The sequence below is a fragment of the Delphinus delphis genome, chromosome 4, assembly GCF_949987515.2.
Source record: "Delphinus delphis chromosome 4, mDelDel1.2, whole genome shotgun sequence".
In the NCBI taxonomy this organism is placed as follows: domain Eukaryota; kingdom Metazoa; phylum Chordata; class Mammalia; order Artiodactyla; family Delphinidae; genus Delphinus; species Delphinus delphis.
The window spans coordinates 12,379,096-12,480,730 of NC_082686.1; the positions used below are offsets into that span (position 1 = coordinate 12,379,096).

The 101,635-nt window shown below is 47.7% G+C and overlaps 1 protein-coding gene and 1 pseudogene across 2 annotated transcripts; one reads left to right on the forward strand and one right to left on the reverse strand.

Moving 5' to 3' along the window:
• Nucleotides 1-4,667: 4,667 nt before the first annotated feature.
• Nucleotides 4,668-88,820, reverse strand: EVA1C (eva-1 homolog C). 2 transcript variants are annotated; one of them, XM_060009814.1, is made up of 8 exons: nucleotides 88,271-88,820; nucleotides 53,090-53,286; nucleotides 49,171-49,294; nucleotides 41,087-41,239; nucleotides 25,182-25,325; nucleotides 15,864-15,944; nucleotides 14,037-14,126; nucleotides 4,668-5,228 (listed from the first exon to the last, which is right to left on the reverse strand). In XM_060009814.1, the coding sequence occupies exons 1-8, from the start codon at nucleotides 88,428-88,430 to the stop codon at nucleotides 4,834-4,836; spliced, it is 1,344 nt and encodes a 447-aa protein (XP_059865797.1). In that variant the 5' UTR covers nucleotides 88,431-88,820; the 3' UTR covers nucleotides 4,668-4,833. The 2 variants fall into 2 exon arrangements, with proteins under 2 accessions (XP_059865797.1, XP_059865798.1); XM_060009815.1 differs by lacking the exons at nucleotides 49,171-49,294; nucleotides 53,090-53,286.
• A 10,612-nt stretch (nucleotides 88,821-99,432) lies between these two features.
• LOC132424251 (uncharacterized) lies at nucleotides 99,433-100,701 on the forward strand (annotated as a pseudogene).
• The last annotated feature ends 934 nt before the right edge of the window (nucleotides 100,702-101,635 follow it).

Below are 101,635 nucleotides of genomic sequence, written 5' to 3' on the forward strand. Positions count from 1 at the left end.
GTGAAAGTTTCAGGGCAGTGGTGCTTTCCAGGAGGCCCCCACTAGACAATATGGGCTGCCGAGAGTGGATCAGCCCTGGGGAAAGTGGATGAGAAGGTTCATGCAGCTCCCCCCGCTGCCAGGGAGGACTCAGCGTCAGACCTTGGTCCCCCAGGTAACCTGGAGCCGGAATAGGGGGTCGCCACGCATGGAGAAGGACAGGGACAGATTGAAAGGGGGCCCTTGTGGGCATCACTTTTCTGAGACTCACCAGATGCCAGATGTATGAACCAACGGCTAACTCTTCCCTGACATCGCTTGCTAGTGGGGAGGCTCCCCCATGTTCCTTCCACTCTGGCTCCCCCAGAGGCTGCGGGTGGCATTGTGCCAGCAGTGTGGGCCGACAGGGACCAAATAGGTACCCCCAGGCCCCTCACACTGGATGTCTCAGGTCAGTTTCCGAGATCCTTGAATGAGTGGTTTATTGAAACAGTGCTCTCAGGGGAAATACTTGTAAGAAAAGTGCTATGGTCTGAATGTTTGTGTCCCTCCGAATTCATATGTTCACATCCTAACTCCCAAAGGTGATGGTATTAGGAAGTGAGGCCTTCGGGAGGTTTTTAGATCAAAGACCTCATGAATGAGATTAGTGCCCCGTGTGCCTTCCATCATGTGAGGACGCTGCGAGAAGTCTGCAGCCCAGAAGAGGGCCCTCACCCCACCATGCTGGCACCCTGAGCTTGGACGTCCATTTCCATAACTGAGAAAAAAAATTCTGTTGTTTATAAGCTACCCTGTCTGTGGTAGTTTTGTTATAGCAGCCCACGCAGACTAAGACAAAAATGGTGAGGGGGCAATTCTCTGCAGAAGAGGGCAGCTGTGGGCCGTTAGGTCACCCTCGCAGCAGCTGGGGCAGGTAGCAGGCTTGGTACAGGGATCTGGGCGGCCACAGCACCGCGCACTGCCCATCTGCGGGGTCGGCAGTGGGACCGCTCACAGGGCCGCCCAGGAACTGTTTGGTCCCTGGGTAAGCACGGCTTTTTCCTGAAGCGGCAGCAAATGCCCCAGCATCAACAGAGCGGGAGCGGCCCTGCTAACAAGTTCCGTGAATCCATGAGGGCTTAATTTTACAGCAGGCGGCTTGCATTTTGAAAGTCAGCATTTGCAGCAAGTAACTGAGGTAGTGACACGTGCAAACCTCCCACCGAGAGCTGGCCTCTTGGCACAGGACTTCCGGAACCCCACAGCTTGGAAACAGTGGGGTGTCTGTGGCCCAGAGAAACACAGAACTTAGAAGCAGCAGCCCATGTGTGCCTCACACTCCCCGGGTGGAATTCCACCTGGGAGCTTCCACCAGCCACCGCGCTCCATCAGAAATCCTTCATCCAAATCTGGTTTGGTCCTTTTCCTCCTGGGCGTGGTGCCCGTCCAAACACATTCTCAGCAGGACCTCTCAGGCTCCTTCCATGAGAAGACCGTGACATTCTTCTCTTGGGCTCAGAAAATGCAAATAAACAACTCGTTGCTTTTGATCAGGCCAAAGACTGCCCCTCGCTTTGGCCGGCCTGTCTTCCAGCTGCCTCCTCGGGGGTCCTGGGAGGAGTGTGCACGTGGGTTGGTGTTGGGGGGGAGACGCAGATAAGGGAAGATCCAACGCGGCATTCAACAAGAGCTTTGAGACGGAGGTCAGTGTGGGCACAGCTCTTCCTCCAACTGGAAAAGTGAAAACCTTCAGCTGGCGCGTGCTCTCTCTTTAGCTGCACAAGGTCATCGGAAGGACAGCGGTTACATTCACGGAGCCAGAGAAGATGCTGCTTGGGAATTAGAACTGGAGACCATGGCGGAGGCTGTTCTGGGACCTGAGACAGTTTCAAAGTGCTTCAAAGCTCAGGAAATAAAAGGACAAGGATTCTCTTTGATTAGAACAAAATCCTCATGAAGAAGTTAGACAATGGGGCCATATGTTCATTCTCTGCTATGACCTAGAACAGATTTATCTCTAATGACAGACTGAAGGCGAGTCATCTTCGCCCTGTCAACTTCTCCCAATTCCCTCCATTAAAGATGGAGGACTCGGGTTCCTGGAGGTGCTGAGGCATTTCAGCTCTGCCCACACGACCCCCGCCTGTCCATATGGTACCCCTCTGGACCAGTCTCTACTCTCCCACCTTCGCAGGTAAGTGTAAGGGAAGCACCCTCTGAAACTGGCAGAAGCGGGGGTGAGAAAGGGGGTTTCACTCTGACTCACCTTCACTCCCCCTTCCCTCGGTTGAATGGAATCCGCGAGATATCTCATCAACTTTATCTGCGGTTGCCGTTTTATGTGGTTTCACTGCTGTTAAAATACCACACGAGGGGCTTCCCTGGCGGTCCAGTGGTTAAGACTCTGTGCTGCCAGTGCAGGGGGCACAGGTTCGATCCCTAGTCAGGGAACTAAGATCCCACATGCTGTGCAGTGTGGCCAAAAGATAAAAAAGAAAAAGAAAACACACATGAATGTTTACAGCAGCACTATTCACAGTAGCCTAAAGTGGAAGCAACCCAGATGTCTACCAATGGATGAATTAATGAACTCAATGTGGCCTATACATATAGTGGAATATTATTCAGCCATGAAAAGGAAGAAAGTACTGATTCATGCTACAACGTGGATCACCTTGAGGACATTATGCTACACGAAAGATGCCAGTGACAAAAGATTACATTTATATGTGTGATTCCCTTTATATGAACCCTCCAGGATAAGTGAATGCATAGAGACAGAAAGTAGAGAGGTAGCTGCCAGGGGCTGGAGGGAAGGCGGAATGGGGAGTGACTGCTGAATGGGTAGGGGGTTTTATTTTCTGATGTTGAAAATGTTTTGGAACTAGATAGAAGTGGTGGTCCCATGACACTGTGAATGTACTAAAAGCCACTGAATTGTGTGCTTTAAAATGGTTAATCTTACTTCGTGTGAATTTCATCTCTGGCGTAGACCAAATGTTTGTGTTCCCCCCAAACTCAGAGTAAATCCTAACACCCATTGTATTTGGAGGTGGGGCCTTTGGGAGGTGATCAGGTCATGAGGGCAGAGCCTCCCTGGATAAGATTAGTGCCCTTATAAAGGAGACCCCAGAGAGCTCCCAGCCTTTCTGCCACGTGGGGACCCAGTGAGACCGCCAGCTACGAGCCAGGAAGCCAGGCTCTCACCAGACCCTGGCCCCTTGATCTTGGACTTCCAGCCTCCAAAACCGTGAGAAATAAATTTCTGTGGTTTTATAAGCCACTTGGTCTATGGTGTTTTTGTTATAGCAGAATGAATGAACTAGGACAAACTGAATTTTAAAAAACAAACAAAACTGCAGCCCCTCTGCCCTCCAGGCAGCTGGGCTAGTTGATGAGAGACAGGCCCCTCCCTCCACACCACCCCCTCCTCTGGATTCCTCGGATGGGCCTTTCGCCCTCAGGATCTGGGGGCTGAAAGAGAAATGCCTCCTGTCCTACCTGTCGTTACTGGGGTTCCTGAGGGAACAGCTAGTATTTCCTGATCACCTTACAGCTGAGCCAGCTCCAGCACTTTGTACCGTATGACTTGGCCCCAGTACTGTCAGCCTTCAGCTCCCTCATCTACATATGCCTGCTTGCAGGGCTGATGTGATGATGAAGTAAGATAAGGCAGGGAGACCTCATTCACAGTCAACACCATCATTTTAATGCTCTAAGCCCCCTAGAACAAGAAAGAGAAAAAAATTCTTTTCTTATTCTCCACAGCTATAAGCCTCCTGTCCACCAGGGGGCGCCTTCTAAAAGAAACCATCACCAGTTCTCCCACCAGGAATCTTGTTTCCTCAACTCCTTTTTCTTTTACTTCTTCACCTGCCCCTCCCCCTAATATGGCAGGACCTATTTTTTTGCAATAATTTGAAAGGTAGCTCGACTTGATCCTTGCCCACAGGCTGCTGGGGAATCTGGTCGACTGTTTTTTTACCACTAGAAATTCTGTAGTTTTCATCTAAGTCGGGGGTCAGCAAGCTTTTCCTGCAAGGGTAAATGTTTTAGGCGTTATAAACCATACTTTATTTACAAAATCAGGAGGCAGGCCAAATCTAGTCTACTGCCTGTAGGCTACTGGACAGCCCATGAGCTAAGAATGGCTTTTACATTTTAAAATAATTGATTAAAAAACGAGAAATATGTGACATACGAAAGTTAATTTCAGATTGCAGTTCCCACAAATAAAGTTTTATTGAAACACAGCTGTGTTCATTCATTACCTATTAGCTGTGGCTGCTTTTGAGCTCCAGGGTCAGAGGTGAGTAGTTGTGGCAGACCTGTCTGACCTACGATGCCTAAAATATTATCTTTCCCTTAAAAAGAAAACAAACTTTGCCAATCCCTTCTCTAAACAAATTATGTTAGTGATTAAAGTCTACCACCAGTGAACGTGGAGTGACTGAACTCACGCTTGCCATTGTGAATATTAGTATAATTCCTTTATGGATAGATAGGGATCTTCTGTTTACCCATCTGTAAAACGATAATGACAGCACCATCTCCCGAAGTTGTCGTGAGCATTAAATGACTTAATACATGAAAAGCAGCTAGAACAGTGCCTGGCATTATAAGTGCTCAATAAATGTGAACTCTAGTTCTGTTAGCATATAGACATGAATTTAAATAAATACAGAAAACCAAGACTTCTTCCCTCCATATTTATTTTGAAATGTGCTGTAAACAGTTTGAAATGTCCCTTTAAGAACTTTCTGGCTTCCTCAGTATTGGATGACATGACAAGTTCTCCTTCATAGAAGGTACGAGTGAAACAGAACTGGAGGGGCCTTCTCAACCCTTCCCTCTTCGGAAAGTGTGATCACATCAAGATGCATCTGGTTTCCAGTAGAACTGGCTCATGTTTCTTGGGAGGGAAGTGTCCAGACCACTGTTCATCCATATCTCCTGGATGATTTGCTCCCTGCGCTCAATCCTTTCTGCCAGCTCTGCAGCCTCTATGGAACTGTAGACAGGATATGTAGTCCTACGAAACCCCGACAGTTCCCCCGGAAAGTCGGAGTCGGAGGAGTCCTCCTCCCCCTCCTCATCCTGGCTGTCCTCCCCGGCTTTGTCGCTTCCTGGCACCAGGTGCTCCCTCGCCAGCTGCAGCTCCCGGAAGTCCTTGGTGCAGGACACTCTGATGACCAAGGCACACAGTGTGAGTGCAAGACCAATGCAAACACTGGACACGAACAGCAGGGCAGCTCTTTCAGGGTGGGCTGTAAGGGAAAGAGAACACGTCAGGACGCGGGGGAGCTGTCAGTCTTCACCAGGCCAAAGTCGCACAGAAGCAGATACGTGCAGTCCTGGACAGCGTCTCCGAGACCATCCACACCTAACTGATCATATACCCCCACTAATTAAAAAGAAAGAAAAGGTTTGGAGCATATATAGTCAACATGTGTATGTTTATGAGAGGACACATAGCAAAGGACCTGAGAAGCTGGGCCCTCCTGAGTTCAAATGCAGATCTGTCATTCCCTAGTAGTGTGACGTTCGGCGAATTACATCACCTCTCTGTTCCTCAGTTCCTTCACCTGTAAAATGGGGCCAGAAGCCCCTTTCTGTCAGAGTTAATTCCTGTGAAGCTCTCAGAACACTCAATGACACACAACAAATGTTCAATAAACTGTTAGCTATTATTAATAGTAGTAAATTTTGAAAAATTAATTTACATATAAAGTATACATATGAATGTAAGTACTAATATAGTAAATGTTACAAAGCTTAATTTTAGATTAAAAAATAAATAGAAATAAAAGTTCTGGTAGTAAAAGTTCAACCTCCAAATAACTGTACAATAGAAATAGAAAGAATGCTAATTTGTACTATGTACCCTGGTCTAAATCTTTACATATGTTTAATCCTTACATTAACCCTGCGTGGAAAGGACTATTACTTTTCAGCTGTGTACCCCCTGAGGTGTTAGCACTCCCATTTTGGGAAGTAATGATCCAGCTAACTTCCTAATATAGGTCAGGAGTTGACAGATTTTTCTGACCCTTCTGTCAAAAGGTCAGATAGTACATATTTTAAGGCTTTGTGGGCCGTACAGTCTGTGTTGCAGCTACTCAACTGTGCTGTTGTAACACGAAAGATGATACAGGTGTGGCTGTGTTCTAATAAAACTTTATTTACAAAATCAGCCCGTGGGCCGTATTTGTGGATCACTGATACGGAGACTCAAGCTGAGGTCTAGGCGAGCCACTGTCTGAGCTCAGCTGGCCTCTTTAGCTGCAGCCAGGACAGGAACCCAGCTCCTGAGCTGCAAGCAGCTTGTGAGATGTGCACTGGCCGTTTGCTCCTACGTCTCGACGGAACCAGCCTCCGCCAGGCACGTGGCCTCCTCGTTCACTAGACTCGAATATAATGATGACTGTTGTCTTCACTGCCTCGGTCCCTCCCCAGCGGTGCAGACTGGAGGTTCAGAACTTGACAGTTGTTAAGTTTCATGTACAGTCAAGGGATCTAGCTGCTGTGATCTGACAGGAGAGATCTAAGGGGGGACACGTTATCTCCTTGAAACATGCAACTTCCCTATTCGGCTTCCTTCACTTGCAGCTCAATTCACTGGACCCAAATGTCCTTTGTTGCCGTCGCCCCTACGAGCACCATCTCATCACTCTCTCTAAGACACAGAAGTCTGAATGCAAAACTGATTTTGGCCAGGGGAGGGGCAGTGAGCTGTGTCTGTAGTGCTATTAATAACAATATATTCTTCCTAAGGGTCAAGGTATTTTGAAGATTTGGTCAGATAGAGACACACATCCTTTGTGCTGTGTTCATTTCTGGGAGTGGTGGTAGAACAGGGATTGGAAGACTGGCATTTGGGACGCAATCATTAAACTGTAAACCACAAAATGCTGCTAAGACCCGAGGCCCTGATCTGATGGGGCAAATCGTTTCTCCTCCCCCTGCACATCAAAGCCTCTGCTGGGAGTGGACTCATCACTCCCAGCTTCACTCTCACCTCCCTTTCCTTTGAAACCTCCTTTCCTCTCCCCGCTGCCTCCGGCCCCCCCTTCCCAAGCCTCCTGGCCACTGTCCTCTCCAGTCCTTCCTGTCCTCATGGACTCGGATACGGGCTTTCTGTGCAGCCACAATTCATCTCCTCTTCCTCCTGGGAAAGCGTAAGCCTTGAGCCCACTGACAGCCACGCCTGTAGCCATCACCTTCCTGCAGTGCCTGGAAGGAGCGCTGCCGATGGGCGAATGGAGTCCCATCCACTTGTAACCTTTTCCAGCCAACCCGGTTCAGGACAGGGCCAGCTCCAGGCAGAAAGATCCCATGCTGGTCAAGCTTCTGGGAGACCAGATCACCCACAGCCCCCTTCTCTCCTCGCCCACGAGACCATCATTCCCAGTGGTGGTCTCATGGGTGAATCAGGTACTCAGGCCAGGATCAAGGAGGATTTAAGGTCTGGCTCTGCCCCAGACAGGTGGGTAACTGTGGGCTAGTTACTGTCCCCCATTCCTTTCCCATCTCTACTTCTTTTTATTTTATTTTATTTATTTATTTATTTATTTATTTTGCGGTACGCGGGCCTCTCACTGTTGTGGCCTCTCCCGTCGCGGAGCACAGGCTCCGGACGCGCAGGCTCAGCGGCCATGGCTAACGGGCCCAGCCGCTCCGCGGCATGTGGGATCTTCCCGGACCTGGGCACGAACCCGCGTCCCCTGCATCGGCAGGCGGACTCCCAGCCACTGCGCCACCAGGGAAGCCCCGCTACTTCTTTTTAAAGACTCCAGGTGGACAGAATTAAACTCACCATAATCCTCAGGATATGACACATTCTGTTTATCGGTCAATACGCGGCCTTCCTTTATGTTTATTTATTTAATTAATTACTTTAAATTCTGTAATCAGCACCTGCGCTGTGAATAAGCCCCCCACGTGGGAGTTAGAGCCTTGACAATAACCATGTCTAACCTGTGGGTTCCCCTCCCCCCAGCCTCCTCCCATCAAGGTAACTACCACCTGAATTCCATGCTCGTTACTCCCCCACTTGCCTTTATACATAGCTTATCGCACCTCTATGTATTCCTAAAAGCTTTATGAAAAAGGTGTAACGTTACAGCGTTGGGGGTTTGGCTTGAACTTGACAGTATATTGCTGCATGTTATTCCGCTATCTTGACTACACTGTGGTTTATTCACTCGCTCTCCTGCTGATGGGCATCTGGGGGGCTGCCAGGTTTCTATATGTGGGCCTTGTAGCTGTGACCATTCCTGTACATGTCCCTGGTGAATATCTGCAAGTGTCGGTCTCGGCTACTGACCTAGGAGGGCAACCGGATGAGCTGTAAGGCATGTGAATTGGGGAAATACTGCCAACGTGGTTTCCAAATCCTCATCTTCTCCAGCACTGAGTATGGACAGGCTTCTAACATTTTTCCAATCATATGAGTATAAAATTGCATCTCACTATGGCTTGACTTGTATTTCCCTGATCCCCAGTTATGTACACATCTCTTCAGATACTTACCTATCCGTCATCTCAAAATGCTGTCTCAGGTCATGTGCCCACTTTTTAAATGGGGTTGTGTGTGCTTTTCTTCTTACACATAAAATATATCTGTATCTATGTATAGTTTCTATATATTCTTGATATTGATCGTTAGACGGTATATACATTGTGAATATCTCTGGGTAAGTGGCTTGTATTTTCCTTTCATTAAGGTGTCTTTTGATCTAGTGAATTTATCTGAAAAACAGGAGTGATAACACTTCTCTTCTCCATCCTCCCCACCCCCAGCTGGTCTCCTCTCTCCTCTCTTGCCCCTCTCATCCATCTTCCCCACCGTGGCCACTGTAATCTTTTTAAAAATGCACATCAGCTCACATCACTCCCCTACTTAAAACCTATGAACGGTCCCCCTCCTCCCGTAAGGTAAAAATCAAACCCAGACCACTGCCTACGAAGCTTGCTAGGACCTGGTCCATGGAACTACCCTCCCCAAGTTCAACTCCAAAGACTCATCCCTCTGCTTTCTGCTTTCCCACCCACTGGCCTCTCTCCATCCCTCGAAGGGGCCAGACGGCTTCGCACCTTGGCGCTTTTGCACGTGCTGTTCCTTCTGTCTGGAATGTTCTTTCTCCCCTCTTCATCCAGCCCTCCGTGACCCCACCCCCAGTCTGGACCAGGTCTCCCCTGTCATTAGGTCTCATAGCCTCTGGAATGGCACTAAGTTGCTGAGTGTGTTTTGTCCTCCCCCCCGCCCTTCGCCCGCCATAGAATGCAAGCTCCGTGCAGACTGGGACTGAACAACCTTGTTTTTCACCAAATCCCCAGTGCCTGGCCCGAAGCAGGGGTGACACAGCTATCTGCTGCGTGCTTGAAGGGAGGGGTCATGGGTCTACGGCACGAGGCTTGGTGCCCTGTGGGTTGGGGGCTCCATAACGTTAGCTGCCTTTCTTCCTCTCTCCCTCTGCTCCCGGGGAGGGAGGGTGTGGATTCTATTGCCAGGAGCGCTTCTCACTCATCAGACCCTAGGTGCCTCTTGGCTCCGGTGTACCTCCTGCCAAGTGATCACTCTTCAGGCCATGTTTGCACCAAGTCTGCTAATATCCAATAATCAAAGATGGAGAACATGGCAACTCTTGGAAAGCCCGTTGGAAATAAGGCTTCCTAGTCACCTGAACCAACTAGTCTGGAGTCAGAGAATCACCAGATCTTAGTTAAATGGAGCCCTGGTGGAGAACTGGCTCAACTCTTCCTGTCACAGCCATTTAATGTGTCCATAGCCACTGCTTGGCTGGGACCCCAAGCTCGGGGCCAGGGTTCTCTCCAAAGCCCCAGGCTTTAAACTAAGGGGACACCGTCTGTTTTCTAAAATCAATTGGACCACTTTAGGCTTTTGTGACCCCTTTTCCTATTATACTGAATGCGTCCTGTTAAAATAAAGGCATTAGTCTCCTTGTCAAACAGAATCTTCACACTGTGCTATTGTCGGTCTTATTCTCATTTTAGCCTTAGTTCATCACAGGCTCAAGCGAATGGCTTTAATTTCATCAGCAGTAGCAAGCCCTCGGGAATCTCACCATGGTGGCCCGCGGCCTTTAAGGCCCCTTGACCCTTAGATCCCTGGTCTGGAGCCAACACAAGCTCCAGCTCAAACTTATTTGTGTCCAAATAAGACACCGAGAGGCTGGGGCGAGGGTTCCACCCCTTGGGGCCCTGCTACCGTTGGGTGAAAGCACAAAGAGTATTGGGCCTGGTCTGACAGCACTTAGGGATGTGATAATAACTTTCTGTCATGGAACCAAAGATTAGAGGCCGTGGGAACACTTCAGAATCCACACCTCTGTGACAAGGCGGCGCTGATTTCCCATCGTCCTCCCTGACAGGGGATCGTGTAACTTCAACTCTGGAATGTGTTATGATACTTTCTATTTCAATGGGGGTTTGCCTGATAGCCTGGAGTTCCTTTCATATGAAACAATGACGCCCTCCCAACTCAGGAGAAGCGCTGCTTTCTCACCCATGGCCCCAGTTACCCCATGCACCCCGCAAGTCCACAGTGAGCGCTTCCAGAGGCCGAAGACACACACAGGCCCAAGCCCAAGGCCGGGGCTGAAATATTGGGCCACGAGGGCACCCAGTAAAACACTAACTAGGTGGAATGGAGGACATCAAGCTCTGAGCCAGGCTGTCTAACTAAGTCTCCTTGAGAACAACCTGCAGAGGTACAATGGCTGAGCCAGCTAACTGCCTTCTGCAAGCCTCCAATACAGACACACACACACACACACACACACACACACACACACACACAGGCACACACACACAGGCACACAAACACACACACACACACACACACACACAGGCACCTCTTTCCATTTCCCGAATATCAAAAATTCTCTATGAGTTTCTTCAGACCCATGATCAAAATTCTAGAATGAATTCAAGGAGTAGGTCTACATTACTGAGAGGAGGGTAAATTCTAACACTCCTAAGAAAATGTCTCACAGATCATTTAAATGGCCCAAAGCAGAATCATTCACCAGGGACCCTTGGTATCCTTGTGTCTGTTCCAGCAGCCTCTGTGTCTCAGCACCCCAGGACAGGCCCCTTGATTCTAGGTCCTGGTCTGCTGGTCCTTCATGTGAACTTGGCTGCACTAATAGAGCAAAGCTACCTACAGCCTGACCTGGGGAAACATCCTTCTGGATTTGCTCAATCTACTGTCTGTTTAGCTGATTTTGCCAGAATCTTCCCAGCTCACTCTTGGTGGCTCCTGTCGGGGTCCCTCCTGTAGGAGGGTCTCCTCCCTTTGGTGGGTGCCCAGGGAGCCCAGTCCAGCCTTCAGATCCTATCCCTGCAACAAGGGTAAGGATGCCACTGAGAGCTGGCTGGGGCACCGCCTTCTAACGACGATGAGGGTGACGCTCTCACGTGTGACGCTCGTGGTGAAACAGCTCAGCCTGACGTCCTGCCCTTCGCTGCAGTGTGCTGGCCTGCCTCGTGAGGAGGACGAGGTGGGCTGGGGACCTCTAGAGTGACCACCCAGAGGGAGACATGCCCAGGAAATTCACCAGCAAGTGCAGATGTCCCTGTTTCCCTACGACTTGGTGAGCCTCTGTGATTTGACAAATGAACTCCTATAGCAACTTCATTTCACTAACACCTGACACCACACGTTCAGAGCCTCTTTCTCTCTGTCATGAAATTTCGGCCTAAACATCCCTCTATAAAACCAAGTAACAACCCACCAAGTCCTCACATTCCTTAAAAATTTAATACCTACAAACAGCAAATACAGGGAGATGATTAGGCACAGGACAGCTCAAGACACCAAAGGAGGACTCTTCATATGGTCACTTATTAAGTGACCATCTTAGGGTGCACCTACTCTGTGCCAGCTCTGTCCCAGGCAGTAGGATATGACAATGACTAAGGTGACAAACATCTGTACTTGAAATAGTTAATGTCTAGTGGAGAGATGGGTGTTTAACAGATAAATCTCTCCAACGACTTCTGGGAGCGATGAGTGTGTAAAAGGTTAGACAGGGATGGAGGCAGTCTAACTTAGATCACTCGAGGTCATGAGGTTTCCATCCTTCAAAATTCTGAAAGGCATGCATCTCTCTTGGAGAAGCTGGAGGGCAGGTTTTATATCTGCTGAGTCTGAATCCTGCCCTGTTGCCAGCCACTTGGTGTCCACAGGCACCTGGCTCAACTCCTCTGAGCCTCAGCTTCCCTGTGTGCAGAATAGGGGATAAGAGTCCCTCTCTCAAGGTCACTACTATGGACTGTATTGTGTCCCCCTCAGATTCATGTGTTGAATGAATATGACTATATTTGGAGATAGAACCTATAAGGAGGTAATTACAGTTCAATGGGGTCATACGGGTGGGGCCCTGATCCAACAGGATTAGTGTCCTTATAAGGAGAGACACCAAGGGGGACCTAAAATATGACATAAATGAACATATCTACGAAACAGCAACAGAGTCATAGGCATAGAGAACAGACTTGTAGTTGCCAAGGGTGAGGGAGGGTGGGGGAGGGATGGACTGGGAGTTTAGGATTAGCAGATGCAAACTATTATATATAGAATGGATAAACAACAAGGTCCTACTGTATAGCACAGGGAACTATATTCAGTAGCCTGTGATAAACCATAATGGAAAATAATATGAAAAAGTATGTATATATATGTAGAACTAAATCACTTTGCTGTACAGCAGAAATTAACACAACATTGTAAATCAACTATAATTCAATTTAAAAAAAAAGAGAGACACCTAGAGCTCTCTCTCTCTCTCTCTTTCCCTCCCTGCTGTGTGAAGACATAGGGGGAAGGCAGTTTGTTTACAAGCCATGAAGAGAGCCCTCACCAGAAACCAAGCCTGCCAGCTCCTTGATCATGGCCTTCCAGCCTGGAAGAAAATACAGTTCTGTTGTTTAAGCCACCGGGCCCATGGTATCTTGTTATGGTTGCCTGAGCTGACCAAGGCAGTTGTTGAGAGGAACTGACAGGGTCCAGAATGGCCGCATCACATAAGCATCCTCCTAGTTGCTCCTCTGAGTGAAGGATTTTCATGATGTCTTTCCTCCAAGGGGCTCTCCGGGGACTTTGAAAATATGTGATATTTTCAACAGTAAAAATCCTTACATCTCTTAACTATGACAATTGTCCGGAACAGCAAGAAACAGAAATGGAAGGATGGTTAGAAAAGAGAAGATTCTCAACAACCACACAACCACCACACAGGGAGGATATTGGTAAGGAGGTCCCAAGACTGTTCTATCTCCTGTGTTGAGATGTTTCCTTAAGCCTTTATTTTCTTCTGAGGAAGGCTTACTCCAAACAGCCCCAGCTCTGGCAGGCCTTGAGTAAGTAATGCCGTAATGCATTGTATTACCATGTATTTTACAAAAGTCTTCTGAGGTTCTGGCTCTCTGAACAGAGTCAGGCAGGCATTGTCGAAACTTGCAGAGTTGACATTCCAAAATACGGTCTCTCCAGAGGTGAGCAGTGAGGCTGGTGAGGAAAGGTAGCATGCACCTGAGCAACTGGGGCTCTGCTCATTAAGGAGGGCTGAGTCTGACTGATCCTGAAGGGGAAGATTATCAAGGGAAACCTTGGAACCGTGAGAAGTAACGCTGGCGACTCAGAAAGGGGCTCTCCTTTCACAGAGCATGACCTGTTTTGTTCACCAAGTCATCTTTCAGCCCAATTTTCTCCCAGCCAAGGGTGGAATTCAATAATCCTATGCCCTTCCCAAATTTTACAGCTGGAAAATGCATTCCTCAGCTTCCTACTTTGCAAAGTGGAAAATTCCCATGGAGCCCAACTGCTACATAGTGTGACTTTAGCCTTTGCTACTTCCCTGTGTGGTTCTCTCGTTGGTTGCCAGTGGCAAGCATACCTAAATTCAGGCCTCTGTGTTTCTGGATTGTTCAAGATTGCAGTTGCTGTGTCAAACTTAAAGTCCTTTTTCTTTAGCCAACCAAGTGTTGTAATTAAACAGAGCATTTGTGAGTAAGAATTCAGTAAATCCGTTATTAATTCACTGACCTACCTCGAAGGTAAGCAAATGCTGCCAGGGAGTGGCTAACAATAGCTCCATCTTTCCTCAGAACTCTTGGTTTCCTTGGGTCAAAGTTTATACCTGTTTCGTAAAAAATGCAAGATCGATTAATCACAACTGTTCACAGTATGCATTTTTTCCTAATCCAGGACTGCCATAATACATAAAAAGTCATAGAGATCCAATAAGTGGGCCTCTGACAAAATTAGGGAAGACTAAGCCAGGAAGAGCATTTAGTAAGCAGTCTCTGAAAATATTAAGTGATAAAAGGGATTCAGAAATTCTAAAGTGTGTTGGTTCCAACTTCACTCATCTACTCTACCGCAGAAGGGAACACATTTATTTTCCCATTTTAAGGCAATGGCACTCATCACGCCTCTGGGAGATTTAATAATGTCCCACTTAACCACAGAGCTGCTGTCTGCTCTGTTCACCACAGATAAGAAGGCCTGGAATTATGGAGGGAGGTTGTGTTGGGCTACGTTTTTGGAAATGAAGCAGAACACAGGGCAGCTCTGGCTTCGGATGCCTGGTTAAGCTGCTGCGATGGAGCTTAGGGAGCCCCTGATGGGGTAGCCTAAGGGCCCTGGGGACCCCTGGGAAGGTCAGACACGGCTCTCAGGCCTCCACTCCAGGGGGACCAGGATATCCATGGGATCTGGGTGGGAGCCCTCTTAGAAGGCCCTCTTAGAGGGGCTGGGAGAGGCTGGGAGAAGCAGAGCCTGGTGGAGAGCTGGAGGGCTGGAACTAGAAGAACGTAGGCTACTAACAATAGTTATCTCTAAGCTTTGAGACTAAGGGTGAGTTCTATTTCTTGGTGCTTTCCTGTGTGCTCCATAACAAGCACACTTTAGTTTTATTCTTAGGGGGAAAATTTCATAAATGTAATCAAAGTAACACAAGACCAATTCTCAACCTGCAAAGTGCAATACCTTATATAGATTGTCTTGTGGGGGGGGGGCTCTGTAATTTCTATCAAGAGCCCCAAGGATCTGGGTCTGAACTCCATTCTAGATTTGATAAGAAGACCAAAACGTTCATCCCCTTATTTGCAAAAGGCCGGTGAAAACCTCAGGAAGAAGGGCACCTGTGGATAGAGGCACACGGGTCCAGCCTGGGTGCGGCCCACCCAGGCTCCCTATGGCAGAGGTCCCCGTCCCCTGGGCCACAGACTGGTATCAGTCTGTGGCCTGTTAGGAACTGGACGGCACAGCAGGTGGTGAGCGGAGGTGAGCAAGCGAAGCTTCATCTGTATTTACAGCCGCTCCCCATCGTCTGCATTACCGCCTGAGCTCCGCCTCCTGTCAGCATTATGGTGAGGTGTATACTTACTGTATTATATATTACAATGTAATAATAATAGAAATACAGTGCACAATAAATGGAATGCACTTGAATCATCCCGAAACCATCCCCCCCACCCCACAAGCCCCGGTCTGTGGAAAAATTGTCTTCCACGAAATTGGTCCCAGCTGCCAAAAAAAAGGTTGGGGACCGCTGCCCTATGTGATCCTCTTTCCAACAAGCTCGTCGGATAATCCAGGAACCCCAGATTTATTTCGGAGCAGATCTCTTTTCAAGGTGACTTTTCTTTTAGGAAATAAGACAGGGAATGGAAGGGGGATTTATCCTATTTATAATTTAAAGCACAAAATGCTGGCCACCGTTTGCAACCATCCGCCACAGCACTGCCATCCTCAGAGCTGGCAGCTCACACACCTTCCATCCCAACCAGCGTGCACCCACCTGCGGTCACATGGGGCTGTTCACCTTCTCTTAAAGAGAAATGCTGCGAGTAAGTATGTATGGTAACCTTACCATAGTCACCGTCTTTCTGTTTCACAGAAGGTTTTAGATTAGCAACGGATGGATCGATCGCTGTGAGTATATTCTTGGGAACTAAAAACCAAAAAGAAATATTTTAAATACTTTGTACACATAATACAACTTTAAAATGCAATGTAGATAAGACAAAAAGAGATCAAGTTTCAAATCAGTACATAAATCACTCTGCTTGTCCAATACACTCACATACATACACCAACGGTACCCATGTGATCATCAAATGTCCCAGAAAGGTTAAACTTTAGGCCTATCTTGCAGTATTTAAAAAAAAACAACATAGAGAACAAATAAACAAGATATGGCATATCTATCCAATTGAATGATATTTAGCAATAACAAGGAATGAAGTATAATCATCTTTCGGTATCCTTGGGGGATTGGTTCCAGGACCCATCTTGGATACCAAAATCCACAGACACTCAAGTCCCTAATACACATAGCATATGGTTTGCATGTAACCTAGGCACATCCTCCCGTGTACTTTAAATCATCTCTAGATTCCTTACAATACCTAATATACTGTAAATGTTATGTAAATAGTTGTAAATACAGTGTAAATGCTATGTAAATAGTTGTCAGTGTGCAGGAAATTCAAGTTGTGCTTTTTACAACATTCTGGAATTTTTTTCCGAATATTTTCTGTCTGTGGTTGGTTGAATCCACAGATGTGCAACCCCCAGATACAGAAGACCGACTGCCCTGACACTTGCTACGACACGGATGAACTTCAAAAACATTATGCTCAGTGAAAGAAGCCAGACACGGAAGACCACATATGGTATGATTCCATTCCTATGAAATCTTCAGAAAAAGAGACAGAAAGTAAATTCGTGGTTGCCGAGGACAGGAGTGGGGATGGGGACTGACCGCAAATGGGCGTGAGAGAACTTTGGGGATCTTGGAAATATTTTAAAATTGGAGTGTGGTGAAGGCTGCACAGCTCTGTAAATCTACCAGAAATCACTGGATCATTTTTACTTACAACGGGTGAATTTTAAGGTATGTAAATCACACCTCAATAACGCTGTTCACTCTGAACATCAACTTCCCTGAGACACAGTGAAACAAAATGAATGGGACCAACTCAAAACTCATCACCGACCTCTCCCGGCTGCGATTCCACTTTTTGTTCACTCTCTCTAACTCACTCCTTCCTTAATAACCCTGAGAGAATTCGAAGTCTCTGTGCTAGAATGCAGCTCTCAGTATTATAAGAAAGGATGACAGAAGGATGGAGAGAGAGGGCCGTGAAACAGACTCCCTTGGAAGATGGTTAAAGATTCTTCCAAACTGACCTTAAGAATAAACCATCCGGATCTCAAGACCCCCCAGGCAAAGCGGACAAGACGGTAGCAGGAGCTGAGCAGGGGGGCAAAGCAAGAATTCTGAAGAGCCAGTGCACTGCAGCCAGCTGGGAGGAGGGAGAGGAAACCAAATGTTTTCGCTACAGAAAATTATTTTTGTTTGTTCTTCGGCTCAGCTGGTATCTGGGAGAAGTGGCAACAGGAAATAGAAGTGAAGCCAATACAAACCGGGCAAGTTCAACTGCACTGATTTTTTGGAAAAGAGCTGGTAAGCCATCTTCAGCAGCAAGAAAACCTCATTTCCTTTCTCAAAGTGCTTAACAAAAGTCTTTTGGGGATGTCCCAGGATCAACAACCAGAGGACGTTCCTAAATTGTGAATTTTCCACGTGCAGGAGGCCCTGGCGCCTTTGTGACCGTCAGCAGCGAGGGTCACTTTCCAGGGCGGCACAGTGATGGGGACAGAGGCGGCGTAAGCTGTCCACCCCTCCCCCCGGGAATGCTCCTTGGCCGACCAAGGGGCAGGCACACTGCTGATCCTGGGACGCCGGCGGTGCCCCAGACAGCTGGGCTGTGCTGCCCCGGATGCTTTCTGATGAACAACCTCTCCATCACTTCTGCGCCCTGATTCCTCGGCAGGAGTTAAGTCCTCTCTGCAGGGGTGGTGTTTCTTTCCCACGTCTGCCTCTTGGCCTGTAGTCGAGATACAGCCGCAGGAGGGCTGGGCTCCCTACAAATGCCAGAGGCTTTCCAGCGCGAGGAGGAATTGCTTGGGAGGAATGAGCTTTGCAGAATAAAACATTAAATCGCCTCTGTATGCCGTAGGCTCACGTCAGGGAACTTGCTGATTTACTATGTGAAAATGGCTCTCGTCCTGGGAGAATCTTTTAGGATCTTTAAGGTAACAACAGGTGTCAACACACCTGTCAGATTCTCGCATCTCCTGTTTCAAACTGATTCTGAATGAGGACAGGGGCTGCGTGTCATTTACTACCACCCCTAAACCCGTCCCTCTCCACTTGAGGTCCTTTTGTGAAAATGCCAGCAAACCCCTTTTCATGGAGCTCCCACCACGTGCCGAACCCTGTGCTCAGCGTTTAAACAGTGCCTCTTGTGCAGTCCTCTTAGTGACCCCATGAAGATGCGTGTCATTCCCATTCCCGCAGATGGGAAAACTGAGGCTCAGAGAGGAACCATTCACCTAGCAAAGGGCGAAGCTTCAACTCCTGGTCTCACTCACATATGCCCTTACTCTTTTCTGTGATGCTGGGACGTTCAGCCTTTGGGAACCCGATACAGGATTGTTTTAAAGGATTATAAAGATGGCAAAGCAATTCCCACTCAGATAGTCCCCCTCAAGCCTCTTAGGTGGAACCAGAGATGATGATTCTAATGGGCTCCAGTGGTTCGCTAAATTTAGGCAGGCCCCCTTCCTGAATTTTTTTTTCCTGAGTACATCTGTGTCAAGCCTGGATCCGGGTAGACTTTAAGAAAGAAGCCTCCACAGGTTGAAATTAGAGCCCCACATAATTTTTCACATCAGAGACAAAAAAGATCTCTGCTTACCCTCTCAATAGGTACCTAGATTGCATGAGCACCTCTGAATCCTGTCATTCCCCCCATCCCGCCTGTCCCAAACCTGCAGCACCTACTCCTCCTGTCCCCAATCCTAGCACCTACAGAAGGGGGTGCCCCAAATTCTGGTACCACCATCCCTCTTGTCCCCAGATCCTGGCATCTATTCCTTTTACACACAACCCTGGTACTGAAACAGAGCAGGACCTTACGGTCTTTCTCCCCTATGTCCTCTGCCTGCCTTTTGCCTGTGGAAAACCTTTAGCCAGAGAATAAGTTTAATCAGAGAAGTGAGAAAATGCAGAAAGAAAGGAAAACAGTCAAAGGAGACCAAATAATAATAGTTTAGTCATTAAGCATAGTCAAGGACCATTAGTTCCTTCTCAAGGGCTATAGATATTCTGAGCCATATCCTGTGAGCTGTCTTATAGATACTGAAACCCCCGCCAGGCGAGAGAAGTTAACTACGTGTTGACCAGACTGTAGCCATGACGTAAGGTGTCACGATTCCAAGAATTGGCCTCAAGGAAATGGGAACACACTGACCCTGGAACTGAAGATTAACTGTACTTAAAACAATCAAGATGACGCTGGTCAGACCACCGATGACCAATTTCAAGATGACCGTCAGAGCTGACTGTGCTGTTTCTGCACGTAGCCCCTCCCTCAGCCTATAAAAGCTCTTGCCCACTGGATGTCAGTGGGGGGAGTCGGCCTTCGGACAGGCATCCCCTCCCTCCCACCCCGCGTAGGTTGCCGGCATCCAAAAGAAAGCACACTTCCCTTTCCACCAACCTGGCCTCTTTATTGGCTTTTAAGCAGCGAGCAGCTGGACCCCACTTTCGGTTACAGTACCACCATCCCTCCTGCCCCCAAATCCTGGCACCCATCTCCTGGGAGGAGCTGCAGGCCCCCGGCTGAGGTCCATGTGTTTCCTGTCCCTCTCAGGAACTGTCAGGGCGGGGATGCTGGCTGTCAGGGCGGGGATGCTGGCTGTGCCTCTGTCTTGGTGACCCTCAAGGACCAGAGGCTGTGGACCCAGGGAGAAGCCCTCCCCGTCGGGGTGAGGGGAGAGCAGGCCGTTCTCCAGGTCTGCCTCCTCCTAATAGGAGGAAAGTCTGAAACCTATCCTGTCCAAGAGATGTGGCTAATAATAAAACCTGGATAAAAATTGAGAGCGAGGGCCTCGTCTAGCCATGCATTAAAGAAGGGAGCTCCAGCGATGCATCTCCCAGCCCAATCAAAGACTGATTGCTCCGCTCTCTGAGGGGTTTGACATCAACTAGATGCACCGCCTACAGTTCAAAAGGCAAAAGGCCCACAGCCTGAATCATTTCCCCGAGGGTTCACCAAGACGCTGAAATTCTCCACGCAGCCTAGAGCAATGAGGGAGGGGAAGGCAGGGTTAAAGGAAGCTATAAAATAGGGAGGGGTGTTCCTATCAAAATGCAAATTACTTATGTCCCCAGAGAACACCCTCCAAGGGCTCCCTGCTGCCCTTAGGTACAAGCCAATCCTTAGTCGCCCATCCCCCAAGGTCCCTCCGTCCTGCTCCTGTGCTCACTTCCCAGCCTTTGCCTGCCCGTCACCTTGCTGACTCCTTACACGCCTGGTCTCACTTGCCTCAGACGCCACTCCCCTGGGAAGCCCTCCTGGTCCCCCAAGTCACCAGAGCCTGGAATCACCACATTCCATCCTATAGCTCATGAGGGCAGGGACCACATTGCTCACAGCACTGAGGCAACCTCTCCCCAACCCAAGGGGCGGGGTATTTCCTGGGTGGGCGCAGCAAGATTGCTGGGCAGAATAGCGAAGCCCGGTTGGACACTGCGGTCAGAAGCCAGGTAGTGGAATAGATGTCTATAGGGGTGGCTCTTCCATGAGCCTCTTAGGTAAGAGCATCTTGATTTGAGTAGGGGGTTGGCTGGGCCCCTCTCTAGCAGCCATGTTTATAATCACATCACATGGTCTCTGGCCAAGGCAGATCAAAGGAGGGGGCTACTGGACCCCAGCCCAGCCAATTAAATAGCTCTCTGTTAGAAATTTGGAATTAAGTTGCCAGATTGCCAGTCTTCATGTTGTTCGAACATAAAAATCTAACCGAAGAATCACTCGGGCTGTGGGGATAGCTGCATGGCATCCAGCCCAGGGTCAGAGGGCTGTCTGCAGAGGGGGGAGAGAGAGAGACAGAGACAGAGAGAGAGAGAGACAGAGAGAGGGAGGGAGAGACAGAGAGCAAGAGACAGAGAGAGACAGAGAGACAGAGAGAGAGAGAGAGGGAGAGAGGGAGAGAGACAGAGAGAGAGGGAGGGAGGAGAGAGAGAGACAGACAGAGAGAGACAGAGAGAGAGACAGAGAGAGGGAGGGAGAGACAGAGAGCAAGAGACAGAGAGAGACAGAGAGAGAGAGAGAGGGAGAGAGGGAGAGAGGGAGAGAGACAGAGAGAGAGGGAGGGAGGAGAGAGAGAGACAGACAGAGAGAGACAGAGAGAGAGACAGAGAGAGGGAGGGAGAGACAGAGAGCAAGAGACAGAGAGAGACAGAGAGAGAGAGAGAGGGAGAGAGGGAGAGAGGGAGAGAGACAGAGAGAGAGGGAGGGAGGAGAGAGAGAGACAGACAGAGAGAGACAGAGAGACAGACAGAGAGAGGGAGGGAGAGACAGAGAGCGAGAGACAGAGAGAGACAGAGAGACAGAGAGAGACAGAGAGAGAGAGACAGAGAGAGACAGAGAGAGAGACAGAGAGAGACAGAGAGACAGAGAGAGACAGAGAGAGAGAGACAGAGAGAGAGACAGAGAGAGACAGAGAGAGAGAGAGAGAGAGAGAGGGAGGGAGAGAGAGACAGAGAGAGGGAGGGAGGACAGAGACAGACAGAGAGAGACAGAGAGAGAGAGAGGGAGAGAGGGAGGGAGAGAGAGACAGAGAGAGAGGGAGGGAGGAGAGAGAGAGACAGAGAGAGAGAGAGAGGGAGAGAGAGAGAGAGAGAGAGAGGCAGAGAGGTGAGGGACGGCTGCCATCGCCATGAAGTCTCCAGCTGGGCCCACCTTGAGGCCTTGCTTTCCGGCCCTGGCTTCTGGAGACGGCCTTCTGGCCTCAGGGTACCTCCCCAACCTCAACCCCCTTTCGGCTTAAACCAGCTCAACTTGGTTTCTTCATTCACATCCAGAGAGTCCCAAGTAAGACAGATTCTCTTAGAAATTAATGCCCGACATCCTCTGTTTTTGTATCAACTCCCACATCAGTAGAACTCATGTTTTTAAAATGTAAAACTTTTCATGCCCATTTGGTAATCTACAAAATATGCAGACATTGCAAATCATGTTTTCATGATTCAGGTTTCACAGTGAAGGGTCATCTGTCAGGGGGAGAAATAATTTTAAATGTCAACCACTTAGAAAAGAAAAAAAACATCAACCACTCAGAAGGTAGTTAGAAGTTGCCTTAGAAGGTGTCTGCTTGGACAGTCGGGGCTGGGCTGGGAACATTAAGTGGCCTCAGGCTGAGGGTCACCACCTCCCTTTGGGATAACTCCTGGGGAACCACGCCGACGACAGGGGGCCACTGTCCACGGTCCCACGTCCGAAACCAAGATGCAAGGCCCCCTCTCTGACCTCGGCTTCCCACCCGCGAGCGGACTCACTTGGATGCCTCCCTCTGCCATCCTTCGACCTCGTCCAGACCCTTCCCCGTTGCCCAGTGAGGCTGGAGCAGCCCTCTGCTCCGTGCCGGCCCTCAAGAAGCTGGTCCTGAGGGAGGGACCCACCCCCGGGCAGACCAGGGTCCCCCAGAACGCTGACCGCTAACCCCCTGGGCTCTCAACACACCCAGCTCCGTCACCACCGCCCTTTCCGAAGTCAGCCTGCCCCCACGGCCCTTACTTCAGACCTTCTCCCATCTCCTCAAACCCCTCTCTCCTCCCCCAAGTCCTCACAGCGGACCACCTCAGCTCGCACTTATCTTGAGAAGGTTGGGAAGACAGGGGCCATGCGGTGGGAACCCCAAGCCCTCCCTCCATCCATCCCCAGAGCCTCTGCACCACCCCATTGGGACAAGGGACAAATCTTTCCCACCCTTGTCACCTTCCCTGGACCCCAATCTTGCCCAAATAGGCCAGGTCTCTCCAGCGTCTCGAATGTCTTCCTACTTTCCCAAACCTCTCAAATCCACCCAGTTTTGACCACGTCCTCTAGCGCCATTCGGGTCCGAGTCATTGCCTGCCGCTGTCTGACTGGTCTCTGCTTCCATCCCGCTCTAGCCCACCCTCCACCCTCCAGCCGGAGTGGTCCTCTAAGGGTCTAATCATCACCAAATGACTCCCTTACTTAAAACTCTCCAGTGGCACCTCCTCCCAGGACCCTGTGGGATCTGGTCCCGGCCCCTCCCGTGCCACCTCACCCACTGCCCTCGTCTCCCCCACTCAGCACCTGCCAGCTCACGCCTGCCCACCCCTCAGAGGACAGGGGCAAATTCGCCCCAGAGGAAAGTTCTCTTTGGAAAACGTCTCCGTTCCCCCACCTCCCACCAGCTAAAAGGGCCCCTCCACTGTTATCTTTCCACACGGCATCCTGTCCTTCTCAGAAGCATCAGTTATCATGGTGGGTAACGACACATTTCTCTGGTTATTTGTTTAATGCCCATCTCTCTCCCCCAGCTGATAATTCCATGAGGACACGGACAACGTCTTTTCTTTTTTAACTACAACACGCCCACAGTGTGCTGAACGATTGAATGAGGGAGAGGAAGCTTGGACTGGAACACGTGACCCCTAGGCTCTGAAAGTCCACCTTCTCTTCGCGAAGAGCAGCCTCAGCTGGGAACTGCTCTGGCCTCGCTTTGAAGGCGCACCAGGAAATCCACCTTATTTGCAGGTTAATGTCCTGCCCTTCCCTCAACGCTCAGCTGGAGAGGCCTGGAGTTACTAGAACTTCAGAGTGATCTGTCTGGTATCTTGGGGAAACTCAGCCAGAATGGGCTCCATGCTACCCAGAGCTGCTTTACACGGGAGCCAGCATATAGACTGGAGAGCAAATAAAACCGTGCTTCCTGGAATGTGAGTGTGGGTGCTGTTACTGGGTGCCGTTACTCTGGGAATACAATCCTGTAGTCACTGCACTGTGACTATTACAGCTTTGCTATTGCAGAGGACAACGGTTTGAGCTCGGGATAGAAAAGGCTGGGGATGTCACGAAATATTATTGGGCCATAAAAAGGAATGAAGTACTGCCACGTACTCCAAATAGATGAACCTTGACAACATATACTAGGTAAAGAAATCAGTCACAAAGAACCACGTATTGTCCGATTCCATTTATATGAAATGTCCAGAAGAGGCAAATCAGTAAAGACAGAGAGTGCTGGTTGCTTTGGGTGGGACTGGAGGGTGAGGGGTGGGTCGGGAGGTGACTGCTGAAGGGTCCAGGGCTTCTTTGGGGGAGTGATGAGAATGTTCTTAAATGAATTATGGTGGGAGTCGCACAATTCTGTGACTCTACTAAGATCACTGATTTGTATGATTAATGGGTGAATTGTATAGTTTGTGATTTATAGTTCAATAAAGCTCTTACCAAAAAAAAAAAAAAAAAAAAGACAGGCTAGGGGTATCTGGCAGGGGGAAAGGGGTTTCCATGAGCAAAAGTATGGGGTTCTTCAGTTATGATGTTCTTTGCTTTCCCTTTGCTTCTATACGTATTTCAAAAAAAACAAAAACAAAAACAAAAAACACCTCTAAAAACCAGTTCACATGTCAGGATTACAAACCAGAAATCCACGGCACCCTCTGAGGGTAATTAACACCTGATTTTTAAAGGCGGCTTTATAAAATTAGAATCAAATGAATGAGCAATTTCATTTTATTATTTGAAGACACTAGGAAAGCAAAGTGATGCTGTCATGTAACATATTTAATGGCTGTGGGGTAAGCATTTGATCTGTTGGTTTAACCCCGGGGGTACGTCGATAAAACGGCTGTCGGCAGCACAGAGAATTAGTCATTTTACAGCCTAAAGGCTGGGATGGAAGATTAGCTGGGAGTCCAGCAATACTGAGTGAATTTGTGTGACGTACCCATACATTTCAGAGCCTCCTAAGAACCCAGCTTGAAATCATTCTTCTCAGTGACATCCATTTTATCCCATTTGCTTGTTCTTTTCCTGCCCAGCCCGCTTGCTGCCAATCTGATTGCTAAAAGCACTTTTAAAACAAATGTGGACCAGAGACAATTCGATCGCTTATCTGAGGCGAATGTCATAAACAAGGCTAAGGGATAGGAGAAGAGGCTCGCCAGTATCTGGGATGACAGCACAGTTTCAGGGTAGAGTGAATGCAATGGTTTGTTACCGGAAAACTCCTGTTCACATGCTCACCACCTCCCCAAGAGGCAGGGTCTCCAAGCAGCTTGGGGAGGGTGGATTCTTACCACATGCGTAGGCGACGGTGAGGTATTTCTTCACTCCCGGAAGACAGGGGCTTCCGAAATGGTGATTGTTGACGAGAATTTTGCATCTCTGCTTCCCATAACACCTCCTGGATAATACTTGCAAAGCCGAGTAAGACAAGCAATCTGAGAGGCAAAAAAAAATCAAGAACTTCATGTTGGTTGGATTCCACGTATGGCCACCATGTAGCTACTGTTATTTTCTGTAAATAAGGATACTGAGCTGGATCTCACATCTCACGGAGATCGTTTCTCTGATTATTTTCTGTCTCATCAAAGCACCCCGCATGGGCTAGGTATCAATACTACACAGGCAGGCCTGGAAGGGCTTACTTTAATCAGACTGCTCGAACGCTCTGCTGTCACTGGTCGGAAATCCTTATGTATTTTTGAACAAGGGGCCCTGTATTTGCATCTTGCACTGGGCACTGCCCCTGTCTCCCCAGTCAGGTAACGGGCCTCGCATATAGAAGAGGCAAAGCACGCAGAACACTGAATAAAGATTCGTATTTCTTTTGTGAGCGTTGCCTCTCTGAAATATTTTAGTTATTGGTTAATTCTGAGAATCCTTCTCCCTGTGTGAGCATAAGCTCCATGAGGACGGGGACTATTTCTATCTTGTTCCTTATCTAATTCCCACAGCCTGGTCCACTGTGGAAATCCAGTAATAACGAATGAATGAATGAACAAAAGGATAGATGGATGAATAAACACAAGGATGTGGTTTTCAGCACCCTGGCATGATGCCATCACAATTAGTAAATATTAATTGAACACGTACGGAGGACAAGGCACTGGGCTAGGTACCGTCTGAAAAACAAGTCAGAAGAAGCCTGCCTTGCATTCGCAGGATGTCGGATGGGGCTGGAGAGACAAAACCCACATTAACCTGACGGCTAATAATGTGAAACACGGAGTGAGTGTCAGCAGTGATTGGTCCAGACAAGAGGTGATGGGGTTGGAGGCAGGAGAAGTTGCCGGGGACCGGAGTGGTCAAGACAGGCTTTATGGAGCAGAGGGGCTTGGTCATGGGAGAAGCAGCATGAATTGGACAGAGGCAGGCAAAGAGAGAAAGGTAGAAACACCAAGGCAAGTGGGCCAGAAGCACTTCGTGGGAGTCTAGGGGCTCAGCGTGAGCTGGAATAGCGGGCGTGGGCAAGGAAGACGCAGTAGATGAGCCGGAAAAGCAAAATGGAGCAGGACCAAGCTACCTCTGAACGCTGAGCTAAAGACTTTGAACTTTATTCTGCAAGCAACAGGGAGCCTAAAAAAATGCCTTGATGCTACTTCCTTTGGGGACAGTGTATGGGATGCCCTGGGAGAGAAAAGGAACCAAAGGCAGGGAGACTAGTTTGGAAGCAATTTTAATAATACACGTTGGGAGGAGTTAAGGGCTTGAAGAGAAGGGAATGGAGAAGAAGAGAATTCTAGACACCTCGCAAAGTTCAGCTCACTATAACAGCTAACATTCTGCCAGGCTCTGCTCTCAGCACTTGTATGTGAACTGATACAATGTTTCAACAACCCCATGAGATAGGTTGTTTATTATAATATCTTATATTTTAGAGAGACTATATATAGGATAGGATATATTATTATGTATCATAAGTTGCTTATATAATCTATAATAGGTTAGTTGATATCTAATAGATTGTTTATATTACATATATGTTTATATATATATATATAGAGAGAGAGAGAGAGAGAGAGAGAGTGTGGGTGTATATATATATAAAATATCAATTTTGTGAATGGGGACACAGATGTGTGAGAGGTTACGGAACCGCATACAGCTAAAGAATGAGGACAGCAGGGTCTGGACGTGAACACCCGGGAAAGGCCCTCAAGTCTGCAGGTTTAACCTTTTAACCTCTGAGCTCCACTCTTCAGGTCTCCAGTGGGGGGGAGTGAGGGCCCCACTAAGGATGAGTCAGACCTTCAGCCTGGGGACAGAGGAGATGGCGGTGCCACTGCCGTGGACAGGGGAGATCAGTAGCAGTAGGCAGTTTGGAGGACGAGATGGTAAATTCATTAAAATAAAACAAAACAAAATAAAAAACTATTCTGCCTTTCAAAGGGGAAGGACCATTCAAGAAAGTTTTCAGATCCTGAGATGCCCGTGGGATGTGCATGCCCGCAGAGCCTGAGGGCGGATGCTATGAAGCTGGTCTCAGGGAGAGCACAGGGGCCCCCAGTCACAGGACTTTTCTTTTCTTGGCTACACCACGTAGCTTGCGGGATCTTAGTTCCCTGACCAGGGACTGAACCCGGGCCGTGGCAGTGAAAGCGTGGAGTCCTAACCACTGGAGCGCCAGGGAAGTCCCCTCACAGGACTTTTCTTGTGCTGTCTGTTCATGTCTTACAGATGACAAACTCCTCTACCCTGTAAAAACAAAACCCCTGCAGTCCAATCCCGGAAACTGTCTCCAGCCTTATCGCCTTCCTTCACAGTCAGGATTCTGCAAAGGTCCTCCATGCCGGCCACCTCCGCTGTGTCCCCCTCCACCCACGTCCCAGCCATTCCCCAATGTGCCTCTGCCCTCCACACACCCTGACAAGGGTCCCTTCCCTCAGATCACAGGGACCTACCACTGTCCTAGCAGAGAGATGTGGCGGCCCTAATCCTCGCCCATCTCCGGAACTCGGGTGCCTGAACACTCTTGCTGGAGGCTTCCTCCCTGACCTTGGCTGCCTGGTGCCCTTCCCCCCCATCTGTCTGACTGCTCCATCCCAGAGACCCCTGCAGGCCTGCTCGCCCCACAGGAGGTCCTTCCTCAGCCTGGGCTCTCTCCCTGCACCTGCACACGCCATCTGGGCCCACGTCCACCTGGACCATCGGAAAACTGAGGACCCGACCGCTTCCAGCTCCCATAATGGATCGCCTTCGCTGTTCTCTCAGGAACCTCTCACTCCTCACGCGACATTCATCATGTTCCCCTCCCCCACCAACACCCAAGCGAAGCTCTCAGTCGCGCCAGCCCGGCCAGAAGCCCCGCCTCCCTCCTCCGAGGTCTGATGCTCGGTCCTAGAATCATCCCTCCTCAGTTCCCCGCTGCAGCTTCATCTTCAACCCTGTCACTTTTGCAGGAAATCTTTTTTTTTTTTTTTTTTTTTTTGCGGTACGCGGGCCTCTCTCACTGTTGTGGCCTCTCCCGTTGCAGAGCACAGGCTCCGGACGCGCAGGCTCAGCGGCCATGGCTCATGGGCCCAGCCGCTCTGCGGCACGTGGGAATCTTCCCGGACCGGGGCACGAACCCGTGTCCCCTGCATCGGCAGGCGGACTCCCGACCACTGCGCCACCAGGGAAGCCCTCCAACTCCATCTCTTATGTTAACTAGAGATCCGTGAAAGAGTCCAGTTGAAAGGAAGGATCTGTTTGGAAATTCCCTGGAGGTCCAGTGGTTAGGACTCTGCACCTTCACTGTTGAGGGCGTGGGTTCAATCCCTGATTGGGGAACTAAGATCCCATAAGCAGCACGGTATGGCTAAACCAAAAAAAAGGAAGAAAAAAAAGAAAGGAAGGATCTGTGGTAAACACCACAAAGCTGGAAAGACAATGATCTTGAGGAAAGGACAATTAAATTAAATAAATACACACACACACATATATGCACACACACATATATACAATATGTAAATTATATATTTGTTTATGTAATATGTGTATATTATATATACACACATATAAAAATATATGGACCCTATAAACATATATGTATATATGTGTGTATGTGTGAATATATATGTATATATTTTTGGTGATATATCTAAATGTATGTAATATGTATATCTCAACAAATGGTGAGGAACATTCTTATAAAAGCACTTGATCTGAATATATTCATGAAGGTTCTGATTTATTTTGCTAAGTCCAGTTCCATGATCACTGGAGTGTTGGGCACATAGCAGACACCCAACAATGATATATTTAATGAATGAATTAGTGGACTGGCATGGACGCCAGGGAGTGCAAACATCCCATATATCTGGCTTTAGAATGTGTTTGCTCTGTGTGTGGGGGGAGGGGCGGGGTGTGATCCGTGAGTTCAAATCTGTGCTGAGAAAAGCTGCCTGGAGGGGCTTCAGGAAGCTGTCAGCCTCCTTTTGGTCCCTGGGTCAGTTCTCTGCAACTCGCTCTGGCTTGGAATAGATCCATCTTTTTTCTGACTGCTTCTGAATACTCCAGTCTAAAGGAGGCATCTTGCTGGACCTAATCTGGTGCGTTCTTATGAATGAAAGAAAAGTAAACAGAGCAAGTCAAGCAGCCAATGAAGATAGGATGAAATGTTTTAAGTGCCTGAGCATCAAGTACGTCTTTGTGAAGAGTCAAGAACAGTAACGTGAGCAGTGGGTATCATCAGGGTTCCGGCAGGCCACCCAGCGCTCAAATCGGACAACGTAAAGCAAGCTTGATAAAGAGACTTTACAAAGGTGTGGATGGGATGTGAACACCTCGAAGGATGGTGCAGGACCCCGGGGCAAGGAACAGCAGTGAGATGCTACCACCCCAAGCCTAAGGGGCGAGGGCAATGGCTTCCAGAGCACAAAGGGGGATGCCCCATGGAAAGGGCTGCTGCACGGAGCTAGGGTCTGCGGTGGGCAGTCGTGCTGCTTACGGTGCGTTGTGTTGCGTTAGGTTAGCTGCTTTGGTGCCTGGATCTCTCATTGGATGAGAGCTCCTGGAGGGCATGGGAGTTTCTCTGCTGTTTGCCCAGCACCTGGTATCTGCTCAACTCACTGAGACTCTGTGTCCCTCCTGCGTAGCACGAGGAACATCTTTTTCACTGTCTCTCTGTGAGGTTTGTATGAAGCAACTGCGGAAGTCAAAGCCCACATAAATGTGAACTGTTCTCACCAGCTGTCTCTAAGGTCGAATGGAATACCTCCTATGGTTAAGAGTCCAGAAAGTGAAAACAAGCATATGGTACAATCAGACCTAAATATTAAAGTTTAACCTGCAAATAAGCAAAAATTTAAAAACACTGTAAGGAGAATCACCAAGATGGTAACAGGGGATATTTCTGGCTGATGGGAAAGTTTTTTTTTTTCCCCTATCGATTTTAAGATACTTCCCAAGTTTTTGAGTTTACATTGCTTTGAAATGAAAGCGTACAAAATGAACTTTCTTAAAAAGAAAAATAAAATTCACGTCTGGATAGAAGACAGCTTTTGAATACGAGGGTCTCTGGGGCGATTATTTTCAGAAATGTAAATTTTTCTGCAAATGTAATGATAAACTATTCTTTTGTATAACCCAGTTTGCCCCAGAAGCCATGAAAAGTTTACCTAGGAGTAAAAATGTATCCTTTGAATTTTCTTCCAGTTTATTTAAAAAGTTGTTTATTGAAGTATGATTAATTTACAATGTTGTGTTAGTTTCAAGTGTATAGCAAAGTGATTCAGTTATACATATATACGTATATATTCTTTTTCAGATTGTTTTCCATTATCGGTTATTATAATACAAGATACTGAGTATAGTTCCCTGTGCTATACAGTAGGTCCTTGTTGTTTACTTACTTTATATATAGTAGTGTGTATCTGTTAATCCCAAACTCTTAATTTATCTCTCCCCAGTCCCTTGCAGTTTATTTTTATTATTATTTTTCATTGCTTTGTGGACGCACAGGTTCTTCTCTGAGCACATGTATCAGTTGAAAAAAAGAAACCTTAAATCTCAAGAGATCTGAGAATGCACTGTATGATTTCTGTATAAGCCACCTACACTGGGAAGAAGTAACCGTACGAATTACGAAGTTATTCTCAGAAGTCCTATAATAACTATGATTGGTTTTGTCTGTAAACTATTATTTTTTTCTGTTTCAAAATAAAAACATGTTTGTAGTTGAAAACTTGAAAATCACAAATATGCCTAAACCAGGAAAATAAAAATCCCCAGGAAATCCCACTAATAGGAAAAAAAAGGTTAACCTTTAAAGAACATCCTTGTAGTCACTTTCCTATGTTTAAATGTCCTTCCCCCCCAATGGGATCATGTACATATTACTCTGTATGCGATTTTTTCTCATTTATTAATATATTTGTGAAAATTTTAACATAAGCATCATTTTAAAGAGGTGTAGAGATTCTCACTTCATGGATGTATCAGCCCTATTTACAATACCCTATTGGTAGACATTCTGATGAGTTCCATGGTTTAATGCTATAAAGAATTCTATGTGAAACATCCTTAGAGATAAACATTTGCACACAGGCATGGTAGTTTCTAATTCTTGGAAGTAGATTGCTTTGTCAGAGGGCATTCAAAATGTTAAAGTTTTTGACACACACTGCCAACCCGTTACCCAGAAGAGTTGTACCAGTTCATGCTCTTGCCAGAACGGTATAAGAGCCCTGGAAACATTATATTTTCTTAGGACATGTGCCTGACCGTATTCTTTAAGGCTCACAGAGGAAGGGCGGGGGGAAGAGACTCCCATTTGTAAGACGACAATCCTCTTGCACCCAGGAGGTCCTGTGACCAGCGTGATTTACAGAGGCAGGCTTCTGCACTCACAGCTACCCTGGGAGTGAAAGAATTTATCTTGGTGAGAAGGAAAGAAGCCACAGTGTGTTTTTAGGAAGAGGCCCAAGGTAATTCAGGTCCACTTCGGGTCTGACCATTTCCTTGTTGATGCTGAGCTCTGAACCATTGGCAGGATTCTTTTTTTAAAGTGGTTATTTCCCTCCCAGGCTGATTCTGTTTGCACCTCTCTGCCTGGCAAACTACCCTCCACCCCAAAACATGTGATAACAAGATATTCAACTTTTTTTTGGGGGGGGGAGGCTACTGTTTAACAGAAACTGAAGTTAATCGCTCTTTACAACCTGTGTTTATTCAGATAATTAGGCTGGTTGCTCTTAAGAGACTTTCTTGGCAGTGGGAATCCCTGGCACCTTGATCTTTGGCTGAAAAGTCCAGGCCTGCCCACACTTGGCCTTGGGGTGGCCTTAGCCCAGCCTTTGACGTCCATTGTGTCGTTTTTCTCATTCACTTCTTAAGGAAATAGAGTCCCTGGAGCCCACACAGAAAATGCAGCTGCAGCAGGAAATGACGTCCCATAGTGGAGGCCCAGCGAAGGGAACTTTCTGGAGGCCTGCTTTCCTAAGTTCACGCCCGGGTCTGTGGGAAGGTTCTGTGTTAGGATGCTGCTTCACTGGTGTTTCTCTGGAACCAACGCTGATCACTTCCATACCTTTCTTTCAGTTTCTCTTCCACTAGAGGAGCTGTAAGTTTTCGGGTTTTTTTTTTTTTTTTTTTTTCAAATTTTTTGGCCATGCCACACGGCATGTGGGATCTTGGTTCTCCGACCAGGGATTGAACCCACACCCCCTGCATTGGAAGCATGGGGAGTCTTAACCACTGGGCCTCCAGGGAAGTCCCAAAAAGAGCCATAAGTGCTGAGGGGTCTGACTTGCTTTAAGATCTTTCAGAAATTTTGGGTCACCACCCTCAAGAAGAGACACCAGATCTACCTGTGTTTGAACCTGTGTGACGGTAAAATGTCACTTTTTGACAGCTGTGACGGTGAGTCAGCCTTTGTAGTAGTTTATAGGGCCGTGGTAATGAGTACCACAAACTGGGTGGCTTAAACAACAGAATTTTGTTTCCTCTTGGTTCTGGAGGCCGGAAGTCCAAGATGTCAGGAGGGTTGGCTCCTTCTGAGGTTTCTCTCCTTAGCTTGCAAATGGCTGACCTCTCCCTGCGTCCTCACATGGTCTTCCCTCTGTGTGTGTCCGTGTCCTGATCTCCCCTTCTTATAAGCAGTCACGTTGGATTAAGGCCCTCCCATATGACCGCGGTTTAACTTAGTCACCTCTTTAAAGGCCCCATCTTCCCAGACAGTCACAATTCTGAGGTACTGGAGGTTAGGATGTCAACACGGGAATTTTACGAGGACACAGTTCAGCCCGTAGCAGCCTTCAAGATGGCCCCCAATGGTCTCAACCTCCTGGAATTCACACCCTTGTGTAGCCTCCTCCCTCAAAGAATCAGCTGGTCTGTGAGACCCATAGAGTTGGGTGGAGGTGACGGTGTGTGGCTTCCATTTGCTCTTCTGCATCTTGGGCTTTGGGAGAAGCCAGCTGTCATGTCTCAAGGACGCTCGAGACCTATGTGGGGAGAACCAAGGTCTCCCACCAACAACCTGCACCAACTTGCCCGCCATATGAGTGAGTCACCTTGGAAGTCCAGCCCTCAGATGACTGCAGCCCGAGCCGACATGCCAGCTGCAACCATGAGACACCATGAGGCCTTAAGCAAGAACTTCCCAACTAGGTACCCCAGAATCCCTGCCCCACAGAAACGGTGTGGTAATAAATGTTCATTTTTGTTTTAAGCCATTAAATTTGGGAATATTTCATTACTCTGCAATAGAAAACAAATACAGTAGATGCAAACTATTACATTTAGAATGGGTAAACAACAAGGTCCTACTGTATAGTACACAAAAGTATATTCTGTGATAAACCATAATGGAAAAGAATATAAAAAAGAGGGGTTTCCCTGGTGGCACAGTGGTTGAGAGTCCGCCTGCCGATGCAGGGGACATGGGTTCGTGCCCCGGTCAGGGAAGATCCCACATGCTGCGGAGCGGCTGGGCCCGTGAGCCATGGCCACTGAGCCTGCGCGTCCGGAGTCTGTGCTCCGCAACGGGAGAGGCCACAACAGTGAGAGGCCTGCGTACCGCAAAAAAAAAAAAAAGAATATAAAAAAGAATGTCTACATGTGTATAACTGAGTCACTTTGCTGTACAGCAGAGACTGGCACAACATTGTAAATCAACTATACTTCAATTTAAAAAAATTAAAAAAAAAGAAAACAAATACACATTGCTGGGGAAAGAAAATCCTAAAACTACAGAAGTAGCTTTGGGACTGTGAAGTGGGCATAGTTGGGAGGACCTTGAGGAGATGGTTAAAGTCCAAGGGCCTTGAAGAGAAGCCCAGCATCAGTAACCTTTGCGTCCTGAGCCAAGCGCATCTTCAAGGCAGAGCTTCCCAACTTCAACAGTGAATGCAGGGACTTCCCTGGTGGCGCAGTGGATAAGAATCCACCTGCCAATGCAGGGGACACGGGTTCGAGCCTTGGTCCGGGACGATCCCACATGCCGCGGAGCAACTAAGCCCGTGCGCCACAACTACTGAGCCTGTGCTCTAGAGCCCGCGAGCCACAACTACTGAGCCCACGTGCCACAACTACTGAAGCCTGTGCACCTAGAGCCCATGCTCCACAACAAGAGAAGCCACCACAATAAGAAGCACATGCACTGCAACGAAGAGTAGCCCCCCACTGGCCGCAACTAGAGAAAGCCTGCATGCAGCAACGAAGACCCAACGCAGCCAAAAATAAATAAATTATAAAAAAAACAAAACCAGCGAATGCACACAGGTACACTGAATGCATCTCCTCAGGCCTCCAGGCTTCCCTTGGACTCCTGATTTGGGGTATGGGCAGTGCCTCCCTTTACCCCTCTGTGCCATGCAAATATAATTTTCTGTGTGTGATGACGTGGGAAGACTGGGAAGCCCTGTTCAAGGCCAGGGTGTGGTGTGTGACCAGCGCCTCACCATGGCTGCGCCTGCCCTGATACATTCCAGATGGGACCAGCTTAGAGGATCACCCATAGAGCATGGAGACTCTGTCCGCCCTCCTCCCAGCCCAGACCCGGAGGGCTTGCCGAGGACAGCATGAGTACCCTCATATCCTTGGGGATGTCCAGCAGAAGCTTGGGTCCCGCTATGGGAGGTACTGACGGCCAGGCCTTGGGCAGCCCTGAGGATGCTTGTGGGAACGTGATGCCGTCACACCATGATTTGGGGACCACATGTACCTGCCCGACTCCCACCAGGGGCGTCCCCCTCTCCACCACCACTCAACCCATTCCCTTTGAACTTATCCTACGTATGAAGTACACAGACGCAACCAGCCCTATATAGCAAACCCGGACTACTAGTTCAGAAAAATATATACCGTGGCATGGGAAACTTCCAGCAGAAAAAAATGTATAAAGGGTTCATATCTTTACTCTGTCTTGAGCTCATAAAAATTAATGGAAAAAATAAAGATCTCAACAACCACAAAAGGACAAAGGCTAGAGATACAGTGTGTGCAAAGCACAAATACAATAACCACAAACACAAGGGGAAAGGTTCAAGGTCATTCATAAACAAAGAAAAGCAAATAAAAAATATACAGAAAGGCCACTATATACCTATTAACTTGGAAACATGAAGAAAAATCATACAGAATGCTGCAAAAAATTGCAGGGAAACCCACAGTTCTACGTCGCTGCTTATGCACATAAACTGGTACGAAAAGGTTTCGGAAAGACCTCTGGTGGTACATGGGAAGAACTGTAAACATGCCCATGCCCTCCTTTGGAATAAAACTTCTGGGAATTTATCCCAAGGAAATAAACCAGAGGAAAGAAAAAGCTACAAGCACAGGTTCCTTACACATTGTTTATGATATTTAAAAATCAGAAACAATGAAATAGGGACTTCCCTGGTGGTGCAGTGGTTAAGAGTCCGCCTGCCAATGCAGGGGACACGGGTTCGAGCCCTGGTCAGGGAAGATACCACATGCCGCGGAGCAACTAAGCCCGAGCGCCACAACTACTGAGCCTGCGCTCTAGAGCCCGTGCTCCGCAACAAGAGAAGCCACCGCAACGAGAAGCCCTCACACCCCAATGAAGAGTAGCCCCTGTTCTCCGCAACTAGAGAAAGCCCTCACGTAGCAGCGAAGACCCAATGCAGCCAAAAAATAAATAAATTAATTAAAAAAAAAAAAAAGCAATGAAACAGCCACCAGGGAATGGGTAAGTAAAGTATATATTGTATCCCTTTAACAAGAGAGTGATTGACTTTGTCAGGAATTCACTGGTCATGCGGAAAACCACCCGTGACATAAAGTGAAATTTCAAAGCAGAATTCAAATGTATCTACTTCAGAATTGCCATTATGTAAAAGCTGTTTTCTGCTCATCACACACCAGGACTTGGAAGAGATCCTGAAAAGAAAAATCTTTTCATTTGATGGGAAAAATCTGTGGCTGAATCTTTCTCTTATTTCTGTTCAATACAACGACGGTGCTTGTGCAGAACAGCAATCATCACGACAATTATCTTTTAGAAGAAGTGGAAACGCTCTCGCTGGGTATCTGCGTGCTAACGCCCCGCTCCGCCCTGCTTTCTGACCGAGTATGCGGGGCTGCCCTGGGTACCCAGACCCTGAGCTTGTGGGGCTGCACCAGACTGTAGCTTATATGCAAGAGGAAAAGCACACACATCCCCTTTCAGAGGCCCAAGGTGAGACCCGACCACTTGGCCTTTAGGCAACCATCCTCCCAAGTTCATACCAGGTTCCGGGGTTAAAAATAAACAGCCCTTTCTCCTTCTTCAAAGCGCTGAGGCCCAGCTGCAGTAATAACTTAGAACTGAGAGCAGAGATCACACACCGGTGGCCCATGGACCGGATGTGGCCCGTAGGCATGTTTTGTTTGGCTCGCACGGTGTTTTAAAAGTTGGAAAATTTCACATTAAAAAAAAATTCAGATTCCCAGCATCTCATGAGAGGTTGGAAGCTGTGACAACACCAGGCCCACATTCCAGGCCGGCAACCATCCACCCGCCGGAGGCCAGTGTGGGTGCCTCACTTAGGAAGGGGGGCTCTGACTCATTCACAGGGCTCGAGATTCACACGGGCACCTGCTCTGTGCCAGGCTCTGCTCTGCTTGCTGGGAATTCCACAGGAAAAAAGAGACATATCCTCTGCAGTGCTGGCCTTCTCCAGGTGAGAGAGACCATATGCACATAAGTGACTATTTCCATGTTATGAAGACAATCAAATGGGGACAGCTCGAGTGGGATGACAGGGACAAGGTGCCGTGCTGGCAGGCTGCCTCGGAGAACCTCTCTGAAATGACATCTGAGTTGATTCCCGAATGACGAGACGGAGCTGGCCATGCAAAGACGTGGGGTGAGATTCCAGGCCAAAGGAAGAGCATGTGCAAAGGCCCTGGGGTATGAAGGAGTGTGGAGTGCTCCAGAGGTAGTGAAGGAAGGAGAGAGAGAGGCGCACCACAGCTGGGAGACTGGGTTTATTCTACAGTAGACAGAGTGAAGGGCTTTAAGTGGGGTGGGGGGATGTGATCTGATTTGATTTAAATAAAATCCCTCTGACCGCTAAGTGAAGAAGGGGCTAAGGGAGGGTGTGGAATCAAGAAGCGAGGCCGGAGACCAGTCAAGAGGCAGCCCAGATGGTCCAGGTGAGAGAAGCCCTGAGTGGGCTGGGAGCAAACAGTCTGGATACTGGGTACGGGGAGAGCCCACAGGACTTGCAGACGCAGTGGATGGGAGACAGGGGGTCAAAAGAGGGTGCTTTTTAAAGTGGGTGATATTAAAGTGTGTTTATATCAGAGGGAAAACTGATGATTTTTGTGGGGCGAACACGCCAAATTCAGTTTAAAACCCTTACGTACAGCTTACCTGGGCCAAGGAGTGGAGTATTTCTTAGCATTCAGTTAGATCAAGAAACTTCACCAGCACAGGCAGCCAGGGGTTCATATTTCTGCACACATGCACGGTTCTGCCCTTAAGTGCTAACCCGAAAGGTGAAACCAGAGGCGTCCACGTAAGGCTGTGGGACAAGATGAACGGGGACCCGAGACAGTGAGGTGAAGGGCACACGAGATGGTGAGATGAAGGGGGACCCGAGACAGTGAGCTGAAGGGGGACCCGCAAGGACCCTTTCCCTTTCCCTTGGACCCCTTCGCACTGCAGAGCCTAGGGCCGGAGGATCCCTGGCATTTGGGTGGTGGTTCATGAATGCAGGGAAGAGCTTGACCCTCACCCTCACGGGCACTCAAGGGGCCATGGGCAGAAGCACGCAACTGCGAGGGGAGGGTGGGAAGGGGGAGAGGGATGGGCAGGCTGCTTATTTATTTATTTTTTTGCGGTACGCGGGCCTCTCACTGCCGTGGCCTCTCCCGCTGCGGAGCACAGGCTCCGGACACGCAGGCTCAGCGGCCATGGCTCACGGGCCCAGCCGCTCCGCGGCATGTGGGATCTTCCCGGACCGCGGCACGAACCCGCGTCCCCTGCATCGGCAGGCGGACTCTCAACCACTGCGCCACCAGGGAAGCCCTGGCAGGCTGTTTTTGCCATGTGACTTGGCCAGGGCTCAGGGTTTAATAACTGAACAGCCAAGCAAGGGGCACAGTCTCCCATTCACAGACCTTTCCTGAGTCAACAAGGCTTATTCACAGCTGACCTGAGGATTCTCTGAACTCTCTATGGAAACCTGTCTTTTAACCACGGGGTCTGCTAACGTTTTCTTTGGCTGATGACTTTTCCCTGTAAACCCAACTCCCATCCAACCTCCCAGGAACCTAAGGCAGTGACGTACGGAACGTCAGTCATTCAGCCTGCACACAGATCTACCTACCTGGCTGACCAACTTCTGCTCAAAAGAACTCCTAAGATAGATGTTACTTATTGCTGTCTCCCAAAACACACATGGCTAAGCTAGACTCAGTGAGCCCGAGAAATGGGATGTCCCACACTGATATTAAGAAGTGGAGTCGCTTTCTGTCGAAAGAGATCAGATCACCAAGGGTGCCTTGTCCAGCTAAGCAAACCAGATGATACAGGGAGCCCCTGCAGGATGTTCAGGAGGGCAGATTTGCCTTTTAGAAGGTACCTCTGGCCACCCAGGGGAGAAAGCCATGCCTAAGGACAGGGGGACTCCTGCGATGACCAGGCAATGGTCCTTTGACCTAACGCAGCAGCAGGAACAAGGGAAAAGGGGGTGGAGACATTGTGAACACGGGGAGATGTTATATGGGAGGGAGAATGGAGTTTCCAAACTCACAAGTCACTTGCTGGAGCATCGGGCACTACGCACAGACAGCAGGAGCCACCCTCACGAGGGTCTCTCTGCCCACGTGGCAGGCAAGCCTGTTAAGACGGGAGCTAATTAAGAGCGGCTGGATGCCCACTTCGGCCTGCTTCTGCTGTCTGCCTCGGCTGTCCTTCAGACGACCTTCTACCTTCCCTGAACGCTGGGCGAGGGGCCTCGGAGACACGTGTGACACGTGTTCCTTGTGAATTGCTTTTTGGTGCCTGTGTAGCTAGGTCACTTTACATTCTTCTTTTTTTTTTTTTTCCAAGATATTAGTTATGTATAAACTTCTTTTTTAAATTAATGTTTAATTTCACATGTGATCCAGGAATCGATTGCAGCAATTTAACACATTAAGGAGCTCATTTCAGGTTTGATGAATAAAGTGCAACTTCTTGGGCCGTTTCACAATTGGTCTGTTCTCTCTGGTAACACGGCGGGTGGAGTTGAGGCCGTTTCACCACCACAGATTGGGGCGTGTGATGGTTAATTTATGTGTCATTTTGCCTAGGCTACAGTGCCCAGTGGTTTGGTCAGACACCAGTCTAGATGTTATTGGGAAGATATTTTTAAGATATGACTAACATTAGACTTAGAAAATAAACTTATGGTTACTAAAGGGGAAAGGGGGGGAGGGATACATTAGGAGCTTGCGATGAACAGATACACACTACTATATATAAAATAGACAAACATCAAAGACCTACTGTATAGCACAGGGAACTATTCAATACCTTGTAATAACCTATAATGGAAAAGAATTTGAAAAAGAATACACACACACACACACACACACACATATACATGTATAACTGAATCACTTTGCTGTACACCTGAAACACTGTAAATCAACTATACTTCAATTTAAAAAAAAAGATATGACTAACAGTCAATCAGCAGACTTTGAGTAACGCAGATCACCCTCCATAACGTGGGTGGACCTCAACCAATCCATGGAAGGCCTTAAGAGCAAAGACTGGGGTCATCTGAAAAGGGAGTTCTTCTCCAGGCCGCAACATAGAACTTCTGCCAGGGTTTCCAGCCTGCTGTCCTGTGGAATTCAAACTCAAGACTGAACATCAACTCTTACCTGAGTTTTCAGACTGCCAGCCTGCCCTGCAGGTTTCAAACTTGCCAACCTCCACAAATGTGTGAGCCAATTCTTTAAAATCAGTCTATCTATCTATCTATCTATTATCTATCAATCTACCTAGCATCTATCTATCTGTCAATTATCTATCAATCTACCTATCATCTACCTATCTATCTGTCTATCCACCTATCTCCTATTGGTTCCATTTCTCTGGAGAACCCTAATAATAATAGAGGGTGACTTTGAAGGGTGGAGCTCTCAGGTGTGTCGGGCCATCATCTTAGCTCCAAACTGCGGACTTCTAAGAATGACTCACTGAGCTCTTCTCCACCCTGAACATAGCCTCAGGGCCTTAGCATGGGCTCTTCTCCCCGCCTGGACGCCGTCCCCAGGACCTGCAGGCTCTGACCCTCCGAGTCTCTGCTCAGCACACCCATCAGTCCACAGCACTGTGCCCCCCTGTAGCATCCTCCGTGTGCTCTCCGGCCTTCCCTCCCTCCCTCCCTCATGTGCTTTTCCCTTTAATGCTTATGTGCACCGGAAGTGCGACACATTAGCTCATTTATGATCTGCTTTCTCATTGCCTCCTCATCCACTGCTGGAAGGTCAGCTCCAGGGAGACTCTGTGCTGGCCGCTGATGACTCCCCCATGCTTACAACAGGCCCTGCATACAGCAGGTGCTCAGTAAACACTCGGTGTAGACTAACTGAACAACAGACGGATTCCAGAATGTGGGGCAGAGGGAGACAGGACCCTGGGGGGTGGTTCCCCCCCTGCCCTTGACTTTCCCTCTAGTCCAGGTACCAGCCAGCGCGTGGCCTCCTTCCTTAGGGACCGGAGCCCTAAGCTCCTCCGACAGCACCCTGACAACAGCCACATAAAGACACATACCAAAGGGGGGGAGCCACGTGGCTTCCGAGGAGCAGACGTCCCTCTCCTGGGTCTTCCTGCCATAGGTCGCTGAGTAGATGTTGAGAAACTTGGACTCGTGGCAGTGCAGTTTCAGCTCGTGGTCTTCACACACAGTTTTGTTTTTTAATTCATCTGAAGCAGAAACAAAAACAGGTGGCACCATCAGCTTCCTCAGAAGGAATCAGAAAGCACTGCCCGTGCCCCGGCCAGGTCCCATCCCCCGGGGGGCTGCACCGCAGGAAGGGGAAAGTCGGGATGGTCCTGCCTGCCATGGGCTCTCTGACCCTGCAAAATCCTCTGCAGGAAGAGGGTCAACGAGTGCAAAGACCCAGGAATTACCCTAAGGACCAAACGGAGGAGGAGAGATGCCAGGGTGAAGACAGCAGGGCTCCCTGGGCTAGGTCCTGGGCCAGGCCATAAAGGGAGTTTCTCTCTCTTTCCCCACTTGAGGTCCCACGTTCCTTAATCGAAGGGAGCCTCTTCTCAAATGCCATACTGGGACTCACACAGGTAAATACCAGGAATTACCTGATGGAAGATTAAGTTCAGGAGAGAGTCCAGCTAAACAGCACCACCCAACTTCGTAACGTTCTAGTATTCCGTTCGTGTATTTACAAAGAGAAAGAGAAATGATAGGAAAGTAAATTATGTCCTTGTCTAGGCAAGGAAAAAAAGCAAGGCACGGTGTCTGTGAAGGATCGCTCTTTGAAACAACAAGGTCCTACTGTAGAGCACAGGGAACTATATTCAATCTCATGTAATAAACCAGAATGCAAAAGAATATGAAAAAGAATATTGAAAAGAAAAAAGAATCCCTCTTCGAAGAGGTGTGAAGAGTTGGCCCCAAGTCTGGTGATCCAGGAACAACGAGCCCTTGTGCTGGCGTGGGTCCTAGGAGAGGACGATTCCAGCTTATAGTCTGTTCCAAAGAATTCAGGAAAAGTTTATGTTTATTCCGTGCACCACAGTGACACTTCCCTTTGCAACGTCATACAGAGTTGACATTATACATGCGCCCTGGAGAAGATATAGTTCGTTGGTTTTTTTTAAAAGAGTGTCCCAAAAACCATTCAATTGACTAAAATGTTTTACTAATGATTTGATTTTTTAAAGTAATAATAGTTAACACTGCAGACACAATAGACTGCCTAACGTATGATTCTAGTTCTGTGAGCTATCCAGAAAAGGCAAACCTCTAGAGACAGAATGAAGATTAGGGGTCTTCTGAGGCTGAGAGCTGGGGACACGAAGTGACAATGGCAAATGGACACAAGGAAATAGTTTCAGATGATGGAAATATTCTATTGCTGGACTGTTGCGGCTGCACAACTCAGTACGTCTACTAAAAATCATTGAATTGTACAGTTAAAATGGGTGAATGTTTTGCTATGTAAATTACACCTCAACAAAGACATTTTAAAAATAACAATAGCTGATGTTTACACCTTCTCTGAACTTAGGCCTTGTTCTGGGATCTTTAAATGTATAATGAATTTACTACTCAAAGCAGCCCTTCCGTGAGCCCCCTCTTTACATCCTTTGCATGTTGTGTTTCAGATCTTTAGAAATCACTTGTAGGAGTGATTCATAGATACTGGATGCTAACTTTTGAACTTTGGTCTCTTACATGTTATAAATGTCTTTTCCTAGCCTCCCACTTATTTTACACCTTGCAAGATAAAAGCAAAGCAAAACATAGAGGGGACCGTGGTCATTTCTTTGCATGTGGGGTTCTCTCCCTCCCTCACCCAAACGTTTGTATAAGAAAAATCATGAAAAAATGCTAGCCCTACTCTATCACCCCAGTCCTAGTTTTTTCTACTTTGAGGCACATCTTTCAGCCAGACAAGCATTGGTGTCAACAGCAAACGAAAGCTAAATTCCACGAGCTGCTCAGGGTGTCACGGGCTGCCTAGGACGGGAAGAAACAGAAAGGAAAACTAGCCCACACCCTCCATCACCCTCACAGTCAACCTGTCTTTCACTTCTCTCTCCCATTCATGTTTTTGTTCCACTTTTCTTTCCCGGATGGGAGGTATAGCCTGATCCCCTGAAACCAAAGTTTTCCAATTGTCATTTGAGGCCCATTTAATAGGTCATGAAATTAATTTGCTGAGTTGTGATTAAAATTTTAAAAAATAAAGAATAGTTCAGAAAACATCAAAGTGCATCACGCAAAGTAAGGATAAACAGTAGTTTATAAAAGAGTTTTTCAGTTGAGTGTGCGTTATGTAGGGCCAAAATGTAAAATGTTTTTCTCACTCGGGGTTGTGATCAAACCAATCTGAAATTCCCTGCAGAAGAAGGCGTGAGCAGTAAACAACAGCGAAACGGTGGCCGGTGGGACCTTCACATCCTGGAATCGCCGATGCTTAAGTCCCAAACTTAAAACATGAAAGAGAATAATTTCCTAATAGAAATGCCACCTTTCGGTAACTTGTAAATTCCCATGCCTCTCTCCTGAAAACAGAGACGTAGCAGTGAGGCCAAATTTTTGAACTGCTTGAAGGAAACATTTTAGGATCTCAAGATTACCATCAGCTCTGGCGCTGGAAAACTTGGGCAATGGTTCTTTAAAACATGATGATGGGAAGATTCATGAATGAAAGGTGCAGAGCAGAAACCAGGTTACAGATGCTCACAGAATCCTCACAGATGCTCATCATTCTCTTTAGTATGTGAACATAGTTGAGGACCCATCAGAGGAGGGAGAAGTCAGGTGATGACTAAGCAAATGTCTAGGAGGCCCTTTACCCACTCACTGGAATCTTAATATAACAGTTTAAACTTAGAGCCAAGAAAAGTTTTGTTTCCTTTTTCTAAATAAAAAGAACACTGTGTCTGACCTTGACATTGGAGGGTTCGATTTCGGTGAGTCATATCCGCACTGGTATGAGTTTTTCAGTGCTTTTGATGAGTAAACACTAAATCCCACCAACTCCGAAATATTGCCTGACTTCAAAGGTCCAGCGTGAGCAACGGCCTTTGACGCAGAACAGAGGGCCTAGTAGACACACCAAAAGAGCTCAAGTACCCTTCCAACTAGAAGAATACCAAAAATGCTAAGAATTTTTGGTGAACTGCCTTCCATTGGCAGAGCTTGCCAAGAAGGAGAAGGGAGAACGCAGGACAGAAAGCAAGCCTTATCTCTGTAATCCGGAAACTTTTCAACAGGAATGGTTTCTTTCTTTTTTTATCAGAATTTAAAAAAAATTAGATGAGCTTTTTTAAGGCATGTCATGAAATGCATTTAGTAGCCCCCATCTCTCTGATTTATTGAGACACGTTCGTGAAAGGTTCCAGCCTCGGTACCAGCCAAACTCACCCAGAGTAACAGGACACTCCCATGTAAGGCCTCCAGTGATTTCTGTCCCCAGAATATGGGCAAATCATCTCCTGGAATGGAGGGGCCTGGGAGCGTCACATTATGTGCTTGGAGGTTAGCGCTGTATGATGTTGAGTCCTTTGGTTCCTTGGGGGTGTACTAATTCATTGTCACCTAAGAGTGACATGTCTGGGTTCTAAAAACAATGGGACCATTAACATAATTGCTGCTTTTCTTAGAGAACTAGAATTTGTGTTAGAGCTGGGTTAGCGTGTGGGCGGCCTTCCAGAAACGGGTTGCCAACATCTCTGTGGGTTCGGACGGTTGACCCAGGAGCCTGGGTAGAGGTAGAACCACGACTCTGCTTAAAGGACAACAGCAACAAATTCTCTCGCCTAAGTAGAGGTCTTTGTGTGCCATGCATTCCTCTTTAGCAATGCATATGGACTTCCCAGGTAACGCAGTGGTTAAGAATCCGCCTGCCAACACAGGGGACACAGGTTCGAGCCCTGATCTGGGAAGATCCCACATGCCGCGGTACAATTAAGCCCCTGTGCCACAACTACTGAGCCTGTGCTCTAGAGCCCATGCTCCGCAACAAGAGAAGCCACCGCAATGAGAAGTCCGCGCACCACAACAAAGAGTAGCCCCCGCTCGCCGCAACTAGAGAAAGCCCGCGTGCACAGCAGCGAAGACCCAAAGCAGCCAAAAATAAATAAGTTTATAAAAACAAACGAACAAACAAAAAACAATGCATAGACACATCTGCATATCAGCAGTGGCCTTTCAAAGATGGGCACGTGGAGTGATCTGCCATGATGGGAACATGTTATTATTGACATTATTTATGACTGCCAGTGCATGGCAATGTTAACATGCAGACAGATACTTGGTCTCTTCTGTTGTGTTTTTAAATTCTCAGCAGACAGTGCACCCTGCTATTGCCTGCACTCAGGGCAGACCGCACCCCCCTGCACCCCCAGCCATTGGTATATCACTGCCTTTCAGTCATTCACATCTTTAGCAAGAATTATTTTAATCTGCCTCTTGGAATAATAGCTACCAATCGCTGAGCTCAAGTCCATGACAGGTGCTGTGCTAAGCATTTTACGTACAGCACTGTAATTTTAGTCTTTACAACAGCCCTAGGTAGAGGGTGCTTTATCTTCATTTTATAATTGAGTTATGGTGCCTCAGAAAGTTTCCCTCCACTGCCCAAGGTCACACAGCAGCTGCACAGCAGACAGGAACATGAACCCTAAATTCAAAGACTCACTGGAACCAAAATTCTCTGAAGGGATGATATTTAGGGAGGAAGTGAAGCATGGCACACGATCGGGGAAAAGAAGATTCTAGTGAGGACTGTTGGTAAGATACTCTCCAAAAAACAAACATACAAGTAAGCCCTGATTTGTAGCCTTAGCCAATTTCCCCGGTGTGAGAACTTCCATCAGGGCAGATTTCACTGCACACAGGCACGGCTGGGAAGAGATGGGAGTAACTGGCTCTCACGGTAACAGCCGGCTCCATGGCGCACCTGGGTGCAGCCATGGGGCCCTTGGACTATTAGAGTGTTATGCAGGGGCTGGAACTGGGGCCATGGGGAAGAGCCTCAGGAGGTGACAGGGTTGCAGAAAAAGAGACAGGAGGGTGCGGGGACCTCACTTCCACCCCTACTTCATAGCAGCAATAGGTGCCGCCGCCTAAACGGCAGCGCTTTAGGCCCCCAATGTCCGGGTCACACGAGGGGCTCTGGTTTCTTTTATTTATTTATTTTTGGCTGCATTGGGTCTTCGTTGTTGTGCGCAGGCTTTCTCTAGTCGTAGTGAGTGGGGGCTACTCTTTGTTGTGGTGCGCGGGCTTCTCATTGCGGTGGGTTCTAGGTTCACAGGCACAGTAGTTGTGGCTCGCGGGCTCAGTAGTTGTGGCACGTGGGCTCAGTAGTTGTGGCACGCGGGCTCAGTAGTTGTGGCACGCGGGCTCAGTAGTTGTGGCTTGCGGGCTCTAGAGCACAGGCTCAGTAGTTGTGGCGCATGGGCTTAGTTGCTCCACAGCATGTGGGATCTTCCCGGACCAGGGCTCGAACCCATGTCCCCTGTATTGGCAGGCGGATTCTTAACCACTGCACCACCAGCGAAGCCCAGGGGCTCTGGTCTGGATGTTTGTGTCCTCGTACAATTCATATGCTGAAATCCTGATGCCCACGTGATGGTAACAGGAGGTGGGGCTTTTGGGAGGTGATGAGGTCATGAGTGCGCAGCCCCCATGAATGGGATCCGTGCTCTGGTACACGAGACCCCAGAGAGATTCCTCGCCCCTCCGCCGTGTGGTTAGAGCAAAAAGGACAGCCGCCTATGAGGAAGCAGGCCCTCAGCAGGTACCAGATCTGCACCTTGATCCTGGCCTTCCCAGCACTCCAGAGCTGACAGAAATGAATTTCTGTTGATTATAAGCCACTTAAATTATGGCATTTTGTTGTAGCAATTCAAACAGACTAAGATGCAAGGGCTCTGCCCCTCAAATCCGTTACACACAGGGCAGCCAGAGGGGCCTCTACCACCCCAGCCGAGTAGCCTCCCTGCTTCAATGCTGCCCTACAGGAAGACTCCACCCACTTCCCTGGCCATCAGGGCCCTGGATCACGCTCCAGCTCTCTGCCCAGGGCTCCTTTTGCTCCTTCCGGCCCCCGCACCACCCTGTGCCACCCCTGCCACAGGCCTCTGTAAGGACTCAGCTTTCTGTGCCCTGCCTCTACCCCAGAAGGTTGTCACCATCTGCCGGGAAAGCCTTCCCTGAGTTCCTGCCGAGGTCAATTCCTCCTGGGAGCCTCTTGCACAGTACCAAGGGCGCACGGGTCTTCTTTAGATATTTTTTTGGACAGAGAAGGTCCCTCTGGAGAAAGGAGGTCTTTGGCCTAGAATCTAAAGAATGAGAAGCAGCTGGCTATGTGAAGATCTCAATAAATGCTCGCTTTATGAAGGGACATTGGAAATCACCCAAGACAGAACCACCATCCAGGAATCCTCTGTGAGATACGAGTTCTCTTCATAACCAAAACGTGGCCCACACCTGTGCACAGCAGTTGCTTAATAAGTGTCTGAGGAAATGAAATTAGCAAACAGACCTAACTGCCCCTTGGAGAAACCAGGCTGAGGCCCAGCACTGGCTTATCCAGGGTCCTGCCAATTTCATGAGGGTCTTTTCACTTCTTCTAAAGGCTGGTCCTGTCCAACTTTTTATTATGAACTATTTCCAACATATAGAAAATGTGAGAGAATATCACAATAAATGGGCAGAAGAGAAAAAGAAGGGAAAGTTAAGACAGTCAAGGGTGAGGCCAAGGGCGTGGCCAAAACCATGGCCAGGGCATGGTCAAGGGCATGGTCATTGTTTGTTTGTTTGTTTGTTTTTGCGGTACGGTACGCGGGCCTCTCCCTGTTGTGGTCTCCCGTTGCGGAGGTGCAGGCCCAGCAGCCATGGCTCAAGGGCCCAGCCGCTCCGCGGCATGTGGGATCTTCCCGGACCGGGGCACGAACCCGTGTCCCCTGCATTGGCAGGCGGACTCTCAACCACTGCGCCACCAGGGAAGCCCTAGGGGGTGTGGTCATTTTTTGAGATTCAGCAGAGGGAGGACGCTACTAAAAACGTGGGCATCTAGAAGTGATTTTCCTGAGTCTGTGAGGTAGGGCAGGAGTTGGTGAGGATCCCTGGGTGGGGAGCAGGGGAGTTTCGGCTGTTCTGCAAACTTTGGGCCTGCTTGTGAGAGCTTGTGATTGTGTGTACTAGTGAGTGAGTGTGCGTATGTGGTATGACTACATGTGTGACAGTGCATATGTGTACAATAGTGTGTATGGGTGTGATAGTGTATACGTGTGAGTCCAGGTGTGTGCATCGTGTGTGATAGCGTGTGCATTGTGAGTGTGTGGTAGTGTGTGCATTGTGAGTGTGTGATAGTGTGTACATGGGTGCACGTGTGAGTATGAGTGAGTTTGAGTGTATGTTTGGACGCAGAGTAGGGGCGCTGAGCCATAGGGCCGTTCTAAGGTATCTGGGTCCCAGCAAGGAAAGGATTTGAGACGGAAGCCTGGATATTTGCCAAAGCACCCAGGGCTTTCTCTGAAGACGTGCGCCTGAGACCGTTCCACGCGTATGGTGTGCGTTAGAAATGGCGCAAGTTAGTGGAGAGAAGTGCAAGAATCCGAATAGAAGAGCTTGCTCCCGCCAAGTCCTCTTCCTCTTTCTTTCTCCTTAGGAAACATGCTGCTTCAGGAGCCCCCGCTGAAGGTGAAAGTGGGAAGAAGCCAATCTGTAAAGATCTGGAATCTGGGGCTCAGCTGGCAGCTGTGCCACCAGCCTCCTCAGAAAAATAAGTTGCCCTGCAGCCGGGGGAGGGGGAGCCTCATAACAAGCCTTCCTCTGAAAAGGAGTAGCAGCTCCTTATGTTGGGGAAAAGCCATCGCAGTCTCTCGTCACCTGGCATCTTTAGTGTCAGTACAACCAAGTTTTACATATTAGGAAGGATTTTTTAAAATTCAGGGATTTGCAAGAATTCACATAGATCGGTGCGCGTGCGCACACAACACGCACACAAATACACACAAACTAAAACACCAGGTGGGATGGGGCCCCGACATTCCTATGAACAAGAGTTTCAAAGCTGGACGAACGTCAGCTGGCGGAGCATTGTCGTCAGGGAACCCACCCCCTGCGCGTGCTGTGCCCCTCGCAAGTTACTTACTAGGTTGGCATTTAAAGGAGACCAGGAGGTATTTACTGCTTCCTGGACAAAGGTCAGGTCCAAAAACACGGCTATTGACCAGGAGGTGGCAGGTCCGCTGGTTCTGGCATTCGTCCAGCACCTTCTAAAATGAGGGGGTAGAAAAGGGACAGGCTTGAGAACCACACACAGTGTCTGCGAGACTCCACACCTGGGCTGCTCTGGGCTCTCAGGAGGAAGGGCACCTGCCTGCCTGGCCTGGGGCTCCCGTTTTAAAACCTTCTCGCTGGTACCAGCTGTGTCTAAGATGGAAGCACCCGCACGCGGCTGACCAGGTCGGCTGCCTGTCTCCCCATGTCTCCCCCAAACGAAACCTGCTCCAAGAGTGCCAGGCCTCCCTCAGAACACCAGCTCCTATTCGGCTCACCTGGCACCACTGCTGACAGCTTGGGCGAGAGCGCTGCATCATGGAGGGTCCCAGGGACGGCAGCAAAATCAGGGCACCGCGGAGTGTGGACTGGAGGGGACTCGGAGGCCCCCTTCTGGGAGGGATCCCTGGTTTTAAAGCTGACAGAGGGCTATGGGGAGCGGGAACCGTAATCACAGCTCCTCATCCTTAGAAACACCTGACGCTGGCCACAGGGGAGCTCAGCATCTGGGGGATGCCTTGGAGACCCCAACCCAAACACAGGCCAACTAATGAAAATTAAAAAGCTGATTCCCTAGGAGACGGGTCAAAAGGGATCTTGCTGTGATTTATGTCATAGAGTGTTCTGCCTATGTTCTCCGCTAAGAGTTTGATAGTTTCTGGCCTTACATTTAGGTCTTTAATCCATTTTGAGCTTATTTTTGTGTATGGCATTAAGGAGTGTTCTAATCTCATACTTTTACATGTACCTGTCCAGTTTTCCCAGCACCACTTCTTGAAGAGGCTGTCTCTTCTCCACTGTATATTCTTGCCTCCTTTATCAAAGATAAGGTGACCATATGTGTGTGGATTTAATTCTGGGCTTTCTATCCTGTTCCATTGATCTATATTTCTGGTTTTGTGCCAGTACCATACTGTCTTGATTACTGTAGCTTTGTAGTATAGTCTGAAGTCAGGGAGCCTGATTCCTCCTAGAGTCTGTCATACAGAGTGAAGTAAGTCAGAAAGAGAAAAAGAAATACCGTATGCTAACACATATATATGGAAACTAAGAAAAAAAAAAAAGGTCATGAAGAACCTAGGGGCAAGACGGGAATAAAGCCACAGACCTACTAGAGAATGGACTTGAGGATATGGGGAGGGGGAAGGGTAAGCTGGGACAAAGCGAGAGAGAGGCATGGACATATATACACTACCAAACGTAAAATAGTTAGCTAGTGGGAAGCAGCTGCATAGCACAGGGAGATCAGTTTGGTGCTTTGTGACCACATAGAGGGGTGGGATAGGGAGCGGGGGAGGGAGGGAGACGCAAGAGGGAAGAGATATGGGAACATACGTATATGTATAACTGATTCACTTTGTTATAAAGCAGAAACTAACACACCATTGTAAAGCAATTATACTCCAATAAAGAGGTTAAAAAAAAAAAAAAGCTGATTCCCACCCTCGCTAACCTCAAGGACGTGGGACCCACGTTTCCTGGTGGAGCAATTTTCTGGGTGGAATATGCAGGCTTTCTGTTGAGTATTTGGCTTAAAATTTTTCCTTTATAAAAATAAATTTTAAAAAAAGCTTTCCTTCAAATCTCTCCCGACCTTTTCCAGGCAGATCACACCTTTGTGAGTCTGCTCTGCGGAAGCTTGGGGAACACCCAGTACTGGGTCGCAGATGGGCCAGCGTCACGCTGCTGCCCTTCCGGCTCCCAAACGGATCAGGCCCTGCCGACGACAAACACAGAGGTCGTCCACACCAAGTACTGTAAAAATGTTCCCAAGAATCTACTTATTACTATTGGACTGAACTGCAGACTCACGAGCCTGTCTGAGTCGCCATGTTCTCATAGTGGCTCATGGAATATCTCCGTGAAGGATGCTGGCCCTACCAGGTATCCCCCCGTCACCTCAGGGGCCCCGTGGATGTGCGTAAAATCAGGAAAAACGCCCAGGGAGACCCCAAGGGCCCCCAGATGATGGTGCATATTCCACGGCCGAGGGTATCGTGAAATAACTCAGCCCTTGGAGGGCTCTTCGTGTTACAGCCATGGAATGGGACCCAAGGGCAGAGCTCTTTCCAAACTGTATTACAGCTGGAAGCTGCAGAGAGGGGACTTCCTATAGCCATTCAGTCGTGGGCTAGATCAGGTGAGGTGCTCCTGTGTGGACATCAACCTGTTCTCTCCTACGTTAAGCAACTGCCCCCTGAGGAAGCATCAGCATCTTGCCTCAGCTCCCAAACACAGGTTAAAAGACAAAGTAAAGGATCTCCTAGCGTGCGGGGATGTTTCTGGCAAACAAACCCTCCGCACAGCATCAGAATTGTGTTCACAGATTCTGACTTGTCTGCCCGGTTATGGCAACATCCTCTTCCCTCGGGGATGCCCGGCAGAGGCAGGCGCCCGTGTTGGAGGGCGAGGTGCCCGTGTTTTGGAACCGCAGGACGCCAGGAGTTCATACATTCACAAAGCAGGCGCTGCCGCCCTGGTGGCACTGGCCACGTTCTTTCTATGTCCCTAGGAGGGCAGCAGAAAGCCTGGGTACCCGGGATAGGTGGGCAAGAGTGCTGGGGGGAGGAAAGGGAACATTCTCAAGGTACAGGGAAGGATTGGGGGTAGGGTGGGGCACACAAGTAAAGGAACTTCTTGTCTCCAGAAGACACACGTTGTGTCTCCTCAGGGTGTGGAAACCAGGGGATTCATTCAAACACATTCTTCTGGCTCCTCAGTTGGTGTCTTTACCAATCACATGACCACCCAGGTACTACAATGCTTAGCTTGGAAGTAACACACAGTAGACAAAATAGAAAAATCCTTACATGATCATTTTTTGTTTGCTTCTCCTCTTCCGGCCTTAGGAGCTGCACAGCATTGCAGCTAATTCCATGTCTCCTCAGTCCGCCTAGGAAATTTACCATCACCCACATTTCCCACAACTGACAAAATCAAGCTGACATCTAATTTGCCACCTATCTGCTCTCACCACCGTGACTCCAATGGACTCACAGGGAACTTTGGAGGCATTAAAAAAACCCAAGGCCAAGGGACTCCATAATCTTAGCTAACTAGTTATAAATGTTGAGGGGCCTGGGAGAGCAGAACAGAGGTTGTTTGGATCATTGAAAGCCAGAATAGTCTAGAATCATCATTGCTATATTAGTTTTGACCTCCCCGTAGACCACGTATTTCCCCAATGCCGACTGAAAAAAGAATGAGTCAGCCACCCCCCACCCTTAATTCCTGGTACCATCAAGGACGAACCAGCAGAAACTGCCCAAAATAGCTCCAAACAAGAATAACATGATTATCTACAACTGGAGAAGCAAACCATAAAAAAAAAAAAAAAAGATAATTAGTGATGTTCCCCTTCCTTGAGTGCATTCTCTAAGAATTTGATCATGACTTCTGATGTCTGCCTTGTGGTTTCCACTAAAGAATGCACAGCCTTTCCTCTCTCCCGGGGTACTGATAGGCAACGTAGGCCTGGAGGTTAAAGCCCAACATGACGATACTTTATTGCAGGGAGGAGTGTGCCTATGAATAACTTCATTCTGCAAGTGTATTAAGGGAGCTCTCCAATAAGCAGGAATTCTATTTAGACTCGTTTGGTAAAGGATCCTTTTGAGAAGCAAAGACTAGCTCGCCTGCAAAATGCGTGATTTGCCTACACTGAGATTTCATAAGGTGGGTTTGCTTTGAGTACACTATAGAATCACAAGTAGATACACAGAGAGAGAGACAGAGAGGGAGCGAGAGAGAAACCCATTTCGTTATCTTAAACCATCTGTGAAAGGCAATACCTGCAGTGTGGTGGGCGCCACACAGGTTAAGCTGTCTTCTCTCTGGGAGGCAGGTTGCTGCGCGCTACATGTTTGGTAATCTTGCCCATAAAATGCCGACTGGACACTTATCGTCGAATGCCGAGGGCAGTGCAGATCCAGATGGTCCCCATCACAGGCATAGGCGGTGTGGTTTTGCAGGAGTTTGGTTAGGTAACCTAGAAAATATGCAGCCGGGTTACAAGAGGCCCAGGAGTTCACCACTCCTTCATGGATTTGGGGGCAGGAGGACCTCGGCTCCCCGGAGGGAGGAGCTGGTCAGTGAGGAAGGTGTGGGCGGGACCTCCTCAGCTGCTGCCTGGACAGGACACCAGACAGGCCCGGAGCTGGGGCGGAGGGAGCGGATGCTCGTTTTTCCATCTGGGCCTGAAACCTTGGTCTGGAATGGCACGTTGCAAGCCTCCAAGGGCTCCTTCCCTCCAGGAAGCACTAAAGGACGGGCCAGGAGCCATGAAGTCCCAAAGCATCTCTATAAAGCAGGAAAAAAATGCGAGTAGGTGTCCCTTGGGCATGTAGATGCCTGTCCTGGGGGAGACTCGGGTTCTCTGATCTCCCACTAGCTGGGCCAGGCCTTCCTGGGGCGAGGGGATGCCGTTTTATTTTAGGAAACCACTCCTGGGCCTGCCTCAGTCCTGGAGAAGAAAGCAAGGCAGGCCCCCTGCATGGGATAAGGGCCTTCTCTGAAGGAAAGGGAAGGGGAGGATGGTGGGGCTCTGTTATGGGTCGAATAGTGTCCCATCCCCCCAAATTCATGTTCACCCGGAACCTCAGAATGTGACCTTATTTGGACACAGGGAGGGTCGTTGCAGACATAATTAGTTAAGATGAGGTCAGACTGGAGTAAGAAAGGCCCTTAATCCTGTATGACCTATGTCCTGATGAGAAGAGAAGAGACACAGAGGCAGACAGCCATGGTTCTACAAGCCAAGAACACCAAGGATTGCTGGGAGCCACCAGGAGCTGGAAGAGGCGAGGAAAGACTCTTCCTTAGAAACTTCAGAGACAGCACGGCCCTCCGGACGCCTTGATCTCAGCCTTCGGGCCTCTGGAACTCTGAGAGAATGTATTTCTGTTGTTTTCAGTCACTCAAGTTAGTGGTCATTTGTTACAGCAGCCCCGGCAAACTCATACAGGCTCCCGATCCCTGCGTCTCCGGCTGGCTGGCTGAGCTGAGCAGGGCCTCGGGCTCGGAGGAGCGCCGGCGGCCTGGATGTTTTCTCAGGAAGGAGGAGGGAAGGTTCATCTGAAACACAGATTCCTTTCCTCCTTCTCACACCTCACGAGGTCAGTCGCAAGGCGGCTGGGAGGGAAGCCAGGGACTTTCTGGTGAGGTGTGTGGGAGACGGCCTGGCAGCCTGCGCGGCCCTCTGAGGGGGAAGAGGGAGAGTGTAGGAGGGCAGGCTTAGAGCTCCCCAGTTCCCACACGGCCAGGCCGTGTTCCAGCTAGTCCTGCTTGGCTTTCAAAATCCTCTCCGGGCCGTAACGCTCTGCAAAAGGCACCCAGTCCAGCTCCCTGGGCTTCCCTGACAGTCACAGAAAAGGGACTGAGATGCTCTGCGGTACGGTGGGCACACCAGCCCATCCACGCCTGCCCACCTGAGGACGGAGACCGGGCGCCCTTGACAGCACACTGCATCCAGACTGTAGGTCTTTCACTGCGGCTCCTTTTTTTCCTTCCCGCCCATGACAATCATCCTAAGAAAGGCCAAGACATCAGCTACCCTGATTTAACGCTGCTTAGAGAAGCAAAGTCTAGCTTGAGCAGCAAAACTGCCAGCGGGCATGTGAGTCAAGGGCCTGCTTGGTGAAATGCTGTCACTCGTAAGGTCACTCAAACCCCTCAGGGCACCAAGAGGGGCCAGGAAGAGGCCCCTTGGTGGTCCTAGGGCCCCAGGTCGGTGTCATCCTGTAGGATACACAGGTGAGCCCTGATTAAGCCATGATTTGATTTGTACAAGATCATTTGTGGGATCTCAGCATTATGGGCTGAGCTGAGCCACACCAGGGAACTCACGGTGGCCCTCAGGCTGCCCCCAGGCCAGCACCCACCCTGAGGCTTCCCGGACTGGTACCCCCGCGCTTTAGCTTCGTCATTAACACTTTCTTGTCCATCACGCATCACTCATGGAGATGATCGGCTGACTGAAATGTTACATTAATTCTGGGAGCATGACTTCATCTTCACGTTTACGGTTTGTGCCAAAGGCCATGTGTTACTCTGGCTAAATGAAGGTGATGGTAAGGCCCTGGGGCAGGTGGAGCCACAAGACGGAAGGGGCCTGGGGCCTGGATTCACGGAGGGAATTGCTGCCTGCTCCACAGATTGCCACATGAGTGAGAAAGAAACTTCTGCTGTGTTCGGGCCATTGCCTTTCTTCACCCTGCGTGTCATGTACTCTGTGCCCAGAACAAACTTGATCTCCGTGGGACCATTTACATCAAAACACAACACGATGCAGCACAGTGGCCCGAGCCCCCCTGCATACCGTATTCACATTCTGAGTGATATTCTAGAGGCAGAAGCTCAATGCATAGAATTGACTAACTCCAGGTCTTTTAGGCCCTTCTGCACTTTGAGGGGGGAGGGGAGCCTCCTTCCCCGTACATCAGTCCTAACACTAATACGAGTTCAAAGAAGATACTTCAGCAGTAAAGCTTGCTCTAGACGCGGTCCAATTCCTTCTTCGAAAACCTGTGCCTAGGTCCAACAATGGAATATTATTCGGCACTAAATGAAATGAGCTATGAAGCCACAAAAGACACAGAGGAGACAAACGCATATGACTGAGTGAAACAAGCCAATTTGAAAAGGCTCCAACTATACGGCGTTCAGGAAAAGGCGCAACTATGGAGACAGTGAAAACATTAGTGGTCGCCAGAGGTCTGGGGGGAGAGAGGGATGAGTAGGTGAAGCACAGGGGAATTTTAGGGCCATGAAACCATTCTGTCTGATACTATACTGGGGGATACATATCATTATACGTTTGTCAAAACCCAAAGAATGTATAACATCAAGAGTGAACCCTAGTGTAAACTATGGACTCTGGGTGATAATCAGGTGTCAAAGCAGGTTCACTGATTGTAACAGCTGCACTGCTGGTGTGGGATGCTGACAGTGGGGAAGGCTGTGTGTGCGGGGTCGGCGGGGAAAGGGATATACGGGAAATCTCTGAACTTTCTGCTCCATTTTGCTGTGAACCTAAAACTTCTCAGAAAGAAAGTCTATATAAAAGGGCAAAAATTTAAAAACCACCCATGCCTCCCCAGGATAGCACGACCTCTGGGAAGAGAGGGGTTAGGTGACAGGGAGGGGACGTGACAGGGAGTGCGTGTGTGCTGGCAAAGTTTTGTTTCTTGACCTGAAGGGGGGAGACATGCTTCACTTTGTGAAAGTTCACCGAGCTACGCACTTAGGATCTGTGTACTTTTTTGTTGGTAGATAAATGTTTGTTTAGAAAACCTTTACCTGCAGTTTTGTGACCAATACTCCACACTAATAAAGAAAGTCTAGATACTGAGGAGCCTGTGGCTGATGTATAGGACATGGAGAGCCATGGAACCCCGTTTTCTGCAGCTGACCCCATCCCATCCAGACTAGATCCTCCTCCATAGTGACAGCGGGAAACCCTCATGAGGACAAGCCATTGGCCCACCCACCTTATGGCCCCCGTAGGTGCCTTCCATGCCCCGTTCTGATTGGCCGACTATGTCAGAAGCTGCTAAGAGGTCCAAAGAAGGACAGTTAGAACTGCCCACTGCTTTCAGCAACATGGAGGGCATCAAGGACCATTTGGAGAGGCATTTGGGATGGTGAGTGGGGAACAGAAGCCTGTTTAGAAAAGGCTGAAAGGGAGTGGAAGTTAAGGAAATCTAAGATGGTTCACCTGGTAGACAGAATAATGCCCGCCCCCCCAAATGTCCACAGGGACCAGTCCCCAGAACCTATAAATATGTTCTTTACATTATAAAAGGGACTTTGCAGTTATAATTAAGTTAAAGATCTTGAGATGGCAAGATGATCCTGGCTGATCTGGGAGGGACCAGTGTCATTCCAAGGGTCCTTATATGAGGGAGGCAAGAAGGTCAAAGTCAGAAGAAGGAGGTGTGGCAACAGAACCAGAGGTTCTGGTTCTGGAATGGGGCAGCCATGAGCCAAAAAAGGTAGGCGGTTTCTAGAAACTAGAAAAGACAAGGAAACAGATTGTGCCCTGAAGCCTCCAGAAGGAATGCAGGCCTGCCAACACCTTGATTTTAGACTTCTGACCTCCAGAACTGTAAGAGAATAAGCCTGTGCTGGGTAATCATTTGTTAAAGCAGCCATAGGAAACTAAGAGTTTATACAGATGACCCTTACAACAACTTGGTGAAGATAAGGAGAGACATAAGGCTAGAGTCATAAGAACTGATGTCCAGGGAGAGATTTTTAAATAATTATGATTGTTTTAAAGTTGGGAGAGGTCTATGCAGGTTTGTATGTATGTGTAAAAATATATGTACATATGAGTCAGAGGTCGTATGTAAATTATATTCCTTACTGTAGATTAAATTATATTCCTTACTGTATATTCCTTACTGTAGATTAAGGTTCAAAACATTTGAAAGCGGATGCTAGCAAGAGAGAGCTTGAAATGATGGACTGTGGGCTCCAAGCTAAATAGAGGGAAGGAGATGATCACGGAGAGGCCCAAGGGAACAGAGAGGTCCTGCTGAGATCCAGCAAGGTCAGAGTGGAGGCAAGCACACCAGCAAGCTGGGGAGGGAGGAACTCGTGCCCAAAATTTGTTTGAACAGATTTCAAGACGGAGCAGTTGCAGGTGATGAAGTGGCCACGGAAGTGGCCACGGAGGAGTGTGCAAGAGGTCAGCGGAGGAGAAGGTTCTTGGAAACGAGGATGCCAGAAGCTGGGAAGATGCCCTCTGGATCAGGCATCTCCCAAGATGAAGGAAGGAACTGGGGTGCAGCAAGAACCTTCCGCCAAGGTTGACCTTGAACAAAGGGCAGATGACAGATGACCCGCTCCCAGTCCAAAGCCCCTTCCAGCGTGCTACCCAGCTTCCCCAACGAACACGCGCACTCTTTCCAATGTGTTGTGTAGGGTCAACACGTTACTTAGTGTCTCAGTCCATTCAGGCTGCTCTAACAAAACACCACAGACGGGTGGCTTATAAACCATGGAAATTCGTTCCTCAGAGTTCTGGGGGCTGGAAGTCCAAGATCAAGGCACCAGCATGGTCAGGTTCTGCTGAAAGCCATCTTCCTGCTTCATAGCTGGCCTCTGCTCACTGTGTCCTCATATGGTGGAAGGGGCAGGGGAACTCCGTCGGGTCTCTTTTGTAAGAGATTCATGGGATTAGTGAATCCCATTCATGACGGCTCAACCCTCATGACGTCAGCACCTGCCAAAGGCCCTACCTCTTCCCTTTGGGAGTTAGGATTTCAATACGTAAATTTAGTCGCACAGATACATTCAGACCACAGCACTCAGCTTCCCCACACCTTGGTTTCTCGGCTGGTTCAAATGGGATCTTTTTGTTGTTTTTTTAATCAACATACGGCCAATTTTATGTCATTTATGCCCTCGCCAACTTTCAAATGGGATCCTTTTTAAAGATGTAGCTTTTTGTTCACAGTTCTCTCTGGATCAAATGCCCCATCAGTCAAAAATGCTTTATGTGTTAATACTCTCTGCCAGCATTTTCACAGTCTAGCTGTATATTTGGGGGGCAAATATTTACTACCCTGAAAGAAGGCAGAAGTACACACTCTGTTACGAAATCACTCCTCAGGGGCTTCCCTGGTGGCGCAGTGGTTGAGAGTCTGCCTGCCGATGCAGGGGACACGTACCGCAAAAAAAAAAGAAATCACTCCTCAGAATCTGGCATGGCCTGTAAATGCTCCGTTGATCCTTGCTTAAACTGGGGGAGAGGAGGAGTGGGAGGGTGTAGATGCTTCATCAGCTGCGCACAGCGCAGACGCCTTGGAACAGCTTCCGTTTAACTCCAGGATACTCTCTTCCCTGGTGAACCCTCCACTGTGTATCAGCAGAAACTCCTGCAGCCACGGCCATGGCTCAAACCTTCCTCAAAGCCACATCCCGAGAGGCTTGGGTTGGGCAAATCTTAGAGTTATTTATTTATTTTGCGGTACGTGGGCCTCTCACTGTTGTGGCCTCTCCCGTTGCGGAGCACAGGCTCCAGATGCGCAGGCTCAGCGGCCATGGCTCACGGGCCCAGCCGCTCTGCAGCATGTGGGATCTTCCCGGACCAGGGCACGAACCCGCGTCCCCTGCATCGGCAGGCAGGCGGACTCTCAACCACTGCGCCACCAGGGAAGCCCTTAGAGTAATTTAGATAAAGGCTTTTATATTTCCCTGTTTCTAAAGGTAGGTGAAAAGTTCATGGGAAATGAACCCCTAAGAGGGGCAGAAGCTCTTCTCTGTCTTCAGAAAGATATCCTTGGGATCATAACCCCCATCGCATTTACAAGGAAAACCCATTTATACACAAATAATCCAGGGACCACTGAAGGACCAGAATGGAAATGACTGATTTTCAAAGAATAGGGATTCTTGAATCCCCATTCAAGAATGGGGAGGAGGTAAAGAGTTCTATGGGAAGAACAGGTATTGCGCAGGGAAAAAGAAGGGTCTATCCGAAATAAGCCTGGAATGTATGGGTTCGACCAAGGCAAACAGTGCTTGCCCTGCAGGACTCCACAGAGCCACAGAGAAGCCACTGTGCACTGGGGCGTGAGGAGGGACATAGGAGGTAGAATCTCTCGCACATATTTGACCAGACCCCCCCCGTTTTTTTTTTGCATGAAGTATCTGAGGGTTACTGTTAAGCACATCATTCTGAAGGGAACGTTCACTGAGTCTGTAAAGCACGGTCAGTGCTAAGAGCTGCCTCTAACCTGGGTGGTTTCAGAAGGCATTTCAGAATCCCATACTGCTGAGGAATCCTCATCCTGAAACAGGGGGACGGACAGGGAAGAAGTGGGGGGAGCAGAGGATTAAAAGCCCTGAGACCAGGGTTCAACCTGGGATTAAAGTGAGTGACTGTGACCGTCACCTCTCAGAACTGATGTCCTCACGTTTTACTGTGAGGATCAAATGACGTCAACGGGCAGAGCACCTTCTATCAATCATAAACCATTGCACAACACTAAGCTATTGCTACCATATGGTAAATCCTGAAGGACATGAACTTACTCATTGATGCAATGCCAATAACACCCCCAGTCGCCCCTCTCTGCTCTGAGCATCAATGGTTAGACGGTCAACTCAGAGACGGTCAACTCAGAGACAAGCACACAGCCCAGTAGCTGCTGTCACGGTCCAGAAATGTCACTGCTGAGCTTGGAGGGAAAAGAAAATTTTTCTCCCTTCCTTTCTCCCTCCCTCCCTCCCTCTCCCTCCTTCCCTTCCTTCCTTCTTTCCTCCCCTCCCTTCTCTCTTTCCTTCTCTCTCTCTCTCTCTCTCTCTCTCTCTCTCGCTCCAGTTTTTAAATCAATAAGGTTTAAAAACTACTAATATTTAGAAGATGCCAAACGGGCTGCAAATTCTTCCTCTTTCTTTTCTGAAGCCGGAAGCCATCCACAAAAGTCCAAGTTTCCCAAGGGCTGAGGTTGCGGGAGTCACCCCGAGTGCAGGATGTAAGTACCTCAGTCCCCAGAGTCACCCCGAGTGCAGGATGTAAGTACCTCAGTCCCCGGAGTCACCCCGAGTGCAGGATGTAAGTCCCTCAGTCCCCGGTCCCACATCCATGTGCTCAAGGCCCCTATCACCTGGGGCCAATTTCACAACCTTTCTTCTGGGAAGAGAATGGAATTCAATTGTACTGTTCTTGCTACCCCACGCCCCCATTTTCTTAAGAGAAGGCAGCTCCCTCCAGTCGGTTAATGCTTTAGATAAGAGACCACACCCTTTTATTCACAAATACTCAAAGGTGTTTCTACATGTCTGAAGTCCTCTTCCAGAAAAGGGTATTTTTTCTTTTGTGTTTGTGAGTGTGTTTGGAAAACTGGCTAAAGCTCGAGGAGGGGCAGCCCACGCGGCTTTAGAGCAATGAGTCAGTGAGGCTAAGGATGCAGGAAAGGCCCCACAATGGATAAAGGGCTCGAGACTGGGAACCACACACCCAAGAGCATTAAGATCAAAAAGTCTATTTAGACTTTAAGTCTCTTCTCTAGTCCCAGGTTTGGCATGAAAACGTTGACTCTGGAGGTTAATTATGAGAACTAGAGCCATCGGCCTGTTTCTTAGATGTTTGGGGGGGAATCACAATGACAGGGATGACCAAGGTAGCTGTGCTGCTCTTAAATGATGCAATTCAGACCCTGGTCCCAAAACAAACCAGCCGAGGACAGAGGTAAAGTGAGAGTCTAGATGGGGCAGAGATAATACATTTCTTCCTCAGTCCACGGAGGAGCAGTTTTTCCAGGCCTCCTGACAATACAGTGGACCAGTGGAAAGTTCTGGCCAATAGAAAAAGGGCAGAAGTGATGCTTGCCTCCTTCAGGTCTGGCCCTCGAGACCCAGTGTGACTCTCTACTCCCTCTGTCTCCCTGTCTGCTGTCACATGTGGAAGAGAGAAGGGACAAGGACAGATTCTGAGCACCCAGAAGATGGGGGAGGCACAAGACAGAAGGAACCTGGGTCCCTGAATGACCTCATGGAGCACAGCCTCGTTATGCCAGCAAGATTTGGGAGCTGTTGGTTTCAGCAGCTAGCCTCCCCTGACTAATACTCCAGCATTCTGTCAATGGGTACTTGTGTTAAGTAGGAAGCTGGTAGGTCTTTGAGGAGTACCAAACACTTTCACCAAACACATCTCACTGATCTATGATGGTGTTGTTGACACCATTTCACATGACCTTCAGTCCTCATTGGGATAATCCTTTCTTTGAGCTGAGACCTTGCTGCCATTGAATTACTAAGGAGATAAAAAGAATTAGAGGTCTCATTACTTAGCCTACTAGTCACCACTCTTCACAATGCCACTGACTTTTTAAAACTTTAAAAAGCTGCATCAGCAAAAGAGACTAAGTGGGCTTTTATGGAATGCTCACAGGTAGGCAAGTTTCCATGTCCTGATGAGTGTGGGAAGGGTCTGGGGCTGTGGGCAGACTGGTGTGGTGCCCCAGAGGGTGCTGGCCCAGGATAAAAGTGCCAAAGCACAGACGTGGGGGCCACAGGTTATGATGCAGGGAATTCAGGCTTTGAAACCCCTCAGATCAGATGCTTTTCAGGCACGTTAAATATAACCCCTTTAGATCTGTTTTCTCATCTGTCATATCGGAGACATACCTACTTTACAGAGTTGTGCAGGCCGTAAGATAGCATCAGTAGAGCAGCTTACACAGTGGCTGGGTATGTCAGTTTCATTCCTTAAGGACTGCATGAGTGTACTAAGAGGAAAAGAGACTGGGAGTCCAAGCTCTATGGAAAAGGGAGCCCCAAACAAGCAAGGACAAGCAGCCCCAAATCCACTGCTTCCTAGGTCAGCCTCGGTTTGGATTCAGCATTAAGACACGGTAAAACAGCAGATGATATTTGCTTTCACAGTCTATAAAAATGTCCCAAGGATGGGCTCATACTCACGATGGGGATTACACCATTAATCATTTGTCCCCCGGTTTGAGGGTGTCATGGAAGCATTTTTTACAGAAATGAGCACAACACTCCCCCAAAAGAACCAGCCGAGTGCAAATTTGGAAAAGTTTGCTGGCTTCTGATACGCTACTTTTGAACCTACAAATTCCAAAAATCCAGTTTCTGACCCGTTTTTCTCAACAAACTCAAGCTATGCTCTTTGTCAATAAAGCTGCTTGATTTTCTTAAAGCCAAATAAAAATACTATTGCTGAAGGCACAAAACCTGCAACATTTTCCATGCCTGCCATTGTTTCAAGAGCATTTAAAGGAACCCCAAAGTGTATGTGATTAAAATACTTTCAAATTTCTGATCAACAATCATGGAAAAAATAACCCTGGAAGTTGGCTGCTAACATTTGACAAGAAAAGTGACAGCCGCCCGGTTCTTCTCTGTGACTTTTCTGCCTAAGGAATGAACATTTTTTCATCTTTCATGAGTGCCACATGGCACCCAGGTCCCATTTTTCCACTTCCCCCGGGCTTTGAATTCTTGTATTTAACTCTGGTTCCTGACAATCACTTAGTCAATGATCTCTTATCTCGTTAGTTTTTCTCCCAACATCTCCTTCTTTTCCCTTTCTGCACACTGACCCTCTGATTCACCAAACCCCATACTTTCCCCTACATATTCATATATATTAAGCGGATTTTTCTGTGTGGATGACCAGGTGTGTATTTACACGTATGGGTCAGATCCTTGTGCCTGTCTAAGCATTTGTTTACACGTGTCAATCCATTATTTGGCTTCGACTCATTCAAACAAAAAAATCTGAAGTCTTTGTGAGATCAAGCCCCTTCCACTACCTACCTGACCTCATCCTTATAACTCTCCTCCTCAGCTCCAGCCACAGTGATCTTGTTTCTCAAAAACGCCACACAGGGACTTCCCTGGTGGCGCAGTGGTTAAGAATCCGCCTGCCAATGCAGGGGACACGGGTTCGAGCCCTGGTCTGGGAAGATCCCACATGCCATGGAGCAACTAAGCCCGTGTGCCACAACTACTGCACCTGCGCTCTAGAGCTCGCGAGCCACAACTACTGAGCCTGCGTGCCACAACTACTGAAGCCCGCATGCCTAGACCCATGCTCCACAACAAGAGAAGCCACCGCAGTGAGAAGCCCGTACACCGCAACAAAGAGTAGCCCCCACTTGGTGCAACTAGAGAAAGCCCGAGCACAGCAACGAAGACCCAATGATGAAGACCCAATGCAGCCAAAAATAAATTAATTAATTCATTAAAAAAAAAAAGCCACACATACTCTCACCTCAGGACCTTTGCTTTGGCTGTTCTGTTCACCAGAAAGCTTCTTCCTTCGAGTGTCTACTTTCTCCCTCCCTCCTTTCGTCCTGACCTTTGTTCAAATGTAACCTTATCAGACAGGCTTTCCCTAGCTGCTCTGAAAAACATGCACTTCCTGCCCCACTACCCCTGATTCTGCTGTATTTCACTACACAGAGATACTGTCAGTTTCTCCTCTTCTGAATATAAGCAGGGATGTTGTTTTATTTATTGCTCTATCCCCAGAACCTAGAAAGAGTCTGACATATAGTAGGAAGGCAATGAATAGTTTTTAAATGAGTAAGACTGGCAGAGAAAGGGCAGACCAGACGTGAATGGGTGAGTGGTAGATTCTGATTAACCCTCATGGCACCAACGTCGCCCAGTACTTATAGATCTTGCTAGGGAATTGTACTGTCAAGTTTTTCTTTTTATAAATTTATTGTTTATTTTTTATTTTTGGCTGCATTGGGTCTTCATTGCTGTGTGTGGGCTTTCTCTAGTTGCAGCAAGCGGGGGCTACTCTTCGTTGTGGTGCGTGGGCTTCTCATTGCAGTGGCTTCTCTTGTTGCGGAGCACGGGCTCTAGGTGTGAGGGCTTCAGTATCTGTGGCGCACGGGCTCAGTAGTTGCGGCTCGCAGGCTCTAGAGCTCAGGCTCAGTAGTTGTGGTGCACCAGCTTAGTTGCTCCCGGTTCTTCCCGGACCAGGGCTTGAACCCATGTCCCCTACATTGGCAGGCAGATTCCTAACCACTGCGCCACCAGGGAAGCCCCCAGTACTGTCAGTTTTTTAAACCTATATTCCTAATGCCTCAACATCCCCACAAACAGGCTGTGAGCAGCCCGCCCAGGCAATCAGTTGCACTGGTGTGATAAGGCTGGTCCCTGCCACGTGCTCCCGTATGACCCAGTGACATTCAAACACACCAATAAAACCCCTCATGACTTCTGTTACGTACTCCACCCTGACCCCCAGTAAAGGTACTTGCCCATGGGTCCTCTCTCTTTCTCGGCTCCCTACCTGATTGGCTGAGCTGCTCCCTGGGTGCTTCTCCCCTGTGGCACCCTGCGTGGTGTGCCACGCCTCCCTCCTACAGGACCTGTGAGTATAATCAATCCTTTAATTTCACATGCCTCTCTGAGTGTAATTTCCAGCATGCTGTGTTGGTGTGATCCTTAAAGAGCCCAAGAGGAGGACTTTCTCCACCATTTACAACACAATACTATAGTGTATATAGATGTACATACATGCATGTATTATATCTATACGAGCATATGTATATAAACATATACAGAGAGAAAGAGAGAGAGGAAGATATGAATCAACTGATCACAAATTATTCTAAATGAACTGCGTTGGACTTGAATTACAACCGTACGATGACACTATTTTATGTCTGAACAGTCTGGTAGGAGCTCCTTTGTGCCTTTTCAACCAAAGATTTCACATCCTATAAAAATGAACACCTTATTCGGTAATCAGGTACCACCCCAGAAAGTTATTCAGCCGACACCATCTGGATTAGAGCTGTTTAAAAGTAACTGGATCAATCCCCATTTGCCCGAAGCCTTTACACGGAGTACTTTTTCTTTTCTTTGGGATGCAGAGTCACCCCCAAACTACAGAGCCCCTTGGCGATTAAGGCAGGATGGAGGTGCATTTGATAACTTAATGCAACTTTTAATCCGCACTTAAAGCTCAGATGTGAAATCTATACTTGATCTTTCCTGCCTTGGAATTGGCCAAATTAGTGGCTCGATCCCCACGTACAACAAAAGGCTCTCAGAAACACTCAGGGAAGCCGACCAACCAGAGGGCCCGACACAGCCCAACACATGGATGTGGGGGCAGAGAGGTGCTGCCTCTCCAAGGAGCCCTGAAACAGCCTTTCAACTCCAGACTGTTCATTTCCCCGACAGCCCACGCTCGGGATGTGTAGGACGATCAAGGTGGCTTGATGCGCTCACGGTAGAAAGACTTTAGGGCGTGCATTTTGAGCTTTATTCAGTTAACTGGAAAATTATACAGTGATTTCACTACTCATCATAATAAAACTCTTTCCTTAAAGATGATGACTGGTGAGCAGCGCTGTAAACCTCAGAAAGCTATTTGGAAGGTTAAAATGATTGGATTTAGGGGCAGGATTTGCTGTACTCTTGACTAAACAGGCTTTGTTCCCTAGGCAGTTAACAAAAGCAGAGCAGGGAAGTTTCTAAAACTTGCAACAGGTGTAAACTTCGTATCCAAGAGGCTGTGCTGAACAGGCCAGGTGACCTACTGTATCTGTTACAGCCTCCTCGTGGGTTTAACAGGATTTTGGGCAGGTCATTTCGCTGCCCCCTTCTTTGGTTTCACCTTAGAATTAGGGGAAGTAGCAGCATTTCTTCTTTTGTATTTTGCAGAAACAGGGGAGGCTGGCAAATGTAAAGAAATACGGGCGCCCGCAGGGTAATCAGGCCGGCCTGGCCTTAATCATTATATTCATCCTTAATTGAGTCCCTGGCATGCTGGCCCCTGGTGTAAACCTTCTCCAGTGGACTCAGCTTCACTCAGTGGCCCCAGGGACCCACGCTTTCTTCATTCTCCTATGAGCTCTTTATTTACTTTTCTGTATCCTTCCCTGGCTGACACCTGTTCCTTCTGACGGCCCTCAGCTTACACTTGCTATTCTGGGTCTGTTGCCTTCTTTTATACACAACTGTTTGGGTGACAGTTGAGCGATTACATCCCGTCATGTCTGCTTTATTCACCACCGTGCCGGAGTCTTATTCTACCAACTGGCTTCTGGCCATCTTCTGGATGGCTAAGTAGAGGAAAATCCAACCCTGGTTCATTGGTATATACAATTTGCAATGTTTTTTGCAAACTCGCCTACTAACATTTATTGGACACCCCCAAAATCAATCCACCCAGGGCTTTCCTAGCCATTCTTGGGAAAATTTGAGTCCCCCAGTGTGCGTGGTCCCAGCCGTAGTGGAACCAGGTGACGCTCTGCCTTCTGGTTTCAGCTCTCCTACGATAAACGTGGGTCCTTTTCATAGTCTACCTAGTGCCAGGTTTGTCACATTTTTGTGCTTTGTGCTGGTGATTCTGCTGTGTCGAACAGCCCCAAGCACGGTGGTGCACCACTGTCTCACGTTCTCAAGCGCAAGAAGCTGGGATGGGCCTTACGGAGAAAATACACGTGTTAGAGGGGCTGTGTCCAGGCACGAATCTCAGTGCTGTTGGCCGTGAGTTCAACATTAATGAATCAACAATGGGTATTAAAGAAGGTGTCTTTCATGGAAGCAACCTGAATGCCCATCAATAGAGGAATGGATAAAGAAGATGTGGTACATGCATTCAATGGAATATTACTCAGCCATGAAAAAGACCAAAATAATGCCATTTGCAAGTAACATGGATGGACCTAGAAATTGTCATATAGAATGAAGTCAGAGAAAGACAAATATATGATATCGCTTATATGTGGAATCTAAAAAAAGTGTACAAATGAACTTATCTACAAAACAGAGTCACAGATGTAGAAAACAAACTTATGGTTACCACGGGGTAAGGGAGAGAAGGGATAAGTCGGGAGACTGGGATCGACATATACATGCTAATATATATAAAATAGATAACTAATAAAGACCTACTGTATAGCACAGGGAACTCTTCTCAATACTCTGTAATGGCCTACATGGGAAAAGAAGCTAAAAAGAGTGGATATATGTATATGTATAACTGATTCACTTTGCTGTACACCTGAAACTAATGCAACATTGTAAGTCAACTATACTCCAATAAAAATTTTTATAAAATAAGGTGTCATTAAGCAGAAACATGTATAAAATTAGGCTGTGCATTCTCATAGGAACAATGTCTCAATATTTGCTAATTCAGTGCTATACAGCAGGACTCGACAGGACATACCACCTCGAATAATGAGGACCCAGTGTATTTCTATATTAAGGATAGAGCGGGATTTACACAGCCACAAAAGCGCTAGCCTTTGTAGGTAATTCAAACATGCAGAACTGGGACTGCCTTCAGAACAAGTCTCCATGTGGCAGAACTCAGTCTTTGCTTCAAAATATATATATAAGTATTCATTCTTCCTTTTTATAAAATGTTCAACCTTTCACAAAAGCCTTGTCATCTCCTAGCTCACGATGATACCCACGACAGCCCGCTGTGATGTCAGGGAAGTATTCCACTTTCGGCGGCACAAAAGATCTCACGCCCCACTGGTGATGGGGGCCAGGGTGAGTCCCTGCTCCGACTCTGGGCCTGGGTCTCTACTCCAGGTTCAAGGGCCCCTCATTACCCCTGCCTGAGTCCAGGATGCCGAATGAAGGAGGAACTGCTCGCCACTTCTCTCTCTACACCTTGTCATAGTATTACGCTGAGTGATTTTAAATGCTGTGGTAGAGGAGCACAGTGGGTGCCTGGTGGGCAGGGTGCAATAACAAGAGACATCTGACCCACCCGAGGAGGTGGCGAGGAGGGCTTCCAGGTGGGAGGTGATGCCTGAAGAAAGAGCAGGAGGTAACCAGGTGAAAAGGAACCTCAGGCAGCAGGGGCAGATGTGCAAAGGCTCAAAAGGAGCTAGACGTTCGGCGTGGCCAGTGCACCGGGTATGAAGTCGGGAGGGAAGGCTGACGAAGTTAGTGAGGTCTTCCCACAGAGTCTGCATTTAACCTGAAGTCAGATGGGAGCCACTGCAGGCTCGAAGGCAGGCAAGTGATGCTGGTCAGATTGGCAATTCCGAGAAATCCTGAATCCAGGGGCCTGTGTTAGATGGACTGCAGAGACCTATGAAGAAATTAGGGTGGCTGCAGTCCTCTGGGGGGCCAGGCTGAAGGCTTGAGCTAAGACAGGGGCAGAGGGATGGGGAGGGAGGGATGGAGATCAAGAGTCGACCTCGTGGGTCTATGCCCCGCGCCGGTGCACAGAGCCAGCCCCACGCTCAGAAAAGCCCAGCTCTTGGTTTAATGCTCTGCTGTGACCACCTTGAAACTTTAATAATTGAATCTTTGAACTTGTGTTTTGTAAACGAAGCCCCATAGGCCAACGGGGCATGTGCTCGAGCAGAGGAGACCCCCATAACCTAGGTTTCCACCGTTGTTTCCCACCACGTTGCCACGCAGTGTCTGACATGCCCCGAGCACAGAATTCTGGCAGAAGTGCGATCGGACCAGCAAAACTCAAAGTGAGCATCAGGAAAGCGTGTTACGTCTCCAACTGGGGAAGCAGAGATGCTGACAGCACTGAGAGGCCACACTCTCTGTTAGAATAGGAATCTGCTTTGAATGAGGAAGGATGGCAAGGGCATTGTAAGAAATAGGGACAACCAAGAAACCCATCGTATCTTTTTTTAACTTGTGTTTACATTAGCCAGATACGTATGCTGAAAATGATGACACAGAAGGAAAGGGAAAGACAGAGGAACCCACAGCTTCTCTTCCTTTCCATCATTCCTTACACATCAGTAAGAGACAAGGTAGAGAGCAGTAGCAGAATGGGCAGTATACACATAATATAAGAATGTATCATTTCTGTAATGCCACGTACCCGCTCAATGCTCTTGTATTTGTATTTAAAACTAGCATAGCCTAATATGAAGATGATCAATAAAACCCATGCTAATAATTTAAAATGTCCATTTTTTTTCTCTTAGAACAACATTGAAGAGCAAATAAAAACCAGTGTGACAAGAAAACTTCGTATTTTAGTGCCTTAAACAGCTCTTTCCCCCTGATTTTTGAACAAGGGGGTCCCTATTTTCATTTGGCATCTGGGTCCTGATTCTGCAGCTGGGTCCAGACTGAAGTGACAGTGATTTAGCCCTAGAATCGGTGGGAATGGGGGATGGGGATGAGGGGCACAGGGACAAGGGAGACTTAGGGATGCCTCCCAGGTTTTGAACTGGTGATGCTGTCCTCTTGGGAAATCGAGCATCAAAAGCAGGGTTTGTGACTCTGTTCTGAGTGCCCGTGGGGCGTCCCAGCGGAGTGTCCAGAGTCAGAAGCTCCAGAGAGGGACCTGGGAGGAGGGAAACCAGGAAGTGATCGGCACACAAGTGAAACTTGAGAGAACGGCTAGTGTGGGAAGAGCCGAGGGCAGGGACGCCTTCAAGAGGTAGAACAACAGAGAAGGCCCCTTAGAGGAGACCGAGAGGGAAGGAGGACGGGAGGGAGGAAGAGGCACAGGGCGGCTGTGAAGGAGAGGTGAGACGTAAGATGACGGCCAGAGGTGGATATTACAGGGTTGAGTAAAGCGGGGTTTTATCAGCTCAAGGGACCTTGAGCAAACGGCCCGAGCCCTCTGAGCCTCAGCCAGGCATCTATAAAATGAAGGTAACGATAATAACTCTTATCTCAGGGGACCGCTGTCAAGATTAACTGAGCTATTATACGCATGGTGCTCAGAACTCTGCTGTATTCATTTCCTGTGGCTTCTGTAACAAGGTACCACAAATTCGGTGCCTCAGAAGAACAGAAATGTATTGCCTCACAGTTCTGGAGGCCGGAGATCCAAAATCAAGGTGTCGACAGGGTCACGCTCCCTCCGAAGGCTCTGGGGAAGGCTGTGTTCCAGGCCTCTCCCCTAGCTACGGCAGTTCCTTGACTTGTGGCAGCATAACTGTACTCTTCACGTGGTCTTCTCCCTGTGGGTCTCTCTGTGTCCAAATTTCCCCTTTTTTGAAGGACACCAGTCATATTGGATTAGGGGCCACTGTAATAACCTCATCTTAACTTGATCACTTCTATATTGACTCTATCTCCAAATAAGGTCACAGGTACCAGGTTAAGACTCTTTTGTGGGGGGGAACATCCAGAGTCAGCTGTGCATAAACATTCATCTTTATCATTATTACCTCCATTAGTTGTTGTTTGGTTCAGCGGTATGAGGAAGTGACCAAGGGACAGCGTGAGTTTGGGGAACTTAAATTTCTTGTGGCCACTATCTCCATGACAATGTGACGTTTCTCCAACAGCCCAGGTGAAGGTAAATATATGAAGTAAGGAGAGGGAACAAAGAAGAGGGAATGACACATTCTTAGAATGAGCCAAAGACAGTCATGAGCAGAAATACCGACAGCAGTGCAGGAGGGAAATTGCTTGCTACTCAGGGGCCCTCGGGAGGCCTGGTACACCAGATGGACAGAAATAAACACCATCTCCTACTCCACCTCAGTCCATACACTGTCCCCTACATGCACACACAAGGAAAACCAAGTTCTGATCGTTTATTAAAACAAGTAATAGGCTTCGTCTGTGGAATAAGAAGGTCTTCTGAGCCAGAAGCATAAACGGATGCATTCCATCAGTTGAAGTTCTAGTGCTCTTTGAAGTGGTAAAAACCACATCAGATCTGAAGATATGCAACAGATAATAAACAGGAAGTGTCAAGCTGGTCATGATCTTAACAGGAATCATATCTGGGGCTAAAACTGGAAGCTGTTGATCTCCATTACAGATGGAGCTGCGAGGCGCACCAAAGCTTAGAAAGGGTGAGTTGCTCTGATTTAGATGGAGGATTAAAAAGGAACATTTCAGTCCTCACCAAAGCCACACGTAAGCAGTCTCTCTTCTTGCCCCTCTCCCTAATCCGAAGCCCCTTCCAGGACAAATGCTGTCCTGTCACTTCATCCCAATGCCAGGAGCAACATTGGCAGTGCCTTTCCTGGACCAGTTCCCCTTGCCAAAGCTCCAGGTTCCAGAACCTTTTTATTCTTTCCCCTCTTCTGCTTTAAGACTTGCTTCTCCCGAGTTCAAGACCCTAACAGCTTTGCTAGATATATTGCTACCTACAGTGACTCAATTTGTGTGAGGATGGCTGATGATGGCATCTGTCATCCAAAAGAGACCTTCACCAAACATCAAAGTCACTTCAGAGTAACGGGGTGACCGACATCCCATTCCTCCCCATGCAACGCACAGAAAAGAACACAGCTTCACTGCTGCAACGTCCTGCCCAAATGCATAAGAATAAAACATCAGACAAATCCAAACTAAGGGACAGGCTATAAAATGACCATCTCATAATCTTCAAAAATGCCAACGTCATGAAAGATACAGACTGGGAGCCATTCTAGGTTGCAAGGAGACTAAAGAGACATGACAACTGAAAATACTGCATGAGCTAAGGTTTTCTTTCGCTCTAAAGCACATTACTGGGACAACTGGTGAAATCTGAATGAGGTCTGTAGATTAGAAAACAGTATTGTGGCAGGTTCATTTCCTGATTTTGATCATTGTTCTTGGTTATGTAAGAGACTGTCCTTCCTTGTTCTTAAGGAACACATGGGAGTACTTGGGAGTAAAGGACGTCTTACTTGCAACTTAGAAAAGAATAAGGCGGGGCTTCCCTGGTGGCGCAGTGGTTGAGAGTCCGCCTGCCGATGCAGGGGACGCGGGTTCGTGCCCCGGTCCGGGAAGATCCCACGTGCCGCGGAGCGGCTGGGCCCGTGAGCCATGGTCGCTGAGCCTGCGCGTCCGGAGCCTGTGCTCCGCAACGGGAGAGGCCACAACAGTGAGAGGCCCGCGTACCGCAAAAAAAAAAAAAAAAGAATAAGGCGAATGTGATAAAATGGAAACGTTTAAGGAATCTGGGTGAAGAGTATAAAGGAAGCCTTTGGACAAGTATTACAAATTTTCTGTGTCTGGAAAAATAATAATAAATATTTAATATTGAATAAATATATGGACAGATTTAAAAGCGTGCAATGCTTTCCAGCAAGTGCCAACCTTGACTGAATGTCAGAACCACCTCGGGAGATTTAAAAATACCAATGTCCAGGCCCCAGCGCAGAGATTCCAATTCAATTAGCCTGGGGAGGGGCTCCAGACATCAGTATATTTGAACGCACCCCCGAAGTGATTCTAGCGTGAGCCCAGAGGGATAATGAACAGCCAGGTCAGCCCGTGGTATCATCAGGGAAGGGGAGAGTTCTGGGCTGGGGTCTTTCTGAACCCCTCACGTCTGCTCCTTTTTTTTTTTTTTTTTTTGCGGTACGCAGGCCTCTCACTGCTGTGGCCTCTCCCGTTGCGGAGCACAGGCTCCGGACGCGCAGGCCCAGCGGCCATGGCTCACGGGTCCAGCCGCTCCGCGGCATGTGGGATCTTCCCGAACCGGGGCACGAACCCGCGTCCCCTGCATCGGCAGGTGGACTCTTAACCACTGCGCCACCAGGGAAGCCCTCATCTGTTCCTTTTGAGAGCTGATCCTGCGGGCAGCACAGTGACTCCGAACAGGAGCGGAGTCCTGAGTCCAATCTTGGTCCTGCCTCTAATAAGCTGGGAGACATCCTGGCAGATCCCTTACTGGTACCCAGCCTGTGTTCTCTCCGCTGTGGGCTAAGGTTAACCAAGAGTAGCCTCTGGGAGAAATAAGCTTTCCAGTAGGAGGATGCACAGTTCAAAAACTCTTGCACCACTGAGCCCCGATGCCCCGTGGTGGGTTTGCACAGGATGACAGCCTGAAATCCTTGTGATGTCCACGTGGCAGAAAGGGATCACGGCGAGTAGGGTTGATCAATTTCTGGTATTGCTGGAAGGTTCTGTTAGAGTTTGGTGACTCCCGGCAGCCCTCTCCCCGTCCAAGGACAGAAATCTAGGAGGGTTCTCGGGAAAGGGCTCGGAGGAAGCATGAGGACACCAATCCTCCTCCACGCGGCAAGGAGGCAAGCTGGGGAGGCCAAGTTCCCAGGGAGGAACTGGGGCAGCTGGCACTGGCCCCTTCACGAGGCAGCCTGACGGGGGCTCTGTGAGAAGAAGATGCCCTCACCAAGAGCTGAGGCCTGAGGCTCCACGCTGATCCCCTACCTCAACTCTGCCCAGCTCTAGACATCTACAGACTTTCGTGCCCTGCTCAACCTTCTACCGCTGCGCTGCTCAGTACGGCAGCCCCGGGCCACACGTGGCTACTGGAGACTTGAGATGCAGCCAGTCTGAACTGAGATGTGCTGTAAGGGTAAATTACATACAGCATTTCCAAGTCTTCATAAGCAAAAAAGAACATAAACTCTCTCATTAAAAAATACTTATTAGGGTGGAAATGATACTTTGGGTACATTAGGTTAAATAAAATTTCCTATGGAAATTCATTTCACCTCTTTAACTTTTTCTAATGTGGCTACTGGGATATTTAATATTACCTACATGGATGACGTCATATTTCTATTGGACAGCTCTGTTTCTGAAGTCTGCATATTATCCTTTCGTGACTTAATTCCTTGGTGATAATTGTATTAAAATCCAATCAAGGAAGGATTTAGTATGCAATGGCATCAGCCCTGGGCCCCGAATGCCCTGCAGTGAGAAAAGCTTAACCCTTTCCCCTGGTTCTCAGGCTTCGGTGATTCCAGCAAATTCACTCTTCCCCAAAGCCAGCGGAAGTGCAGATATGGTCAGGTAAAGTCCATACCTCACAGCTTGCTGGAATAATAATGATGATGATGATGTAATTTAAAACTAGTACTTAGCCCTGCAATTTTAACCCAGTCTGTGAAACTGAATCACAAACATTTGACATTCTTAACATAAGACCCTCAGTATATCAGACTGTGTATACTCCACCTAATAATTTACCTTGCCAAAGAAAGAGAATACATAAGTGGGTAATGAAGATGAATGGTGCAGACTCTCATGAAAGACCCTGAGGCAGTAGCAAGTCACATTCCAGAAGGTTCCAGAAGGTTCCATGGAAGACTGTAGGTTGAGTTTGGTTCACATGTCACTGTCTGACTGCATTCTGAGGATGAAAGGCCCCTCACTTGTGCGTGTGTGTGCGCACACACGCACACACGCGTTTAGCTACACACACAGGAGCAAATAACTAAGACATTCCCTTTGGCCAGACCTTCCTCACAGTAACAGCCTGGGGCTGTGGAGAGTCATGGTGGGTTTATCTGTGTTCAGTTTCCCAGGACTGATCTTGTCCATGGTCTGATTTTATTTTGGACCCAGCCTGGGGCGATCCATGTTGCGTATGGGGTCTACATGTTAAATTTCCCATTATAAAAAAAAACCTTAAATTCAGTGACTGTCCAGGTCTTTAAGGGAGTTTTCTAGAAACCAGGAAGAAGGAAATAGAGTCTGTTTTGCTGAGGACCAGTGGCGTTGGAAGCAGGGAAAGTCACTCCCATAACATGGACTGATGCTTGGTAACATTGTGAGAAATTTTCCCAGCCTAGAAGCTTACAACCTGGTTCAGCTGAATCCAATGGTTGAATAGAATCCCTTGGTTCTTTGTTTAAAAACACAGTACATAATCTTTATTAACACAGAGACATCGAGGATAAACGTGTACTCTATATTAACATGTCTATATGATGAAAAAAATCACTGTTCGCTATTTAATATCCTGGGAAGAAAACAACTAGGAAAGAGCATCTTCATAAAATGTTTTTTTCTGCTTATTTTTATAACATCTGTATCCGGAAGTAAATAAGAAATGCTTGGAGCATTTGGGAAAATCAATAATGTCTCTAGGTCTACATTTTCAAAAGTGTATTGTTAAAACAGAGACTCACAGACACAGAAAACAAACTTATGGTTACCAAAGGGGAAAGGGAAGGGGAGGGATAAATTGGGAATTTGGGATGAACAGATACACACTACTACATATAAAATAGATAAACAACAAGGGCCTACTGTATAGCACAGGGAACTATATTCAATATCTTGTAATAACCTATAATGGAAAAGAATCTGAAAAAGAATATATATATATATATATATATATATACACACACACATATATACATATATATACATAACTGAATCATTTTGCTGTACACCTGAAACAGTGTAAATCAACTCTACTTCAATTAAAAAAGAAAAAAGTTATAATTTTTAAAAAGTGTATTGAGAAAAAGAGAAGATCTGGCAAGAAGATGCTCTGTATATATGCATAAATATATATACACACACAGACAGTCAAATAATCAAATAGACATATACAGTCAAATATGTTTTTACTTTTATTGCAGGAAGTCATATTCATTTGAAAGACATACTGTACTTTGCTTAGGGATGTGGTGCCTTTTTATCAACATGGTGTCAAGGGAAGATGCTTCAATTTCTTCATATAAACGGATTCTGAACACTCAAGTTCTGTCACACCAAAATGGGCGGAAATGAGAAGCAGCAGCAAAGCCCTCCCATTGGACGGCATTCTTACATCACCCACTTTAAAATTAAATCTGAAACAGAGTTCTGACAGGCCTGCTATTTTCTTCAGTGCCAAGAGCCACACAATAGACCTTTTTTTGGACAAAGCTCTTAAAATGCTTGGAGATTCAGAGTTACTGAGTCACGAAACTTTACAAATATTGCACACCCATTCCTGCTGGTGCCCCTGCCTGCTCTTTTGGAAACAATACTATATTTTCTCTGTGTTTGGCAGAAAGAAAGAAATATTTTAATTAGTGTTGCAACCTGTTTGAAAGAAGGGTGACAGAGAAAGGCAAGCTCTGACAGTGGTTGGCTGTCCGCCGGTCTGGTGGCCTCTGGGCAGGGGTTGTAGCTATCATTTCAGAGGAATCTGTTTGATTCTCCTTCTACTCAGTGTGGGCCCTACAATGATGCCCGGTCCCATGACCACAGAAGCTTCAAATGTGGCCTGATAAGGTGATAACATTCAGCACAGAGGGGTGGGCAGGGTTGCACTGAAATAGTAATAGATGATTCATCCATGCAATTAACACTCTTAGAACCATCTCTGAACAGGTCTCTTTACAGAGTATATAACAGGCGGCACAGATGGGGACACAACATTGCACAGAAATGTCAGCGGGTATATGTGCTGTCAGCCTGTGGATGCAAAGGTGGGGGGCGGTTAGACAGGGTGCAGGAAGAAGGGAAGCAGGAACAGAGGAGGAGGAAAGTAGCGGGAGGCAGTGAGAGGAGCCAGGGAAAAGCCGATCTGAGCATGGTTTTCAAGACTTGCTCTCTTCCTTTTAAAAATTCAAATCGAATTGCCCCCCCATCCTGCCCCGCGCCTAGGATTGTTTCAGTGAAGTTGTGAAATAATTGAGAGGTGTTGCAAACACATCCTCGCACTGCGAGCGAGCAAGCGACTTCAAGTCTAAACACCTCTGCGTCCAGAGGGCTATTTTAGAGTGACATTAACGATGGCTAGTATTTGAGCTTGAAATGAGGACAAAAGGGCCAAAGACACAGGCAAGTTCCAGAGAGGAAGCTGGGGCTGAGGGGAGCCTGAAGAAAAACCTGGATGAGAGCAGTGCCTGGATTGCCACGTCCTTGGCTTTGAGGAACTGAACGCTTTTGGGTGGCTGCAGGAGGCGAGCTGGCCTTGAAAAGAGCGTCGTGGAGCCACCTCTAGGTTTTCCAGACTCAACTTTGGTTTTGAAAAAATGTTCCCACCTTTTTGAGATTCCAAACTTGTAGAACATAAAGCCATGGCATGTTGTCTTGCCGGACCCAGCATTCCTCAACCTCAGCATGAGGACTGAGGACCTGATCATTCCCTGCTGTAGTGGCTGTCCTGTGCCTTGTAGGACGTTTAGCAGCACCCCGGCTTCTACTCACTAGATGCCAATAGCACCCCTAGTTGTGAAGAATCAAACTGCCTCCAGACATTGCCAAATATTCCTGGGGGGACAAAGTCTCCCTGGGTTGCGAATCACTGGCTTCTTTCTTTTTTTACTGAGATATAGCTGATGTACAGTGTTGTGTTAGCTTCAGGTGTGCAGCACGGTGCTTCAGTATTTTTGCCGACTAGAATCCATTACAACTTATTACAAGATAATGGGTATAATTCCCAGTGCTATACAGTAACTGTTGCTTATCTATTTTATGTATAGTAGTTTGCATCTATTAATCCCATGCCCCTAACTTATCCCTCCCCCGCTTCCCTCTGCTCTTTGGTAACCATTAGTTTGTTTTCTAAGTCTGTGAGTCTGTTTCTGTTTTGTATATACGTTCATGTGTATTATTTTTTAGATTCCATGTATAAGTAAATATCATATAGCATTTGTCTTTCTCTGTCTTATTTCACTAAGCATTGAGAATCACTGGTTTAGATTAAACATTAGGACAAGCTAAATTCTCCTTGAGTGAAGACAGCCATCTACTATAAGGACCACATGGCATTCTTGGTGAAGACTGACAACCCAAATAACCTGCCTTGAAGAGCCAGAAAGAAACGCAGAAGTCTGCGACAAGAGGAGACCTTTTTCCTCAAAGCACTGGTTTATGGCTTTAGGGAACCATAACACTGTTTACACATAATCCTGGGGACAAAAGTCTTGGAGCCCTTTGCTTAAAAAAAAAAAAAAAAGTAAATCAGAAGAAAGGGACCTTCACACTTAAACTGAGGTTTAAAGAGGCAAAACAGAGAAGACCGCAGGCTCTGTTCTGTAGAATTCTCCACAGCCTGAAGGACAGACTCCACACAGCAGGTCCTGCAGCACCGGGGCCTTGAGGCCCCTTTTCATGCTGAGGCTGCAGATGGCACCTGAGTCTTTATATCCGGTCTGACTTGTCCACAAAGCATTTGGCATTGTTAGCTTTGGAAGGTGTGTTTAGGCCTCCCAAAATAGAAGAAGGTGTTTAAAAACGACCGTCCCTTAATTTCACCATCAAATGGACAGAAAAGAGGTGTGTGAGCCTGAACGTGAGTCAGTGTACATTTTTTTAATAGAAAGGAGACTATAATTGCAGGCACTCCTTGACGTGTATCCCTCAAAAGCTGTACAAATTGGCCTTCTAGATAAGATGGTGCGTTCTCATCTCCACCTGTCTCCCGCTGAACAAACAGAGAAGAGAAAGGGCTCCGTGACTCAGGTCTCTCTCGTTCCAGAGTACAGTACTACGATTGATTTATGATTGCTAAGCCTGAGACCTTCGGAAGCCGCCAAACATGAAAAGAGGGAAAAATCTTCTAAGTCAAGAGTAGAAAGGGAAGGACTTGGTAGCAGAGCGCCCTTCTCAGACTCTGAAACACTACTCTGAAAGCTGTCATGAGGAGGCATCGCTCAGGCCCTCACAGACAAAAAGGGTTATTTTATCCAGATTATTCCCCCACATTGCAGGGGAAAAGGGACTCATTTGTAATCATCAAAGGAATGCTGACAGACTTGAAATGGGATTACATTCTATTATCCTCATCCGAATTAAAGATTTGTTTTGGAGATCATTCTTAGGTTTCTTCCTCCCTGCTCCTCCAACCCCAAATGAGGTGATTTGTATTCATGGGACATCTGAGGCAGACATGAAATCAGACAGTTTGCAAACATACATTTCAGAGTCAGTGGCCTGAGTTTTGAATTTTAATGTTGCCTGCTTCTCTGTGTATAGAAAACTCGACTCTCAGGTCGAAACTGACCCCAAGCATCGCTTCATTCCCTAACTGGTTAATGCAGGAGAAATTCATCTCCAGGAGCCTGAGTGAGCAAGTGATACAGGTGTCCTGAAATGCAGGTGTGAAAATGTAAAACCTATACACGGGCAGTGTCATCTGGTAGGTCTACGGATACACTACTAAACCCTCAATTCCAAGCTCTGTGCTTTGGGTACCATTTTGAGAATGGGACCTGCCAAATCTATTCTTCATCCCTCAAACTGCTTGTTATCTGTGTGACTATGAAACCACTGAGAAAGAAGCTTTCTCAGGACAGAACTGACTCTTTAGGCCTATATGATACTTAGCACAGCATCTGATACCTGAAAGACCTGAGAACATTTCTTGTTCTTTCATACAGACCTTCTACTGTGTACTCACAAGGGAACTGATGCCCACCTGGTAAGGAGTACTGGGTACCCTCAGGATGAAAGTCATAAGTCAGTGGAAGAGTTCAACTGGGTCAAAAAGCTATCTCTTGATTTTAGCTGCCAAAAGGACAAGATATCTTAGAGACCATCTCTATCAAGGCAAGGAAATGACACTCTCTAAGCAGGCGGACAGCAAAAAATATAGGTAAAGTGCATTAGAAGTTATACCATTTCTTTCCTCATCATTTCTTTTCTTTATATCTCAAGCCTTCCTTCTAGACTCAGTGTCCTTCTTCAGGAAGTATATTCTTTAGTAGTTCTTTCAGTAAGGATTTATTAGTGGTAAACGTGCCCTTATTTCACACTCACTCTTGAAGATAGTTTAGCTGGGTATATAGCTCTGCACTGACAGTTTTTTTCCCCCAGAACCTGGAAAATATTTGACTGGCTTCTGGCTCTCACTGTTATGGGCAAGCCTTTATAGATGAAAATTTTTTTCTCTATGATCGTTTTAAAACTGTCACTTTGTTTTAGCATTTTGTAGTTTTAATATGATAAGCATAAATTTATTTTTATTTATCTTGCTTGAGATGCTTGAATCTGAATCATTCATCAACTCTTGAAAATTGACTCTAAGGTATTATCACTTTGAGTGTTGCCTCTCCCTCATTTTCCCTATTCTCCCTTTCTGGAATACTGATCAGCTGTATGTTGAACCTTCATTCCATTTTCCATGTCTTATAAACTTTTTTCCGTGTCTTTATCTCTTTTGCGGCATTCTGGATAGTTTTCCCAGCTTTATTTTCCAGTTCACTATTTCTCTCTTCAGCTGCATCTAATCTACCCATCAAGCTTTGAACATCAATGAATATATTTTTCATGTTAGTACATATATTTGATTTCTTAAAAAAATATGCCTGATCTTTCTTGATAGCCTTTCATTCTTTCTTCATGTTTTAGATTCTCTTTTATTATTTTATGTTTTATATTCCCTATTTTATTTATTAAAAACTCTGTTGTTTTTGATGCTGATTATTATTCATATAGTGTAATTTTGGATACTGTGTTCATAATCAGCAGAATTTTATCTATCAGAATCTGTGGGGCCTGTGTTGATGTTTCTATGCAGGGAGTATTTGTGTGTTTTTCCCAGGCACCCTGGGGCACTACTAACCTGGGACAACTTTTTTAGTTTCTCAGCTTGGGTTTCCTGGTAAAGGCAATGTGAATTCAAAACCCAGACTCTTGAAAAGGCAAACCTGTGGTTACATAGTCTCAACAGAGATTATTTTTTCCTCCAATCCTGAACCTAAGCTGAGATGTTTCCTTGTCATCTTTCTTTACAAGAAGGCTGATTTGTTTTTCATGCATCTTTTTATGAGTGTTTAGCCCTTCCATGTCCTGGCCTTATAAGGAGATCTTTATTCCAATTTCTCACTTGACATTGGTCTAATGCCTTGTCTCTTGCCCTCATGTACCTATTAAATCCTGGTTGTAAAGCTCATCAAAGGCCCCAGTGTAGCCATAGGGTTGGTGACAGCAAACTTCTTCAGTTCTCTGATCCCTCTTCATTTTTGTTCCCTGGCTACTCCTTGCATTTAGTCACTCACTCATGCATTTAAAGGATGTTTGTTATGTTTTATTCACCAGCCCTAAGTGTTTTGTTGGGGAAACCATTCCAGAACACCAGTTCCACCATAGTTCCAGAAATGAATTATAGATCCTATCCTGTAATCAGTTAGTTGGGGCTGGACGGTGCTATCTCTAGACACGACATGGAATGGACAATCCCTGTAAGTCCTGGGAAAGCTTTGGATCTGGTATATTAAGAGATAAACATTACAGAAGTGGCACTGTTTTAAACAACTTGTAATTTATTTGTTTTAGCATTAGAGAAGCTGCCTGCATTCAAATCCCCAAAAGTTACTTAGCCTCTCTTGATGTTATTTCTTCAACTTATCATAGCAGTATTCCCTTCGTAGCGTTGTGAGGATTAAATGAGTTAATGAACATGAAGTTCTTAAAGCGCTGTGCGGCACACAGTGCTTTATGTTCTTGATACGCTATAGTATTTTTAGCTAACTTCTCTTACTTGTGCTAAGGGAACCAAGTAAAGAATATACCCCTTACGATGGGTCAGAGTTTAAACTGAGATGGTGCACACACAGAGGCCAGCTAAGGGGTAGCAGAATTAGAGACCCCACAGGGAAAGAGAGAAGCTCAGAGAAAACAGATTAGAATCACTTGGTCAGCCACCCTCCCATCTGAGAGTCTCCTTCTATCGCTAAAATCTAGGTGACTCTAGGACTGATGTTATTCAGGGAAGCTATTTCCTTCCAGAAAGATACAAACACATCAGCCTCATTAAAATAGTGGCTGAGGGCTTCCCTGGTGGCACAGTGGTTAAGAATCCGCCTGCCAATGCAAGGGACATGGGTTCGAGCCCTGGCCTGGGAAGATCTCACACGCCGTGGAGCGACTAAGCCTGTGCACCACAAATACTGAGCCTGAGCTCTCGAACCCGCAAGCCACAACTACTGAGCCCAAGTGCCACAGCTACTGAAGCCTGCGTGCCTAGAGCCCGTGCTCCGCAAGAAGGGAAGCCACGACAATGAGAAGCCCGCGCACCACAACTAAAGAAAGCTCGTGCACAGCAATGAAGACCCAACACAGCCATAAATAAATAAATAAATTTTAAAAATAAATTAAAATAAAATAAAATAGTGGCCAAGTATCATAAAAGTTCAGAATGCCTCGCCCCTAGCTTCCACGTCCATTACTTAGCTTGAATGACAAGAGTATGGATTTTTGAGACAAGACAGTCACGGGATTCACATCCTGCCTCTAAATTTTACCAGCAGTTGTTAACTGGGGTAGTGGGCGTGGCAGGGGAGGGGCTGGGTCACATGGGGGCAGGTGTTCTTTCAGTGTATGGTATTTCCAAAGCGGTGCCTTTTCAAGAATTTTAAAGGTGCTGACAGGATGGCTGAGAAGACCAGTGGCCTCCAAGTTTTTTAGATCATGAGCCCCATCAGTAAAAATATTTTGAGAACATTTCTCCACTATATTACATTTAGAAATTATGTTATAAATCAGCTATACTTCAATAAAATAAATTTTTAAAAAAAGAGATTATGTACTGTTCTGCTGTCGACTTGTATGGGGTTTTTTTGTTTTTAGTTTTTGTTTTTGGCCACATGGCATGGCTTATGGGATCTTAGTTCCCTGACCAGGGATTGAACATGGGCCACGGCAGTGAAAGCACCAAGTCCTAACCACTGGACAGCCAGGGAACTCCCTCAACTTTATGTTAATTATAAGCAAAACATAACTTCTTTTTTAAAGATAGAAAAGAAACAAATAGAAAAGAACAGAAGTTCTAACATTTTTCTCCTGTATCCACTCATCACCTTGTGCCTGTACCTACTACGGATGAACTGTGATGAGAAGATGTGGAAGGAAGCAATGGGAAAAGGTCAGTCTACTCAGAGGGCAACTGAAACCACCACGGTCAATCCAAGGACTATATAGAAAGGTTAAGCAAATTGTGGCACTTTTTCTCTGGCTTTGTCCCCCACTCAGCACCCACACGGGCCAAGCCCCCCCAGCCTGGCCCTACTCCTGGGCTGGAGTTAGGGTCTGCCTCTGCTCTGCTTCCTAGCTGGGAGGTCTTGGGCAAGTCACTTAACCTCTCTGAGGCTGGGTAAAGTGACACTACTACTTACCTCACAGTGTTGCTATGAGGATGAAATCAGATAACCCTGTGCTCAATTAACTTTTACTCCCTTCCTTTCTGTTCCTTCCTTGAAATGGCTACTAGGCTGCCCTTTCCAATAAAGCGCCTGGGAGACCAAAGCCATTAATAACAGGACCACTCCCTTACCCAGACTCCTCTTCTCGGCTACAGAAAGAGCTGGGAGAACACTTTTCAAACGTTGTTACTTTCCATGGAAACAGACGAGCCCTTTGAGACACTTACTCTTCATCCCTCTTCTTCTGTGACAGCTGGACAACTCCTGCAGACATTTGCTTTGTTTTTTCTTTCGTTACGAGCTGGCTTTTTGCTCCATAAAAGTTTTGAAAATGAAGACAATCCTGAATTAAAGGATGATGTGACCAAGGCATACTAAAAAGAAGAGCTGTGCGTGTGCACATAGGCACACGTGCATGTATGTATAAGTGTGTGCATACGTGTGTGCTGGGATGCAGTGGCAAACTGAGAGCTGGGAAAATACATCCTGGTCTCCCTGGTGGTGAGCCCTGGGGTGCGGGGGGGGGGTGAAGGGAGACCCCGTCATGCCCGTGTCCCCCTGGATGAACTGACACAAAGACAGGAGGCAGCCCTGCCCTCTGACACCAGAGCAATGGTTCTCATCTCTGGCTGTGCACTAGAATTGCCTGGGGGCTTTGAAAAAGAGACCAATGCCTGGATCTCCCAGATCAATTAAATCAGATGCCTTGAGTTGCTGCTAGAGCATCCGTACAGTTGTTTAGACTCCAGCAGTTCTAGTGTGCAGCCGGGGTTGAGACCCACTGCCTCTCTGAACAGAACAGGAAGGTTCAACCTCTGCTACATGGACAACTCCATCACGACCAAGTTCCCACCCCCGAGCCCCCAAGATCAACTGAATGACCATTTTTCCACATTCTGAAATTCCTGACCAATGAAATAGGAGCTAGGATGGGGCTTATTTGCTGGGCTGCAAATGATCTGATAACAAGCCCCACATCTTGTTTGCTTGGGCTACTGATTCCCGGGGGCGGGAGGCAGGACGTCAGCCCAGAGACCCACTTCTCTCGTGCAGTGCCCCTTCTTTGAGGTCTGAGGACATCTGGGTACAAGGAAGGCCTTAAAAGCTGCTCCGCTCCCCTTGTTTCTCACCTCCTTTCCTTTCCGCTTCCCACATTTACCACTACGTGTCCTAGGGTAAAACCAAACATGTAAACATATGGTCATGACGACTTTGTCAAAAGTCAAGAGTGTTCTAGGAATCCAAGGGATGAATTTTCTATCCTTTCCTTCCCTCTCTGCCCATCAGCCCATCCATCACTTTGAACTTCTTTGAGAAGAAAGAAAAGAAAGAAAAAAAAGAAAAAACACAAAACAGAACAGAAGAGGGAGAAAGGGAAGAGCAGATGGAGAAGGCTGTGCCTGCTCTCGGCAAAGAGTAAACCACCAGAAACATGAACAAGACCTGAGGGACACGGCAAACTAAGTTCAGGGATGCGCTGAAACGTCCCGCTTTAAAGCAGGACCACATGTAGAGGGTCCTTAGCGTTTTATGGCTGGAACCAAAATGGCACCCCTCCCTCCCCTCTGCCCTCATCCTGCCTTGTTCTTTGAACAAAGATGATGCTGACATGACATTTCTATTAAAAAAAAAAAAAAATCAGTGATCAGTTTGGACCTCTCAGGCTAAATCCTCAATTTGGGAATGCAGTCAACAGAACAGAAGACCATCCCAGAGGAAGATGGATGAAAGCCAAGCACGTTTGAGTTCGGGCTTAAGGATCAGAGGCAGTGATTCTGCATGAACTGCTCTTGCCTTCCTGGGATGTGTTTTTAATGCAGTGATGATAGCCTTCCAGTGGCCGCTGGCAGCATCTCAACGTCTTCAGGGAGGAGAGGGAAGGGGGTGTTTAGGGAGCCTGTTTCCTAGCAGGCTTGGAGGTGATTACACAAGTCACGAGCACGGAGGGGGAGACGCAGGCCCCGATGCAGCCTCTGGCTTATTAAGAGTGAGATCCGATGCTGGAATCCCTGGGGCCAAAAAAATCAATGACCCAGGAAAACTACAGCAGCTGACGGCCTCGGTAAAGAGCTCAGGGAAGAGTTGCAAAGAAGAGAAAGGCTTAAGTAACTTTCCAAAACTCTGCACCGTTCGTCTCCCTGGAGGCCCCGTACTGTACAGACCATAGCTGGGACCCCTTTCATTTTGACGCTTTCTTTCACCTGGATTCACCATCCTTCTTCCATCCCCTTCTTCAGGAAGGTTGAAGGGGGTCCCAAGTTCCCTCCACCCTCCCTCTGTCTGGCTTTTTGATGTTTCCTTGTTTAGAAAAACAAGCAAGTAACTACATTGTCAAATGGTGCTCTCCAGCCCTCAGCTATTGCTGTCAGGCTCCGACAGGGAGGGTCCACTGTCTTTTTTCAGGCACTGGTTTCTACACACCCCTCCAAGTGCAGGAATAGGACCTCCTGTCCCCAGGAAAGCAGGCATCAGGCTTTGAGGCCACAGTGGGGGGTGGCAGGGGCGGAGGTGTGTGTTGGAGTCACGTGATCAGGATGCACTGCTTCAACGAAAACATTCAACTGAACCCTCAGACTGTCATCTTCGGAGCTTAGGAGTTTTCCTCGATGCCGTATGTCACATGGTTAGGCGGTCCCTAAAGGTTCATGACGTTTCACATCAAATGAATCAACTTTGAAGACTTCATCTTTCTCCCTGAGCCTTTTCTAATATTTCCCCGACGCCACACAAGATAGAATTTAGATCTAAACCTGAGTGTGTCTGTGGTTTCAGAGAAGCTTATTTTTCTTTTCTTCTTCCCAAAAGGCTCCCGGGCACTTTCTCCCTGGTCTTCACATCACAAGAGCAAGGCTGCCCAGAGGAAACATGGGAACTCCTCGTGGATGCACCTGGAAATATCACCGCCGACCCAACACTGGCTCAGGGAGTTTTAAACCCTGAAATTTAGGTTCCCATCCAAAGCAGGAGAAAATTCCTTTTATTGTTTAGTCATTTAGAAAAACGTGTATGGAAGCATCCATTTCCCAGGGCCGAGCATCCCTGTTTGAGAGCTCAAGTTCACCCTCTGGAACAGTTGCTCCGTACAGACAATTCCAAACCTGGGTGGTAACCTATAGACTGCTTCAAGGATTGCAACCGCTCCACTAAAGAAACAAGCTCTAAGTGTCTTTAATCTATGAAAACAATCTAATGGTTACACCGCGATTTACCTAAAGCAATATTTGTTCAGTTACGATGATGTCACAAAAGAAGGGCTTGTTGGCTTTCAGTTCTTTCCTTAACAATATTCAGAGCTTGATGGTGGCTGAACTCAGAACTGCTTTCCATAGCTTAAACCAGCAAAGAGAGAACTCTCCTAGCAGCCCAGAAAGTTCTATTACCAAAAAAAAAGTCAATAGCACTTGCTATTCAGCAGTTTCCCAGCACATTTACCATAGCGCTCTGATCCCGTGGGCTGGATTTTAAGGACCACAGTTTCCTTGCCAAATAGACATATCTTGGCTTCCTTTGCTAGGTGGAAACACTGCCTTGATATTAAATATTCAAAGCAAAGAAACTCTGACCCAAGGGCTCTCAGCTAACAATGACATTCTCTGTAAGTAAACTAGAAACCCAATTCAGCTTCTGATTTGCCAGTGTCCCCTGCCATGTACTAGTCTACTGCACAAATAGGGCTGAGGAACGACTCCTGTTTGCCGTGATTATACCGCAAAAGACCCTCAGGCAGGGATGCGGGAAGCCTGGACTTGGCAGGAGATGCTGGAGAAGGGGAAGAGTAGGATTCAGAGCTGCTTCCTGGGCAGGGCAGGGGCGAGGAAATGGTGAAAGGCCTCCAACCTCGCCAGACGGAGACCCAGGTCCGATACAATGGCAAGGACGTTGTTACTCTAAGCAAGCGCGGCCGTAACGTAAGAATGCGGCTCCTATAGCCCTCGTCAACCCAGAAACTTCTCTCACTTTGCTGCGCCACACCTACAGCGCCAGAACTATCTGAGATCAGCTGCGGAAGCCTTGGTCGCAATCCCCCCAAAGAAAAGCCTCATCCTTTACTGGGAGGGGGAAGTCGTTAGTTTTTTGTTAAGGCGATAGGGGACGGGCAATGGGGGACGGAGGTGGGGGACGGGGGTGCCTTTTGGCGGTCAAGTCCTACCCCTCAGTCTCCTCTCTGTTCCGTAAGCTTCTACTCATCTTCTTACTGCATCTCCACCAGACCTCCCATCCCCTTGGGCTTCCCTCGTGCCTGTCGGCGCAGACTTCAGGTCAAGTGTCCTCTGGGCTGGATTCCTTACGTGGGCACCTGAGAGGCTGGCTGGGGCACACCCGGCCTATGCGGAGAGCAAACCAAGTGCAGCGTGGACCACAACACGTGTTCCAACAGCGCTGAGCGCGGCACAGGGCTCAGTTTAAGGTATTTTAAGCCGACCCGCATCCATCGGAGTCGGGTCCCTGACCCTGGGAAATTGACGAGGAGGTCAACTCATTGAGGGAAAAACTCCAAATACCCTACCCACCCTTCCTTCTCGGGGGGGGGGGGCTCCCCTGCCACCATCCCACATGCGCAGCTACTGAATATGCTAAGGGCTCCTATTATCAGGCAAGAAAACTGGCTCTGAGCGCGCTCCAACTTTAAACCAACCCGGCCTTGCCCCCTCGGGCGCCTGCCCCCAACCGAGGGCTCACCTGGGCGCCCCGCGGCGCCGGGGGCGCACAGCGAGGGAGGTCGCTTCTTACCGGAGAAGTCCGTGAGCGCTGCGATCTCTTTGGAGCAAACCAGGACGGTGCAGTAGAAGAGTCGCAGGAGCTGCCCGGGAGGCTCTGCCTGCCTGCGGAGGCCGGGATGCTGTGCTGGCTGGGGCGCTGGCGGTGGGCGCGCGTGTCCCGGCAGGAGCATGGTGCGCGGCGCGACAGAGCGCGGGCGCGGGCCCGGGGCGCGCGGGGGGTCGCTGGGCGGAGGGCGGCGTCACATGGCAAGGCGAGTTGGTAGCCAGCGGCTCCGCGGCCCCCTGCCACCTCCTGGCCCAGGCTGCCAGAGCTTCCTCCCCGCCGCGGGCTAGCACCGGCTCCCCAGCAAAGAGGAGGGGGCGGAGAACTGGGGCGGGGCGAGGAGCCCCGGGAAGAGTCCGCGTGGTTTCCCCGAGAGGAAATCTCCGCTGCGGCCGCGCGGGAGGAAACGAGGGCGGGGGGCGAAGGGAAAGTGTAGCCTCTCGCGCCCAGAGCTGCGGAGGCCGGTCCCTGGCGCGCTGCCCGCCGCGGAGGGCGCCCCCAACAGCGCGCCGAGGGCCGCGCAACTTTAGCGCCTTCCACGCCCGGGTCCCCGCCCCGGAGACGGCTCAGCGCCCCTGGCCTGGCCCGCGCTGGCCCCGTGCCAGCCTCGCCCTGGCCGCCTGTGGAGTGCGGCCGGTGCCCGTGACGCACTTAGGAGCCAGAGCCGCGCTTGGAGCCCGGGAGCCCCGGGGTGGGGGCCGCGGGAAGGTGGGGTACTGGAGGTGTGGGACCGCAACACTGACGTCTCTGCGACCCAGCGCGCTCCACGTGCAGAATCACCAAGCACGCACAGTTTTCCCCATTTCACAGAAGAGAAGACCGAGACCCGGAGCATTGCCCGACGCCAAAGCTTACGCCGCCAGGAGGGGAACCATCTCGGGGCTGGGGGGAGTGGAGGTGGGGGAGGGATGTGCATTGTGCTGAAAACGGATCAGATGGCTCCAGAGCCGGTTTCTTTTCGCTGGGACTACGTTTCCTTTGGGTCCTGGTTGTCCGCCGCGCTCAGAGGATCTGACACTGGACCGGCACAAACAGCCGCCGAACGCAATAAATGGGCTTTGTTTTAAAATGGGCCACAGCATCTTTCTGAATCTCTCGATTACGCGCGGTGCAACCTACGTTTGGACGCCCAGCCCGTGCGCGAGGAGCGGGCTGCACGGCTCGGGCTCGGGGGAACCGAGGACAAGTACTTGGGGGCTCCGTGGCCGCGCGCCGGGTGGGGTACCTGGGGTCCAGGAACCCAAACCCCGCGGACTGCGCTGGGCGTCCGGGCCAGGCGGCGCCGGCGGGAAGGAGGAGGGCCGGGCGGGCGGGCTCTCGGCACAAAGTGTTCCCGAACACCGCGGGAGGGCATGCCAAGTTCGCGGCGGGCCTGACGCGGAAATGTAGATCATGAGGCCCAAGGGCGGGCCCGGGCGCCCTGCGCCGGCCGGCTCTGAACTGCACCGCGCACGCCGCAGAGTGCGGCGGGGAGGCCTGGACAGAGAAAACCGAGACTCGCTGGCCTACCTGGGGGAACCTCTTAGAGGTGGGCTGCAAGGATCCCGGCGAGCTGGATGTCACTGCGTCTCACACCGTGCTCCGGCAGGGCCAGGGGCAGGGGCAGGGCCAGAAGAACTCGGATTCCGGCCATTACCTCCCTGTCTTGGGCTAGGGGCAAATGCAAACATCAATATTTGTTAGTGGGACCCAGTCTACCAGGCACAATGATTTTTAAAATTTACATTAAAATATTCAAGCTTCTCAATAACCCTTGGACCTAGGTATTCTTGTGCACTTCTAGGCTGGGGAAACTGAGGCAGGGAGGGTGGGTAAGGATGCCCAGCACTTAGCAGCCATTCAGTAAGAGACGTTTGCTTAAAACTCGGTTCCCTGATGTTCTTTCCATTCCATTCATCCATCTACTTTAGATATGAATTAGTACCTACGTACCTGGGGACACTCCTAACATGGGAAGGGAACCATGCTCCCTCAGGGCTGGTGGCTGCCACCACTGTCCCGTAGGGATGTGCTGGTTTCCAGTTGCCAGTGTGGACACTGCTACTAGGTGTGACGGCATCCCCAGATCTCCTTACCTGTAAAGGCATCAGGCTTATTGTGAGAATTGAATGAGTTGAAACAGGTGACATGGGTAGGACAAGGCCTGGAACGAGTAAGTACTCAGTTAGTATTAGTCATTGGTACAGTGAGGAAGACAGACATTGAACAGATAATGCCAAGGGAATGCCAAGGAGCCATGGGAACGAGACCCAGGGAGGGAAGGAGGAAGGGAAGGAGGTGTTAGGGACCTTTTTAAGACAAGATGGGTGAGAAAGACGGGAAGAGTTGGCCAAGCAAAAGCTAGGTATCAATATTTGGGGAGGATGAACATCTTACGAAAAGGGATCAGCATATGTGAAATCCCAAAGAAGCATGGCTTCAGAAATGCATGCAGGACATGGAGCAGAGAGAAAAGGGCAGGGCAGGGTGATGTGGAGAGGTCAGCTGCCAGAGCTCAGGGACCCAGAGACCTTGGTGAACGCTTCCATCTTTTTTTTTTTTTTTTTTTTTTGGCCACACTGCACAGCTTGTGGGATTTTAGTTCCCTAACCAGGGATTGAACCCAGGCCCTTGGCAGTGAAAGCGAGGAGTCCTACCCACTGGAACGCCAGGGAAGCCCCAGAACACTTCCATCTTTATCCTAAGCCCTTGTGAGCACTTCCGTCTTAAGCCAGCAAAGGGTTGTAAGCAGATGACTGATGCAATCAGGTGTGTGTTGGTAAAAGATGACTCTGGCTTCTGAATGCAAGTGGACTGGAGGGGTCAACAGTGGGTCCAGGGATTATACTCCTAAGAATTGGAAGCAGGGACTCCAAGAGATATTTGTACACTCGTGTTCATAGCAGCATTATTCATAATAGCCAAAAGGTGGAAGCGGCCCAAGTGTCCGTCAATGGATGAATGGATAAACAAAATGTGGAATGTGATCCAGTCATAGAAAGGAATGAACTTCTGATCATGCTACAGCATGGAGGCACCTTAAAAACATTATGCTAGGTGAGATAAGAAAATGATAAATATTGCATAGTTCCACCTACATGAAATATCTAGAATACACAAATTTGTAGAAACAGAAAATAGATTAGAGGTTTCCAAGAGTTGAGAAATAGGTGGTGGTGATGGCTGTATGACACTGTGGATGTAATTAGGGCCACTTGATTGTACACTTAAAATTGCAATTTTTATGTCATGTAGTTACCACAACTTCAAAAAAATGAATGATGTAATAGGCCAAAGCCCGCTGAACCATAAATGGGTGAGTTGTGTGGTGTGCGGATTATATCTCCGTAAAGCTGGGGTGGCTTTGTTTGTTTGCTTGGCTTCACAGAGCGGCATGCGAGATCTTAGCTCCTTAACCAAGGATCGAACCCGTGCCCCCTGCAGTGGAAGCGCAGAATCTTAACCCCTGGACCGCCAGGGAATTCCCCCATAAAACTGTTTTTTCGTTTAAATTTTTTATTGAAGTATAGTTGATTTACAATGTTGTGTTAATTACTGCTGTACAACAAAGTGACTCAGTTATATGTATATGTATATATACTATATATATATTCTTTTAAAAAATTCTTTTCTTTTTCATATACTTTTCCATTATGGTTTATTACAGGTTCTTTTTTGCGGTATGCAGGCCTCTCACTGTTGTGGCCTCTCCCGTTGCAGAGCACAGGCTCCGGACATGCAGGCTCAGCGGCCATGGCTCACGGGCCTAGCCGCTCCGCGGCATGTGGGATCTTCCCAAACCGAGCACGAACCTGTGTCCCCTGCATCGGCAGGCGGACTCTCAACCACTGCGCCACCAGGGAAGCCCTATTACAGGCTCTTGAATATAGTTCCCTGTGCTGTAAAATAGAACCTTGTTGTTTATAAAGCCATTTTTTTAAAAAGATCAAACAAAGACTGCAAAGTGGGTCCAGGGAGATGGTCTGGAGGGGAGCGGAGCCTGGAGGCTGTGACTGAGCATCGGGCTGGCGCTTTGCAGGTCCAGAGAGAAGGGAGGAGTGGCCAGATTGGAAAGGTGTTCGGGAAGGATGGAGAGCACAGTGTGCCTGGGTGCTTGTGGGATGCGAGTGACGAGGCTGGAGGACAGGTCCCTCCCTGCCCTCTGCTGTGCCCCTCAGCTGCGCCCTGTTAAATCATCTTACTCCTAACCTGATGTCTTTAAGAATTTTGGAATCTTGCAAGAAAATTAAAGAATTCCATTTATTTTCCCCTCTGGTCCTCATACTTTGTGTGCCCCCAACAGAAGGGAAGCCAGTTACTCCCCGCCCCCATTTCCCTCTCTGAAAATATTATTCAATCAAATACCTAAACAATGGGGTACTAACCAGGACCAGCTCCAGAATTCACTGGCCCAGTGCAAAATGAAAATGCATAGCTCCTTGTAGAAAAATTATCCGGAATTTCAAGATAGTGATAGCAGGGCATTAAACCCAGCATGGGCTCTGAGCACAGGGTCCTGAGTTACTACACAGGCCACATACCCATGAAGCTGGCCCAGGCACTACCAGTATCTCCTGTCTCAGATATGGAAACCGACAGCACGACCCTCACAGCTCATCTGTGGCAGAATTTGAAGTCCTCTTAAACTGCAAAGGTGCAGAAATTAGGGGATGAATGTCAACATGGAGTTAACTAAGAGCGTTCCTTTCTATGTGATGGTACCATTGGCTATCTTGCCCCTTCTCGCATGTGAGATTGAGAAGTGCCTCTGTACCTGGAGCGTTCGTTCTGTGTGTAAGAGGATCCTTGCAGGATACTGTAAATTACATACCTTGATTCCTGCCTTTTTTTCCTTCCTTTTGAAGCAACTCTGTGCCTTCTTTCCAGCTCTAAGTTACATCTCTATTTTCCTCCTTCCTTGAGATCCTGGCTGCTTCCCTCCCCACATAGCCAAACCTGCTTTGGAGGATGTTTGTGTGCTGGGCACTTAAACTCCAGCCTGAACCTGTGCTCTCACTGGGCTATCAAAGTAAGGCTTTGGGGCTTTCAACAAAGATGGGCTGCAGCCGTTCTGAGAAGACATAAGCCATCATTTGTCAGCTGCAAAGAAACCAACCTTTCAGCTCAGGATACTGAGGCCGAACGTTGTCCAGAGCTAAAAAGGCTTATTTTTAAAAAGCAACAAACGGTGGTTTGTTCCTAGAGCTGGCACGAAAGAGCCACATCGATAGCAAAGGGCTGCTTGCTGAAGACTGTGAAAGCTGGGATGCACTTGAGAGGCCGTGGGGGGAATGTTTGGCCCAAAAGCCTATGGAAGGAAACCTTTAAGAATATGAGCTCAAAACTGGTGTCCGTCCAAGGTCAAAGGCTTCAAGTGCAATAGCCTGTACTCTGCCCCTGACAGACAGCCACTGACGGAGGCGTTGGACCTCCCTGACTTTCGTCTGCAAAATGAAAATGGTGGACTCAAAAAGTCCATTTTGGCTCTAAAAGCCCACAGCCTATTTAAATTAGATGTAGGATTTCAGGAAATTGGGCTAAATTGATACTGGTTCCAAGACATTCCTTAATGTTTTCTTAAATACATATTTTCATTTCTTTTTTGCTCTCAGTTTATTTTTATGTTGTTCATATTTTTCTCTTTATAGAAGAAGAATGTAGCATGAGCAAACTTGGGGGTGGATTCCTGAAGCATTGTGAATGATTGAATTCTGATTCTTGGGAGTTTTCAGCGTAAGCATTCGCAAGTATTCAAGGTGGTAAACTCAGTTTCTGGAGGAGAGCATGTCTCCATCCTGGAAGGAGCAGACACCATTTTCCCCTCTGAGGCTGGAAAGTGCTGTTCCCACAGAAGCCCCGACGCTGCTCCCTGCTGCCAGTGACACAGCAAATGCTGCGGGGAATCCAGCCTGCCTGGACCGCACCTGAGAGCAGGGAAGTTTCCTCCAGAGATCACAGCCCCCTACTCTTCCTACCTCGTTCTGTGCCATCAGAAGGGAAAGTGTGCTGATGGAAGGATGTTCCATAGTTGGTTTGGGAGAAACACATCTAGCTCTGAACTACCAAGCTTGCCCTGCTAGATGACACAGCGTGTGGCAGTGGGTAATTGTATGGCCTCCATGGTCAGAGCTCAAGGGTTCGAATCCCAGCTCTGCCACTGTTGGTACTTGAGTTGTGGATGGTGGTACAGTTTACAGCGGACCTAGCTGAGAGGCAAGTCAGAGCAGAAGCCCCATACACGGTAATAAACATAACCATCTCATGGCCTTAGTGTATTATTATTGCTTGAGCATAAGACAGTGTTTGCTTTCCATTCAAACCCCTAGGGATGTCTTTGTGATCAAATGCCCTTTGCCTTGTTAGGTAATGATGGAAATGTAATAGTTTCCGACTTGTTCCTCTGGACGACAGTGGCCCTGGTCCCCTGTCAGGAAACCGGGCTGGGCTTTTTCACCAGAATTTTTTTTCTTTCTGTGAATTCTCCCTGACTCTGGTTTCTGAATGCCCCTTTTTCTCCCCACCTCTGGCCCACTCTGTCAGCCTCCACGCTCTTCCTCTGCCCGGAAGCATCCCTGTCTCCCAGCCCTCTGTGACATACCTGAGTTCTTGGGATCTCGTTTCCCTACAAAATACTGGTTGAACCTGACATCAGTTCTTCCAATCCTCAAAGGCCTGACACTATATAACCTTTCTTTTCTTTTAAAATTAGTTTTTACTGTGGTAAAATATACATAGCATACAATGTAGCATCTTCACCATTTTTTTTAAACATGTTTATTGGAGTATAATTGCTTTACAATGGTGTGTTAGTTTCTGCTGTATAACAAAGTGAATCAGTTATACATCTACATATGTCCCCATATCTCTTCCCTCTTGCGTCTCCCTCCCTCCCACCCTCCCTATCCCACCCCTCCAGGTGGTCACAAAGCACGGAGCTGATCTCCCTGTGCTATGCAGCTGCTTCCCACTAGCTATCTATTTTACATTTGGTAGTGTATATATGTCCATGCCACTCTCTCACTTCGTCCCAGCTTACCCTTCCCCCTCCCCCTATCCTCAAGTCCATTCTCTAGTAGGTCTGTGTCTTTATTCCCGTCCTGCCCCTAGGTTCTTCATGACCATTTTTTTTAGATTCCATATATATGTGTTAGCATACGGTATTTTTCTCTTTCTGACTTACTTCACTCTGTATGACAGACTCTAGGTCCATCCACCTCACTACAGATAACTCAGTTTCGTTCCTTGTTATGGCTGAGTAATATTCCATTGTATATATGTGCCACATCTTCTTTACCCTTTCATCTGTTGATGGACACTTAGGTTGCTTCCACGTCCTGGCTATTGTAAATAGAGCTGCAGTGAACATTTTGGTACATGGCTCTTTTTGAATTACGGTTTTCTCAGAGTATATGCCCAGTAATGAGATTGCTGGGTCGTATGGTAGTTCTATTTTTCGTTTTTTAAGGGACCTCCATACTGTCCTCCATAGTGGCTGTATCAATTCACATTCCCACCAGCAGTGCAAGAGGGTTCCCTTTTCTCCGCACCCTCTCCAGCATTTATTGTTCGTAGACTTTTTGATGATGGCCATTCTGACCGGTGCCTGTTCACCATTTTTAAGTGATGAATATATAGACCATATTGGTGCCTCTCGTAACTGTGTCTCTCCGAGAAGGAAGAAAAGAGAAGGGTGGTCATGTATAAGCCAAGTCTGTTTCCCTTTGGTCAACAGCAGTAAAAATCCTTTAGCAAAAGCTTCAGAAGGGTGAGGGAGAGGCTGGAAGGGAGAGGACTGCTGCACAGGAGCTGGGAGAGGAGAAACCTGCAGCTTCCGACAGTACAGTTTCTGCAACCCACCGGGGAAAGGTACTAGGAACTGACAAGGGCGCCCTCTGTAGGTGAGAATCTTAATTTGCCTTAGGAATAATAACTGCGGTCCATGAATTTCATAAATCATTTTTTTTATTGTGGTGAAACACACATAACCTAATATTTACCATTTCAACCATTTTAAGTGTGCAGTTTAGTAGTATTCAGTACAGGCACGTTGTTGTACAGCCATTACTTCCGTCCATCTCCAGAACATTCTTCATCTTCAAAAACTGAAACTCTGTTCCCATGATACAAGAACTCTCCATTCTCCTCTTTCTCTAGACCCTGGTAACCAACATTCTACCTTCTGTCTCTATGACTCTAACTACGCTAGGTCCCTCACCTAAGTGTAATCATACAGCATTTGTCCTTTTGTGTCTGGCTTCTTTCACGGAGCCTGATGTTTCCAAGATTCATCCATGTTGTAGCATGTCACAGAATTTCCTCCCTTTTTAAGGCTAGATAATATTCCATTGCATGTATACACCACATTTTGTTTATCCATTTATCTTTGGATGGACACTTGGGTTGCGTCCACGTCTTGGCTATTGTGAATGATACAGCTAGAAACCTGGGTAAACAAAAAAAAGAAAATTTTAATTCAAATGATCATTCCCAAGGGGTAGCTTAAAGCTACCAAAAAAAATTTTTTTTTAATTTAAATGATCATTCCCAAGGGGAAGCTTAAAACTACCAAAAAAAACAAAAACCAAAAAAAAAAAAAAACAAATTAAAGTCCATTAACAGGAATTCAGAACCAATGAAACTGAATTCCATTTAAGGGTATAGAGCAGAGGTTCCCAGAGTTTCTCAGTTCATGGTGCCCTTATTGTCCCAGTGAGTTTTTGCAGGGCCCCTAGGCCAAAAAAAATTATTGAACTGTTAAAAATTTATTAAATAACTAGATCCAAACAACTTAGCAAGTATTTATGTTCTAACAATTAATTAAGTAGCTATTTGGGGAAAATGTATATTATGTAAAAGAAAGAAGATTTTTTATTTTATTCTTAAATAACCGCAGTTATTTACTAAGGGGGTATGCACACCCATTAGGCACATCGCTATCTCTCCAACCTTGAAATCAGATTGGACACTGCCACCCTTATTTTCTGTTTCATGTAGATTTTGCTTGGTACTTGCTTTTTATTACAGTAACCACTGAAATCCCGGCTTTGTGAAGCTCTGACATCTTTGATAGAAAAAGAGCACAAAAAAAAAAAAAAAGAAGAAGAAGAAGAGAAGAAGATAGAAAAAAAAGTAGCACAGGGACTTTCCAGTGGCACAGTGGTTAAGAATCTGCCTGCCAATGCAGGGGGACATGGGTTTGATCCCTGGTCCAGGAAGATCCCACATGCCACGGAGCAGCTAAGCCCGTGTGCCACAACTACTGCGCCGTAGAGCCTGCGATCCACAAATACTGAGTCCGCGTGCCACAACTACTGAAGCCCTTGCACCTAGAGACCGTGCTCCACAACAAGAGAAGCCACCGCAATGAGAAGCCCGTGCACTGCAGCAAAGAGTAGCCCCCGCTCGCTGCAACGAGAGAAAGCCCACATGCAGCATCGAAGACCCAACACAGCCAAAAATAAGTAAATAAATAAATAAAAATTTAAAAAGAGAACACAATGTGACTGCAGAGGCAGAAAAAAAAAAAAGGAAAAGTAGCACAATCTAAATGTTGAAGTTATGAACTACCTTGAGTTCATGGTTTGCAATAGATGTCGGGAATTGCTGTATTTCCCTCAACTTATAAAAACCTTCCAATATGTGAGTTTCTTGCGGTACTCTGGGCAGTTTGGTGCCCAGTTTGGGAACTGCAAATCTAGACAATCCAAATATTATGAAGACCTTACTTTGTCAACAAGAACTGCATAAACTGTGTCTGGCTGACTCTCCAACTGACCTCATTTTTACCACTCTGGCCCTCCCTCCCTTGCAGACACAATGGCCCTTTTGCTGTTTCCTGAACTCTCTGATTACCTTGCTACCTCAGTGCCTTTGCATTTAAAAAATATATATATATTTATTTATTTATTTGGTTGCGTTGGGTCATGCGTTGTGGCATGCGGATCTTTTCGTTGCAGCACGTGGGCATCTCTCCAGTTGTGGCGCACAGGCTCCAGAGAGCCTGGGCTCAGTAGTTGCGGCTCGGGCTTAGTTGCCCTGTGGCACGTGGGATCTTTGGGATCTTAGTTACACAACCAGGGATCGAACCCTTGTCCTCTGCATTGGAAGGGGTATTCTTAACCACTGGACCACCAGGGAAGTCCCTTCAGTGCCTTTGCATTTGCTGTAGCTGCTACTTGGAATGCTCTTCCCCCATGGGTTGCCGCCCTCACTCACTCAGGGCTGTCCGCTGGTCCCTGTGTACACCAGTCACCATCCCCCCACCCCAAGGCTTTACTCATCTCCAGAACGCTCAAGTTGACCTGCCTAGCATTCTGCACTTTCGGGGGTGATTTGCCCCACACAAAACCTCTTTGAAAATATAACTACATTTGGAATTAGTGGTCCAGGATTACTTCAAAAGCAGCAAAGTAAAATTGCAGTGTTGATGTAGTGAAAATGTTAACAAACACCAAAACAAGTAAACTGAAGAATAAAGACTAAAGATGGTAAAGGAAATAATGAAAATGCACAGAACTGTCATAATGCAAACTAGCAAAGCCAGGAATACTCTACGGTGGCAGTGGTACTTGGCTGCGGAGACCTCTGAATCCAAACTGTTCCTGGATGGGTGAAGAAACACCTCCCCCTCCGGAGGAAGGAACTGCGAAGTCTCACTGCCAAGAGGCTTGCACTCCAGGCTGGGAGAGATTTGTGCATGAGCTTTGCAATGTACCACACCATCTCTTTCCCATTGATCTTTGGTGCCATCGTTTTTGGGGTTTTTTTTGTTCTTTTTCTCATTAAACTTTGTTTTAAGGGGTCTCAAAATTCTGTGCCAGATTTTTGGTCAAGTTGTTTCCATTAAAAAGTGCTGATTTTAAAAACTAATAACTTAAAACTGACACACACACACATGCGCATGTGCCATTCATTCTCTTTCCGTCTGAAGGTTTTTATGATACACTGATATTAGTAACCAGTTTAAATGGCCAATTGAGACAAACAGGGCTGAGATCATTCTCTTACCACCGGTTAAGATGGGGGTGGCAGGTATTGGGGATCATATTAATTTAGCCTTCTGAGCTTTCTGGGCAGACTTGGTGACCTTGCTAGCTCCAGCAGCCTTCTTGGTCACTGTTTTGATGACATCCATAGCAACTGTGTGTCTCATGTCACGAACAGTCAACGACCCAAAGGGGGATCAGAGAAGCTCTCAACACACATGGGCTTACAGGAGCCGTATCAACCATGGCAGCCTCACAAGATTTCAAGAATCTGGGGCCATCTTCTGGCTTCTTCTCAGAACGGCAATCAACCTCCTTCAGCTCAGCAAATTTGCAAGCAATGTGAGTTGGGTGACAGTCCCACACAGGTGCATAGCCAGCACTGATTTGGCTTGGGTAGTTTAGGACAGTCCGGAAGTCAGCTGCTTCCATTGGTGGGTCATTTTTGCTGGCACCACCCACATTGCCATGGTGAGTATCTTTGACAGACACCTCTTCGATGTTGAAGCCCACACAATCCCCCGGAAGAGCTTCACTCAGAGCTTCATGGTGCATTTCATCAGACTTGGCTTCAGTTATAACGTTGACTGGAGCCCATGTGACCACCGTGCTGGGTTTGAGAACACCCGGCTCCACAGGGACAGTATCAATTCCGTCAATTTTGTAGATGTTCTGGAGGGACAGACAGATGAGTTTGTCAGTTGGATGAGTTGGTGGCAGAATACAATCCAGAGCTTCAGGCAGTGTGGTTCCACTGGCATTGCCTTCTTTTTTTTTTTTTTTTTTTTGTGTGTGTGTGTGTGTGTGGTACGCGGGCCTCTCACTGTTGTGGCCTCTCCCGTTGCGGAGCACAGGCTCCGGACGCGCAGGCCCAGCGGCCACAGCTCACGGGCGCAGCCGCTCCGCGGCACGTGGGATCCCCCCGGACCAGGGCACGCACCCGCGTCCCCTGCATCGGCAGGCGGACTCCCAACCACTGCACCACCAGGGAAGCCCTGGATTACTTTTGTAAGAAGATTTGTAAGGAACCTTACCTTGTAAGAAAGGTCTTCTCCCCATTTATTTATTTATACAATCATTTAATAATCTGTATAGGCATATGTACATTTATTTTATACCTGGGATTATAATCCAATAGTATGTTAATTATTTTGTCACTCAAATTGTCCCATTGGGAATTATTTCAAGTTGGTTCCTGTGTCCCTTTGACATATCCTCCATTTTGGGGGAAACATGTCTTACTTTCTGGTACTACAAGATGCTCAGGGCTTGTTTAATGTGTGCTCTGTCCCAGCCTTAGAATTTGCCATTTCTCCAAAGTGTCCTGGTTCCTTTTATTCGGTAATGGTATTAGAAATCAAGATGTGGGCACTGGTTGTGCTCATTGCTACTGGGGTGTCACTGCTTCTAGGTTCTGTCAGTGAAAAGAGCTAGGAAATATATGCATGTGTACAAACCCAGGTATAATACATATCTATACTTATTTCTGTATCAATCTATCTCTGTTTATATTAAGTTAAATATGAGATCATAGTGATATCTCCAACTCTTATCAGTCCCACAGGGTTCATTCTAGCCTTACCTTGTTGTTTAGTAACTGCCCTCTTCAACAGTGAGAAACCTGACCCCCGTCATTTTCCAACCATTTGCTTATTCGTTTAACTCCAGGATGCATAAAAGCAGTTTCAGAGCTGTTAACCTATACCTCCATGACACAGGTCTGTTTTTGAGTCTATATTCTGTTACGCCAGTCTCTTTGTCTATATTTTTTTACCACTACCATTCTAATTTGACTATTATAATTTTAAGATATGTCTTCATGCATGATAAGGAAGTATTTTGGACTCAGCTACTCATAGGCCTTTATTTTTCCACACAAATTTATCATGATTTTTTTGAGTTTCTTAATTTTGACTGGAATGGCAATAATTTGTTTTATAGCTTAATTTAGGAAGAATTAACTAACAAATGTACACTGTGAAGACATTCTTCCATGAACATTTTATTGTCTGTTTAGTCAGATCTTCTTTTACAATTTTCTCCTTAAAGATGTTGTGCAGTCATTTTAGTTTAATTCTGAAATAATTTACAGGTTTTTTTCCTTTGTGATGGTGTCTTGTTTCCTGCTACATTTTTAAATTAGTTATTGCTAGTGTAGCGGTAATGATACCAATTTTGGTAACTTGATCCTATATCTGACAACCTGGCTAAACTTTTATTTAGTTTGTATTTCTGTTGAATTTTATAAGTAGATGACAGTTTTGTCTGTTCTAATTCTTCCATATCTTGTTTCTTTGTCTTACCTTATTTCATTAACCAGGACCTCTAGTAACAGAGAGCAGCAGAGTGTGAATTCATCTGTGTCTTT

What these genes read in the sequence shown, in the direction of transcription:
- EVA1C (XM_060009814.1), bottom strand. Translation starts at nt 88,430, where the DNA reads ATGCTCCTGCCGGGACACGCGCGCCCACCGCCAGCGCCCCAGCCAGCA. An exon ending in CACCGTCGCCTACGCATGTG is followed by an intron (nt 15,945 to 25,181) that starts GTAAGAATCCAC and finishes TTTGGTTTTTAG; the next exon opens with TTCCCAAGAATATACTCACA. An exon ending in ACAGAAAGACGGTGACTATG is followed by an intron (nt 14,127 to 15,863) that starts GTAAGGTTACCA and finishes TTTACGAAACAG; the next exon opens with GTATAAACTTTGACCCAAGG.